The sequence below is a fragment of the Gossypium hirsutum genome, chromosome A12, assembly GCF_007990345.1.
Source record: "Gossypium hirsutum isolate 1008001.06 chromosome A12, Gossypium_hirsutum_v2.1, whole genome shotgun sequence".
NCBI classification, from domain to species: Eukaryota; Viridiplantae; Streptophyta; class Magnoliopsida; order Malvales; family Malvaceae; genus Gossypium; species Gossypium hirsutum.
In genome coordinates this window covers 18,102,529-18,246,707 of record NC_053435.1, presented here as the reverse complement: position 1 = coordinate 18,246,707, position 144,179 = coordinate 18,102,529, and the positions used below count along the sequence as shown (strand labels likewise).

Genomic DNA, 144,179 nt, shown 5'->3' with positions numbered 1-144,179 from the left:
TGATTTTTAGACGAGAGACAGAATGCTATTTTGGTACCGATTTTCCAATCGGTATCGATACCATTTAAGGAAAATGTCAATATCTATGTTTTAGTATTGATGCCTAGGTGAATAACTGTGAATTTTTGTTTGGTGGTCTAAAAGCATGTTTAATTCTCTTTTAAGTTCGTTTGATGAATGTTGACCATGTTTTAATGATGACTGGAATATGTATGACTTGTAATTATTCAAAAGCTAAATTGGAATATGTTTTCTTAATAACGAGATCATTTGTAATGCTTATGATGTCTGACGGTGGTGTGACATCCTGATATTCGAGCTCGATGACAGGGTCGGGTATAGGGTGTTAGAAGTTTACTGGTAATTCCTGGTAAACCTTTAGGTTATTATCAAATGATGTTATGTATTTAAAGTAACATATTTATAAGTTTTAGAATTGTTTTTGAGGTAGGAAACTTCTTGATTATGGGTTGCATTCAACCAATTCTTGCATGCATGTTAAATTTTAGTAGTTTAATGATTTGATAGATATAATTTTCTCTCTTTTTGTCTCGAGAAGCTAACGTAGGTCCAAGCAACAAGGGTAAATGACAAGCTGAGTAGATTAATATATTGGACTTTTTGGTGAGTTCCTTCTTACTTCCTTGTGTTATAAAATCCTTTTTCCTGTATAAATGATGTAAGGTAAGCATTCCCTTTCAACGATATAGTGTGTGGTATCTGGTTATAGTAGTATTAAACCAAAGTTGTAGTGTGAGTATGCTCAGTTCACGTTTCGGAATAAAATACCATTCTTTCTGCGTGAGCCAATATCATTTATATGTGAAACGTGATATGAGATATAGGAGAAAGAGATATATTTGTGATGCCTCTGGTAGGGTAGCTATATTGCAGACCAGACTGGAAAATAATGACAAAACATATTCAGCTAAGCAAAAATGATATTAGGAGTTAATGGGTGGAGTAAATTTATAGCTTTTGCCAAAACATTATTTTATAAGAACTTTTACAAACTCTAGAAGTATATGTTTAATCCAGTGAATTATGGTTTATGAGATTATCTTTTAGACATATACACCAAAATGTTTTGAATGTTGTTTAACTGCTAGTGATACACTTGATACTTTTGTATGAGAAATAATCTTGTGTTTTATATAACCCTGACAACTTTCATAAGGATTCCGCCAAATGTTTGTCTAAATAATTTTTTCTTGTTGTATTGTTGATTTGATTATTTTGTTATTGTTATACTGAAGTTTACGCCAAATTTGGGGTATACACTGATACCTCAAAGCTTTTAAAAATTTCAGGTGTTTTTGTCAAATTCATATGGTTTTAAGTTTTAACACACCATACTCGGATCCAATGATGGGTCAAGTGTGGGTGTTACAGGTTTTGGTATGAGACCAAAGTTGAACCGATTCTTGGAAAACCATAGGCTAAGTCACGCCTTGCCATGCATGATACATTTCTGACTTAGTCCTTGTAATTTGAGCTAATTTAAGTTTTTTTGTAGCTATTAAATGATATGCCTGAAGGTTCGAGAGAGGCAATATGTGAAGAGATTGAAAGCCATGTACCTCAGGCACAAAGGCAAGCTCCTACAGCTGATCTGGGTGTAGCTGGAAATGCTTTTCACAATGTCTTTTTCACAATAACGAGTCAAATGTTTGACCAATTCATGAGATAGCCCAAGCACCCCAACCTTAGCAAACTCAGCCTAAAATGGTACTATTAGTACCTCTAGTACCTGGTACAACCTAATCTAAAGGTGATCTCATGAGAGAGATAGGAAAAATAGTCGCCAAGGAATTTTTGGGGGATAAGGGTGATGACCCCTTAGTAGCAAAGCAATGGTTATCATGCGTTTGTTGGTAAGTAAGGAATTAAAGTGCATGCCAATAGACAACCTCTTGTGTGCAGTCTCCTTTCTAGAGGGAGAGGCATATCAATGGTGGAAAACATTGACAATTGTGACCCCTAAGGAGCTGATAGACTGGGAATTCTTTTTAAAGAAATTTAAAGAAAGGTATCTGAATCAGATGTATGTTGAACAAATGAACAACGATTTTTTATACCTCAAGCATGGACGAATATCATTGATGGAATACAAATAAGAGTTCGTTAGAGTTAGCCGCTAGGTAAAGGATATGTTTCAGGCTAAGAAAGCCTTATGTGCTAAGTTCAAATGGGGTTTAAAACATGAAATTTTTGCCCTAGGTGGCAGCATTTGAATGTTAGAGTTTAGCATCCATGATGGCTAAGGCACATAAAATGGAGATGATAGTTCAAGAATAGAGTAGGGTGCATGATAGGGAAAGATTGAAACTAGGATTTTCTACTCCGCCACCTTTGTCAAATTTCAAGAAGCCAAAAAATATAAGCTTCTCGATGTCAAGGAAGGATTCTCAGCCTGTGAGTTTCAAACATGATGGAGGTGGTCGAAAAGCTACCTCGATGGCGAGTACAAGTGGATCCAAGATGATGAGGAATTCTATCTACGAGCACTGTGGGAGAAATCACAAAGGAGAATGTTCGAAGCATACCAAAGCTTGTTTTGGATATGGGTCTCTAGACCATCAACTTAGAAATTGTCCCTCCATGGTTGAATTAAGTTTAGAACAATCTACGTGAGGGCCCCAAAGTATTCAGCAAGAAGCGAGATCAAGAGTGGCAACAAAATTAGGATCAGTTTAGGGGGCTCTGAAAATGAGTTATACCAAGTCCAACTCTGAAGTGTTCGCTATAGCGTATGTGATGAAGGCCAAAGAATATGTTGACTTATCAGAGGTTATAACGGGTAAATTTTATTTTCTTGGAAACAACATTCATACATTAATAGATCCAAGGTCAACCTATGTTTATTATGAGACAAATGTAACCTCCTTGGTCAAAGTACAATGGTTAATAGAGCGATTAAGAACTGTCCATTGGTTTTTTGTGAGCACACCTTTTTGGCAGACTTGTTGTTATTAAGCTTTCATGGGTTCGAAGCTATTCTTGGATTAGATTGGTTGACCAGACATAGCGTAGTAGTTGACTTTCGAGCTAGAGGTGTACGTCTGTTAACTGAAAAAGGGGAAGAAGTGTTGCTACCTGTCGTACAGACCAATTTGAGAAGTAGAATATTTATTGCAGTATCCACCAAAATGTTAATGGTTAATGGCGCAGATGCCTACTTTTCTGAGTCAAGAATGGATATCGGCCAAATTTTAATTGTAAAAGAGTTTTCTGATGTGTTTTCAGAAGAACTTTTAGGTATGCCGCCAGACAGAGAAGTAGAATTTTCCATTATTTTGGGGGGTAGTTGGACACATTATGTCTCATTGTTATAAAACGATGTGTGGTTGGAAGAAATTCAATGCTATTATTGATGTATGCACTACAAGCTTGGACAACAAGAGAGACTAGGACAACATGAAGGATTTGAGTTTTCAAGTGGGCCAATAACAAGATTAAAATCCAAGCAACTTAAGGATTGAATTCAAGGCTTTCTTCAAAAGTTTATCTCAAGGAGTTTGGAACAATTGCATGAGAAGAATGAAAAAGAAGGAAATATGGGCTTGGATCAAGAAGACAAGACTAAATATTTTACAAGCCCAATTGGATCAAGACCCAACTATAGTATGTTAAACTTTAGGCTTTTATTTAATAAAGGCATGTGACTAGCATGATGTACATTAAAAATCTGAATAGTTTTTATTTTGTTTATTGTGTTGACTAGAGTCCCTTAAAGTTAGTCTTATTAGTAGCCCTTAGTTGACTATGCTTTTGATTTTATTAAATCTAGCCTTAAAATATACCTTGTCCTTAGCATTTAGTTGATTAGCCTGGTGTTTAGATCCATGCTTTTTTACTCCTATATAAATGGTATAAAGCCATCATTGTAAGGACCTCCAATTTGAATAAAATATATCCTTTCAGAGGGGTTTTTTTTTCCACGATTCATTTCTTGTTTTATTTTTTGAAAACTTGGTCTCAACTCAACTTATTGTTCATGGTGTTTGCAATTTCTTCACACTTTAGATTGTTGAGGTTTCTACCTTAGAGGGTCGGTTCAAGTCCCATGATTTTCTTTGTTTCTTCATTAAGAATCAAAATGGTCATAAGTACTTCTATCAATTTTCCATCTACCAGTTTCATTTTTTTAACTCAAAATTGTTTTTTTGTTCTTGTTCAAATCTTTTTTATTTGATCTTTGTAATAAGATTTGATTTTGAAGTATTTATTTTTAATTTCTTAAAGCTCACATAAGCTTTTAATATGCACTTTTTATAATTTCAGGGGATCGTTTGAAGAGTTAGAATAAGTTATCAAGTTCAAAACATGAATCTTCCTAGACTTTGTACATCACTTCAAATCTTAAAATTTTCCATTCTATTTACTATCTTATTTAAATTTATTGTTTTTCATTTCTTAGGCTATATTCTAATTTGTTTATTTTTTTAGGAAATTTCCTAGATTTAGAAGTTCTTCCATTCTGTTTCAAGAAAACTGTTTAATCTTAGCAAATTCAACATTAAGCATATATTTGGTTTGTTTGATCCAAGATTCCACATCAGTCACAAAACATCTTACAATATTGAATGGAACAAGGAGATCAAGACAAAAGCAACTTTGGGTGAGAAAAGACCAATAATATCTTAGCTATAAAGATCAGCAAGTTATTGATACTCAAGTGAAGTATGAAGCCACAACCCATAAAGATCATATTGAAGAGATATGAAGTATCAAACATACTCCATTTAGATTTTATGGAAAAGATTCGTATTGTTCTGTAAGCTACAAACCCTCTTGTTTGAGGTGTAACACTTTTTCCCATTGATTAAAACTTGATACAAATATACAAGGGAAAAATCGACTGAGGGGGAGCACGAGAATGGAACAAATAGAGCTTGGCAATAAATCTTAAAAATGATAGTTTGAATTTTCATATCTGGAGCTATTTTTGAATATTATTATGTCACTTGAGAGTTTTTATTTTAAGATTATGTTGAAAGAGAAAAATAAAAAAAGGATCATATTAATTGAAGAGAATACAAGGGTACATTATGAATAAATCTATGCTGAGTGACATGGGTGAATTTTCTTTCAGTTGTTACTTTGAAGATTAATGTTGGCATTTACTTTTAATTTGTGTATAATTTAAATTAACATATTTTTCAACTTTTGGCGCTATAATTTTTGAAGGATAAGCTATTGGTAAAGGGAGGTATTTATTATTTTGAGGAGAGAAGATAGTGCTCAATTCAAACTCTATTATTTATTTGCTTGAAACATCTTTTACTTATTTACTCTCTCATGAGTTATCTTATTTTCAAGAGAGTTTATCATTCTTATACAATGATGAGAACTAAAGATACAATATTGATAACTTATTAAGGAGATGATCAAAGAAGACAAGGATGAGATTGATGAAAACTTTGAAGGTTCAAAGGACCAAATTGAAGCAAGTAAAGATGTAATAAACCTTTTGTAATAGAGACTTGAAAGAATAGAAGTGATAAAGGGAGAAGATGACAGTAGCAAATTGGTTATCCTGAAAATACCAAGAGGGGGAAAAAGATTTTTAATTAATCTGTAATTCAAAGGAAAAAATAAATTAGGTTTTAAGGATTGAGGATAAATGGGTGTGGATTCAAGAGGAAGAGATTATGATAAATTTAGAATTTGTATGAAGAGTTATTAAAGTATGGTGTCGTTACTATTTTTGAAGAAATGTTGGATTCTATCCCAAGGGTGATCTGTAGCCGAGATCGGGACAAGGTAGAGGCATTACCGTACATAGACATGGCATTTTCAAAACACATGGGTCATCAAATTTCATTTCAAATTAAAACCAATCAAACAAAATCATATTGTCCTTATTATAGACCTACGAGGTCCAAAACATACATTAAAAACAATCCAAAACTAATTTGAGAACTTAAGGGAAATCTAAGAAAATTTCTAGGGTTGAGCCTCACACGCTCGTGTGGAGGCAATGCACACGCCCGTGTGCTTTGGGACACGCCCGTGTCCCCTATTCGTGTGGGATTTCTAAAAATTGTTTTTCATTTTGAACCTACAGGGGTTTTTACACGGTCGAGCACACGCCCGTGTCCTTGGTCCGTGTCCAAAGACCTAGACATTCTATTTATGACGTCATCACTCATTTAGGGGCACACGGGCATGGCACACGCCTGTGTTCTAGGCCGTGTCTCTACTCGTGTGTTTACTACCATGCAAACTATCTTAGAAATTTTAGGTGCAGGGGACACACGCCGAGCAACATACCCAAGGGGCTAGCCATGTGTCACACAAAGCCTAGACACATGCCCGTGTGTCTACCCATGTGGACCTTTTTGGAGGCTATTTTCCAAGCTATTGGTCACCCTCAATCACTCATACATTCAAACACACTTTACAACATACAACATGACATATTTATACACTCTAACATTTCACACCATGGCACTCTCACATCTTTATAATGTCATCTTATTGCACCCTTATTTGTTACACCATTTAGAGGCATTCCACACCAATTTCATGCATTATTAGACTTGTTACCATATCCTCAAATTGTGTAATCATGCACATAGTCATTTTAAGTCATTAGGTCATCCTTTAACCTTTAACACTTAATCTACACTTTACCATATATTCATCAATCAACAGCATACCACATCATTATCATGCATTCACCAAGCAACAACATACCCTCCCATCAAGACACTAACATATGCATGCATGGGTAATTGGATTACAACCCAAATGATCAAATATGAGCCATATCACATGGCCATTACAAAAGAATCATTATCATAATAGGCCTTCACAAATTGGCCAAATAACATGACACATATCACAAAATGACCAAGTTCCTATACATGCCATACTCAAAATAATAATTTCACTATACCCAATAGTCTTTTGATAGTGTGATCGAAAACTCCGACGACTTCCGATCCCTGAGCTAGCTTGGTGGAACTACAAAGAATGGAAAAGAGAAAGGAGTAAGCATTAAAGCTTAGTAAGTCCACATACAAATAATATGCAATAGTGGTAAACAATTAACATGCAAAAACATGATAACATATACATAAAGATTATTCTTCATTCAAACCTCTTTGCTTATTCATCATATGCGTATACATACTAGCTCCTCTTAAATCGATCTTTATCAAAGCATTACTCATAGGTTTTGCATATGTACCTATACTCATCGTGAGTATCAATAACCATACCTCTTTCATATGCCCTCATCGGGACTTTCATTACAATTGTTACATTATCTGTTGAACACTCGAAATACTATTGGATACGCAGAAACCTTGCACATAAGTGCCACATATATAAACGTAGCCGAAGCTACCACATAACATGTAACACATCCATAATGAACTCGAACCACTCAACGAGTTCGGATGTTACATGAATCGCATCCATCATGAACTCAGACCACTCAACGAGCTCGGATGCTCGCATCTATAATGAACTCGGACCTCTCAACGAGCTCGGATGCTACATAACTCACGAACCCGGACCACTCAATGAGTTCAAACTTTTTAGTTCCTAGTGACATGTCACTTGTATCCTAAACTATTCCTAAGGTTCAAACAGGGTTTTTCCTCTCTTGCATATAGTATCTCCATCATACTTGCTTGTAACGTCGTGGATAACGACCATAATAATATTCATGCTTTCATAACAATCAGCAAGCATATAACTCATAATTACAATAAAACATTTATTACAATATATTAAAGCATTAAAACATACCACAATGTCACATTATTTGCATATGTCCTTACCTCGGTACAAAACGATGATAATCAAGCCTAGTCGTCGTATACTTTATTTTTTCCTCGATCAAGTCCCGATTCATGTTTTTCTTGATCTATAATGCCAAATTTAACTTATTTATTATTCACATTGTTGAAATGGGTCCATAAGTCATATTTTTGCAAATTTATATTTTGACCCCTAAACTTTCACATATTTACGATTTAGCCCTTAGGCTCATAAAATGAAATGCATGCATTTTCTTGATTACCTAAGCTTGGCTAAACCTCTACTATGCTAATATCCGCCCATATTTTCTTTTATTTCACATTATTACTTCTCACTCTTACACTTTTACAAACAAGTCCCTTGTTTAGGTGTTTTCACTAAAAATCGCCTAATAAAAGATGTTCACCATGCATCAAACATTTATATTCCTCCATAAATCATCAAAATACAAGCATGTCATGCATGGGTAGAAATGGGTAGATCATGTTACCGGGACTTCAAAAATACAAAGAACATAAAAAACGGGGCTAGGGAACACTTACTATTGAGCTTGGAAATGTTGAACAAAACCCTAGCTATGGTGTGTTGTGATTTTCAGCAGCGAAGGAGGAAGATTGACACATTTTTGGTTTGATTTTCCCTTTTTATTCTTTTAATTACCTAAGGACCAAAATGCCCCTAGGGTTTTTCTTTCCAATTTTTTTCTATGCATGTCCATTTTTGTCCAAAATTTTAGAAATTGGTCAAATTGCTAATGAGGAACTTCTAGTTCATAATCCAATGCAATTTCATGCTTAAAGCTTCTAGAATGTAAGTTTTGCGCTTTATTCAATTTGGTCCTTAAAATGCAATTACACATTTTATGCATAGAATTTCTTCATGAAACTTTCACACAAACATGCATTCATAACATAAACCTCATAATAATCATAAAATAGTTATTTCTATCTCAAATTTGTGGTCTCAAAACCACTGTTCTGACTAGGCCCTAATTCGGGATGTTACATGATCAATGTCGATACAAATGAAGGTTTACAAAAGGCAATAAAAGTTAAAGTACTAAAATCTATTCTTTATTTAGGGGGTTTAAAAGCTCCTAGAATAGACAACTTTCGTGGACTATTTTATAGAAAATTATGGGGGATTATTAGTGAAGATGTTATCATTGAAGTGAATAGGTTTTTCAGAAAAGAAAGGTTGGATACTAGGTTGAATGAGATTGACATTGTATAAGCTAATCAACCTATGCAATATTATGTATAATTTTTTCTCAAAAGTCATGGTTAATAGCATGGAGAGTTATTTTGAGAATTGATTGACTAGTGAAATTGTAGGCAAAAGGTAGATTCATGATAATGTAATTATAGCCCAAGAATTGTTCAATCATTTGAATTTGAAAAACAGAGGGAGGAAGTTTGAGGTTGCCTTGAAATTGGATACAATCAAGGCATATAATAGGGTAACTCGGAGTTTTCTGGTGGAACTGTTAGAATAATCAGCTTTAGTCATGTTTGGATTTTTAGGTTAATAAAATGTGCAAGGTAAAACAAGGATGAGTACTTTGGGGTGCCAAAACTCTAGGGTAAAGCAACGATGAGTGCTTTAGGGTACATTATTGATAGAATGATCGCTAAAATCAATGTTGGAAACAAACAATCATTATTAGTTGTTCGCAAAGAAATTTTTATCATGTTTGTTGCTAGTCTCATTCCAAATTATATGATGGAAAACTTTAGATTTCTTAAAAGGCTTTACAAAGAAATTAATTTAGCAATTTCTAATTTTTTGGTAGGGGCAAACATAGGAAGTGAGAAGTGTAACATCCCGAATTAGGGTCTAGTCGGAACAGTGGTTTCGAGACCACAAATTTGATATAGAAATAATTATTTTATGATTATTTGATGATTAATGATATGATTGCATGTTAGTGTGAAATTTTCATGAAGAAATTCTATGCTTAAAGTGTCCAATTTGACTTTAGGGACTAAATTGAATAAGTTGTAAAACTTGTGTTCTAGAAGCTTCAAGCATGAAATTGCATTGGATCATTAATTAGAGGTCCTTAAATAATAATTTGACCAAGTTCTAAAATTTTGGACAAAAATGGGCATGAATAGGAAAAATTTGAAAGAAAGGCCTTAAGGGTATTTTTGTCATTTGGTAAATAAAAGAATAAAAAGGGAAAAATCAAGCAAAAATGATGTCCATCTTCTCCAAGGGTGCCAAAATTTGGGGGAGTCTCCATATCTAGGGTTTTCAACATTTTCAAGCTTGATTGTAAGTGCTCACAAGTCCCGTTTTTAATGTTCTTTACATTTTTAAAGTTGTCATCAACCGATCTAGCTATTTCTACCATTATTTTGGGCTAGGGTTCATGTATGAAATTTGACCCATGTGTGACATGGTTGTATTTTGATGTTTAATAGAGGAATATGAATGTTTGATGTGTGATAAACATCTTTTGCTTAGTGATTTTTAGTGAAAACACCTAAAAAGGACTTGTTTGTAAAAGGTATAAAAATGAGTAGTAGAAATGTGAAATAAAGGAACATGTGGGCTGATATAAGTTAGAATATGAATCGGCTAGGCTTGGGTAACCAAGAAATTGCATGCATTTCATTTTACGAGCCTAGGGACTAAAGTGTAAATAAGTGAAAAGTTAGGGGTAAAAAGGTAATTTTACCAAAGTATGTGTTATGGGTCGATATGAGCAATGTATGTATTGAACAAGTTGAATTTGGCGTTATAGATAAAAAAAACGTGATTCAAGTCTTGATTGGGGAAAAAACAAAGTTTACGAGGATTAGGCTCGTTTCTATCATTTTGTACCGAGGTAAGTTCATTTGCAAACAATGCGACATGTACCATACTTTAAATGCTTTAATATTGCATGTATGGTAAGTACGTACATATTTAATGTGATGTTGTATCATGTGTTTATTGCCTAAATTGTATTATGAATTATGCTTGACAATTCCATGGATATGTGACTGGTGCTATGAGTATTGAACTCGAAGTTACGAGCAAGTTCGACAGAAATGTGATATTGAAGAATCCTATTTGAACCTTAGGAATAGTTTAGGATACAAGTGACATGTCACTAGGAACTATGTGGTCTGAACTTATTGAGTTATGGTTTGATTTCATGATATATGTGACATCTGAACTCATTGAGTTGTGGTCTGAGTTCATGATTTATATGGCACATGTTTTGGCATCTGGGTATTGGTCTATTATATTCTACTGGTGGCTGTGTAGTCTGGCATGCGTTACAGATACCCGATAGACTATGTAAGCAGACCCATGAGTAGCTCAAAAGCGAGCAACATGTGATATGTGATATGAGGTAGCATTGGCTACATACGAGGCACTTAGGTGCGAGATTCCATTGTATCCGATAGTATTTTAAGTGTTCAACGGGTAGTTCTAAAGGAATTTCAATGAGTAATCTTGATGAATAAATCAAAGACGAGAAAGTAAGTTATTATGTGCAAGTGGCACAAGTATGTACATTGAACTCATAAGAATGACATGAGATATGATAAACTTGTGGTAAGAATATATATATGAAGAATGAGTTTAAGAGATTTGGTAAAATGCAAGATTATTCTCATTATGTTAAATATATGATTAATACTTATTACGTTGTATTTTATTTGCATATGAACTTACTAAGCTTTAATGCTTACCCCCTTCCTTTCTTTTTCTTATAGTGTCGCCAAGCTAGCTTGGGGATCGGAAGGCATTGGAGACTCAATCACACAATCAATTAAATATTTTGGTATAGCTAGTCTTATTATTTTGAGTATGGCATGTATAGGGACTTGGGTTTTTTGTTATGTGTCATATTGATTAGCCAAATGAGTTGGCTCATGAAAGTATTATGACTATTTTGTATATGGCCATGAGAGGTGGCTCATATTGATTATTTTGGTTGTAACCCTAAATATTGTTGCATGCATGCAAATGTGCTTATGCTTTAATATGGTTATGGTTCCTTATGGTTAATGAGTGTGATGGATGACATGTATGTTTGGTGTATGAAATATGATTAATGTGTAAGACAATAAATGTGGTGCAAATGTGTAACTTGAAGTAGGTTTGCAAAGATGATAGACAAATATGAAATTTGTGTGGAATGCCATATGATAGCATGATAGTTTGAATAGGTGATATGTTAACATTACTAAGTCATAATTTAACCATGAATGTGAATGCTTGAGTAATGAAATGTGCCATGTTGCCTGCCATGAAGGGAGTGTAAGTATGCGAGTGTTTAAGGGTGCCAAATGGCTTGGAAATAGCCTAGATATTGTCCACACGGTTAGACACACGAGCTTGTGTCTAGGCCATGTGTGACACACAGTCCGCCCCATGGGCGTGTGATCTGACCGTGTGTCCCGTGCACCCTAATTATGCAAAACAGAATGGCTAGTAGTAAACACACGGGCATAGACACGGCTGTGTGTCTCAACCGTGTAAAAGACACGACCTTAGAACATGGGCGTGTGCCCAAGCCGTGTGAAGTCTACACTTAATTTTTGGAATTTAATTCACGACACGGCCTAAGCACACGAGCGTTTGACTTGGCCTTGTGACCTTATTTGGTTGTTGATGCCATAGTCAGAGGGTTACATGGGCTGAGGACACGGATGTGTCTCAAGCCACACGGGCGTGTGTAACTACACAGCCTACCCGTACGGGAATGTGACTCCGCAAAGTAGAAAATTTTTCTAAGTTCTTGGTTTAGTCCCAAACCACCTTCGATGTATTTTGGGGCATCGTAGGCCTATGTAAGGGACAATTTGCATATGTATGAATGAAATTGATTTGAACAAAAATTTTATGGCCCGGTTTTGTATGTGTACTTGTGTTAAAGTCTGGTAACGCCTCGAATCTTGTCCCGACTCTGGATACGAGTAAGGGGTGTTACAAGAAGGATTTATTGAAAGGTATGGAGCTTATTGACAGAAGAAAGGAAGATGGTAGGATATGGTTTAGGGATCTAGAGACATTTAATCTTGCTTTGTTAGCAAAGCAGGCATGAAGGATATTGTAAAAGCGTAATGCTTTTATGGGTCAAAGTATTATGAAATTTTTACTTTCCTCATGGGAATATGATGACAACAGGTAAAGGGTATAAAGCCTCATGGTCATGAAGTAGATTGGTGGATGGTTTGAATATGCTGAAGGGGTTAATAAGGAGGCGAGTGATGAATGGGAAGAGTGTGCTAATATGGGAAGATTAATGGATTATGATGTGTATGTTAATAAGATTAACCATTTTAGGTTGGTGGATTCCGACTGTGCATATAAGAGTGGATGAAATTATAAACAGAGAGGAAATTTTGGGATTTGTTTACCATTGGGCACTGATTATCTGTGATGGAAATAAGCATTTTATTAGTATTCTAGTAGAGGATGCTAATATGGGAAGATTAATGGATTAGGATGCAGATGTTAATAAGATTAACCAACTTAGGTTGGTGGATTCGGACTTTGCTTATAAGAGTGGATCAAATTATAAAGAGGGAGGAAAATTTGGGATTTTTCGGCCATTGGGAACTGGTTATCTATATGGAAATAAGCTTTTTTGAGTATTCTAGTAAGGGATACTGATGAACAAGTCATGTTAATTTGGGTTGAGCATAACACTAGTTCACGTACAGTTAGGTCTGGTGATTGAAAATTTAGAAAGCCTTTGGATAAGAATACGATGTAGAGGCCCTCAACTTCTTATGTTTTCCAAGAACATCATTTGGAGATAGATTTGGAAAATGAAGATTTCTTGTAAAATGAACGTGTTTTGTGGAAATCATGTTTATCAGTTGTTTTTAGAAACTTTAATATATGGAAAAAGAACTAGGATTAGGTCTTTAAAGTACAACATATTTGAGGAGGAAGATAAGGCTGTGAAACACTTGTTTTTATGGTATAGTTTGGTCAATAGGTGTGTTTTGAGGCCTGTTGTGTGATTTGACACAATTCATTGTGGCAAATTAATATATTTTCGACATTTAACGAGCTTGTTTTAAAGGGTACTTAGGGAGGAAGAAAGCCAATCCAAAGCCTATATAAACACCCTAAGTGTGACCTTGAAGGGCACCCCTCTTTCCGAAACATTTCTGGAATACAGTACCACACACCGGGAATTACTTGAAGAAAGCCAGACAATCCATCTCAAAAGCCGGAGCTACTCCAAGACTGAAGATCTCTCTCAGAATTCCTTCAGGGGTTTTAGAGTTTTCTTTATGTTTTGTTTTTTTCATACTTTTGAGATGTACTCTTATTTTATTATGAACTAAACCCCTTAGATACCTAAGGGGGATAAAACTTATGATGGATTTTGTTATTATTATCTGAACTGTATGATAAATACTTGATTTGTTCTTAATTATGTGTTCTTAATGCTTGAGTTAATATTCCGGGTATTAAGTCTTGATTTGATGTGCTTATGCAAAGGACGAATAGACCCTGCCTAAAGTAGATTTGGCATAATTAAGCGGAGTTGATCGAACGCCTAAAAATAGGGTCACGAGATTTTACTGGATTAGGGTGAAACCTAATATGGGAGTCCATAGAGTGATTTACTGCTTCCCTAGGGGTTTTAATTAAGAAAGAAATTTCGATTAATTCAACTGAGGGTTAGACGTTATTAGTCTCGAAAGGGATAATAACATAGGTTAGGGAGTCTCACGGATCAAGTCAAATGAATAAATCGTCCAGTTCAAAGTCAGATAACAAGTGAAATCTAGGTGGATTCCTCCTTGGGTGTCGTCTTTATCAATTGCTTTTCTTCAAGTATTTTTCCAAATTTTCTCTTTACTTTAATTAAGTAGTTAACTAGTTTAAATAACAACCCTTTTATTCTTAGGCTAGATAATAAAAAGATAGTTATTACTAGTACTTTTGGTTTCCTTAGGTACGATATCCCGGTCTTGCCATTACTATACTATTGTTCGATTGGTGCGCTTGCCTTTTCTTCGTGATAATAGTTAGTTTAGGTTTGATCTTCATTATAAATATTTATTACTTGTTATGAATCATGCGATCAAGTTTTTGGCACCGTTGCCGAGGAACTAAAATATTAGGAACGCTAAATTTTTTATTACTTTAGCCCCATTTATTTTTCTTGCAATTTTATTTTATTTTATTATTTATTAATTTATTTTTTTCTCTCTTGGCAGGTTTTTATAGTTTATGACTAGAAGAAACCTATCAGGACCATTGCTCTTTCACGAAGAAATCGATCGCACAATTCGCAAAAATCAAAGAGAAATAAGGCGTAGTTTACGCTACACAGAGAACGAGCGAGAAGACGATACTCAAACCCCAACCGAAGAGATGGCCAAAAATCCAGGCGATCAGCTGCGTCCTGCAATTGCAGCTAATCAAAATCTTGCTCCACATACTATGTATGACTATGCTAAACCCTCTTTAACAGGAGCTGAGTCTAGTATAGTTAGACCTGCTATTGCTGCGAATAATTTCGAACTAAAACCTAACACAATTAAGATGATACAGCAGTTTGCTCAATTTGATGGTTTGCAAGATGAGGATCCCAACACACACTTGGCAAATTTTCTTGAATTTTACGATACATTCAAAATCAATGGCATTTCTGATGATGCCATTCGTCTTTGGTTATTTCCCTTTTCACTGAGAAACAAAGCTAAACAGTGGTTGAACTCGTTACCACGAGGGTCTATCACTACTTGGGAACAAATGACCGAGAAATTTTTACTAAAATATTTTCCGCCAGCTAAAACGGCTAAATTGCATAGTGATATCTCTTCTTTTGTGCAGATGGATTTAGAAAGACTTTACGATGCATGGGAGAGATACAAAGACTTACTGAGAAGGTGCTCTCACCTTAGATTACCGCTTTGGCTGCAAGTTCAAACGTTCTACAATGGTGTGAATCCCTCGACAAGACAAATGATTGTCGCAGCTGCTGGCGGAACCATGAACAATAAAACACCGGAAGATGCCTATGAATTCATAGAGGAGATGTCACTGAATAACTATCAGTGGTAAGTTATGAGGACAAAACCAACGAAATCAGCTAGCGTCTATAACATCGATTCAGTCACCATGCTCTCAAATCAGGTAGAACTTCTCAATAAAAAGATTGATAGTTTTCTTGTTTCTACGCAGGTACATCTAGTAATGAGGTGTGACTCAAGCGGAGGAGGTGTGCATACAGAATATCAATCCTTCAATCCCCCAACCGAAGAGGAACAAGTCAACTATATGGGTAATAATAACTTTAGATCTCAAAATAACCCATACAGTAATACTTATAATGCAGGTTGGAGGAACCACCCAAATTTTTCCTGGGGAGGTCAAGGAAATCCAAAGCCACAAAATCCTCAGGGTTTTCAACAGCTACCTTATCAACAAGAGAAGCAACCAAACCTTGAAGAGATGATTTCTAAATTCATCTCAGTGTCAAAAACCCGTTTTCAAAATACCGAGACAGCACTTAAGAATCAACAAGCATCGATCCAAGGACTCGAAACTCAGATAGGTCAGCTATCCAAACTAATCTCCGAACGACTACAAGGTAGCCTACCAAGTAATACTGAACCTAATCCGAGGGAACACCTTAATGCAATTAGCACTCAAGATAAGGAAGGATTCATTGCACCTGAACCAGAACTACAGCAAGACAACACGATGAACAAAGGACGAGAAGAGGTAAACAATAATGATCCCAAACAGGTAAGTACGAATCATGAACCTCGTGTGCCATATCTTAAAGCGATGACGAAAGACAGAAGAAGAAGAACAATTTAGTAATTTTTTCAAACTCTTAAAGAAATTACATATTAACTTACCCTTTATTGAAGTTCTTTCGCAGATGCCCAACTTAGCAAAATTCTTAAAGGAACTTCTGAGCAGTAAAAGGAAATTAGACGCTACATCGCATTTGAAACTCAATGCAGTCTGCTCAGCTATTCTAAAGAATGAGCTACCTAACAAATTAAAAGATCCAGGAAGTTTTACAATTCCTTATTTAATTGGTAGTCTATCTGTGAATAATGCTTTAGCTGATGTAGGGGCAAGTATAAATGTTATGCCATATAAAATGTTTAAATGACTAGGTCTCGGTAAACCCAAATAGACTAGGATGAGCATATAATTGGCTGACAAAATAGTTAGATTTCCTAAGGGTATTATTGAAGACGTTCTCGTTAAAATTGATAAATTTATTTACCCAGTAGACTTTATTGTCTTAGATATGGATGAAGATAACGAGGTACCTTTAATTTTAGGACGTCCATTTTTAGTAACTGCCGGAACCATTATTAATGTAGGCACAGGAGAGCTAACACTTCGTGCAGCTGACGACGCAGTAACACTCCAAGCACGTGACTCAGTCAAAACCTCTAAAACTCAAGACAATGCTATAAAAACTGTCGATGATAAAACTAATATTCAATCATCCTTGCAGGAACTTCCTCGAACAAAGACAACAGAGACAGTGCGCTACTATCATGAAGAGAACAAAGACGTCCATGAAGAACGAAGACTACGGATGGAGGAGCTAGACGAATGGCGAGAACACAAACCGAGAACACATGATAAATCAAAACTACGCAAACACAAGCTCGATACCTCTTCTAATCAACTTCAGATCAGCGATACAGTCTTACTGTATGCCGTTGATCCTCACATTGTCACTACCACACCAAATGAGAAAATCCCTCTTAGGGTACTTAGTATCTTTCCATTCGGTACAGTAGAGGTGAGTCATCCCAAGTTCAACACGTTTAAGGTAAACAACACCCGTTTAAAACCTTATTTTAAAATTGACAACAGGAATGAGGAGCATGAACTCCTCGAACCACCATGATCATTCAACAGAGAGGTAAGTCGAGCTTAGACTATAAATAAGTGTTTCTCGGGAGACAACCGAGCACTAACATATTTTGATTTCTTTATTTTTATTTTCTAACACTTTGGATCCTTAACTTAATCTTTGAATTGCACAGTTTTTCAGCACACACAGCCAGGCACACGGGCGTGCCTAAAGCCGTGGCCAAACAGGGGAAGAAGCCACAGTCGTACGATACGGCCGTGTTGAAACAGGACATGATTTCCCCAAAACACGGGGTGCGATAAATCCCCACGGCCGTGCGACATGGCCGTGGGTGAACTTGACAGGAACACACGGGCGTGGGAATGAAAACCCACGGGCATGCCAGGGATAAGGCTTGATTCTGTTTCTTCAACACGGGCGTGCGACACGCACGTTCCATTCAGCCGTGTACGACAATACACGGGCGTGCTACCATAACACACGGGTGTAGGAGAAGCGAACAAAGCTAGGCATGGCCGTGCGACATGGCCGTGTGCCACACACGCCCAAGACACACGGGTGCGGCCCTAGGCCGTGTGACCCTCCCCTATATATACAAACCACTGTTCATCTTCTTCCCCCTTTCAAAACCCTAGTCGAAAACTCCTCCTCCCCACTCCCTAATCCTTATTCTGGCCACCATTCCTAAGATTCTCACTTCCCCAACCCTCAAACCACCCTGAAATCCATTCCCCTCTTATTAATTCCCACTTTCCCCTCTCTATACCCTCCATTTTTCCCACCACACGGCTTCCTCTCAGCGTCACACGCCCGTGCTCGCTACCACACGCCCGTGCGCCACCATATAACAGCCCTTGGTTCACTTTCTCAACTTTATTTTTCCAATTTGTATTACTACATTAGTATTATACATGCTTTACATAGATATTATACTATTTTGCTTTAGACAAGTTAGGAAATTGACTTAGAATTTTCTATATTTGAATTATTTAAGCCACTAAATAGCATATACTAGTTTTGGGGCCTCTTGCTTAACTACTAATGTATCTTGGATTCTATCAATGCTCATATATTTTTAGGTACATTATGTCGTCATCAAGAGGAAAGAAGGCTACGGTCTCATCCTCAAAGAGACGTAGGGGACCGGGTTCTTTCTCGGTACGTGCTACAGCCAAAGTTCGACACCCATTCCTTGAATTTCCACAAGCTTCGTTATCAAGTTAGTTTAGGTTTGATCTTCATTATAAATATTTATTACTTGTTACGAATCACGCGATCAAGTGTTTTTTAAAATGTTTTTATTTCGTTTTCGATTTTTCTTGTTGTGTGTTTAATTTATGCAAAATAAATATTTTTACACAATTTTGAGTTATGCTACAACCTAATGGGTCGCTATGGGCCTAGGGATGATCTAACGACTTTACTTAGTGTGTTGGATACTATTTTTGGGCTTAGAAGGCAATTGACAACTGTAGTGTCGTGACATCAGGAAGTGGTGTCGCAACACCAAACTTTGAAGCCAAAGTGTAGCAACCCATTTTTTAGTGAAATTGGAACAGTGGTTTCAGGACCACAAATTCGATCCGAAAATAAAGTTTATTTTTATTTTATAATATGGTCCGTATTATGATAGACATGTCGTGTGAAAATTTTGATACGAAAATTTTATCAATTAAGTGTTTAATTACGAGAAGAGCTAAATCGCATAAAATACAAAAGTTGAATTCTAGTAGCTATAAGGATTAAATAGCTATGAAATTCAAAACTAGAGGTCCTTATATGATAATTAGACCATTAAAGAAAAGTATGTAGATTTTTTGGGTGACTCATCCATGGAAAAATTAGAAAAGAGTAGGGACTAAATTGGAAATCACAAAAATTAAAAGATGATAATTAACTAAAAAGAAATTATCATCTTATTTTCATGTCTTCTTCCCCAAAATTTCTATGAAAACCCTAGGAGAGAGGAAGAAAACTTTCCAAGCTTAAAAATGTATGAAATCAAGTCTCGTTTTTAATAATTTTTATATTTTTGGAATCAGAATAGTCTAATCTATCTATTTGGGGGATTAATTTGAAAATTTATCAAGGTATGAAATTTGGGTCATGGATGAATACGTTGAAAATTTAAAATTTATGGTAGAAAATGAAAGGTTGTTGATAGATAAACAACTTTTACAAAGTGATTTTTGATGAAAACATATTTAGAGACTAAAATGTAAAGTTGTGAAATTTGATGAAAAATTCTAATTTTTTATGAATACATGTGCTGTAAATTTTATAATGGGATTTTAATTAGGCTCGAAAATGGGAGTAAATTGCACAAGTTTCATTTTCTGAGCCTAGGGACGAAATTGGAATTTATGGAAACGTTAAGGGCAAAATGGTAATTTTACCTCGAATGTAAATTGAGTCCAAATGAGTATGAAATATGAGAAATTGATGATTATAGCTATCTATATAGATCTGGACAACTCACATTCGAGGTTAGATCGAGGAAAAGAAAAGGTTTCAGATTAGTAGATTACTTACGCGAACAAGTGTCGAGATAAGTTCGTGTAACTTAATCGAGCATGTGAAAATGTTTAATTGAATGTTGTGTTTGTATGAAATGTGACTTATATTGATGTGAATTATTTGACTGCTATAATGAAAAATTGAAAACATGCTTGAAATGGTGAAAAAGGGTTAAGTCTCGTTCGAATATTGAATTCCAATGAATATATGTGCTTTCTCGAAATGAATGAGGTCCTGCATTTGTTGCTAACGGGATTTAGCTCAGAAGAGTAATCCTATTGACCTTATTATAGAAAGGATTTAGCCCGGACGGGTAATACTGAGACGATACCTCCCGAGTATATGTTACAATTAGGGTTTAGCCTGGACTGGTAATCCTAATTGAGCTTTTTTGAGCATACGTTATATAAAGGATTTAGCTGGACTGGTAATCCTGTTATATGATATGTGGCTCGAGAGTGTGTTCTTTGATCAAGTGCCCTAATAGGTACTCTTGAATAAGAATTGATGGGTTATTGAATCATACACCTGGAGTGTACCATTCTAACATCCATCGGAATTTCAATGATTCAATGGACATAAAACTCTTGACATGATATGAGAATTATGAGATGAAATGATAATAGCATGAAAGAATATTGCATGATGAGCTCATCTATCCTTACTTGATGTATATGAATATTTTGTGACTGACATGTTTGATTGAATGCATGTGTTCAGGCATATTGTATGCTTGGATTTAATAAATGAGATTGGTAAGTTTAGTTTCCATTATACGAACTTACTAAGCATGTAATGCTTACTCTGTTTTATTTTCCCCTATTTTATAGTGCTTGGAAGCTTGCGATGGTTGGAGATTATTGGAGCATCGTCACACTATCTACTAGCTATTTTGGGTATTTATGTAGCATCATTGTGGTATAATGGCATGTATAGGACAACTTGACCATTAATGGCTTGAAAATGATGTTTGTAATCTAGCTATTGGATTGGCTAGTAATGGTTGTTTTGATATACTTATAATGTCATGCTATGGTAGTTAAATATATGTTAAGTGGTTGTTCAAATTATGCCTAACATATGGAATATATCAAGGTAAGATTATAAATATATATGCATGTAATGATATGCCTTGTTGAATGATGGAATTAGCTTAATTTGAATGCTTGAATTGGTTGGTATTTGGATGTGTGTTTCAGTGCAAGAAAATGATAAATCTAGGTGACAAATGAGGCTAAGAAATGGCTTTATTTTGTCCACATGGGCAGACACAAGGGCATATGTCTAGACCGTGTGTGACACACGGCCTGGCAACATGGGCGTGTAGTTAGGCCATGTGTCCCCTACACATTAATTTTGAGAAACAGAATGCTCAAAATTGAGCACACGGGAAGAGACACAGGCGTGTGTCTCAGTAGTGTGTGCTACACAACTTAGAACATGGGCGTGTGTCTTGGTCGTCTGCACAAGTCAGAGAGTTACACGGGGTCAAACACGGCCTATAGCACAGGTGTGTTCTAAGGTCACACGGGCCTGTCCCTTGGACCACATGAGCGTGTGAGCCCTGCACCTTGGAAAATTTTTGTAATTTTGTGAAAAAGTATTAGAGCTCTCAATTAAGTCCCGACTCAATTCTAATGCTCGTATCGGGCTTAAAGGGTCCAATTAAGGGACGTTTTGTATGATCTTGGTTAATGAATAGTAGTTTACATAAATTATTGTAAAATGTTCTAAAAGTTTCGGTAATACTTCAAAACCCTGTTCTGATGACGGATACTAGTTAAGGGTGTTATAAAAAGTACCTATAAAATGTAGGCAGTGTTGCGATATCGATCTTGTGGTGTGCGACACTGAGTGACGAATATGAAAAATTAATTAAGGGTATTTTAGTCCACATAGTAAACCTTAATCAGATTTTTGGGCTATTTAGCAACCCTAATTAGTCCTAAGCATAAACTCTATAAATAGGCATGTTAGGTCTCATTTTAGAAGGTTTGGCCAAGTGAGCCATTTTAACATTTTTAGGTTTTTAGTTTAGTTTTACTTTCTTTTCAGTTTAGTCTTTTTTATACTTTTGTTACTATTTTAACTTGGATTCAATTTTGATCCAAGGCTTTGATATATTATTTTTTCATTTTTTTGTTGTTGATTCCAATTGCAATTGTCATAATCGTTAAAGGAGATTTGGCTTCTGAGCTTCAAACTATATTGAAGAGCAGATTTCTTTCTCTACTCCTTACTTTTATTTAATTTGTTGTTTTGCATGTTAAATATGAGTTTAGGAATTTTTGTATTTCGATTCATGAGTAGCTAATTTTCTTAGGGAGTTTAACGAACGGATGTGTGAATAATTATTGAATAAGCGAGTGCTGAAATATTGGTTAGTTGATTTAAATTATGTGTGATTAAACCCTAGGGAGTGATGCCCCAAGGAAGCAAATTAGGATAAACGAGATCAAGAGATTAGTTTATCGAGTACCTCATAATTATCTTAGTCAAGAAGGTGAAGCTGAGAGGTAAACGTGTATTGGTTGATTAGTTAATTAGTTAAAGGCCAAGAGGTAATAACTAGTTAATTAATAGCTAACTCGATAAAACCTAAGTTTTGAAGTTAATTAGGAGCATTGAAGTGAGTTAAGCTCATGTCTGTTTTATTGAATTACTTTCAGTTGTTTAATTGGTTGATTTTTAGTTTAATTAATTTTTAGGTTAATTAGATTAATTGATGTTAATTTCATTTTTCGTAATATAATTTTAAATCGGTACTATTTAGAATTATTAGTGTAGAGAATTAATTTCAGTTTAATTCAACCTCATTTGGGTACGATCCTTAAAATACTTTCAGGATTGTTTCATTGTAACATTCATCCATATTATAATTTGACCAGTATACTTCTAGACATAATTGTTTAATTAATTACCTATTTTGCTACAATATTCCAATCCAAGCGTTCGCACGTCTAGCGACGGTCAAGTTGTTGGCGACGTTACTAGGGAGGTTGCGGTATTGACTTGACCTTAATTTTTTGCACTTGATAAGATAAATATGAAAATTTAGAATTATAGATACAAATTTTTATTTTTATTTTATTTTTAGTCATTTTATTTTTTAATCGATTTCAACTTCTCTTTGATTCAGTGTATGACTTGTAGTGGAACTCTTCCAATTAAGCTAGATCCTGAACTGAAAAGAATTTTAAGGCGAGCTCGTCAGCAAATGCAAAACAATCCACTTATAGTGGCTGGCTTGACATGAGGAAACCCATTGTTCGAGGAGTACATCGAACCACTTGCACTATTACAAAGGAAGCCATTGATGGCTCAACTGGAGAGGACATTGTACGAGTACACACTTCCCACTTTAGATGCTGTCAGAGGTAGCATTGAGAGGCCTACGATTAATGTAAAAAATTCCAAAATTAAGATGACCACCATCCAAATAATATAAAACAACTTGCAATTTCGGGGAAATATGATGGAAGATTTGAACCAACACTTAAAGAGATTCCTACTATTGTGTAACACATTTAAATACAATAGAGTGACTTATGACGTGAGCCGTCTCCAATTGTTTATGTTCTCAATTTGTGATAACGCCTACGAATGGCTCGATTCTTAAGAGCCAAGTTCCATCACGACATAGGATGACTTAGCAAAGAAATTTTTACAACAATTTTTCCCATTAGTTGAACCATCCAATTAAGGCGTCATATTGCTAATTTTAAGCAATTCGAAAGTGAGAATTTATACGAAGCTTCGGAACTCTTCAAGTTGTCACTTAAGAAATGCCCACACCACAGTATGCAAGACTGATGTCAATTGCAATTTTTTTAAAATAGATTGGATAAGAGCCTAAGAGCAGGCTTAGTTGGTGCATCGATTAGTGCCTTCCTAAATAACACTTATGAGCGAGCCTGTCAATTGATCGAGGACATGAAGATGAACTCATATATGTCATCGACGGCTAAGGCAGTCAAGAAAGATGATAAATATCAACTAATCTTGGAAAATTTACATTGTCTAGAGACCACTGTTAAGCCATCGATAAATGATGCTGCTCGAAGCTACACTTTATACCCGAAGGCTCAACTAGAGGAAATGAACTATTTGGGAAATAGGGGCTGAAATCCCTATTCGAACTCATACAACTTCGGTTGGAAGGATCATCTGAATCTAAAGTGGGGAGGTAATCAAGGTAGCGGACACCCAGCACCGAACTGACCAAACCCTCCACATCAACCATCACATGTGCAAAGATCTCAAGAGAGATCCATAGGTAACGACCACGTTTTTTGTGGTCAACGCTTGGACTAGATTGAAAATAAGATGCATCTTATGAGGTTCGACATTCAACACATGAAGACCATATGCACACAAACTCCCATAGATATTGTTGAATTAAAGTATGAGATGTGCAATATCGTGAGCACATTGAATGAGATAAGGAGGCAAATGGGCACGAGTATCTCGAGCAATATCAAAAACAATCCTCAAAAGGAAGGAATATAGCATGTAAATGCTATCGCACTTCATTCAGGTAGAACACTAGTAAACTTGAAAAAACCTGCTAACATGGAAGAGGATGAGGTCGAAGTGGAGGATCAAAACCTTGATGAGCCAGAAATTGAGGTTCAACCGAACAAAATACTCGAACCTGTAACAGCTTATTTTTTAGTGGTAACGGAATAGTGGTTTCGAGACCACAAATTCTAACATGTCAGCCTATAAATATTATTTGTATAATATTGGCGAGGTCATTAGGGCCGTATTAAAATTTTGTTAATAAATTTTAATGTTTAGACAACTAATTAAAGGAAAAAGGGCTAAATTGTAAAAGTGTAAAAGTTAATGCTATTGATGTTTTCGTGTCGATTTGATATTTTATATTTTAGATCAAGATTCTATTGATATACGGGGAAAAGGAAAAGTAGTGGAATAATCTCTAAACTTCTACAACTACTGCAATTTAGCCCAGGTAAGTTCGTTAGGTTTAAAATTTTATATATATAATTCCTAATGAATTATTATTGTATTAATGGATGTTAAACTATTATAATGGTGATATGAAATTATTTGGGAAATATGATTTAAAATGTTATTCTTGAGTCAGATGAATGTTGGATAGAGTACAGTTGGTAATGTAAATAGATTATATTGCGTATTATATGGGATTGGTGGAGAGAAGAATGTTACATGATTTGAAGTTATTTTCTAAGTATACCAAGGTTCAGCATTTGTTGCGAACTGTCATGTTATACTATCCTGATACTGGCGTGCTATAGGGGCGGATGTATAGACTATGGGCTGAGCATTTAGTGCCGAGACGTGTTATCGGTTGGACTAGCTCTTACTAGTGTTTGGCATGTTTCAGTTGGTTTACCTGTGTACTCAAATCCATATAACATTTATCACATCGTAATTCTCGTATTAAAGTATTGTATTGAATTTTTGGATGGTCCTATATTATTCATGAATTCTTGATAGAAACTTAATTTGAATATGATAGGCCTCTTATGAAATTATTAAATGAAGCTTGTACTTAAAGTGTATAAACTCATTAGATATGAATTATTTCTGCTACGAAATATTGATCATTAAGTTTTAATTGTTTAAATTATCATGCTTAGTTTGGTAAGATTTACCTTTTTTATACGTTGAACTTACAAAGCTTTATAAGCTTACTTGTGTTACTTGTTGTTTTCTTATAGATATCATTTTGTGGAATGGGTAATCAGATCAACCTTTTAGTCACACTATCTAGTTGATTTCGGTAGTTTTTGGATGTTTATTTTGGCTTATATGGCATGTAATAGGTTGAGATGAAAATGTTTCGAGATTTGGTATGGACATATGATGTGGCATTTCATAAGTGTGGTTGCTTGTCAGATTAAGATGTGAATGACATGGTAATGTTATGTGTTCACTTGTATTATGGTTAACTTGTAATCTTTTTGCATTGTTAATGTTAGGCGAAAAAATTTGGTATGTTTAAAATGGGTAGAAATGTGTACAATTGTACTAGGTGTGAGCTAATGTTATAATTTGTGGCATGAAATTATACATTTTGTCTTAAATTGTTTTGTTTTGATTTAAGGTGCCTTTGAATGACATATTGGTTAGAAGTTTTAAGTTGTTTGAATTGATATGTTTTTGAACATTTAAAGTGTTCTTAAGTCAATTGAATGCAATATTGATTGGGGTAACTTGATAAGAAAGTTTAAGTTTTGAAATGGCTTGTTTTGAGGGTTCTTAAAGCTCATTTTAAGCTTCGTAAATGTATGCTATGATTGAATTTCGTTTATTTATTTTATTTTAGTTAAATCATTTATTAATATAATGACTTGATGTTACTTGTTATGAACTATTAATGTATTGTAGCATCCCATAACCCTAATTTGGCGACAGTGACGGGTGAGGGGTGTTATAAAACTGGTAGCTAATTTGGAAAAGACTCCACACTCGGAACTCGTGCAAAAGAATGTACCATTTCCATCAAGGTTAGAAGACAAGCAATGAAGGGATGTGGAAGAATTCTTAAGTTTTCTAAACCTCTTTAAATCCCTTAACATAAATTTGTCACTACTTGAGCTAATCTATAAAATATCAAAGTATGCTAAATACTTAAAAGAAATAATATCTAGGCATAAAGGCTAAAAAAATTTGAGAAAACAAATATCGACGCTTCTTGTAGGTCGGCCATTTGTGGCTACGTCTAGATAGACCATTGATCTCGAAAAGAACAAATTAATAATGAAGATCAATGGAGAAATAAAGGTATTCAAATGTGGCCATGATTCCCAAAATATAAAATACGATAATAAAATAAGGGAATATTGTTATGTAATTTCATTTAGCACCCCCTAACGACCTCGGTCAAAGGTAAATTCCTAGTTCGATATGTATAGGTAACAAAGGAGCGAGGGAGCGTGGCAAGTGGAAAGACCCCAGACAGAAATTTGATTGTTGGACAGACAAAAATGATCACTAAAGAAGCAAAATGGCGATTCACAGAATGCTAGGGCTACCGAATGAGTCCGATAGCCACACTTAATTTTATTTTAAAACTTCGAAAAATGTGTAAATTTTGTACATTTGAATTTTGGATTTTATTTTGGATTTTAATTAGGATAGGAAATTTTAATTAGAGTAGGATTTTGACTTTAGAAAGCTGGGGATTTTGACTTTAGGAAGCTGGATGGAGTCTATTAGGGACCCAATTGAAAATAGAGGTAAAGCATAGGGACCGACATGTCCAACATTAAAAAATAGAGAAATTTAAGGCAGTGTCGCAACACCAAACCTCAGTGTTGCAACACTGAACTTCGAAGCTCCCAAGATTTCAAAATTTAGGGCAGTGTTGTAGCACCACATCTCGGTGTTGTGACATTGCACTTTGAACTTAAAAACTTTTCAAATTATGCCTCGTGTTGCAGCACAGCACCACAATGTCGAAAATAGAAGTTCAAACCTAAATTAATCTTAAAATTTTGGCCTGTGTCAGGACATCATATGCCACATCGCGATACAAAATTTAAAACCCCAAAACCTAAAGCATTCGAAGTATGGTGTCAAGACACCAACCCTCAATTTAGTGGCACCAACGTCAAGTCTGCAGTTCCAGACCCAAAAATTCACATGATCTAAATGTTTCGTATATATACTAAATATAATTTTAACCCTAAAAACTCTTTTAACCTGCTAATAGCAGTCGTACCTCTCCCCACTCTCCGCCATTTTTTTTTGTCATTCGTTGTTAGTGTGCTGCACCTCCTTACGCCACTGTTGCTACTGTTGCCACTCCATGTCCTTGTTGACATCAAAATCTAAAAACAATTTTGGTTATAAACTTGTTTCACCCTAATTTTTTTTATTTTTATCATTTCAAATTTTTAGATTAATTTTTAATTGAATTATCAATGGCTCTGAGGAAAGCTTGTCGCACTACATAATCGGAAGAGTCGAGGGAATTCAATTCCACTTGTTTCTCTTGCCAAGAGGTCAAAAATTACTTTTTAAACCTCCAAGGTAAAACTTTCATTCAAGAACGTGGGTTCGACCCTTTATGCGAACCAATGGATGGATTTTTGTCTTACACCAAAAGAGTCGATGATTGACTCTATGGTGTATGAGTTTTATGCATCTTTAAAATACCAGGAAAATAAAAAGGTACCTAATGTCAATTATAGGCATGTAATTGTCCGATGAAAATAATTCTCGGTTATGCCTAAGGATATTTGTCAAATTTACAATGCACCATATTTTCATTAAGACATATTAGAAGAATTAGATATTTATTTCTTTCATGAGATTGATATAGATAGCATTGTAGACTACTTAATCGAAAGGTGAGGCATTTGGAAATGCCAACCTAGCACGAATGTCCCATCGACTTTTAATCACGTCATAATGTTTTTGAGTGCAAAGATGTGGATGTAATTTATCTGCACACGTATCTCTCCAGCCCTTAATGTTACTAATGTTAACGCTTTTCGAGTTGTGTTGCTTTATTATATTTTTTAGTGTTGACAGGTTTGTATCCACATGTGGATTTACAAGTCGATACTTAATTGCATCAGTGGTCAAAAGGTGGGTATATTTTTACCACACCTCATAATTGGTTTTTGTAGGAAAGCGAAGGTGCCGATGTTGGCAACCGAGCAGTTCGTCAAGCCAACCAAAAGCCTTCATGAGAACTCCATTTATACACAATATGTTGAGCTAAATTAGAAACACATTCAAGATTGGAATGAACGATGAAAGCAAAATATGATGTTGATATACTTAATTTTTGGCTCACAATTAAGTACTTAGAGTATCCTAGTTTTATAGATTTTGATCCAAAACTTAACTACTATTAAAAAAACTTGACCAATTAAATCATGTCATGTGTTTTTATCTTATATTTCATAAAATATTTTTGTTAAATTTTTTTAAATAGATTATTATTAAATTATTTTTTATCAATTTTTTATTCTACTTTCCTTCTCTCAACTCACTCACGAAAAACTAGCTTCATGTTTCTCCCAAATCTTAGGGTTTTCAAATTCAATTGAACAACAAATGATTTGTATTTTTCATGGCTTGGTGGCACCCATGGCACGAGCCTGTCGCAGATGACAACAATGACAAGAATATAGAAATCACTAAGTGATAGCAAACAAATATTAAAAGAGAAATTCACAGATAAGAAAGAAGAAGCGAAAGTTTAGATGAAGAAGATGAGAGTAGATGAGGAAAATTCATGACTGTATTTTTATAACCATCCCTTGAGGCTTGGTTGGTTCTCAAATAGGAAAAAAGAATAAACCAAATAATAGAATGGTATTAACCAAATAACAGAATGGTATTTGTCAAAACTGCTACCATTAATTTACATCGTTTCATTAATAGATTTAGACCAAAACGATGCGTTTAAGACTCACTCCCTACGCATCATTTAACTAAAATGAAATATGGTATTTTAAAAACTCAAAAAAAATGAACATTACAATTTATTAATAGAAACTAACAGAAATTAAGAAGACTAAACCATTTCCCTCCTGTAACATTTTGTCCCATATCAATTTCTCCCCCTTCGAACTTGATCCTTGCACTCAAGGATCAATTTTTGGATATTTTTGGCAAACCTCGTTGAAATTTTCCAATGTAGAGTCTTCAGGAAAAGTGTTGGCCCACTCTACTAAAACTTCTGTTATAGCTTGATTTCCTCTTTTTACCATACACTTTTCTAAAATCTTAACTGGTATCTTTAGAAGATCACCATCAATTCCCACCAATGGTAGCAATGGCGAGGTAGAAGCCTGTCCAATGTGCTTTTTGAGCTGTGACACATGAAATGTAGGGTGGATCTGTGATTCAACAGGTAGTGTCAATTTGTAAGCAACTTGGCCAACCTTTGCTTCTACAAGATAGAGGCCATAGTATTTAGGTAATAGCTTATGGTTTACCAATCTTTTGAGCAAGTGCTGTCGATAGGGTTGCAACCTCAGGTAAACCAAGTACCCTACTTGAAATCCTCTTGTAGATATCTTTTTGTCAGCTAGTTGCTTCATTCTCTCTTAAGCCCTCTTCACATGAAATTTGAGCAACTGTCTTGCTACCTCCCTTGCTTGAAGGCTGCGATCAACAATAGCAAAATAAAAAGAACCAGCCAGATATGATTGATGTAATAGAAGTCATTGGCCATAAAGTGCCTTATAGGGCGTGGACTGTATGGTTGTATGATATATGGTGTTATACCACCATTTGGCTAATGGAAGCCAACTCACCCAATCATTTGGCCTCTCACCAGTCATACATCTCAAGTAGCCCTCCAAACATTTGTTCAACACCTCTGTTTGACCATTAATTTAGGGGTGTTATGCAGTGGAAAACTGTAGCTTAGTACCCATTTGCTTGAACAGTTCTTGCCTAAAGGTGTTGATAAATACTTTGTCTCGATTAGAGACAATGGATTTGGAGACTCCATGCAACTTATAAACCTGACACAAAAAACTCTTAAGCCACATTGATTGTATTAAAGGGATGAGAGAGTGTTAAGAAATGCCCATACCTAGTTAATCGATCAACCACAACCAATATGGTATTTTTCCTCTTTAAATGAGGCAACCTTTTAATAAATTCCATACTAATAGCAACCCAATCTCTATTAGGAATGGGGAGATGTTGTAGGAGATTAGAGGAGGTTGAGAAGTCTACTTTACACCTTTTTCATGTAGGACATTCCCTCACCCATTTCTTTACATCTCTCAGTAAGCCCTTCCAATAGGACAGGTTTGACATTTTGTGTCTTGTAGCATGTACCCCTGAGTGCCCACCTATTGAACTAGCATGAAAGTAGTGGAAGAAATCCCTCCTGAGGTTAGCAATATTTCCAACAACAACTTTACCCTTCCTCCTTAAGACTGTTCCATCCCAAGTGAATTTGGAATGTGTGTGAGCCTGCTGTTGTAACTCTTGGATTAATTGCTGCAACTTAATATCAAGCAACAACAAGTTTACCACCCTATCCTATATACAAGACTGAATAGTGCTGACTATATATTGAAGTAACTGACCCTCCTGCTCATGTGACCTCCTCAATAAGGCATCAGCCACAGTGTTCAAAGCCCCATTCCTATAGGTGATCGATTAATCGTATCCCAACATCTTTGCTGCCCATTTTAGCTGGTTTGGGGTAATAGCTTGCCTACCAGATAAGAGTTTGAGGCTTTGGTGATTTGTTCTTATCAAGAAGGGTCTCCCCACAAGACATGAGTTCTATTTCTTCAATAGTACAACTAACATCTCCTTTTCATAAATCGACAGAGCCTAGTGCCTAACACCCAACCTTTTGCTAAAAAATGTTATTAATCCCCCCCTTTTGTTGTAAAATTACCCCAATTTTTTGTCCATTTGCGTCTGTATCCATACAAAACTACTATTGGAAGTTTGGAAGCGCAAACACAGATGCTTAACACACTGCTTGTTTTAGCAGATCAAAGGCTGCTCGTGCCTCAGTGTCCCATTGCTAGTCAACATTTTTATTCAACAATGCAGTCCAAGGTCTGGTCGTAACCCCATAATTCTTAATAAACCTTCTATAATATCCTAGTATGAACCCTTGAAGATCCTTAATAGATTATGGTTGGGCCAATTCAAAACCCCTTCTACCTTGGATGCATCCATAGAGACTGAACCTATAACAGTTCGGTTTAGATCCTAGTCGAAATAGTGGTTTCGGGACCATATATCTAAGTGAAAAAAATATTTAAATATTATTTTCCGTTCTTATGATGTGTGAATTAGCATATGTGAATGTTTTGTCTAAAAATTCGATTGTTTGTGTGCTCAATTTCATAAAAAGGACCTAATCGCGTAAAAGATAAAAGTTGCTTGCTACTTCCTATTTGATTTGTCTTATTAAAAGAAAGGTCCTTATGATGCAATTTTACCATTGGAAGTATGAGTAGACAATTTTGGACATTCATGATAAGTTTTTAAAGGTCATTTGTTAATGGCAAAATTGGAAATTGGTTAATATATTATTATTAATTATAATAAAACAAAAGATGGCAATTTTTCATCTTTTCTAACTAATTGTAAGAAAGGAACAAGGGTTTTAAAAGCTTTGAACATTCAACCAAGGTCCAAGCTTAATTCAAGGTTCATTTTTGATCCGTTTTTGATAATTTTTATGTTTTTTTGTAATCGTTGCTTTATATACTATCAAGCCCATGTCTCAATTTCTGATTTTGGTGATGATTTTGAAATATTTCATGGATGAATTCATGAGTTTTGTGTTGTTAAATGGTGAAATATGAAATCTTGATGTTGGGTTTACATGTTTTATCTTTGGATTTTTGATGAATTTGAACAATTTGGGCTACATTATGAAAATGGTATTTTGAGGGACTAAAATGTGAAATAAATGAAATGAATGGACTTGTATCAGAGCTATGAAAATTTGGTTAAGTTTTTGTACAAGCAAATTATGTGTATTTTGTGATTTTTTGAATTAGGGTCTAAAGTGTCAAAATGTAAATATGTGAGGGCTAGTTTACAAAATGCCCTAATTGTGTGTATATAGATTGTTTTGAATAAATGTGTGATTGAATAAGTTAAATTTGAATTAATTTAAATTGGAAACTAAAGAATGCAGAATTAGATCGGGGATCATCGAGGATCGTCACCACACTTTCGAATCTCATTTTGGTACCTTTTGAAAATGTATATATTTAAGTATGGCATGTATAGGCTAGAAGTTTTGGAATGATGCTTTGTGATGTACGTATTTAGCCATGTGATATGGCTAGTTTGTGTTAGAACTTATAGTTTTGTAATGGTATAAGATATGTGTTGCTAATGTGAAATTGCGGTATATTTTGATTGGCCTAAAGAAATGGTCAATGTTGAGAAGTTTTGGCAAGTTTTGAGCATTTGATTGAATGATGTATTGATCATGTGTTTAGGTATGATTTTAGTTTAAGTTTTTCTATGAATTGATTGATGAATGGAGATTTGAAAATGGTTGATAATGTTATGGCATGAATGTGGTATGGTTTGGTTTAGAAATTGGCTGAAATTATTGTATAAATATGCTTGTTTAGGCATTTGTAGGTTTACCCAAATTGGGGTGGCAAATTGGCAATTTAAATGACCTATTTTTGTCCACACGGGTAGAGACATGGCCAAGACCAATGGGTGTGTGGCTAGCCGTGTGACCCGAGTCAGTTTCGACCACGGCCAATGCACACGGGTGTGTCTTGTGGCCGTGTGGGTAAGTCAATATGTATGCCCTGGTTTGACATGGCTTAGGCACACGGGCATGTCTAATGCCGTGTATCGCACACGGCCTGTTCACACGGGCGTGTGACTTGTACTTCTTTGAAAAATGTTTAAGTTTTTGGAAAAATTCTATACGTGTTCGGTTTAGTCCCAACCCTTTTTAAAGCATGTTTAAGGTCTCGATGACCTATATAAGGGACTCTATATTGAAGATGTTCTCTGATGCTTTGCTGATTATGAAATGAAAGTTAAATGTTTCGATTTACCTGGTAATGCCTTTAACCTTAGTCCATTGACGGATATGGGTTAGGGGTGTTACATTTTATTGGTATCAGAGCTATGGTTTAGTCAGCTCTAGGACTACCGTAGCGTTTGTGAGTCTACTATACATGTCATATTTATGAACTGCGATAGTGTGATGAATCTTGACATTGAAATGTGCTTTTATATAGCAAATGGATCTCAATCGAACTGTAGCGGATGATGTGGAAAACAATGCTCCTGCTCTCGCGTAAGGGACAGTGCCATTCGATTCTAGACCAGCTACGAGATGGTGAGGCTAGACAAGCATTCTATCAGATGATGAATGATTGGTTTAGCCAATATATTAGAACCAATCTGATTGTACAAAAACCTCCACCCCTGGTTAATTCACCACAAGCTCCTGTTATGCTACCAGTCAATCCGGTTCAGTTAAGTAGACCATTATTTGATAAGATTAAAAAATATGGGGCGAAGAGTTTCGAGCTACAAAAAATGATGATACTGAAAAGGCCAAATTCTGGTTAGAGAATACTATAAGAGTGTTTGATAAATTGTCTTTGAATCCGGAAGAATGTATTAAATGTGTTGTTTCCCTTCTGAGAGATACGTCATACCATTGGTGGAAGACTTTGACATCTGTGGTTCCGAGTGAATGGGTTACTTGGGATTTCTTCCAAGCTGAATTCCGGAATAAATATATCAGCTAGAGATTCATCGATCGGAAATGTAAAGAGTTTCTTGAGCTTAAATAAGGCCGTACGTCTGTCACAGAATACAAACGGGAATTCATAAGATTAATTCGGTATGCTCGTGAATGTGTATCTACAGAAGCAATAATGTGCAAAAGATTCGAGGATGGCTTAAACAAAGATATTCGTCTGTTAGTCAGAATTCTGGAAATCAAAGAATTTGTTGTGCTTGTTGAACGAGTATGTAAGCTGAAGATCTCGGGAAAGAGAAAAAAGCTAATTTTGAAGCTAGAGAGGTACGAAAGAGATCATCGGGCAAATCATTTCAGTCCGTGTCAAAGAAATTCAGAAAGGATAATAGTCGTTCAAAGACTAATGTGGGGTATTCGAATACGGATCGTGCTAGATCACAGTTGAACTTTAAAGCTCTAGCTACATCCGTTGCCAGTGTTGGAAATGCTAAATTCGATCGCCTTGAGTGCAAGCATTGTGGTAAAAGACATCCTGGTAATTGTAGACTATATGATTGGGCTTGTTTCAGATGTGGATCGTTAGATCATTTTATCCGCGATTGCCCTGGATCTGTCGAGTTCTGTACAAAATTCAAGACCGAGTGGCAATGCTTCTCGTGGTAGACATCTCAAAAATAAGGGAAATGTAAGTGGCAGTTAAAGAGGGATAAAAGATACAGATGTTAGATCCAAGGCTTGTGCACCTGCCAGAGCCTATGCTATCCGAGCTCGTGAGGAAGCTTCGTCACCAGATGTGATTACGGGTACATTTACTCTTTATGATACTTCTGTGATTGCTTTAATAGATATTGGATCAATACATTCGTATAAATCCATAAACTTGGTGAACAGTAAGACTTTGCCTGTAGAGTCTACTGAATTTGTAATTAGAGTTTCGAACCCCCTAGGCAGATGTGTTTGGGTTGATAAAGTCTGCACAAATTGTCTGTTAATGTTTCGAGACAATTATATTCCGGCTGATCTGATGCTGTTTCCATTCGATGAATTTGGTATAATGATGGGTATGGATTGGTTAACTTTGCATGATGATGTTGTGAACTGCAAACAAAAAACTATTGATTTGAGATACAAAAATGATGAAATAGTTAGAATTAAATCTAGTGATTTGAATGGATTGTCTGCGGTGATATCTTCGATGAAAGCTTTGAGTATTGTGAGAAAGGGTTGTGAAGTCTATTTTTCTTATGTGATTGACTCGAGAGTGTCAGAAAAGAAAGTTGAAGCTGTGTCTATTGTCTGTGAGTTCCCTGATGTATTTTTTGAAGAACTTCCAGGTTTACCTCTGGTTAGAGAAGTTGAATTTGGCATTAAATTGGTACTTGGTACTACTCCGATTTCGATAGCTCCATATAGAATGGCTCCGACTGAACTGAAAGAATTAAAGTCTCAGTTGCAAGAATTAACTGATAGAGGATTTACTAGACCGAGTTTCTCACCTTAGGGTGCTCCAGTTCTATTCGTGAAAAGGAAAGACAGTACAATAAGAATGTGTATAGATTATCGTCAATTGAATAAAATGACTATCAAGAATAAGTATCCTCTACCTTGAATTGATGATTTGTTTGATCAGTTGAAAGGAGCTGCTATGTTTTTAAAAATAAATTTGAGATCAGGCTATTATCAGTTACGAGTGAAAGACTCAGACATTCCGAAAACTATTTTCAAAACGAGGTATGGCCACTATGAATTCTTAGTTATACCTTTCAGATTAACTAAAGCACCTGCTATCTTTATGGATTTGATGAATAGAATTTTCAGACCGTATCTAGATCAATTTGTTGTTGTATTCATTGATGACATATTGATTTATTCACGTGATGAATCCAAACATGCTAAACATCTGAGATTAGTGCTTTAAATTCTGTGAGATAAATAGTTATATGTGAAATTCAGTAAATGTGAATTCTGGTTGCGAGAAATTGGTTTTCTGGGTCATATTGTATCAGCATCTGGTATCCGAGCTGATCTGAGCAATATTTCAGCTATTCTGGATTGGAAACCTCCGAGGAATGTCTCTGAAGTCCGCAGTTTTCTAGGACTTGCCAGTTGTTATAGAAGGTTCGTAAAGGGCTTTTCTATGATTACGACTCCACTAACGAAATTACTTCAGAAAAATGTGAAGTTTGAATGGTTTGAAAAGTGTCAAAATAGCTTTATAAGTTGAAAACTTTGTTGACTGAAGCTCCAGTATTGGTACAACCCGAATCAGGTAAAGAATTTATGATTTACAGTGATGCTTTGTTGATCGGACTAGGATGTGTTTTGATGCAAGAAGGCAAAGTCATTGCTTATGCTTCAAGACAGTTAAAGCCGCACGAAAAGAACTATCCGACACACGATCTGGAGTTAGCCGCGATTGTGTTTGCTCTAAAGATTTGCCGTCACTATCTATTCAGTGAGAAATGTCATGTATATTCTGATCATAAGAGTTTGAAATATCTGATGACTCAGAAAGATCTGAATCTGCGACAAAGAAGATGGTTAGTACTGCTAAAAGACTATGAACTTGTGATAGATTATCATCCGGGCAAGGAAAATGTTGTTGCTGATGCTTTGAGTCAAAAATCATTATTTGCTCTACGTATGATGACTGCTCATTCGGTTTTATCCGATGATGGTTCAGTTTTAGTTGAATTGAAAGCAAGGCCTTTGTTCTTACAACAAATTATCGAAGCTCAGAAGATTAATAATGAGATTTTAGCTAAACGAGCTCAGTGTGATGTAGAGTCTGATTCAGAATTCAGAGTTGATAAAGATGATTTTTTGAGATTCCAAGATAGAATTTGTGTTTTGAGAAATCCAGAGTTAATTCAAATGATTTTGAATGAAGCTCACAGTAGTCGATTATCTATTCACCTGGGTAGTACGAAAATATAATGATCTGAAACAACATTATTCTTGGTCTGAAATGGGAAGAGATATTTCTGACTTTGTTTCGAAATGTTTGATCTGTCAGCAAGTTAAAGCTGAACATCAAGTGCCATCTAGTTTGTTGCAACCGATTATGGTTCCAGAATGGAAGTGGGATCGAGTGACAATGGATTTTGTTTCCGAGAAATAAAGATGCTATCTAGTGTAGTTGATCGATTGATGAAATCAGCTCATTTTGTTCCGATTCGATCCAATTACTCACTTGATAAATTAGCTGAGTTATACATTTCTGATATCGTGAGATTGCATGGTGTGCATTTGTCTATAGTGTCAGACAGAGATCCGAGATTCACATCACGATTCTAGAAGAAATTACAATATGCTTTTGGTACGAAATTACATTTCAGTACTTCTTTTCACCATCAAACGGATGGTCAATCTGAACGAATTATTCAGATAATCGAGGATATGTTAAGATGTTGCATTCTTGAGTTTGAAGGTACTGGGAATAGTATTTTCCCTTGATTGAATTCGCTTATAATAATAGTTTTCAGTCGAGCATTAAAATGGCACCATACGAAGCTTTATATGGTCGCAAATGCCGTACACCTTTATATTGGACTGAGCTCAGCGAAAATAAGATTCACGAAATTGATTTGATAAAAGAAATTGAACAGAAAGTAAAAGTTATCCGAGATAGTTTGAAAGCAGCTTCCAATCGTCAGAAATCTTATGCGGATTCAAAAAGAAAAAACATTGAGTTTGAAATCGACGACAAAGTGTTTTTGAAAGTATCTCCATAGAAGAAATTACTTCATTTCGGTAGAAAATGAAAATTGAGTCCGAGGTTCATTGGGCCGTATGAGACTACCGAGCATATTGGGCCGATAGCATATAGATTGTTGTTGCCACCAGAGTTAAAAAATATTCATGATGTGTTTCACGTATCGATGCTTGGACGATACAAATCTGATCCGTCACATGTGATTTCCCCGTCTGAGATTGAAATTTAGTCTGACATGACTTACGAAGAAAAGTCAATCCGCATATTAGCTCGTGAGGTTAAAGAACTGTGAAATAAGAAAATTCTTTTAGTAAAAGTGATGTGGCATCGACACGGTATTGAAGAGGCCACGTGGGAGCCTGAAGATGCTATGAGACTATAATATTCGAATCTGTTTAATGGTAAGATTTTTGGGGACGAAAAATCCCTAAAGGGGGGAGAATTGTAACAGTCCACTTTAGACCATAGTCGAAACAGTGGTTTCGGGACCACATATCTGAGTCAAAAAAATAGTTAAATATTATTTTCCATGCTTATGATGTGTGAATTAGCATATGCAAAAGTTTCATCTGAAAATTCAATTGTTTGTGTGCTTAATTTCATAAAAAGGACCTAATCACGTAAAACATAAAAGTTGCTTGCTACTTGTTAAATGTGCTTATTTGATTTGGCTTATTACAAGAAAGGTCCTTATGATGCAATTTGACCATTGGAAGTATGAGTAGACAATTTTGGACATTCATGATAAGTTTTTAAAGGTTATTTGTTAATGAAAAAATTGGAAATTGGTTAATATGTTATTATTAATTAAAATAAAAAAAAGATGGCCATTGGTTATCTTTTCTAACTGATTGTAAGAAAGAAACAAGGGTTTTAAAATCTTTGAACATTCGGCCAAGTCTAAGCTTAATTCAAGGTTCGTTTTTTGATCCGTTTTTGATAATTTCTACGTTTTTATAATCGTTGCTTTGTATACTATCAAGCCCATGTCTCAAATTTGGATTTTGGTGATGATTTTGAAATATCCCATGGATGAATTCATGAGTTTTGTGTTGTTAAATGGTGAAATATGAAATCTTCATGTTGGGTTTACATGTTTTGTCTTTGGATTTTTGATGATTTTGAGCAATTTGGGCTAAATTGAGAATGTTATTTTGAGGGACTAAAATGTGAAATAAATGAAATATATGGACTTGTATGAGAGCTATGAAAATTCGGCTAAGTTTGTGTACAAGCAAATTATGTGTATTTTGTGATTTTGTGAATTAGGGTCTAAAGTGTTAAAATGTAAATATGTGAAGGCTAGTTTGCAAAATGCCCTAATTGTGTGTACATGGATTGTTTTGAATAAATGTGTGATTGAATAAGTTAAATTTTGAATTGATTTAGATCGGGAATTAAAGAATACGGTATTAGATCGGGGATCATCGAGGATCGTCACTACACTATCGAATCTCATTTTGGTACCTTTTGAAAATGTATATATTTAAGTATGGCATGTATAGGCTAGAAGTTGTGGAATTATGTTTTGTGATGTACATATTTAGCCATGTGATATGACTAGTTTGTGTTAGAACTTATAGTTTTATAATGGTATATGATATGTGTTGCTAATGTGAAATTGTGGTATGTTTTGATTGGCCTAAAGAAATGGTCAATGTTGAGAAGTTTTGGTAAGTTTTGAGCATTTGATTGAATGATGTATTGATCATGTGTTTAGGTATGATTTTAGTTTAAGTTTTGTTATGAATTGATTGATGAATGGAGATTTGAAAATGGTTGGTAATGTTATGGCATGAATGTGGTATGGTTTGGTTTAGAAATTGGCTGAAATTATTGTATAAATATGCTTGGTTAGGTTTTGTAGGTTGACCCAAATTGGGGTGGTAAATTGGCTATTCAAATGGCCTATTTTTGTCCACACAGGTAGAGACACGGGCGTGTGTCTCAGCCGTGTGCGACACACGGCCATGTAGCACGTTTGTGTGTCCCCTAGGGTACCCTATAATTTGAAAGTCAGGCTCGGGCACGGCCAACGCACACAGGTGTGTGGCTAGCCATGTGACCCAAGTCAGTTTCGACCACGGCCAAGGCATACAGGCATGTCTTGTGGCCGTGTGAGTAAGTCAATATGTATGCCTTGTTTTGACACAACCTAGACACATGGGCGTGTCTAATGCCGTGTATGGCACGGCTGGTTCACACAGGCGTGTGACTTGTACTTCTTTGAAAAATGTTTAAGTTTTTGAAAAAATTCTATACGTGTTTGGTTTAGTCCCCACCCCTTTCTAAAGCATGTTTAAGGTCTCGATGACCTATATAAGGGACTCTATATTGATGTTGTTCTTTGATGCTTTCTTGATTATGAAATGAAAGTTAAATGTTCCAATTTATCTGGTAATGCCTTTAACCCTAGTCCGGTGATAGATACGGGTTAGGGGTGTTATAGAACGATTCTAAATAATATGACCAAGATACTGTACCTAAGATGAACCAAAACTACACTTACTCATCTTTGCAAATAACTGATTGCTTCTCAAAACCTGTAGAACCTCTTTTAGATGGGATAAGTGTCCATTTCAGCCACTTGAGTACACAAGGATGTCATCAAAGAATACAAATACTAATTTCCTAAGAAACCTTTTGAACACTGCAGTCATTAGTGATTGAAACTTGGAAGGCATTGGTTAGCCTAAAGGGTATGACGAAGAATTCATAATGCCCTCATAAGTTTTAGAGGTTGTTTTGTGGATATCTTAGTCCCACATCCTAATCTGGTGATAACGAGATCTCAAATCCAACTTAGATAAATATGTAGCTGCCCCAAGTTCATCTAACAGCTCCTCAATGATAGGAATTGGAAACTAATCCTTAATGGTGAGCTGGTTGAGTTTCTTGTAGTCTATGCATAACCTCTAGCTCCGATCTTTCTTTTTAACCATCATCAATAGTGAAGCAAAAGGACTGGTACTGTCTCTGATGATACTAGCTTGCAACATTTCACCAATAAGCCTCTCAATTTCTACTTTCTAAAGGGGAGGACATCTGTAAGATCTAACTTTTACCATTTTAGCCTCATCCACCAGTGGAATTATGTGATCATGCAATCTATAAGGAGGTAACTCCTTTGGCACCTGAAATAAATTTTCAAACTTAGATAGTAGTTGTTGCTGATCCTTGAGAAGAAGTAAGGAATCCATATAAACTATTGTTTGGGTACTAGAATTCAATAGCATTGGACTTAGTCTTTTGTCCATCATAATGAAACATTTAGACATTTAAGAGCCTGTCATAAGTTGTAAACCCCCAATAGTTATCCTTTGTAAGGTACATGATCAACCTCGATACTTAAACAACATGGTAAGAGTAGCAAAATTCCATATAATGGATCTTAAGGACATGAGCCATTGGATTCCAAGTACCAGATAATACCCCTTAACTGAAAGCACCATGAAAATAGTTTCAAATTGGTGTCCCTGAGATTCCCACAACACTGATTTGTACACTCCATGAGTAGCCAGACTACCACCATTAGCAATCGTTACTTTCAACTGACAAGATGGTTCGACAAGTAGGTTCAATCTCTTAGCCAGCTTGTGGTCAAGGAAGTTGTAAGTGCTTCTCAAGTTAACCAATACGATAACTTCTTGTTAATTAATTTTAGCTACTAAAAACATAGTTTTATTCCACTAAGACCCTTTAAGAACATATATGGATAAAACTAGTGAAGTTGGTTCAGTTTCTAGATCCACCAATTCCAATTGTTCAGGGCATGCTTAGAAAATATCAAGTGGTTGTGTCTTAGTGTCCATTTCTGATTCTACTGAGTCTCCACCATAAATTGATATAGTTGGGATTTAATGCATTTATGTCCTATTGTGTACTTAGAAGCACACCAGAAACACAATCCATTCCTCATTCTTTCTTCCAATTCAGTTTGGGATAATGACTTGGTGGTGGGAGGTTTAGGCCCCAAGTTAGTTAGAGAGATTTTCCTGGTCTCTATTGGAAATTGAGCAGGAGTATGATATTTGGAATTGTGAAGGAATGGTTTAGAATAACCCCCACTTTCTAATAGATAAGTATTTTTTGGGGGTTAGACATAATACCCTCTACTTGCCTAACTATCTAGTAGCCTTCCACCAAGGTGTAAGGATTGAATAACCTCAAGTACCGGCCTATCTCTCTTTTCATATTACTAATCAATATAATCAAGGCATGGCTCTTAGGTAAATGCAGGTGGTTCAAAAGGCTTACAAAGATATCATGGTACTGCTCGACCGTTCCCTACTATTTAAGAGAAACCAACTCTTCCATTGGGTCTAGAAATGCTACAAATCCAAAATACTCCTGAAGACCCTTCGTATAAATATCCCATGTCAAGTGGTGAAAACCACCCTACTTCTGAGAGGAGAAATTGTGCCATTCTAGGGCTTTTCCTTCAAGATGGAGCATCACCACTCGAACCTTGACGTGGTCAGGGACTGTTAAACTTTGACCACTAGCCCTTAAAGTTGAATCCACTAAAGCGGGGGCATTCCATCTTAAAGTATCTTCCTACTATCTCCAAACTACTGTTTCCTTGTAGGTGCACCACAATGTCCATTTCTAACAAACAGGGACACCATAAAAACTTCTTTGGGAGGGAAACTAGATGGTTGTCCCTTCAGAATTCCTTTACTTTTGTCTTAAGGTAAGCTAGGGGTAAAAACAGGAGAAGATTGCCCCATGTATTGATCCAAAATGGATTCCAACTCTGGGCGAATCTCCCATTTCAACTTAGTTTACATCTCATTAGAATGAGCATCGAGTTTGGCATCAAGCTGAGAAAACTCCAGTTGCAATTGGCTCATTTTCTTCTGTAAGCACATGGTCACTCCTTCGTTGGCCATAAAGATCACGATGCTCTGATACCTTTGACAGGGAACAAATATTAAGAGAGAAATACACAAAGAAGTGAGAAGAAATAGAAGTTTAGAGTAGATGAGGAAAAATCATGATTGTATTTTCATAACCTCTCTTGAGGCATGATTGGTGCTCAAAAAGGGAAAAATAACGGACCAAATAACATAATGGAAACTGTCAAAATTGTTATGGTTAATTCGCACTGTTTCATTAATAGACTTAGATCAAAACGATGCATTTAAGACTCACTCCCTATGCATCGTTTAACTAAAATGAAATGCAAAGTTTTAAACAACTTGAAACAAATATATATATATATATTACAATTTATTAATAGAAACTAACAGAAATTTAAAAGACTGAATCGTTTCCCTCCTGTAACAATTTGTCCCATAGCACTAAGCTCTTGTATTAAGCTTGCCAAGCTCTGCAAATCAATAGACTTGAATATCAAGAGGTAAAACCAGTGACTTCACCTAAGCAAACCTAATCTTCATCGAACCTGTTAAACATTGTCCAAAAACGATAGAGGTTTTTAGGTCGTCAAGATGAAGAGATTTGGAGATGAAACAATTATTATCCATATTTCTTTTTTGATGATAAGAATTTGAAAATTCATAAATCTTGAAACCTTTTTTTTTATAATAACAATCTTGAAATCAGATCTTTTTTACAATAAAAATCTTGAAATCGACAAATTAGTTTTTATTAAGAGATAAAATATTTAATTATAATATTAGATGAAGATGAAAATTTACTTAAAATTTGATGAAGATGAAGAAATTAATTTTTTATTAAAAATATTTAATTATTTCATATATATATATTTAAAGTTTATATATATTTTTATAAAAGAAAATTCACTAAGAGAGCTCTTATATCATCTTTGGATTTTTTCATGACTTGTGTAAATAATTGTTCTTAGATTTTTTTTATGTTGGATAAATGTATTTTTAGGTTTTTGGTGTTGAATAAGTGGAGGGAGAAGGAGGGGGAGAGAAGATAGGGAAGGGAGAGTGAAAAAAATAATTTAATTTTAATAAATATTTTTTAAGTTAAAATAGATTTAAGTAATATTATTTAAAATAAACTATTTAATTAATCATCAATTTTTTTAAATATTTTCATTTTAATCACTAAAATAAAAACACTTACAATTTTAACATCATTGTTAAAAGAAAGATTTTCATTTCAGTGAGCCAACCATTTAAGTCTGACTAAATTCCACTATAAAAAACCTCTTTTACCTAAGTCAAACTTCTTCACCAATAAAAGTTTTCTTTCATTTTTCTTTTCTTTTTGTTCATATTTCATCATTTCTTCTTCTTCTTCTTCTTTCCTGAGTCCTGACCAACTTTTTCTCCCTCTCTTGTTCTCGGAGAAAATCCAGAGTTTATTAAAAAAGCTTATTAACACATAAAAATTTCAAATCCCAAAACAAAATACAACCAATAATTACTACATGCTAAATGATATATAATTTATGAGTTAAATAGGAATAGCAGGCCTGATGGAGATGAGCGCTTTCTTAATTCTCTCAAAAGCAGCTTAGACAATTTGAAGGAGAAGAAATAAAAAAGCGTTCTTCAAGGAAGAACGATGAAAGTAAATTCCACAAACGAACCCCTATAATGGAGGATGTTGAAGATGACCATTCCGATTGCAACGATGCTCATAGCGGACAAGAAGATGTCTCAAGTGACTCAAATGATGAAGTGAACTTCGATATGATTCTCTCTCAACTCAAAAGGAAAAGGAATCATATGTCACTTTACCGGCAACAAACATGGGGGGGAGAAACTTTCCAAGGCGACCTTGTGCCAAAACCACAAAGGTTTTAATAAAACCAGCGCCTACCATGAATTTGAATGTTTATGATTTAGACGACCATCGATCGTCAGTGTACTTTGCGCAGCGACTGATATCTATATACCGGAGTTTGTATTGTGTCTTACAGGGGATGTACGTTGGAAGCAAGGACATGGGAGGGAATAAGAAAATGAAATATAACATAAAATAAAAGAAAATTTTGATTGGGGAAGAAGTTTGACTCGGTCAAAGAAGTATTATATAGTGGGATTTGGTGTGCCAAGTCAGACTTCTGCAATGGTAAAATAAAAAAAAAATTAAAAGCACCATAATCAAGTATTTTTATTTAGGTGAAGAAAATGAAATCATTAAAAAAGTTAAATCATCAATTAAGTAATTTATTCAATTATTTAATGAAAATATTAAAACTTTTTGACCTCACATAGTATGATTGGCTCGATTTTTTTTTAATGTTGATTTAAATTTGGACGAAAATATAAATATTTAGATTAGGAATGACAACTGAATAAGATAGAGTTGTTATTGCTCCAACTTCGACCCGAAGCTTGACCAATCCGCCCAAACTGATCTAACTCTTAAGAAAAAATCACCTCGTACCCACAATTAAATAGGAGACTCACTTTGACCTGACCAATCCAAACTTAATTTAATTATTATATTTTTATTTTGAAGTAAATAAGATTATATTTTTTAATTATTTTATTTTTATTTTGAAATAAATAAGATATTTTTTCTGAGTTTAGACTTAAAACTTAATATATATTATTTATTGAAAGCAAAAACTTAATATATATATGTATATATATATGAAAGGTATTTTGTAAATATCTTGGGGCAGGGTAAATGTTAGAATTAAGTGACCCGAATTCTTATTTAAATAAAATACGATGAAAAATAAAATAAAAGTAAAATCCATATAAAACTAGACTTCTTTTATTTTATTTTAGAATAATGTTTTTTAAACCTTATTAAACTCCATCTATTTTATATTGATTAGGATAAGGTGTTTCAATCCTACTAGAATATGGCTTTACAAGCCTATAAATAGACTATGACATAGTCTATTCCTCCTGTATTAATTCAAATTTTTCGACATAGTGAATTTTCTTCTCCTCTGCCCGTGGTTTTTTTTCCCGAAAGGGTTTCCACATAAAATTTGTGTGTTCTTTATTTTATTTTATTTTATTTTTCTCAAATTGGTATCAGAGCTTCCGGGTTGTTCATCTCAATCACAGTAATGGCGTCTTTGAAGTATGAAATTCCGCTGTTAGATCGCAACACCAGATTTGCATTGTGGCAGATTAAGATGCAAGTAGTTCTTGCGCAGATGGATCTGGAGGATGCCCTGCTAGGGATAAATAAGATGCCTTCGACATTAACAGATGAAGAAAAGAAGCATAAAGATCGAAAGGCGTTAACACAATTACATCTGCATTTGTCCAACGAAATTTTACAGGATGTGATGAAAGAGAAGACTGTCACTGCATTATGGAAGAGGCTAGAACAAATATGTATGTCGAAAACTCTAACAAGCAAGTTGCATATGAAGCAACGTCTTTATGCTCATCGTTTGGAGGAAGGTGCGTCTGTACACGAACACTTAACAATGTTTAAAGAAATTCTCTCAAACTTGGAGGCCATGGAGGTTCAGTATGATAAGGAAGATCTAGGGTTGATTCTACTTTGTTCGTTGCCCCCGTCTTATTCAACCTTTAGAGACACGATTTTATATAGCCGCGAGTCTCTCACAGTTGATGAGGTTTATGATTCTTTAACCTCGTATGATAAGATGAAGCATCTTGTGGTTAAATCCGACTCTCAGGGAGAGGGTCTCATTATTCGTGGGAGACAAGATCGGAATGCTGATGATGATCGTGGTAGGACATAAGAACGAAAACCTCGTGGTAAATCTAAGGGTAGATCGAAGTCTTCAACCAGAGGTAAAACTTGTAACTTCTGCAAGAAGAAAGGGCACATTAAATCTGAGTGCTATAAGCTACAAAATAAGATTAAAAGGGAGGCTGTGAATCAAAAGGGAAAACAACTAGAAAATTTCGGTGAAGCTGATGTTACAGCGATGGTGAACTTTTAGTCGCTTCTGTCAATGATTCTAAAGTAAGCAAAGAGTGGATACTTGATTCAGGCTGTACCTTCCACATGAGTCCCAATCGGGATTGGTTTACAGCTTACGAAACAGTGTCTGAAGGTATTATTTTGATGGGAAATAATGCTTCGTGTAAACTCACAGGTGTTGGAACAATTAAAGTTAAGATGTTTGATGGAGTTGTCAGAACACTTAGTGACGTACGACATGTTCCAGAATTGAAAAAAAATTTAATTTCGTTGAGTACTCTTGATTCAAAAGGGTACAGATACACAGCTGAAAGTGGGGTTTTAAAGATTTCCAAAAGGTCCCTTGTTGTGATGAAAGGGCAGAGAAAGATTGCCAAGTTATATGTTTAGCAGGGTTCTACTGTTACTGGTGATGCAGCTGTCGCTTCCTCTTCCTTGTCAGATGATGATATTACTAAACTTTGGCATATGCGCCTAGGGCATATGAGTGAGAATGGCATGGCAGAATTGAGCAAAAGAGGACTTCTTGATGGGCAAGGAATTTGCAAACTGAATTTTTGTGAGCACTGTATTTTTGGAAAGCAAAAGAGAGTTTGATTCACTAGAGGAATCCATAACACGAAGGGAACGTTAGAGTATATTCATTCTGATCCATGGGGGCCATCCAGAGTGCCTTCAAGAGGTGGAGCTAATTATATGCTAACTTTTATTGATGAATTTTCCAAAAAAGTTTGGGCGTTCTTCCTGAAGCAGAAAAGCAATGTGTTTTCCGTATTTAAGTCTTAAAAAATTATGATTAAAAAACAGATGGGAAAACAGATGAAATACCCCCACACAGACAATGGCTTAGAGTTCTGTTCTGATGAGTTTAATAGATTGTGCAAGTTAGAAGGGACCATAAGACACTTGACAGTTCGTCATACTCCACAGCAAAATAGCGTTGCAAAACGAATGAACAGAATGATCATGGAGAAGGTTTGATGTATGTTGTCAAATGCCAACTTACCGAAGTCATTTTGGGCAGAAGCAGCCTCTACTGCATGTTTTTTTATTAACCAATCTCCATCCGTTGCCATTGAGAAAAAGACTCCACAAGAGGTATGGTCTGGTAATCCTGCTAATTATCCTGATTTAAAGATTTTTGGGTGTCCTGCGTATGCTCATGTTGATAATGGAAAATTGGAACCGAGGTTCATTAAATGCGTTTTTCTTGGTTATAAAGCTGGTGTAAAAGGGTATAAGTTATGGTGTCCTGAAAATAGAAAAGTTGTGATTAGCAGAGATGTTGTTTTTGATGAAACTGCTATGCTACCTAACTTATCTCTTAAAGACTCTTCCAATAAAGAAAATCAAAAGCAGGTGGAGCATCAGATTAATACAGAGTCAACTCCTCTAGCCAGAACAAAAATTGAGAATAGAGTTGCTTCTTTACCACAATATTCTATCGCCAAAAATAGAACTAGAAGAGAAACTAAACCTCCAAAGAAGTATACCGAGGCTGATCTAGTTGGTTATGCTTTAAATGTGGCTGAAGATATAGATGTGAATCAAGAGCCATCTAATTATTCTAAGGCGGTTAGCTGTGAAGACTCAGAAAAGTGGATGTTTGCTATGCAAGAAGAGATGGAATCACTCCACAAAAACAGAACATGGGACCTTGTGAAACTTCCTAAAGGTAAAAAGGTTGTTCGTTGTAAATGGGTGTTTAAAAAGAAAGAAGGGACTCAGGAGTTGAAGAACCCAGATATAAAGCAAGGCTTGTTACAAAGGGTTACAGTCAAATTCCAAGAGTGGACTTCACAGATGTGTTCTCTCCAGTTGTTAAGCATAGTTTGATTCGAGCTTTGCTTGGTATTGTGGCCATGCATGATTTGGAGCTTGAGTAGTTAGATGTAAAAACTACATTTCTGCATGGAGAACTTGAGGAGGATATTTACATGCAACAACCAGAGGGTTTTATAGTCTCAGAAAAAGAGGACTATGTTTGCTTGCTGAGAAAGTCCCTTTACGGTTTGAAACAGTCACCAAGACAGTGGTACAAGAGGTTTGATCCCTTTATGACTTCTCATGATTTCAAAAGAAGTAGTTTAGACAGTTGTGTTTACTTTAAGAAAAAAAGTGATGGTCCTTTTGTGTATCTACTTCTTTATGTTAATGACATGTTGATAGTAGAAAAAGGTAAAGGAGAGATAAGAAAGGTCAAAACCCAACTAAGTGAAGAATTTGAGATGAAAGTTTTAGGACCAGCAAAGAAGATACTTGGTATGGAGATTCTCGGAGATAGAAAAACAAGTAAATTATACCTAAGTCAGAAGGGGTACATTGAGAAAGTTCTTTGCAGGTTTAATATGCAGAGTGCTAAGCCTGTTAGTACTCCTTTAGCAGGCCATTTCAGACTTTCATCGGCTTTGTCTCCACAATCAGATGATGAGATTGAGTACATGTCACATGTTTCATACTCTAGTGCAGTGGGATCTCTCATGTATGTTATGGTTTGTTCACGTCCAGATTTATCATATGCAATCAGTGCAGTTAGCAGATACATGGCAAATCCTGGTAAAGAACATTGGAAAGCAGTTCAGTGGATTTTAAGATACTTACGAGGCACTATTATTTTTTTCTTACAATTTGGAAGAACTAAAGATGGAGTCATAGGGTATGATGCTGATTTTACTGGAGACCTTGATAGAAGAAGATCTCTCACAGGTTACTTACAATCGGAGGTTGTGCAATTAGTTGGAAAGCCACTTTGCAAACTACAGTCGCTTTGTCTACCACTGAAGCTGAGTACATGGCGATTACTGAGGCTTGTAAAGAAGCTATTTGGTTGAAGAGACTATTTAGTAAACTCAATGAAGACCTTCAAATCAGTACAGTATTTTGTGACAGTCAGAGTGCCATCTTCCTTACAAAAGATCAAATGTTTCATGAGAGAACAAAACATATTGATGTTCTGTATCATTTTGTTCATGATATTATTGCTCGTGGTGATATTGTTGTGAGCAAAATTGGTACTCATGAAAATCCTGCAGATATGATGACTAAGTCACTTCCTATAACCAAGTTTGAGCATTGCTTAGACTTGGTTGGTGTTCATTGTTGAAGTTAAACCCTTAAGGGGTTTTATGGAAGAGGTGGAGAACTTGTTCATTAAAAGTTCGGGATGAAGAACTTGTTCATTAAGAATTTGTGTCAAGGTGGAGATTGTTAGAATTATGTGACCCGAATTCTTATTTAAATAAAATACAATGGAAAATAAAATAAAAGTAAAATCCATATAGAACTAGACTTCTTTTATTTTATTTTAGAATAAGGTTTTTTAAACCTTATTAAACTCCATCTATTTTATATTGATTAGGATAAGGTGTTTCAATCCTACTAGAATATGGCTTTACAAACCTATAAATAGACATAGTTTATTCCTCTTGTATTGATTCAAATTTTTCGACATAGTGAATTTTCTTCTCATCTGCCCGTGATTTTTTCCCCGAAAGGGTTTCCACGTAAAATTTGTGTGTTCTTTATTTTATTTTATTTATTTTTCTCAGTAAATTTACCTGAAACCCGACTCTGACGCGATTCAACAATTTTTGTAATTTCACATGACTTAATTGAAAAGAATTCAACCCCAACTGATCGGGTCAGGTTGAAATCCATTAAATTTAGAGTTTTTCTTTATCATCCCTACTTTGAATTTTTTCTTTTTTTGGTGAAAACCTACTTTGAATATGTTAAGTAAATCATTGTAAAAAAATTAATTAGGTAAGTAGAAAAAAAGGTATAATAACCAAATTGTGAATTAAGCATTTATTTATCAAATATAGAGAACCTCTCTTTCTTCTTTCTAACAAAAAGGGAAAAAATAAGTTTCTAAATTAAAGTTTATGGATTGAGGCAGCATGGACAAGATAAAACTCAAAAATTGAAAGCCTCTAGGGCTCGAGTTTCCTGGTTTAATTCAACCACATATATCTCTAACTTGGATCAATAATCAGCTTTCAACCATGGTTTCGTTCTTGGACTGTCTAGCTTAAGATGCCATTTTTTTCCAACTTCTCTTTTCTACCTTGATTATTGTTGTTTTGTGAACCTCCACGAAAGACCTTTCAAGTTCATTATAAATGAACCAAACCCATAACATTAAGCTCTAACAAAAATAATGGCAGAGGCGGAGAATAAGAACCATTTTGTTCTGGTACATGGGATATGCAATAGTGCTTGGAACTGGTTCAAGCTCAAACCCCAACCAGAGTCAGCTAGTTGTAGGGTCACACTGCTTGACCTTGCAGCATCTGGCATAAACATGAAGGCAATCCATGATGTTCGTACATTTGAGGAATACAGTAGACAATTGTTGGCGTTTTTGGCATCGAACAGGCTATTGTTGTTGGGCACGGCTTAGGAGGCCCGAATTTGGCCCTCGCCATGGATTTGTTCCCTCACAAGATATCAGTTGGCGTTTTCTTATCAGCTTTCATGCCTAATACTATACTCCAACCATCATATCTCGTGGATAAGGTCCTTATAATCTTGTTAGGAGTTTTTTTAAATATTAAACATATCCATGCTATGTATGCCAACACAATTCTAAATAACAGAAGACTATTGTATTTTCTCTTTCTTTGAAGTGTCTAGCGGAAGGCTCACAATAGACTTACCTGTAGTATTTTGAAATAGTAACAATTGGCAGCCTAGAAGAGACTTTCACGATAACAATAATGGGTCCAAATTTCTTGAAATCCAGGCTCTATCAGGTATCTCGTGTTGAGGTAAACAGTCTCTCTGTGTATTTTGTTTTAAGATATTTCCTTTGCAAGTGAAAGATTGTTGGGTTTTTTTCTAAGAACCTAGAACTGGTGAAAACACTGGTGAGGCCAGGATCATTGTTTCATCAAGATCTGTCAAAGGAAAAGACGTTGTCGGATGAAGGGTATGGATCAGTGACAAGGGTTTTTTTTTGCGATAAGGATCAAGCCATGAACATCAAACTCAAACGCTGGATGATTAACAACAATCCCCTTAAAGCTGTGTTGGAGATCAAAGGTGCTGAGCATATGCCAATGTTCTCCAAAACCAAACAACTTTGTAACGTTCTGATGAGGGAAAAAGAATTCGAAATAGAAGGATTGAAGAGAAGGAAAAGAGAGAAAAGGAATCAGAGAAATTGAGGAAGAAAAACTGTGTTGTATATTCTCAACTGCTTCATCCCTTTCTAATTGGTCATTAAAAGGGGTGAGTAACGGCTAGGAATTGACAACCTGGCAACTAACAGAAATAGGCTCAATCCGTATCGTTTCACTTAAACGGTCACTTACCCTAAACGATCCATTTTGAGTACTGATCTAATTTACCCCCTTACACGCACCGTTTCATTAAAGCACTCAGGCACAAAACACAATGTTTTGTTACAATAACTAAAAATAACAGAAATGCAAAACATTTGATCGTTGCCACTAATTATTCCATATCAAGTAGTCCCCTCTTGAACAAGATCCTTGCCCTCAAGGATCAAACATTGGATAACTCAATCAACCTGTCCCAAGTTAAGTCTTTAGGGAAGGTGTTGGCCCATTCCACTAACACCTTAGTAGTTATCTAGTTCCCTTTTTTTTAACTATTCTTCTATCTAGTATTCGAACTAGTATCTTGACAAGAGTGGCATCAGAATCTATAGGAGGTAATGTGGCAGAACTAAGAGCTGAGCCAATATGTTTCTTAAGATAAAACATGTGAAAAATGGAGTGAATACGAGCATCAGTTGATAAACTCAGTTTGTATGCAACCTTTCCCTCTTGGCTGCCACTGGATAAGGCCTAAAATAGCAAGGTTAGAGCTTTTGATTACCCCTCTTCCTAATAGAGTGTTGTCTGTAGGGTTAGAGCTTCAACTAAACCAAGTGCCATACTTGAAACTCTTTTTCAAATCTCCTCTTATCCGCCATCTACTTCATTCTCTCATGTGCCCTCTTTAAATGGAACCTTAACAAACTCTTAGTTGCTTCTCTCTACTATAAACCTCAATCTACAGTTGCAACTTAGGAGGATCCAGCCAGATAGGGTATGTGATGAAGGGGTTCCTGACCCTATAGTGCCTCATATGAGGTAGTCTATATGGTACAATGGTAAGTGGTATTATACCATCATTCAGCTAGGGGCAACCATAGGACCCAACCAGAATGCCTCTCCCCTAACATGCATCTCACTTAGTATTTCAGTCTGGCTATCAATTTGGGGGTGATAAGTAGTGGAGATATGAAGCTTGACCCCTATCTGTTTGAATAAGGCTTGCTAAAATGAATTGATGAACACCTTGTCTCTATTAGAAACGATGTATTATGAAACTCTAGTAAGCTTATAAATATGATATAAGTACTATTGAACTAAAGTGAGAGTAGTAAAAGGGTGAGATAGGGCTAAAAATGGCCATATTTAGTGAGCGTGTCAATTACTACAATGATGGTGTCCTTCCCTTTTGACATTAGTAGTCCTTCAAAAAAATCTAATCTAAGAGCTGCCCATGCATAGTCAGGAATGGGGAAAGGTTGTAACAAGCCTGGAGATGTTGAGTTATCATACTTATATCTTTGACAAATAGCACATTCCCTCACCTACTATTTTACATCTTTTGAAAGGCCCTTCCAATATAAACTCCCTAAGAGTCTATGCCTTGTTGCATGTACTCATGAGTGTCTCCTATAGCTCCACCATGAAATAAATAAAAAAATAATCTTCCTCAACTTGAAATAATTACCAACTACTACATTCCCTTTTCTTCTTAAAATTTTACCATCCTAAGAATACTTGGGATGGAGTTGAGGATTCTGCTAAAATTCAAGACATATCTTTTGCAGAGTAGGATCAGTTAAACAAGAATCAAGGATTTGTTCCCATACCTCAGACCAAGAGACACTTCCAATACACTGTAGCAATTGGCTTTCATGTGAGTAGTCTCTTTTGGACAATGCATCAGCATCTTTGCCACCCATTTCTGCTGATAGGGTGTGATGGTCTGTTTATCAGAGAGAAATCGCAGGCTTTGGTTGCTAGTCTTAATGTGAAAGTGTCTACAAACTAAGTATGCGTGTCATTTTTTAACAACTAGCAACACCTTTAGCACCTTCTTGTCATAAATGGATAAGGCTTGATGTCTGACCCCTAGACCCTTACTAAGAAAAGAAATAAGCCTCATCTTCTATTGCAAAGCTGCTCCTAATCCTTGACCACTGGCATCAGTCTCTACACAGAATTCCTCCTTGAAATCTAGAAGAATTAGTTATGGTGCTTGGGTAATTGTTGTTTTGAGCTGTTCAAAAGCTTCTAGTACACTATTAGACTAATTCCAAACCAACTCCTTTAATAGGACTATTAAGGGCTTGGGTAATTGTTGTTTTGAGCTGTTCAAAAGCTTCTAGTACATTATTAGACTAATTCCAAACCAACTCCTTTAATAGGACTATTAAGGGCTTGGCTAATACCCCATATTGTCTTATAAATCTTCTATAATATCCTGATAGTCCCAAGAATCTCCTCAAATCCTTAACCGATTTAGGTGTGGGCCAATTAAGGATCCCTTCAACCTTTGTTGGATCCATAAAGACTGGCCCTCTAAAAATTATGTGCCCCAAATATTCCACATAAGTAGTACCAAAACTACATTTCCCTTTCTTAGCATATAACTGACGGTGCCTTAAAATACTCAAGACTTACCTCAAATGCCTTAAGTGTTCTGACCAACCAACAGAATACACTAAAATATCATCAAAAAAATACTAAAACTGACTCTCTCAACAAGTGTTTGAAAATTTCATTCATTAAGGACTGAAAGCTTAAGGGTGCATTGGTCAGGCCAAATGGCAAAACTAAGAACTCATAGTGGCTCTTATGAGTTTTAAATCTTCCCACATCCTGATCTAGTGGTAACTAGACCTCAAGTCTAACTTTGAAAAATAAACAGCTTGCCCCAACTCATGGAAGAGCTCCTAAATCACTGGTATTGGAATATTTTCCCTTGGTAGTTAATTGATTAAGCTGCCTATAATCCACACATAACCTTCAACTACCATCTTTCTTTTTCACCATGAAAATTAGTGATGCAAAAAGACTATCACTATCCCTCACAGTCTCATTTTGTAACATTTCCCTAATAAGTCTTTCTTTTTCATTCTTTTGAACAGCAGATACCTATAAGGATTTACCTTGACCACCTAGGATTCATCTTGGAGGGGTATCTTATGGTCTTGCATTTGGCAGGAGGTAACCCTGTATGTAGCTAAAATGCATATTCAAATTTAGCTAGGAGCAGCTCTATATGCTTATGCAAGGGCTGAAATGGCAATGTCAAAGTTAGCTAGTTGGTGGTAGTGAGTAACATATGACTGAGGCTATATTTCAACATATTGCAACACTTGGACAGCTGTGCACCAGATAAAATATGAAGACCACCAGGAAGGACTCCTTGAAGAGTAAAAGACCTTCCTAGATACTTAAATTGTATGGTCAGAGAAGAGAAGTTTTAAACAATTGATCCCAGTGAAATAAGCCACTCGATACCAAGGATCAAATCACAACCTTTGATAGGGAAAAGTATAAAACTAATAAAAAACTTGTACCTTATGCTTCTCAGATCAACATACACCTTGAGTGGCCAGCTAAACACCATTAGAAACAATCACTTTGAGCTGGAAAGATGGATCTGTTGAAAGGTTTAACCTCATTATCATTTTGGAATCTACAAAATTGTGGGTACAGCCAGAGTCAACCAAAATAATAGCCTCCAAGTGACCAATTCTAACTAAAAAACCTTATTGTATTGTGGCCTTGAGATCCATTGAGGGCATGTAGGGACAACATTGGACCTATTGATTTAACTTCAAGTTTTTTGGATTCCAATTTCTTATGACAGTCTTGAAACTCTTTAGAAGAAAGGCTCTTAAGTTCAATGTCCTGCTCAAGTTAGGGCTGAACAACCAATTGATAAACCTGAGATCTATTACATTTATGCCCTGGTGTATATTTAGAGGCACACTAGAAATATAACACTTTCTTCCTCCTCTCTTCCATTTCAGATTGGGAGAGGGCCTTAAAAGGTGTCTTATTACTAAGGGCTGTGGAAAAATAACCTCCTGAGGCAATGGAGTTTCTGGTATGACTTTATCCTTTAACAGTATGGAACAATGGCTTGGAGTAACCAGAGTTTCCTCTTATAGGAACACTTTTTTTAAAAGTAGTGTTTACAATACCCTCCACTTGTTGAGCAATCATAAACCCCTCTACTAGAGTTGTAGGTTTAAATAATCTCAAATATTGTCCTATCTCTGATTTAATATTATTAATGAAAATGCTCAATACATAACTTTGTGGTAAATGTAACTGGTTCAGAAACTCAAAAAATTATCATGATAATGATCAATTATGCTTGTCTGCTTGAGAGATATCAACTCGATCATGGGGCCCAAAAAATTGTTGGACCCAAATCTTTCTTGTAGTCCCCTAGCATACACCTCCCAAGTAAGTTGATGCAGACCACCATGCCTTTGTGCAAAGAAATAATGCCAAAAAAGGGCTTCCCCCATTAGATGCAACATTACTATCCTGACTTTAAACTGATCCCCCACATTTTCACCCTAAAAAACTACTTGAGTTTGGACCACCAACCTCAAAAATCTATCCCATTGAATCGAGAGTAGTGCAGTTGAAATATTTTCCCCATAGTGTCCACTGTGTTGGCTCGAGAATAAGTGCCAAAATACCCTAAATATGCTACTGGTGACAGATAAACTATCTTTGGGTGGAAACCTAGTGAAGGTGTTCCCAGAATACCTTTGCCTCTATCTTAAACCATTCCATGAGCACACGTTGCTAACTGTCTAAAATATTTCTCAAAAGTGAGTGCAACTCAGATCTAATTTCTCCTTTGAATTTATCGCGAAGATCCTTGAAACGAGACTCCAATTTGGTGTCAAGTTTGATGAACTTTAGTTGCAACTGAGACATCTCAAATTTCAGCAAACCCATCTCTTTCTGTAGTCGTATGGTTACTCTGTCGTTGGCTATGAGGACCGTCAAGCTCTGATACCTTTGATGAGGGAAAAAGAATTTGAAACAGAAGGATTGAAGAAGAGAAGGAATAGAAAGAAAAGAAATAAGAGAAGTTGAAGAAGAAAATATGTGCTATATATTCTTAATTGCTTCACCCCTTTCTGATTGGTCATTAAAAGGGGTGAGTAATGGCTAGGAATTGACAACCTGGCAACCAATAGAAATAGGCTCAATCTGCACCATTTCATTTTAATGGTCACTACCCTAAACAACCTATTTTGAATATTGATCTGATTTCTTCTCTTCCACACACCATTTCATTAAAACACTCAAACACAAAAGACAACGTTTTGTTACAAAAACTAAAAATAACAAAAATGGCAAACAATTTATGGTTGCCACTAATTATTCCATATCATATTTTCTTCGAGATTGCCAACAAGTTATGGCATTGGTTGTTAATGAATAAAATCCATTACGAGCTAATGATAATGTACTAATAATCTTAAGACATGTTGTGGCATTTTTTTCATAGAAAATAAAGGGTCTATTTTTATTCAATCGTTTCATTAGTCATCAATATTATTCTGCAATTTCTTGGAGGCAAGAACATTGTTCTTGATGCAGAAAAGACAGAATTCGATCATTGTAATCGGAGAGAAAAAAATGAAAAGTTCTCTTACCTCAGGAGTGTTGAAAAAAATAATGATTCAAAATATTATTTCTGCTATAATTAGTATATGTTTTTATCTTTATCAGTTAGTGGGTATTAAGAAAATCATATTCTGATTTGGTTGTTTAGTTATTAGTTTTATCTGACACCAAATCTGATCATGAGTTAGTATTCCTAATTTTTAGCTTTTTTTAGTTACCACTAGCATTATTTAAACCATGTACTATTTTCTTTTTCATTGAAAAATAAACAATGCATTTTCTATTCTGTCATTTACTCTTCTCTAATCATTCTTTCTTGGGTGTTTTACCAATATTTGTAGTATCAATAAATTAGGTTTTGATCCCAAATTGAGTGATTCATGGTGAATAGTGGAACCAACCCAGCAACAGAACCGTTAATCCCAATTTTCAAAGGTGAAAATATCATCTTTGGAGTCTCAAGATGAAAACAATGTTCAATTCTCAAGAATTTTGGGACTTGGTGGAACATGGCTATGAAGAGCCTGATCCGACACCAGCAGAGCCTAACCAACGATTAAAAAAAATCATAAGAAGGATGCAAAAGCACTAATACTTATCCAGTCAGCACTTAAGGATGACATATTTTCTTGAATTTTAGTAGCAGACACCTCCAAACAAGCATGGGAGATTTTAAAGCAAGAATATTTGGGCGACAAAAAGGTAATAACTGTAAAATTACAAACTCTTCATTGTGATTTTGAGACTTTAATTATGAAAGACAAAGAATCAGTGCAACAATTCTTGTCTAGAGTATCTGGGATTGTTAATCTAATGCTATCTTATGGTGAAATTTTGAGTAATGAAATTGTTGTGAGCAAGGTGTTAAGAAGCTTAACATCAAAGTTGGAATAATTTTGTTGTTGCAATTGAAGAAACAAAGGACTTGTCCACTTATACTTTTGATGAATTGATGAGTTCTTTGATAGCCCATGAAGCTAGACTTAACAGGTCTCATGAAAACACTGAGGAAAAAATATTTCAAGTGAAGGAAGAATCCTTTAAATCTAGTCTAGTAAACCTTACAAAAGTTTAATTTAGTGCAGATACTATACCAAAATAGGACACAAAAAAGTTGATTGTTGGGCCAAACAAAGAGAAGAACAAAAGTAGACTCATTTTACCAAGAATGTAGAAAAGGAAACCTCATTGTTCATAGTCCTTTCTCTAATTCATTATGACAAAAATAGCAACGATGTATGGTTTTTAGACAATAGTTGCTCTAATCATATGTCTGGAAACAAATCTTTCTTCAAATAGCTTGACGAATGTAGTGCCCTAAATATTTATTAACTTGTTTGTGTGTTGTGATGCATAAATGCATGCTTGCTTCAGTGGTTAAGTGTCTTGAGGAGTGTTGGAAAAGTCCTGGGGTCAAGCTTTGGCTTGTGTAAAAATTTTACTTTTTCCTTCAATAAGCCATGTCTCTTGGCAGTAGGTTTCTTAAATAAATATGGTAAGGATGTGTCATAAAAAACTTACTGGTCAAGGGGATAGGGGCATGTTACTTCTTCTAGGAGACCTGAGTTCGAGTGCTTGCATGCGCAAAGAGATTAATATTTTTGCTGAGCTGGATGGCAAGAGGTTGTGTTTCAGTAAAAGTTTGAGTAATGGGAAGGATGGAAAGATTTTAGGAATGTTGGGGGGAGAAAAGTTAGGAGATTTGGAAGGGATTGGGATTGTGTTCGATGGGAGTGATGTGGGGAGGGATTCAAGAAGAAAATTAAGGGAGGTTAAAGGAGGGTGGTAGTAGTTGGCCAAAAGTGGGAGTCCCCATGATGCTAATTCGGTCATAGCTAGAGGGTGCCAAAACTGAGTGATTTTTGGATTCCAATTTTGATAGTTATTGTTCTTTTACTACTTTCCTCTCTATTTCCCTTTCTTTCAATTCTCTTCAATTGTGATTCATTTTGCTTGTTTCAGAAGATGAGCTATGTTGTTGAAAGTACCTTTTAGCTCTTGTAGGTTGCGTTTTCCTTCTTCTCCCTCACATCTCTTCTAATGGCTGCCCTTTTTGGCCAAACATCTAGTACTTCCCTATCTAACAAATCATTTCGGTTTAGCTCGGGGTGATCAAATCTCTCCTTTTCTTCTTCCTTCGTCTCTCAAGTACAATTTACTCTTTGACCGAATATTGTTCTTGCACTTACCCTTTGTGTGCCGACTCTTTCCTGTGTTTTTCTCACTGATCCTAGTGGTAAGTGCTGCTATCTTAATTTTGTTTTGTTTCCCTTTTTGCTGAATCTATAGTTCTCTTTTTAACATCTTCTTTTTTGGCCGGTGTTGTTAGAGGAGCGTTTGAGCTAGTGTTGCCTTTTTGTTGTGGCGTTCTTTTGGGGGAAATTGTGAATCGATTACTTCCCTCCACTCATAGTTCTACATTTCGGTAAGTGTTTTACTTGGTTCAAGTGGTTTACATTACTTAACAAGGTTAGGTTCTAATGCAGATCGTTGATAAGGAGTGGGTGATTATTAGCTTAAAGGAGAAGTAAACCCTACTTGCTTAATCAAGGTAAGTGAATGGTACGATTGGGGATTTAAGTGTTCATAAGAGGGTGTTAAAACATTAGATCATATTTGGATCTAGGTTGGAGTACGTGGCAATTGGCGTTCTTCTCTCAACTGGTGTGTAATCACACTGTTTCAATCGTAAAACGACTAAAGACGAAAAACTGTTACCATCGATGCCAAGCTGGCATGCACTCCCTTGAGTGGTCATCTAATCGGATAAGCACGAGCATGTGAATGTAGAGATCACCACGAGCGATTTCGTGGGCTTAGGTCGTTTTAGGCCACGTTAGGCAGAAATGGGCCATGTGGGCCCTATGGGATCGTGGGCCCCATACGGGTAAACCATACGGATGTATGGAGTATAATGGACCATGATGTGTAGTTCACATCGCCAAGGTCATTATTGAGCTTAATGGGCCACACGGGCGTGTGGGCCCACATGGGCTGTGTTGTGAACTTTGGGCCCACTTCCATTGTTTGTTTGATTAATGTCGCACGGGTCGCCCAAGATGACTGTGGGCCTACTGATGGGTCGGTAAGTACACTTAGGCTCCGTACTGTCGAAATGACTGTTATACCTCTAGAGGTAAAATGACTAATATACCCCTATACTATATTTGACTGTATTAGAGCATGACATTTTGCATACACGTATATATTATGACATGACACGTTGCATGGGGTGGGTTTGATATATATTGGAGGAAGTGTACTGTACTGGCAGCTTTGCTGCAATTACTGGCAGCTATACTACAATTACTGAATAATGTCGCAACCGGTGCTATATTTAGAGTGTAGGGATGGGTGGGTCGATTTTATCCCCACATGGGGGTATCATTGGAGTTGCCCCTAATGTGGCTGAATATTGGATTGAGGCCATTGAGAGGATCATGGACGACCTCGACTGCACCTCTGAGCAGAAATTAAAAGTTATGGTGTCTTTACTACGAGATGAAGCCTATCAATGGTGGCTTATAGTTACAGAGGGTACTCAGCCTGACCGGTTGACTTGGAAATTATTCAAAACTGCATTCTAAGGGAAATATGCGGGCACTAGTTATATGGATGCTCGGAGGAGAGAGTTTTTAAATTTGACTTAAGAGGATAAGTTAGTAGCAGAATATTAGTCTGAGTTTCTGTGACTTAGCCGCTATGTGCGTGGGATGGTGGCAACAGAATATGAGCACTGTGTTTGTTTTGTGGACAGCCTCAAAGATGATCTATGAGTTTTGATTGCTCCACGGAGGGAGCGAGATTTTGCTATCTTGGTGGAAAAGGCCAAATTCATGAGACGGAATGGGGTAGGAGTAAGAGGGTTTGGGAGCCCTCAAGTTCAACTCGGAGGCCTAAGAAGAAGGCCAGAGTTGAGGGCCAGTCAGAGTTGAGCCCCCTGTTGCTACTTTTGGGCCACAGTCTTGTGCTATTTGTGGGAAACGACATCAGAGTGAGTGCTGGGTACAGTTGGGGTGTGTTTGAGGTGCGGGTCTTTGGAGCATTGCATCAGAGATTATCCACGTAGGCCCGATCAGATGTAAGCTACTGGTATGGGTACTATTCAGCCACCGAAAGGGTTTCAATAGCCAATGAGTGGCCATGGTCTGGCCAGAGGTGGAAATGGAATCAGTCGTGGTCGTGGAGCACTGAGCAGAGGTGCTGGTCACACTAAGGCTAGGCAGCCAACACTGGTTTATGCTGCTCGTCCCTGAGAGGACAGAGATGCCCCATATGTTATTACAGGTATGTTTTTAATTTTCAGTGTACCTTATACTGCATTGATAGATGTAGGATCTACCTATTCTTATGTTGCCTGTACTGTTACTGAGAACTTGAGGATTCCGGTTGAGAATACTTCGAGTGGAATTACTGTATTAAGTCTGTTAGGGCAGTCTGTCAGAGTTAATAAACTATTTAGAGACGTCCCTTTAGAGGTACAAGGGGTTATCTTTCCGGAATATCTGATAGAACTCCTTTTTTGGAGAATTTGATTTGATACTAGGCATGGAATGGTTATTTAAACACCGAGTAAGTTTGGACTGTGCCGATAAACAGGTAGTATTGATAATTGAGGCAGATAATGAGGTAGTGGTAATTAGGGAACAACGGAACTATTTGAGTAATGTAATTTCTGCTCTAAGGGCCGAGAAGTTGGTTCGTAAGAGTTGTGAGGCATTTTTGGCCTACGTTAGTGTTTCAGGTGTTGGAGACTCTTCGGTAAAGGATATTAGGACTGTTAAGGATTTTTCGGATGTCTTTCCTGAAAAGCTACCGGGGTTACCTCCAGAACGTGAAGTGGAGTTTGGGATTGAGCTCCTTCCTAGTGCAACTCCAGTGTCCATCGCCCCTTATAGAATGGCACCGAAGGACCTTATAAAACTCAAAGCTCAAATTCAAGAGTTACTGGATCGAGGGTTTATCCGCTCTAGTGTGTTTCCGTGGGGAGCACTGGTTTTGTTTGTGAAAAAGAAGGATGGATCCATGCGTATGTGCATCGATTACCTACAACTGAATAAATTAACTGTTAAGAACAAGTACCCTTTTACGGAGGATTGATGATCTATTTGATCAGTTTCGTGGAGCTTTAGTTTTCTTTAAGATAGATGTTTGATTTGGGTACCATCAACTGAGGGCCAAAGAGACTGATGTGCATAAGATTGTGTTTAAGACTCTGTATGGTCTTTACGAGCTTCTAGTGATGTCGTTTGGATCGACGAATACACCAGCGATTTTTATGGATGTAATGAACCATGTGTTCCAACCCTATCTGGATCAGTTCATAGTGGTGTTTATAGATGATATTCTGGTGTATTCAAAGACCGAGGTTGAGCACGATGAACATCTCTAAGTGGTTCTGCAGCTTTTGAGAGAGAAGCAATTGTATGCTAAGTTCAGTAAGTGTGAGTTTTGGTTATGAGAGGTGACATTTCTGGGTCATGTGGTATCTGCTGAGGGAATTAGGGTTGATCCTCGAAAAATTGAGGCTCTTTTGGATTGGAAACACCCTAAGACTGTATCAAAAATTCGTAGTTTTCTAAGACTGGCTGGGTACTATCAAAGATTTGTTGAGGGGTTCTCACTGATTGCCGCTCCCTTAACTAAGCTGCTACGTAAGGGCGTGCCATTTATCTGGACTGGCGCGCAGCAAGAGAGCTTTGAGAAGCTCAAGAAAGTTCTGACTGAGGCTCCTTTCTGAATACGGCTAAAGTCTGGGAAAGAATTAACTGTCTACAGTGATGCATCACATGTTGTTTTAGGATGTGTGTTGATGCAAGAGGGTAAGGTGGTGGCTTATGAGTCACGTCAGCTTAAGACGCATGAGGTGAACTATCTAACGCATGACTTGGAATTGGCTGCAGTGGTATTCATTCTGAAGCTTTGGAGGCACTACTTTTACGATGAGAAGCGTACCATATACACAGATCACAAGAGCCTCAAGTATCTCCTCACTCAGAAGAAGCTAAACCTTAGGTAGCGCAGATGGATTGAGCTGCTCAAGGATTATGACTATTTGATTGAGTACCATCCTGGTAAGGCTAATGTGGTACCCGACGCTCTGAGCCATAGGGCTGTTACTGACCTAAAGGTAATGTTCGCTCGTCTCAGCTTGTTTGATGATGGTAGCCTATTGGCCGAACTTCAGGTTAAACCGACATGGACTGAATAGATTAAGGGTAAAAAAATTAGAGAATGAGTCACTGGGTTCCCATTTTCGACAAATAAAGAGTGGGGAAGCTTCAGATTTTGGACTGAATAGCGAAGGGGTACTTTGTTTTCATGAAGGAGTTTGTGTACCGAAGGATACTGATTTGAGGCAGTCGATACTGTAAGAGGCACATAGTAGTCCATATGCTATACATCCTGGCAGGAATAAGATGTACCGAGACCTTCGTGAGTTGTATTAGAGGCCAGGTCTTAAATGGAAAGTTACCAAATTCGTGGGTAAATGCCTTACTTGTCAGCAGGTTAAGGCTGAACACCAGTTACCTTTAGGGTTGCTTCAACTAGTTAAGATTTTGTTGTGGAAGTGGGAGAGAGTAACTATGGACTTTGTGAGTGGGCTACCCCTAACATCTTATATGAAAGATTCGGTGTGGGTCATCATGGATCGATTGACCAAGTCTGCCAATTTCATACCAGTTCGTACTGATTTCTCGTTGCAAAAGCTGGCTAAAATGTATGTGGTTAAGATAGTAAGACTGCATGGGGTATCGGTCTCTATAATATCTAATAAGGTTCCTCGCTTCACATCTCGATTTTGGAAGAAGCTGCATGAGGCACTGGGTACAAGATTAGACTTCAGTACTGCATTTCATCCTCAGACAGATGGTCAGTCAGTGAGGGTGATTCATATACTGGAGGACATGTTTAGAAGTTGTGTAATAGATTTCCCAGGCAGTTGGGAGGGCTACTTACCACTAGCAGAGTTTGCGTATAACAATAGCTACTAGTCTAGCATAAAAATGGCACCTTACGAGGCATTATATAGTCGTAAGTGTCGTACTCATTCGTGTTGGACTAAGTTGGGTGAGTGGCGTGTTTTGGGCCCTGAATTGATTTCTGATACTGAGGAAAATGTTAAACTAATTCGGGATCGACTGAAGGCAACATCAGACAGACAGAAGTCATATGCGGATCAGAAGCGTAAGGAGATTAAGTATTCTGTGGGAGACTTAATTTTTCTTAAGGTCTCGCCATGAAAAAAGGTACTGAGATTGGACGGAAGGGCAAGCTGAGCCCTAGGTTCGTTGGGCCTTATCGTATATTGAAGCGAGTGGGACCAGTTGCCTATCAATTAGAGTTACCTCCAGAGTTGGACCGGATTCATGATGTGTTCTACGTCTGTATGCTGAGGCGCTATCGCTCTGATCCCACACACATTATCTTAACTGAGGAGATTGAGGTTAGGATGGATCTCGGTTCAGATTTTAGATCGTGATATAAAGATACTGAAGAGGAAGTCTGTTCCACTAGTTAAGGTGTTATGGCATAATCACAGCTCTGAAGAAGCCACATAGGAACCCGATGAGGCAATGCGAAAACAATACCCACATCTGTTTTGACCAGGTTAATTTTGATGCAGAAATTTCTTTTAGGGGGTAGAGTTGTAGCGCCCTAAATATTTATTAACTTGTTTGTGTATTGTGATGCATAAATGCATGCTTGCATCAGTGGTTAAGTGTCTGTAGGAGTGTTGGAGAAGTCCTGGGGTCAGGCTTTAGCTTGTGCAAAAATTTTGCTTTTTCCTTGAATAAACCTTGTCTCTTAGCAGTAGCATTCTTAAATAAATATGGTAAGGATGTGTCATAAAAAGCTTACTGGTCAAGGGGATAAGGGCGTGTTACTTCTACTAGGAGATCTGAATTCGAGTGCTTGCATGCGTAAAGAGATTAATATTTTTACTGAGCTAGACGACAAGAGGTTGTGTTTCAGTAAAAGTCTGAGTAATGGGAAGGATGGAGAGATTTTAGGAGTGTTGGAGGGAGAGAAGTTAGTAGATTTGGAAGGGATTGGAAAGTCCCCATGATGCTAATTCGGTCATAGTTAGGGGGTGCCGAAACTGAGTGATTTTTGGATTCCCATTTTCATAGCTATTGTTCTTTTACTACTTTCCTCTCTATTTCCCTCTCTTTCAATTTTCTTCAATTGTGATTCCTTTCGCTTATTTCAGAAGACGAGTTGTGTTGTTGAAAGTACCTTTAGGCTCTTGTAGCTTACATTTTCCTTCTTCTCCCTCACATCTCTTCTCAACAGCTGCCCTTTTTAGTTGAACATCTAGTACTTCCCTATGTTCCAAATCATTTCGGTTTAGCCTGGGGTGATTGAATCTTTCCTTCTCTTCTTCTTTCGCCTCTCAAGTACAATTTACTCTTTGACTGAATATTGTTCTTGCACTTACCCTTTGTGTGCCGACTCCTTCCTGTGTTTTTCTATGCTAATCTTGGTGGCAAGTGCTGCTATCTTAATTTTGTTTTGTTCACCCCTTTCCCTTTCTGTCGAATCTATAGTTCTCTTTTTAACACCTTCTTTTCTGGCTGGCGATTGTTAGGTGAGCGTTTGCGCTAGTGCTGCCTTTTTGTAGTGGCATATTTTAGGGTAAATTGTGAATCAATTACTTCCCACCACTCTAGTTCTGCATTTTGGTAAGTGGTTCACTTGGTTCAAGTGGTTTACATTTAGGGCGGTACTTAACCAAGTTAGGTTCTAATGTAGATCCTTGACAAGGGGTGGGTGATCATTAGCTTAAGAGAGGAGTAAACCCTACTTGCTTAATCAAGGTAAGTGAATGATACGATTGGGGATTTAAGTGTTAATAAGAGGGTGTTAACCCTAACAATTTAAGGACTATCATTGGATCATATTTGGATTTAGGTTAGAGTACGTGGCGATTGGCATTTTTCCCTCAACAGGTGTGTAATCACACTGCTTCAATCGTAAAACAATAAAAGCTGAAAAACTGTTACCATCGATGCTACACTGGCGTGCGCTCGCTTGTGTGGTCATCTAAACGTATAAGCGCAAGCATGTAATTAAAACAAGATACTATAAAACAAGAATTTAATATCTAAATATGATATATAAGCAAAAACAGAAAGGTACATGTAATTAAAACTGTCGATCTTCATTGTCCTGTTCCTGGGACTTAGTGCCGGACGATAAACTCTAAGGGAACGTCACATGTTAGGCAGTTAAACATCAAAAACAATAGTAAAGCTTGGAAAGGATAACCTCTTAACAGCTTAAAGTTTGACGTTTACTTGTGCTTTTTATACTGTTTTACTTTCGCCACGAACCAAGCAGGTAAATTTGAGCAATTTCTTCAAGGCAAGATCAGAGGTCTAGAATTGTTAGATATCAGATTTTTCTTAGATATTCTAAGAATAGAATGCTTGTGTTTTGTTCATTTTTTAGATAAAGCAAATAAACCTTGGCTGGCTCATGCATTTATTACGGGTGTCTTTATTCAATGTCACCCTTAAATTTTTGACTATTTAACCAAAATGGCCCAAAAAAGTAATTAATTACATAATTGACCCAAATTAAAAAATAAACAGTCAAATAACCTAAAATGAACAGTAAATTAAGGTGGGGACTTAAAAGGCGGTATCACCTAGATATTTGTGCCAATCATCACTTGAAAATTTTCTCAAGTGTTAAAAAATTATTTTTTGGGGTTGGGGGACATAAGTGGCCAGCTTCCTAGTATTTTTTTTCTACCCGTATCGTATTGGTATATTTTACACGAGTATTTGAAAAAAAATTTGGGCTGCGGGACCCTGATGGCCGGAACCAAATTTATAGATTAAAAAATTATTTTTGGGTGCTGGCCAACTGATAGTCTGTACTTATTTTTTTTTAAAAAATATTTTGGGGTTTGGGGGAACTAGATGGCTAACTTCAGCTTTCTCAAGGACTGAATTTTTTTTCATGTTTGGGACACTGATGACCGGAACCTTTGAATTAGATTCAAAAAAAAATTTGGGTGCTGGAGTGTGATATTGTTGTTGGCTGGAAAAAAAATTGTTGAGCATGCCACAAAATGAGAGTGTCTGGGAGTGTACTGTCAAATGTGGATATTGATTTTTGTAGTGTATCATCAAATGAGTGTGACGTAGTGGGTTGCAGATGAGAGTGTTTGGGAGTGTACCACCAAAATTTGGGGTTGAATTATATATTATCCTTTTTCAATGGAGTTGAATTATAAACTGTCACGTGAACCTCAAAGGTTATGCCGTTAAGGGTCGGATGACTTCTTCTGCCATATATGGTGAACTGTGTAGACTGGTTATGGGGTTTTATTTTGGGATTTTGTAAAAATATTTTAATCTATATTTGTTGGTCGAATTTTATATTTTTGTATATAAATTTTATATTTTCATATATAAATTATAAATAATTTCATAAATTAGTTTTGAACTATATTCGTGTTTTCTTATATTATTATTTGAGTAATATTATTTATTGGAATTATATATTTTTTACTTAATATTTTGTACCATGCCAACTTGATAATTATGATAAAAATTCCAAATATTTTGTGTCTGTAAAAAAAATTAAGAATAAATATTTAAAAAAGAAATCAAAACTGTATAGATCCCGACGACATCCCCAGCGCCTACGTATAACGTTCGGGGTGCCTCCATCGGCAAGGGCGTGTAGCTTGTTGAGGTGTTTGATAGTTTCTCGGGCCGACCTCTAGTGTCCCTTCTAGTGTATTGAAGAAAGATGTATAATCATATACCCCATCATCGGGGGTGTTGGGGTATTGCGATACTGGAGGTGTCGAGCCAAAAATATCTTCAATGTTCGTGTAAGTGATTGTCGATAGAGCTCTGGGTGGTATGAGGATGATCCAAAGTGTGTCGAATGTTGAGACCCGGGGTCTTCACCAAATATATCCTCGAATGAAGGAGGATTCAGATTAGGCATATGAGAGGTTTCCTTGGAAGCTTCATAGTCAGGCTTGGGATCAGTGTTGGAGACAAAATATGTGTTTCCAAATAATGAAACTCGATTACGACACATTCGTGTTCTAGTCCTACGCCATTGATAAACCATAAAAGTAACAGGTTTTTACTCCTATTCTTGATGCGGTTTTGGATGATATATTATATAAATTAGTGAATTTGATGCTCCTAATTCTTTAAATTAATGTTTCTATACTTAAGTGAGCATAAGAAAGTGAAAAGAGCGAAAAACAGGTCAAAATTGGAAAAAAAGAGCTGTTTTCAGGATCCATACGGTCTAGATATTTACACACGAGCTGGGTACACACTCGTGTGAGCCACACGGGTTGACACGGGTTGGCCACACGCTATGTGTCAGCCCGTGTCGATTTCACACCTTGTTTCTCTTTTATGTGGAAAAACCAATTTTTAGGGATTCTGAGCATTCTAAAGTCTATAAATACACACTAGAAGAGGACCTAAGGGGGCAAGCAGAGAAGAACGAAGAAAAGACTCGAAGAACGCCACTAGATTCATTTTGAAAGCGGATCTCCTTCAAGATTGAAGATCTCCTTCAAGTTTGAAGATCTCCATTCAATTTCTTTAGAAGTTTTATTGGGTTTCTTTATGTCTTGTTGTTTTCCTAACTTTGAGATGATGTTATTCCAAATTATGAACTAAATTCCCTAGATACCTAGGGAAGATGAAACCTATATGAATCTTATTATTTGATTTCTGAATTACATGATAAATACTTGATTCTTGTTCTCAATTATGTATACTTATTTCACGTTTTAATATTTTCAGGATATTAATTCATGCTTAATATGTTTATTTCAGTGGAACAAAAGTCCTTGTTTAAAAGTAGAACTAGCATAAATGAGTTGAGTTGCATACAATCCTAGAAATACGACAACATAAATCTACCAGATTAGAGTCAAATCTAATAGGGGAATCTATAGATCAAGTTAATGGGACAATAGGGGTTTTAATTAGAACGATATTTCAATTAATCAACCTAGAGTCAATTGTTTTTACTCTCGAAAGAGATATTAACATAATTTAGGGATTTCTACGAATCAAGGACCAAGTAAATAACTTGTTTAATTCAGATTTAGAATAATAAGTGAAGTCTAGGTGGATTCTTTCCTGGGTATTGTCTATCTCATTGGTTTTATTCGATTATTTTTCCTAATTCATTCTCTGTTGCATTCTTAGTAATTAGTTTAATTAATTTTAGATTAAAAATAGTTCCTTCAATTTATCGGCTAGATAATAGAAAAATAGTAAGTATTAGTACTTTTCATCCTCGTGGATACGATATTCCCGACTCGCCATAGGTATACTATTACTCGATAGGTGTGTTTGCCTTTATCGTAATTTTAGTTAGTTTAGTGACCATCAAGTTTTTGGTGCCGTTGCCGGAGACTAAAATATTAGGAACACTTGTTTTTTATTAATTTAGCCATTTTTATTTTATTGCATTTTTATTTTTATTTTTAGTTTAATTTTTGTTTTCTAATTTTTCTTTTATTTACTTTTGGCAGGTTCCTTTAGTTTATGACTAGAAGAAACCCGTCGGGATCATTACTATTTGATAGTGAAATTGAAAGCACAGCTCGGAAAAACCGTAAAGAAGCAAGGTAGAGTCGACAAAGTATAATGGAAGAGCAAGAGGACGTCATTAATATTACTGACGAGATGACTAAAAATCAGAATAATCAGCTACCTCCTGTGGTAGTCGCAAATCTTGTAAATCTGAATCCTGCTCCTCATACTATGTACAATTATGCCAAGCCCACTCTAACTGGGGCTGAATCGAGTATCATGAGACCTACTATTGCTGCGAATAACTTCGAACTAAAGCCGAACACTATTCAGATGATCCAACAGTTTGTTCAGTTTAATGGTTTGCAAAACAAAGATTCAAATACTCACACTACAGCAAAATAGGTTTTTAGCGGCATTTTTAGCGGCACTAGGACCAAAAACGCCGCTATAGATCGAGCATTAGTGGTGCTTTTTGAAAAACGCTACTATAGGTTGACCATTAGCAGCGCTTTTTAAAAAATGCCATAAAAAAATTTAAGCACAATGCCGTCGTTTTATGTGAGCTTTAGTGGCATTAACGGTGCTTTTTGAAAAACGCCGCTATAGGTCGACTATTAGTGGTGCTTTTTTAAAAAACGCCACAAAAAAATTAAGCACAATGCCGTTGTTTTATGTGAACTTTAGTGGCATTAGCGGCGCTTTTTGAAAAACGCCGCTATAGGTCGACCATTAGCGGTGCTTTTTAAACAACGCCGCTATAGATCGAATATTACCGGCATTTTTAAATTTAGTTTATGGGTTATGGTTTAAGGTTTAGGATTTAGAGTTTATGGCTTAGAGTTTATGGTTTGGGGTTTAGGGTTTAGGGTTTGGGGTTTAGAGGTTGGGTTTAGGGGTAAATATGGTGAACTACTTAATTAACTTGTATATCTTGGATTTTTTATAATATAAATCTAAATAAGATAAATATAAATTATTATTTTAAAAAATATATATATCAAAATGGGATAAATCCCAAAAGAATACATGAACAATGGTTTAGTGTGCAATGGGTTAAATCCCAAAAGCATAAATTATGAATACAATTATTGATATAACATCATTTTATATTTATATATTGCATACATAAATATTTATATTTATTCAATATAAAAATATATTGATGTATTTATTTTTTAAAATATGTATGATTAAATCAAAATTAAAGTTTCAACTATACATTTAAACCACAATTTGAATTTCACGTCTACAATTACACATTAAACCAAAATTCATATATAATTCTGAGATGTATCTCTATCAAAATTTAGGTGTATACATATAATTAAATATTTAATTATGGTTTAAGGGTTGGGGTTAAGGGTTTAGGGTTTAAGGGATATGGGTTATGATATAGTGTTTATTATTTTGGGGTTTAGAGTTTATGATTTAAGATTTAAGGTTTAATGCTCATGGTTTAGGGGTTTAGGGTTTATGATATAATGTTTATTATTTTGGGTTTAGAGTTTTTGGTTTTTGGTTTTATGGTTTTTTGTTTTATAGTTAGGGTCGTAGTACTGGTCATGGTTTTAGGGGTTAAGCTATTAAGGTTTAAGGGTTAGGGTTTTTGATAAAATAACAAAAATCAAATTATTTTAGGGTTTAGGTAAGCAATAAGAATCTTTTTTAATTGCTTTTATCCGTTGTAATATATATATTTAGGGTTTAGGGTGTAGGTTTATGATTTGGGGTTTAAAATTTAGGGTTTACTGTTGAAAAATTGAAGCAACATTTCGATTTTACTGCGAAAAAATTTGAAAGTAAAAACATAGAAAAATACATGTCAAAAATGAAAAAAAATACTATTAATTAAAATAATTTTAAAGTTTTTTTAGGTATATGACTGATTTTTTTAATTTATATATTAATTAATTTCTTATAAAATTGTAAAGAAGATAATATTTATTTTAATATATTAAAATTATCAATATAGTTTAAATTATTTAAGAAATAATGATAAAGTTTATATGTATTAAAACAAAATAAGGAATTTTTAACGAAGCAAAACGGTGCCATTTTGTGTAAAGGAGAATAACTTTTCACGGCCACAAAAAGTCTTACATAAAACGACACCGTTTTGTTACCCACAATGCCTTAAGACTTTTTCCCAAAATCGGTTCCTCCCTTCGCCCCGAAATCCCAAAATTTGGCATGAAATATCTTCTTTTTTCCCTCCTTTCTTTTTCCCAAAATCGGTTCCCTCCCCCTCCCCAAAGAAATCCTAAAACTTTGCCTGAAATTTCTTCTCTTTTTTTTCCCCATTTTATTTTTCCCAAACCATTTCTCCCCTACCCCGATTCCCTTTATTTTTTCCCCCAGTTTCCCCAAATCGATAGCCCTCTACATCTCCGTCGGTAGCCCGCGGCTATATCTCCGTCGACATATGCGGTCAAGTATATTAAAAGAGGACCCAAGGTACGTGCTAGGATTTTCTTTTCTTTTCTTTTCTTTTTCCTTTCATTTCATATTTACAATTCTGATTTCTACGGTTAATGTTCATGATCTTGTATCTGTTTGCATTTTCTTTTTATTCATGGGCTAAATTGGGCTCCTTTTTTCTTGTTTAGACTCAATGGATTGATTTCAAGGGTTTCTTTTACTATACAGATAGATGAACATGTGCAGAGGGAGATTATGAACCATAGGTCTTTAAAGCATCCAAATATAATTAGATTCAAAGAGGTATATATCTATATAATACTGATTTCACATTTTAAATTACTTGTTGAATTCTGCATTTAGTTGATTATAATTAGATTCAAAGAGGTATATTATTCTTTTGTAAATAATTTGTTATATTTTGTTAACATATTGCTAAATCGATTATGTGTATTGAAGAAGCAAATCTGTCTTAAAAAATGTGCTCATTATGTATGTATATATGAGTGAATGATGATGACTTACTCTAATTTGTTTGAAATCGAAATTCATTTTGAATTGCACTTTCTTGATGCACCAGTAAAATCAGGAGTCAACCGATAATTGCTTGGCATTCTAAGGCTAATCTTTGGGCACTTAATTTGGTTAATTGGCATTTTAACGCTGACAAGTTAAACTTTAGGTTTGGTTTATGAGAGATTGGGTTTGGGGATTAGGCCTCTTTTGGCGAATATAAAATTTTATGTTAAACATGTTATAGTTGTTGATGTTATTTTTATGCATCATTGGAACAGATATTGATATTATCTGGTTGCAATCTTCTGCAGTGACTACCTGTTCAAGCTTCTGCTTATTGGAGATTCTGGTGTTGAAAAATCTTGTCTTCTTTTGAGATTTGCTGTAAGTTTCTTGACTTACGTTGTCATTTGAAAGTAAATGTCTACATTATAGAGATCTATTTTCCTTGTCGTACATTCTTAGGTTCTTATATGATTGCCCTGAATGCTTATATCCATGTATGATGTTAGATTGTAATAATGATTCATTAAAAAGTTTTACTGCATATAACATGTGTCTTGAGAGAGTAAAATGTGAACTTCACGAGTTTGGACATAGACAGTTGTGGCCTCAGAATCTTGTCACTATATTTAGTTGTATATCAAGATATCAAACATGTGGAATTTTGGATATTCCCAGATGGTTATGCAGGACAAAATCATGAATCTATGATTTTGTAATTTCTTTTATGCAGGATGATTCATATGTAGAAAGCTACATAAGCACCATTGGGGTTGATTTTGTAAGTGAACAGTCCTTGGTGCTAACTTGACCTCTAACTCCCAAAACTTATAGCAATTATTCTAACCTCTTTTGATTTCATTTTCTTTTTTGGTAGAAAATACGTACTGTGGAGTAGGATGGGAAAACCATTAAACTTTAAATTTTATGTTTTTACATGCTTTATCTTTGATTTGTTTCTTTGAAAATTTTCTAACCTATGTTGTTCCGAGTAATGCTCCTAATAAGAGAACGAGTTGTCTACTCAGTTTCTTCTTTGGCTGCTATTTTTTCCCTTTCTGTATATTTTCATTTTATAATTAGTCTTAAGAAGTTACTCTTAAATCTTGACACATAATTTTGGCTTCATGATGATAACTAATTAGTTTGCTTATGGTTCAATGTGCAGTGGGATACTGCTGGACAAGAACGGTTTAGGACAATCACTGGTAGCTACTACCGTGGTGCCCGTGGCATAATAGTGGGTGATCTCCCTTCTAGATATTTTTCCCAGTCTTTATTTGTGCTACTGAAGAAGTTTTATTTTTTATTTTTATCTTTTTCTTTCCCTTCTACTGCTGGATCCTCTATTAGATCGTTTATGATGTGACAGACCAAGAAAGCTTCAACAATGTCAAGCAGTGGCTGAGTGAAATTGATCGCTATGCTAGTGATAACGTTAACAAACTACTAGTTGGAAACAAGTGTGATCTTACAGCTAATAAAGTTGTATCATACGAAACAGCCAAGGTATTTTCCAGTTTATTTCTAAGAAGAGTTGTGTGATTATTGAATTGTAAATTGTAATTGTTGGTGCTTTATTGCACTCTTTGCCCCATGATATCGCTGCTTTCTTTTTTCAGGCATTTGCAAATGAAATTGGCATACCTTTTTTGGAAACCAGTGCAAAAGATGCCACAAATGTTGAACAAGCTTTCATGGGTATATATCTATATAATATTGCTTTCACATTTCAAATGTTGAATTCTGCATTTACTTCTACGATTAGACTGTGGCTTTAGAAAGGAGATGGCATGCGCTAGGGCTTGGCTATCACTCAGGTCTTCGGCGGGCTGATATCGAGCGGGCAGCGGTTATACACTATGATGGAGTCATGAAACCCTGGTTGGAAATAGGAATTGCTAAATATAAAGGCTGTTGGAGCAAACATATGCAGTATGACCACCCTTACTTACAGCAGTGCAATATCCATGAATAATTGACATGATCACGGCATAGAAGTGGAATTATTTGATTCATTGATGTAAAATTTTAACCTAATTTTTACATCCACAAGTATTAGATAATTTTTATTATTTATTTTAATTTTGATTCTAAATTTTTATTTTTATTTTAATATTTAAGATAACTTGAGTTCTAACTTTTGGATTTTAATTGTGTTATTAATTTATTATTTTAGATTCTAAATTTAAACTCATTAATTTTTATATTTAGTTTTAAAGTTAAAATTTTAATAGAAAATTTTAATTTAATTAATATTTTTTATCCTTAAAAGTTTAGAGTTTAAAGTTCAAATTTAAAAAATAAAACATAATATAATATTTATCATAGAAATAAATATTATTTAATTAAAATATTTTTTTAAAGGTCATGTTCTTTAGTGGCGTTTATGGGAAAAGCGCTGTTAAAGGCCATATTCTTTAACGACGTTTGTGGGAAAAGTGTCGCCAAAGGCCATATTTTTTAGCGGTGTTTGTTGTAAAAGCGCCGCTAAAGGTCATGTTCTATAGCGGCGTATTTTGCGGCGCTTGTAAAAGCACCGCAAATAGTTTTAGCGGCGCTTATAGACTCAAAAAAATGCCGCTAAAAATTTGTTTTGCTATAGTGTCATTTGGCTAACTTTCTGGAATTCTTGCACACTTTCAAGATAAATGGCATTTCTGACGATGCCATTTGCTTACGGTTGTTTCCATTCTCATTGAGGAATAAAGCTAAACAATGGTTGAACTCCTCACCAAGAGGTTCTATCAATACATGGGATCAAATGACCGAAATTGTTTTAGTGAAGTACTTTCCACTAGCTAAGACAGCCAAGCTGAGGAATGATATCTCTTCCTTCGTTCAGATGGACTTAAAGACCCTATATGATGCATGGATATAAGGATTTATTTAGAAGGTGCCCTCACCATGGGTTACCTCTATGGCAATAGGTTCTAACTTTCTACAACGGTTTGAACCCCTCAACTAGGCAATTGATTGATACAACCGCCAGTGATACTCTAAATAATAAAACACCTAAAGAGGCTTATGAGTTTATAGATGAGATGTCATTAAATAATTATCAGTGGCAATTCATGAGGACGAAGCCAACAAAAGCAGCCGGTGTTTTTAACTTAGATGCGGTCACCATGTTATCGAATCAGGTAGAACTTTTGAATAAAAAAATTAATGGTTTATTTGTTTCTATGCAGGTGCATTTGGTGATGCAATGCGATGCAAATAGAGGTGGAATAAATAATTCAGAATATTTACCCTACTGTCCTAACATGGAAAATGAGCAGATAAATTATATGGGTAATAATTCTAGACATCAAAATAATACTTATAATAATAACTATAATGCAGGATGGAGGAACCTCCTAAATTTCTCATGGGATGGTCAAGGAAACCAAAGACCACAACCCCCTCCGGGCTTTCAACAACCTTATCAGCAAGAAAAGAAGTTGAACCTTAAGGAGATGTCAACAAATTTTATTTCAGTGTCAGAAACCATCTTCCAAAACACCGAAACAACATTTAAAAAACAACAAGCTTTGATTCAAGGGCTCGAGAATCAAATAGGATAGCTTGCTAAGTTGATTTCAAAAAGACCACAAGGTAGCTTTCCTAGCAACACCAAAACTAACCCACGAGAGCAGTTTCATGCAATTACTGTTCGAGATGAAGAAGACTTAGTTAAGTCTGAACCAGAACCGAGGCAAGAAAGTGTGGTAAGTAAAGGTAAGGTTGAGGTAAGCCAAAATAAGAAAAAAATTGGTTAGTAAGGAATATAAACCTCGTGTGCCATATCCCAACGCAACAAAGAAAGACCACAAAATAAACAATTTGGTAAATTTCTTAAACTTATAAAAAAGTTACATATTAACTTATCGTTTATTGAAGCTCTTTTGCAGATGCCTAATTCCATTAAATTTTTAAAGAAACTTTTGGCAAACAAACGGAAGTTAGATGATCCGTCGCATGTGGAGCTAAATGCAATTTGCTTGGCCATTTTGCAGAATAAACTACCCAACAAATTAAAAGATCCAGGGAGTTCTAATATTCCTTGTTTAACTGGTAGTTTAAATGTTAATAATGTCTTGGCTGATTTAGGGCCAAGTCTTAATGCCATGCCCTATAAAATGTTTAAACAACTAGGTCTTGGGAAACCCAAACAAACTAGGATGAGTATTCAATTAGCAGATAAAACCATTAGATTTCCTAAGGGTATTGTTGAAGACGTATTTGTAAAAATTGATAAATTCATATTCCCAGTTGATTTTTTTTGTTTTAGACATGGATGAGGATAGTAATGTACCTTTAATTTTAGGACAACTCTTTTTAGCAACTACCAGAACTATTATTTATGTTGCTACAGGTGAATTAATACTTCGTGTAGGTGATGACATGATTAAAATCCAAGCTTGTGATTTTGTTAAGACATCTAGTTATCGAGATGATTATACGAGTTCTGTTAATATGAATAACATTGTGGCTCAAACTTCTTTGCATGAAACCCCTCAGAAAAACATGATGGAGCCATGTTCCAGACTATATGATGGAAACAGAACGACTCATGAAGAACGAATGTTGCAAATCGATGAACTAGATGAATGGCGACACATGTCAACGAGAAACTTAGAGTACACGATGCAGAACCAAAGCGACACCATGATGAGCATATGGATGGAACACACCAAATTAAGGTTGGAGAAAAGGTATTACTAGATAAAACAAACCCACGTATTGTCACTTCAGAGCTTAATGCAAGCGGAGCAACTCATTTTACAGTACTGAATATCTTCCCATATGGTAAAGTCGAGGCAAATCTTTCTGAATTCGACACTTTGAAAGTAAATATTACTCGAATCAAACCTTATTTTGTTAATAGAATTGACAGGTCGAAAAAGGAGTTTCGACTTCGCGAACCACTGTGACCGTGCGAATATGAGGTAAGTCGAGCTTAGACTTTAAATAACTGCTTCTCAGGAGGCAACCCAAGCTTAGACTTTAAATATGAGGTAAGTGCTGCTATCTTAATTTTGTTTTGTTTCCCTTTTTGCTGAATCTATAGTTCTCTTTTTAACACCTGCTTTTTTGGCCGGCGATTGTTAGAGGAGCGTTTGAGCTAGTGTTGTCTTTTTGTTGTGGCATTCTTTTGGGGGAAATTGTGAACCGATTACTTCCCTCCACTCATAGTTCTGCATTTCGGTAAGTGTTTTACTTGGTTCAAGTGGTTTACATTACTTAACAAGGTTAGGTTCTAATGCAGATCGTTGATAAGGAGTGGGTGATTATTAGCTTAAAGGAGGAGTAAACCCTACTTGCTTAATCAAGGTAAGTGAATGGTACGATTGGGGATTTAAGTGTTCATAAGAGGGTGTTAAAACATTGGATCATATTTGGATCTAGGTTGGAGTACGTGGCGATTGGCGTTCTTCTCTCAACAAGTGTGTAATCACACTGCTTCAATCGTAAAACGGCTAAAGACGAAAAACTGTTACCATCGATGCCAAGCTGGCGTGCACTCCCTTGAGTGGTCATCTAATCGGATAAGCACGAGTATGTGAATGTAGAGACCACCACGAGCGATATCGTGGGCTTAGGTCGTACTAGGCCACGTTAAGCTGAAATGGGCCATGTGGGCCTCACGGGCTCGTGGGCCCCATATGGGTAAACCACATGGATGTATGGAGTATAATGGGCCACGATGTTTAGTTCACATGGCCAAGGTCATTATTGAGCTTAATGGGCCACACGAGCGTGTGGGCCCACATGGGCTGTGTTGTGGACTTTGGGTCCACTTCCATTGTTTGTTTGATTAAGGTCGCACGGGTCGCCCAAGATGACTGTGGGCCTACTGATGGGTCGGTAAGTACAGTTAGGCTCCATACTGTCGAAATGACTATTATACCTCTAAAGGTAAAATGACTAATATACCCCTATACTATATTTGACTGTATTAGAGCATGACATTTTGCATACACGTATATATTATGACATGACACGTTGCATGGGGTAGGTTTGATATATACTGGAGGAAGTGTACTGTACTGGCAGCTCTGCTACAATTACTGGCAGCTTTGCTGCAATTACTGAATAATGCCGCAACCGGTGTTATATTTGGAGTGTAAGGATGGGTGGGTCGATTTTATCCCCACATGGAGTGTAGGGCTAGACGGAGTGGAGTGTAGAGGATGGTTGGTAGGATTTTTGTTGCATTTCTGTTATTGTTACTGTAATGGGCTAAGGCCCATATTGATACTGTTATTGTAATGGACTAAGATCCACACTGATACTGGATTGTTACTGAATCAGGCCTAGGCCCAAACCGCTTTGCCTATGGATTGTTTGATTAGTGAAAAGGGATTACACATTGACTTTTCATAAACTCAGCCCTCACTTTCCTGTGCAGGTAATCCTTAGATGGGCCGGTGCTGCAAAGGACTCGATGGGGGTACATGACTAATTTTGATTACTGTCTCAGTTTTATCGTTTAAGATTAATTAATTTGGGTTTTTGGTTATGTAATAAGGCCTTTTAAAGTTTTATTTTTAAATTTTGGGATTGCCAATTGTTTGATTATATTTGCTAGCTTTAGGACGCAAGTTTTAAAAAGGATATATGTTTTCAAAAGACCATGAATAAAAAAACATGTTTCTTTAATTTCCTCAAGAAAGACCGTTTTCAAAAACTAATAACAATTCAGTATGCTTAACATTTGTCTAAACAATTTGAGTTTTTATCAACAAACATGATATTTGGAATTATTTTTAAAAGATCACTACAAGGGTTAAAATATTGTACGAACTTTTTTTGAACAGAACGATGCTTTCCAAAATCACTTCAATGTGACATCGGAGATTTGACCATAATGTCCAGGCCGGGTTTGGGGTTTTAGATTTAGTGGTATCAGAGGCAGGTTACAAAACTCGACTGTAGATTTGGGTTTTTCTTTAGAACTTAAAACTTCTAAAAGAATTGTTACAATTGATTTAAAAAGCATTTTACTAAATGTGTAGTACACCGAGTCTCCAGCGCTGATCCGGTAAGTTCTCAGAAACTATTACTTATTTAAATTGAAATACTGATATTATTATAGGCAACAGACTGTACTGAAAAACTTTGTTTAGGAAAAACTGAGACTATAGTGAATTTGCGATATGCGAAAATAAGAAAACACTGAATTATAGATACTATTTTCCATAAAACATCCGTTGATAAAAACCAGAACTATAAATTTGATGCATAAAACTGTTAATATAGATAAAAGCGTAATATGATAATGGGCACTAGAGGTACTCGTGGAAGGGGTACAAGAGGCTGTGGCAGAAGCCGTGGAGGTGCTTCGACTGGGTCGTCGGCATCGGGTCACATGCTTGAAAATGAAGCTAAAGAGGCATCGGCTTCACCTGTGACTGAGACAGGGTTACATGATTGTGCAGCTGGGAACGACGCACTGTCCCAAGCTGTGTTATGGATTTTGGAGAGGGTCATTAGGCCCAATACTAGTACTAAGGGCTGTGGGTCGGTGACGGAACGACTCAGGTCTAATGGGGCTAAAATTTTTGGGGGTATCATTGGAGTTGCCCCTAATGTGGCTGAATATTGGATTGAGGCCATTGAAAGGATCATGGACGACCTCGACTGCACCTCTGAGCAGAAATTGAAAGTTATGGTGTCTTTACTACGAGATGAAGCCTATCAATGGTGGCTTATAGTTAAAGAGGGTACTCAGCCTGACCGGTTGACTTGGAAATTATTCAAAACTGCATTCTAAGGGAAATATGCGGGCACTAGTTATATGGATGCCCGAAGGAGAGAGTTTTTAAATTTGACTTAAGGGGATAAGTTAGTAGCAGAATATGAGTCTGAGTTTCTGTGACTTAGCCGCTATGCGCGTGGGATGGTGGCAACAGAATATGAACACTGTGTTTGCTTTGTGGACGGTCTCAGAGATGATCTATGAGTTTTGATTGCTCCACGGAGGGAGCGAGATTTTGCTATCTTGGTGGAAAAGGCAAAAATCGCCGAGGATATGAAGCATGCTGAACGGCAGAATCGTGAGACGGACAGGGGTAGGAGTAAGAGGGTTTAAGAGCCCCCAAGTATAACTGGGAGGCCTAAGAAAAAGGCCAGAGTTGAGGGCCAGTTAGAGTTGAGCCCCCTGTTGCTACTTTTGGGCCGCAGCCTTGTGCTATTTGTGGGAAACGACATCAGGGTGAGTGCTGGGTACAGTTGGGGTGTGTTTGAGGTGCGGGTCTTTGGAGCATTGCATCAGAGATTGTCCACGTAGGTCCGATCAGATGTAAGCTTGGTATGGGCACTGTTCAGCCACCGAGAGGGTTTTAACAGCCAATGAGTAGCCTTGGTCACACAAGAGGTGGAAATGGAATCGGTCGTGGTCGTGGAGCACCGAGCAGTGGTGCTGGTCACACTGAGGCGAGGCAGCCAGCACTGGTTTATGCTGCTCATCGCTGAGAGGACAGAGATGCCCCATATGTTATTACAGGTACGTTTTTAATTTTCAGTGTACCTTATACTGCATTGATAGATGTAGGAACTACCCATTTTTATGTTGCCTGTACTATTACTGAGAACTTGAGGATTCCGGTTGAGAATACTTCGAGCAGAATTATTGTATTAAGTCCATTTGGGCAGTCCGTCGGAGTTAATAAACTATTTAGAGACGTCCTTTTAGAGGTACAAGGGGTTATCTTTTTAGAATATCTGATAGAACTCCCTTTTAGAGAATTTGATTTGATACTAGGCATGGAATGGTTATTTAAACACCGAGTAAGTTTGGACTGTGCTAATAAATGGGTAGTATTGAAAACTGAGGCAGATAAGGAGGTAGAGGTAATTGGGGAACAACGGAACTATTTGAGTAATGTAATTTCTACTCTAAGGGCTGAGAAGTTGGTTCGTAAGAGTTGTGAGGCATTTTTGGCCTACGTCAGTGTTTCAGGTGTTGGAGACTCTTCGGTAAAGGATATTAGGACTGTTAAGGATTTTTTGGATGTCTTTCCTGAAAAGCTACCGGGGTTACCTCCAAAACGTGAAGTGGAGTTTGGGATTGAGCTCCTTCATGGTGTAGCTCCGGTGTCCATTGCCCCTTATAGAATGGAACCAAAGGACCTTATAAAACTCAAAGCTCAAATTCAAGAGTTACTGGATTGAGGGTTTATCCGCCCTAGTGTGTTTCCGTGGGGAGCACTGGTTTTGTTTCTGAAAAAAAAGGATGGATCCATGTGTATGTGCATCGATTACCTACAACTAAATAAATTAACTGTTAAGAACAAGTACCCTTTACGGAGGATTGATGATCTATTTGATCAGTTTCGTGGAGATTTAGTTTTCTTTAAGATATATATTTGATCTGGGTACCATCTACTGAGGGCCAAAGAGACTGATGTGCATAAGATTGCGTTTAAGACTCTGTATAGTCTTTACGAGTTTCTAATGATGCCGTTTGGATTGACGAATACACCAGCGGCTTTTATGGATTTAATGAACCGTGTGTTCCAACCCTATCTGGATCGGTTCGTAGTGGTGTTTATAGATGATATTCTGGTGTATTCAAAGACCGAGGTTGCACACGATGAACATCTCTGAGTGGTTCTGCAGCTTTTGAGAGAAAAGCAATTGTATGCTAAGTTCAGTAAGTGTGAGTTTTAGTTATGAGAGGTGACATTTTTGGGTCATGTGGTATCTGCTGAGGGAATTAGGGTTGATCCTCGGAAAATTGAGGCTGTTTTGGATTAGAAGCAGCCTAAGACTGTATCAAAAATTCGTAGTTTTCTGGGACTAGCTGGGTACTATCGAAGATTTGTTGAGGGGTTCTCACTGATTGCCGCTCCCTTAACTAAGGTGCTACGTAAGGGCGTGCCATTTATCTGGATTGGCGCGTAGTAAGAGAGCTTTGAGAAGCTCAAGAAAGTTCTGACTGAGGCTCCTTTCTGAATACAGCTAAAGTCTGACAAAGAATTCACTATCTGTAGTGATGCATCACATGTTGGTTTAGGATGTGTGTTGATGGAAGAGGGTAAGGTGGTGGCTTATGAGTCACGTCAACTTAAGACGCATGAGGTGAACTATCCAACGCATGACTTGGAATTGGCTACAGTGGTATTCGCTCTGAAACTTTGGAGGCACTACTTGTACGGTGAGAAGTGTACCATATACACAGATCACAAGAGCCTCAAGTATCTCCTCACTCAGAAGGAGCTAAACCTTAGGTAGCGCAGATGGATTGAGCTACTCAAGGATTATGACTGTTTGATTGAGTACCATCTTGGTAAGGCTAATGTGGTAGCCGACGCACTGAGCCGTAGGGCTGTTACTGACCTGAAGGTAATGTTCGCTCGTCTCAGCTTGTTTGATGATGGTAGCCTATTGGCTGAACTTCAGGTTAAACCGACATAGACTGAACAGATTAAGGGTAAACAATTAGAGAATGAGTCACTGGGTTCCCATTTTCGACAAATAGAGAGTGGGGAAGCTTCATATTTTGGACTGAATAGCGAAGGGGTACTTTGTTTTCATGAAAGAGTTTGTATACCGAAAGATACTGATGTGAGGCAGTCGATACTGTAAGAGGCGCATAGTAGTCCGTATGCTATGCATCCTGGCTGGAATAAGATGTACCAAGACCTTCGTGAGTTGTATTGGAGGCCAGGTCTTAAACAGAAAGTTACCAAATTCATGGGTAAATGCCTTACTTGTCAGCAGGTTAAGGCTGAACACCAGTTATCTTCAGGGTTGCTTCAACCAGTTAAGATTTTGTTGTGGAAGTGGGAGAGAATAACTGTGGACTTTGTGAGTGGGCTACCCCTAACGCCTTCTAAGAAAGATTCAGTGTGGGTCATCATGGATCGATTGACCAAGTCTGCCTATTTCATACCAGTTCGTACTGATTTCTCGTTGCAAAAGCTGGCTAAAATGTATGTGGCTAAGATAGTAAGACTGCATGGGGTACCGGTCTCTATAATATCTGATAGGGATCCTCGCTTCACATCTCAATTTTGGAAGAAGCTGCATGAGGCACTGGGTACATGATTAGACTTCAGTACTGCATTTTATCCTCAGACAAATGGTCAGTCAGAGAGGGTGATTCATATACTGGAGGACATGTTAAGAAGTTGTGTAATAGATTTCCCAAGCAGTTGGGAGGACTTCTTACCACTAGCAGAGTTTGCGTATAATAATAGCTACTAGTCTAGCATAAAGATGGCACCTTACAAGGCATTATATGGTCGTAGGTGTCGTACTCCTTCGTGTTGGACTAAGTTGGGTGAGTGGCGTGTTTTGGGCCCTGAATTGATTTCTGATACTGAGGAAAAGGTTAAACTAATTCGGGATCGACTGAAGGCAGCATCAGACAGACAGAAGTCATATGCGGATCTGAAGCGTAAGGAGATTGAGTATTCTGTGGGAGACTTAATTTTTCTTAAGGTCTCGCCATGAAAAAAGTAACTGAGATTTGGACGGAAGGGCAAGCTAAGCCCTAGGTTTATTGGGCCTTACCGTATATTGAAGCGAGTGGGACCAATTGCCTATCAATTAGAGTTACCTCCAGAGTTGGACCGGATTCATGATGTGTTCTACGTCTCTATGCTGAGGTGCTATCGCTCTGATCCCACACACATCGTCTTAACTGAGGAGATTGAGGTTAGGCCGGATCTGACCTTTGAGGAGGAGTCAGCTTAGATTTTAGATCGTGATATAAAGATACTAGGAAGAAGTCTGTTCCACTGGTTAAGGTGTTATGGCGTAATCACAGCTTTGAAGAAGCCACGTGGGAACCCGAGGAGGCAATGCGAAAACTGCCCACATCTGTTTTGACCAGGTAAATTTCGAGGCTGAAATTTCTTTTAGGGGGTAGAGTTGTAGCGCCCTAAATATTTATTAACTTGTTTGTGTATTGTGATGCATAAATGCATGCTTGCATCAGTGGTTAAGTGTCTTTAGGAGTGTTGGAGAAGTCCTGGGGTCAAGCTTTAGCTTGTGCAAAAATTTTTCTTTTTCCTTGAATAAACCTTGTCTCTTGGCAGTAGCGTTCTTAAATAAATATAGTAAGGATGTGTCATAAAAAGCTTACTGGTCAAGGGGAAAAGGGCGTGTTACTTCTACTAAGAGACCTGAGTTCGAGTGCTTGCATGAGTAAAGAGATTAATATTTTTGATGAGCTGGACGACAAGAGGTTGTGTTTTAGTAAAAGTCTGAGTAATGGGAAGGATGGAGAGATTTTAGGGGTGTTGGAGGGAGAGAAGTTAGTAGATTTGGAAGGGATTGGGATTGTGTTCGATGGGAGTAATGTGGGGAGGGATTTAAGGAGAAAATTAAGGGAGGTTAAGGGGGGTAGTAGTAGTTGGCCAAAAGTGGGAGTCCCCATGATGCTAATTCAGTCATAGCTAGGGGGGTGCTAAAACTGAGTGATTTTTGGATTCCCATTTTGATAGCTATTTTTCTTTTACTACTTTCCTCTCTATTTCCCTCTCTTTCAATTTTCTTCAATTGTGATTCCTTTCGCTTATTTCAGAAGACGAGTTGTGTTGTTGAAAGTACCTTTAGGCTTTTGTAGCTTGCGTTTTCCTTCTTCTCCCTCACATCTCTTCTCAACAGCTGCCCTTTTTAGTCGAACATCTAGTACTTCCCTATGTTCCAAATCATTTTAGTTTAGCCTGGGGTGATTGAATCTTTCCTTCTCTTCTTCTTTCGCCTCTCAAGTACAATTTACTCTTTGACTGAATATTGTTCTTACACTTACCCTTTGTATGCTGACTCCTTCATGTGTTTTTCTTTGCTGATCTTGGTGGCAAGTGCTGCTATCTTAATTTTGTTTTGTTCACCCCTTTCCCTTTCTGTCGAATCTATAGTTCTCCTTTTAACACCTTCTTTTCTGGCTGGCGATTGTTAGGGGAGCGTTTGCGCTAGTGCTGCCTTTTTGTAGTGGCATTCTTTTAGGGGAAATTGTGAATCGATTACTTCCCTCCACTCTAGTTCTGCATTTTGGTAAGTGGTTCACTTGGTTCAAGTGGTTTACATTTAGGGCGGTACTTAACAAAGTTAGGTTCTAATGTAGATCCTTGACAAGGAGTGGGTGATCATTAGCTTAAGGGGGGAGTAAACCCTACTTGCTTAATCAAGGTAAGTGAATGGTACGATTGGGGATTTATGTGTTAATAAGAGGGTGTTAACCCTAACAATTTAAGGACTAATATTGGATCATATTTGGATTTAGGTTAGAGTACGTGGCGACTGGCATTTTTCTCTCAATAGGTGTGTAATCACACTGCTTCAATCGTAAAACAAAAAAAGCCGAAAAACTGTTACCATCGATGCCACGCTGGCGTGCGCTCGCTTGTGTGGTAATCTAAACGTATAAGCGCAAGCATGTGAATGCAAAGACCGCCACGAGCGATTTTGTGGGCTTAGGTCATTTTGGGCCATGTTGGGCCAAAATAGGCTGTGTGGGCCCCACGGGCTCGTGGGTAATGGGCCAGGCTTTGAGCCCACTTCCACTATTTTTTTGATTAAGGTCGTACGGATCGTCTAAGACAACTGTGGGCCTACTGATGGGTCGGTAAGTACACTTAGGCCCTGTACTGTCAAAATGACTGTTATACCCCTATAGGTAAAATGACTGATATACCCCTACGCTATATTTGACTGGATTAGAGCATGACATTTTGCATACACGTATATATTATGACATGACACGTTGCATGAGGTGGTTTTGATATATATTGGAGGAAGTGTACTGTACTGGCAGCTCTGCTGCAATTACTGAATAGTGCCACCACCGGTGCTATATTTGGAGTGTAGGGATGGATGGGTCGATTTTATCCCCACATGGAGTGTAAGGCTGGACAGAGTGGAGTGTAGAAGATGGTTGGGTAGGATTTTTGTTGCATTTCTGTTATTGTTACTGTAATGGGCTAAGGCCCACACTGATACTGTTATTGTAATGGGCTAAGGCCCACACTGATACTGGACTGTTACTGAATCGGGCCTAGACCCAAACCGCTTTGCCTATGGATTATTTGATTAGTGAAAAGGGATTACACACTGAGTTTTTATAAACTCACCCTCTGTTTTCCCGTGCAGGTAATCTTTAGATGGGCCGTTGCTGCGAAGGACTCTATAGGGGCCACACGACTGATTTTGATTACTGTCTCAGTTTTATCCTTTAAGACTAATTAATTTGGGTTTTTGGTTATGTAATTAGGCCTCTTAAAGTTTTATTTTTAAATTTTGGGATTTCCAATTGTTTGATTATATTTGCTAGCTTTAGGACACGAGTTTTAAAAAGATATATGTTTTCAAAAGACCACGAATACACAAACATGTTTCTCTAGCTTCTGCAAGAAAGAGCGTTTTCAAAAACTAATAACAATTCAGTATGCTTAACATTTGTCTAAACAATTTGAGTTTTTATCAACGAACATGATACTTGGAATTATTTTTAAAAGATCACTACAAGGGTTAAAATATTGTATGAACTTTTATTTGAACAGAACGATGCTTTCCAAACTCACTTCAATGTGACATCATAGATTCGGCCATAACGTCTAGGCCGGGTTTGGGGTGTTTCAATGAGTCCTAGAAAATTGATGTCCATCTTGGAGACAACAAGCAGGTGAAAGTTAAAGGAAAATGTACAGTTGCCATTAAAACTGTGCAAGTTGATGTCAAACTTTTTTTTAACATGCAATTTGTGCCTAGTTTAGCTCATAACTTATTGAGCATTGGACTGTTAATGACTAGTGGGTATTCTGTTGTGTTTGATGGTGATTCATGTGCTATTCGTGATAAAAAAAATCTGGTCAGATCATAGAGATCGTCCATATGACTCAAAATAGGATTTTCCTCTTGATGTCTCAAATGTAGTAAATAAGGCCTTAATTTCTAGGAGGGATAATGAAGTTAATTTGTGGCATTTACGTGATGGATATTTGCATTTGAATGGCTTGAAATTTCTTAAAAAAAGGAAATGGTTCTTGGCTTACCAAACATTGGTGAACTTGATTTTTGTGAAGGGTGTGTTTATGGGAAGCAAAATAGGAAGTCATTTCCCATTGGAAAATCTTAGAGGGCATCTAATTGTCTTGAACTTGTGCATATTGACTTATGTAGACCTATGAAAACAAAGTCACTTGGTGGCAGTCGCTATTTTTTGTCGTTTACAAACGACTACAGCTGCAGGAGCTGGGTGTATTTTTTGAAATTCAAGTCTGAAATCTTTGAGAATTTCAAGAAATTTAAGGCGTTGGTGAAGCAGTAAAGTGAGAGAAGTATAAAAGCCCTTCAAAATGATCATGGTGGTGAATTTTTATCTAATGATTAATATTTTTTGTGAAGCGGATGGGATTCTCAGGGAACTTACATCACCATACACACCAGCATAGAATGGAGTTGCGGAACAAAACTTGATGAAAATTCCCAAAAATGCATTTTCATTGGCTATAGTTCCCAATATAAAGTATATCGTCTATATAATCCTATAAGTGGCAAAGTGACAATTAACAGGGATGTTGTATTTAATGAAGAGATGGATGTAAAACTAAACTATGACAAGGGAGCCATGACGAATGAAATTCTAGCACCAGCAGATTTTGAAGTTGAACAGCTTGCAAATTTAGTTCCTTCATCACCCGCAAATTCAGTTTCTTCCTCTCTTAATGCTACTACAAGTTCTAGTTTTGATTCTATAGCAACCCATGCCTCCAATAGTAGTAGCGAAAGTGAAACACCACCAAGAAGGTTTAGGTCTCTTAGAGAAATTAATGCGTCATGTGACTTTACCTTGTTGGTCACTGACCCAACTTCTTTTGAAGAAGCTGCAAAACAACCTGAATGGCAGAATGCTATGAAGGAGGAGATGCATGCTATTAAAAGCAATTCAACATGGGATTTGGTTAATGTTCTCGAAGGCAAGAATGTTGAAGGACTGAAGTGGGTATTCCGATCAAATTATAATACAGATGGAAGCATCCAAAAGCATAAAGCTCGGCTTATGGCAAAAGGTCACTCACAACAACAAGGTATTGATTTCGAAGAAACATCTTCTCTTGTTGCTTGTTTTGAAACTGTAAGATTTGTTTTAGCATTGGCTGCTCAATTGTAATTATCTGTGTATCAATTTGATGTAAAATCTGCCTTTTTGAATGGTGATCTTGTGGATGAGGTTTATGTGTCATAACCACCGAGTTAAAGTAAGCTCTACGTGTCTGGTACAGCAAGATTGATTCATTCTTTCAGAACAATGGGTTCACTAGAAGCGAAAATGAGCCAACTCTTTATTTGAAGAAGAGAGGTAATGGAGATTTTTTGGTGGTCTGTCTTTATGTCGATGATATGATTTATCTGGGTTCCTCAAAGTTGTTAATTGATGATTTTAAGTCATGTATGGTGAAAAAATTTGAGATGACATATTTGGGCATGTTGCAATATTTTCTGGGACTTCAAGTTATGCAGGGTGATGATGGAATTTTTGTATACCAAAAGAAATATGCTGCAGATCTTTTAAAGAAGTTTGTCATGGTGGATTATGAAGTGGCATCCACACCAACGAACATTAATGAAAAGTTGCAGCAAGAAGATGGGACTAAAAAAGTTAATTCAACATTGTTCAGAAGTTTAACTGGTGGTTTGAATTATCTTACACACACTAGGCCCGATATTGCCTGTTGTGTTAGTGTTGTGTCAAGATTTATGCAAAGTCTTACAAAACAACACTTTGGAGCAGCAATAAGAATCCTTCATTATGTTGCAGGAACTATGAATTTTGGTATTTGGTACTGCAAAGTATCAAATTTCAAATTAATTAGTTTCACTGACAATGATTGGGCAGGTTGTTTAGATGATCGAAAAAGCATTTCTGGCAATGTTTTTAGCTTTGGTTTTGGAGCAGTAACATGGAGTTCAAAGAAGCAAGAAACAATAGCTTTATCATCATCTAAAGCAGAATATGCAGCAACAACAGTAGCGGCACGACAAGCTTTATGGCTGAGAAAACTTCTTAGTGATTTTAGTCTTGAGCAAAAAGAAGCAACTAAAATCTTTTGTGACAATCGATCCATAGTTGCAATGACAAAGAATCCCGCTTTTCATGGAAGGACTAAGCACATTGATGCGCATCATCATTTTATTCGGAAGTTTGTAGGTGATCAACAGATAATACTAAAATTTGCAACACAAATGAACAAATGGTTGATGTATTTACAAAGTCTCTTACTCAGGCCAAGCATCATTTTTTCAAATCACAACTTGGAGTATATGATTTTGAATCAAGGGAGAAGTGTTGAAAAAAATAATGATTCAAAATGTTATTTACTGCTATAATTAGTATATGTTTTTATCTTTATCAGTTAGTGGGTATGAAGAAAATGTTATATTGATTTGTATTGAAGTTATGGTCAGCATGCAACAACCAAGACTGTCAAAGGCACTACATGCAGAAGCTGCTGGTTTACCTAGTCAGCAAGCTGTTTATGTTTCATTTTGTAATCTTAAGTTAGTGTAATGTAACTTAGTTGCTTTGTAACTATGTTAGGTTTATGCTTGATGTAATTTTGATGTTGATTGAGCTGATAAATCAGCTTTGTTTACTTGTTCAAGCTAATTAGCACAAGTTACCATGTGTATTAGTGGTAGTAGGTGAAGTTTAGGTCAACCTACTGTTTTGTCAAGATTGTAAACTTGTTTATGTATTGGCTTTGGGCCATTTTTGAAGTTTAATGAATGAATACAACAAGTTTTCATCCATATGCTCTCCATTTTTAGTTTTGCTTCAAAATTCATTTGAGTTTTCTGCTTTGTTTCTTCTACAAGTCACGAGACTTGCTACACAAGCATTCTGCTGAAGCTTGCTGCTGCTGCCTCTTGCTCCAACAATTGGTATCTAGAGCCGTATTCTTAGAGGACCTGTTGTAGTTCAACATCAAAACGATGGCATCATCAGGTTTTTCACCAGCTTCACCACCTGTCTTCAATGGAGAGGGCTTCAACATTTGGGCAGTTAAGATGAGGACTTAACTGCAGGCATTCGACCTATGGGAAGTTGTCAACTCAGATGCTGAGCCAGCACCTCTTCGAGCTAATCCAACAGTTGCTCAAATAAGGCAACACACTGATGAAAGAACAAAAAGGCACAAGGCCATGTCATGCATACAGAACTGTGTGACAGATGTGATCTTTATGAGGATCATGGCCTGTGAAACACCAAAGGAGGCTTGGGACAAGCTGAAAGAAGAATTTCAGGGGACTGAGAAAACAAGGCAACAACAGCTGCTCAACTTGAGAAGAGATTTCGAAAATCTAAAAATGAAAGAGGAAGAAACAGTTAAGCAGTACTCAGATCGGATTATGGCTGTTGTAAACAGCATAAGGCTCCTAGGAGAGCAATTCAGTGAAGCTAGAATGGTTGAGAAAGTCATGTCCACTCTACCAGAGAGGTATGAAGCCAAAATTTCATCCCTCGAAGACTCAAGGGACTTGACAACTATCTCCTTAACTGAGTTAATCAATGCCTTGTATGCACAAGAGCAAAGAAGAGCCAGCAGACAAGAGGAGCACCAGGAAGGGGCTTTTCAAGCCAAAGAAGCCTCGAGCATCAAAACTCATAAAGGCAAAAAGTTCTGGAAAAACAGGCCTAAGCCTGATGCTGCTAGGAGCAGTGACCAACTCTGCAGACATTGTAAAAGAGCTGGTCATCCAGAAGATAGATGCTGGTTTAGACCAGATGCAGTATGCCAACACTGCAAGAAAAAAGGCCATGCTGAAAAAGTTTGCAAGAATAGAAGCAAACCAAGACAGAATCAATTTCAGCAACAAAAGGCAGAAGCTCGAGTAGCTAAAGAAAGCAGTGATCAAGAAGAACATGTTTTTGCTGTGTCATGTGCAGCAAATCTGAAAAAGGGTTCAAAGGGCTGGCTTCTAGATAGTGGGTGCACAAACCACATGTCACCAGATGCAACTATCTTCAAAACCCTGGATAGAACCTGCAAAACCAAAGTAAAAATTGGAAATGGTCAGTTAATCAATGCTGAAGGAAGAGGAGATGTGCTGATCCATACCTCCACAGGTGGCAAAATCATTTCTAATGTACTTTTGGTACCTGAAATTGATAGGAACCTTCTCAGTATAACTCAACTACTTGAGAAAGGTTACTCAGTTGTTTTCAAGGAGAAAGAATGTCAAATTTTTGATCCAAGTGGATCAAATCTCATAACAGTCACCATGACTGATAAATGTTTTGAAGTAGACTGGCCAAATGACTCACATTCAGCCTGCATAGCCTCCACTGATGACTCGAGACTCTGGCACCAGAGGCTTGGACATGCAAACTACAAATCCATAGCCCGCATGGTCAATGAAGGTCTGGCAGAAAATTTCATCGATTCAGTGAAGAATGATGAGGTTTGTGAGATATGTCAGCAAGGAAAATTGGCAAGATTGCCATTTCCAACAAGCACAACATGGAGAGCATCAGAGAAGCTCCAGCTTGTGCATACAGATGTGTGTGGACCAATGAAGACTGAGTCTTTCAAAGGAAGCAGGTACTTTATTTTATTTATTGATGACTTAACAAGATACTGCTGGATTTATTTTCTAAAACAGAAGTCAGAAGTTCCATCTGTGTTCCTGAAGTATAAAGCTGCTGTTGAAACTGAGTCTGGTTGCAAACTTAGAGCAGTGAGGTCAGATAATGGAACTGAGTACACCTCAGCTCAGTTCCAAGCCTACTGTGAAGAAGCAGGTATCAAACACCAGTTGACTAATGTGTATACACCCCAACAGAATGGGGTCAGTGAAAGGAAAAACAGAAGCTTGATGAACATGGCAAGATGTCTTCTGTTTGAGAAGAATTTGCCCAAAACTCTGTGGGCTGAAGCTGTTAACACAGCAGTCTATCTCCAAAACAGGCTCCCAACCAAGGCTCTGGCTGAAAAGACTCCATTTGAAGCCTGGTTTGGGTTTAAGCCATCACTGGCTCATCTCAGAACCTTTGGTTGTCTGTGCTACACACAAGTTCCAGCTGAGAAGAGAAGCAAGCTAGATAAAAGAGCTCAAGCAGGGATCTTGATCGGCTATAGCTTGGTTAAGAAGGGCTACAGAATCCTAGAACCTGCTACAAACAAGATATTGGTTAGCAGGGATGTTGTTTTCAATGAAAAAGGACACTGGAATTGGGAGAAGGCTGAACCAGAGGCAGTGGCTGAAGATCTCGCAGTGGACCAAGTTGAAAATGATGAAAACACACCTGAAATGGATGTAGATGATGTTCCAATCAGAGGCACTCGATCACTGGCTGATGTTTATGAAAGAGCACAAGTGGCTACTGTTGAACCAAGTTGCTTTGAAGAAGCAGAAAACCAGGAGGACTGGAAGCAAGCAATGATTGAAGAAATCAGAATGATTGAAAAGAATCAGACCTGGAGTCTGGTTGATAAACCAACAAACAGGAAGATTATTGGTGTCAAATGGGTTTATCGAGTAAAGAACAATGCTGATGGTAGCCTAAACAAGTTAAAGGCTAGATTGGTTGTGAAAGGTTTCAGTCAAAGGTATGGGTCAGACTACCTGGAAACCTTTGCACCAGTGGCCAGGCTAGACACTATCAGACTGCTAGTTGCCTTAGCAGCACAAAAACAGTGGCTGATACACCAACTTGATGTAAAATCAGCATTTCTGAATGGATTCCTTGAAGAGGAGATTTATGTGGAGCAACCTCAAGGTTTCAAGGTGTCTGGCAAGGAAGAAATGGTGTACAAGCTCAATAAAGCCTTGTATGGCTTGAAACAGGCTCCAAGGGCCTGGTATAGCAGAATAGATGGCTATCTGACCAGTCAAGGATTTGAAAGAAGTCTCAGCGAGCCAACTCTGTATGTTAAATCAACTAGTGCTGAAACTCAGCTCATTGTCTCAATATATGTCGATGACCTACTGGTGACAGGAGGAGATCATGAGATGCTAAGCAGCTTTAAAGTCAAAATGCAACAACACTTTGAAATGTCAGACTTGGGATTGATGTCTTACTTCTTAGGCATGGAAGTAAACCAAGCTAAGAATGGGATTTGGCTAAGTCAAAAGACCTTTGCTATGAAGGTTCTCAACAAATTCTCAATGGAGAATTGCAAAGCAACCAGCACACCAGTTGCTGTTGGAGAAAAACTCTCGAGCCAAGACAAGCATGAAAAGGTTTGTGAAACAACCTATCGAAGTCTAGTTGGATGTTTGTTGTATTTGACTGCTACTAGACCTGATATAATGTATGCTGTGAGTCTACTCTCGAGGTTTATGCATTGCTCAAATGAAAGTCATTTTAGAGCTGCAAAAAGGGTTCTAAGATACATCAAAGGAACTTTGTCCTATGGAATGCAGTTTACCAAGGCTGAGAACTTGAAGCTAGTTGGATATTGTGACAGTGATTGGGCTGGTTCCTTGGATGACATGAAGAGCACTACAGGTTATGCATTCAACATAGGCTCTGCTATGATTTGCTGGAGCTCAAAGAAGCAGGGAGTAGTGGCTCAATCGACTGCAGAAGCAGAATATGTGGCTGCTGCTGCAGCAGTCAATCAAGCCATATGGCTTAGAAAAATTTTGAAAGATATCAATCATGAGCAAAAGGAAGCAACTGAGATAATGTGTGACAACCAATCAGCAGTTGCTATTGCAAAGAATCCTGTTTTTCATGGAAGGACCAAGCACTTCAACATCAAACTTCATGCAGTTCGAGAAATGGAACAAGCTCATGTTGTTAAGCTGATACATTGCAGTTCTGAAGAACAAATTGCAGATATTTTAACAAAAGCACTAAGTGTTTCCAAGTTTCAACACCTGAGAGCTAATATGGGAGTTTGCAACATGCTAACCAAGGAGGAGTATTGAAGTTATGGTCAGCATGCAACAACCAAGACTGTCAAAGGCACTACATGTAGAAGCTGTTGGTTTACCTAGTCAGCAAGCTGTTTATGTTTCATTTTGTAATCTTAAGTTAGTGTAATGTAACTTAGTTGCTTTGTAACTATGTTAGGTTTATGCTTGATGTAATTTTGATGTTGATTGAGCTGATAAATCAGCTTTGTTTACTTGTTCAAGCTAATTAGCACAAGTTACCATGTGTATTAGTGGTAGTAGGTGAAGTTTAGGTCAACCTACTGTTTTGTCAAGATTGTAAACTTGTTTATGTATTGGCTTTGGGCCATTTTTGAAGTTTAATGAATGAATACAACAAGTTTTCATCCATATGCTCTCCATTTTTAGTTTTGCTTCAAAATCCATTTGAGTTTTCTGCTTTGTTTCTTCTACAAGTCACGAGACTTGCTACACAAGCATTCTGCTGAAGCTTGCTGCTGCTGCCTCTTGCTCCAACAATTTGGTTGTTTAGTTGTTAGTTTTATCTGGCACCAAATCTAATCATGGGTTAGTGCTACTAATTTTTAGTTTTTTATTTTAGTTACCACTAGCATATTTAAACCATGTACTCTGTTCTTTTTCATTGAGAAATAAACATAGCATTTTCTATTCTGTCATTTACTCTTCTCTGAGCATTCTTTCTTAGTTGTTTTACCAACATGGAGGAGAGAGCTGATTACGTCGTACGGAAAGTAGTTGGGGCCGGTGAGCACGGAGGTTGGAGGGCTGCCAGGGCCGTTATCAAATATATATTTCTTATCCATCTTGAAATTGACTCTGTCGAAAAATATCATGTAAAGCAAACTTTATCTGTGGTTATCTAGTTTCCATTATATCTTTTGTATGCAGAGTTTGTGCGAATAACCAAACTTTTCAATTGATGAAATAAGTGTAATTTAATATAAGCGTAACTTCCCTTAAATGTTCATTTTGGCATCTAGCCTAAAACAATGGAAGTTATGACATTTATTCATCTCATATCAGCTAAACTTGAGCAAATTCCTAGTAGTGAGAGTAGTCATCAATGGCGCTTTCAAGTATATTTCTCTGCAATTTCTTCAAGGCAAGAGCACAATTCCTTGGGTTTCGAGAACATGATCATATGATCCGAATCCGGAATCAACTTTACCTCGTTTGGTGGACTGTTTTCAACAATCCACCTTTGGAAGTCTTGTTTGAGGATATTATCTTTTCCACAAACAATGTAAACTTGAGGAACCGTTCCATATTTCTCCTTGGTCAGTGCAACAGCCTTGATTGATTCTTCATCATTAAAGAAACAAACGTGTCTGACTAAAGTTAGTGCAAGCGTTAAATCCTGCCCCAATTCATACCAACAAATATCAGCACCTTCTTCATCATATTTGAAGGAAAACTTATTTCAATGGATATTGTTTATAACTGAAAATATATATATATATAAACGATGAAGGGTATTGATTGAATTTGACTAAGTCTTGCCTCAGGTGGGGATAACTGGTAGAACTTGGATGCCAAAAAATTAGGTCCAGGGCATGCTGAAGTCGGAGGCTTATCTAGTCCATTGTGGAAACCAAACTGAGTGTCCATGGCCTTGTCGGAATCCATTTTTTCTTTGAACTGTCCGAGAAATAACCAGTAATGAAAGTTAAGAGCAAGTCCCAATACAAGGTAAGAATTGCAGAAGCATGTACCTGTTGAGAAATAGTTACAAAAGGGAGAGTTGGACTGGCCATGTAAGCAGCGGAAATACTGCAACAGCTACATTTTCAGGATATCTTTCCATGGCAGCTGATATGCAATACCCACCCATGCTGTGACCAACTAGAATCACCATCTCCTCTGGTTGGAGCGACGCCATGAAGTTCATCAACGGTTCAAAGTAATCAGAAATGGACTGTACCTCATGAACATGCTTTGGATGAATCCCAGCACCAGCCATGTCCATTGCTGTAACCTTATGACCCACTGATTTGAGCTGAGGTATCACTTTATACCAGCACCAGGCTCCATGAGAGGCTCCATGAATTAGCACAAAATGTCCTTTCTTCTCCATCTGTTTTCGTTCTTTAATGGCTTCCCTTTTGCATAACCGGTTTATCTCAAAATTGTGGGAGTTTTCTGGCCCTTTAAATTTGTTGAAGTCACCATCCATCTAATAATTCCCTTTCAAGTCAAGACACTTGTCACTTCATTAATGTTTCAGTGTCTTTGAATATTATTTGTTTATTCCTTCTCAAAAACAACTACAAGATACTATAAAACAAGAATGTAATATCTAAAGATGATATAATAATTCCTGGGACTTAATGCCGGACGATAAACTCTAAGAGAACGTCACATGTTAGGCAGTTAAACATCAAAAACAATAGTAAAGCTTGGAAAGGATAACATCTTAACAGCTTAAAGTTTGACGTTTACTTGTGCTTTTTATACTGTTTTACTTTCACCACGAACCAAGCAGGTAAATTTGAGCAATTTCTTCAAGGCAAGTTCAGAGGTCTAGAATTGTAAGATATCAGTTTTTTCTTAGATATTCTAAGAATAGAATGCTTGTGTTTTGTTCATTTTTTAGATAAACAAATAAACCTTGGCTGGCTCATGCATTTATTACGGGTGTCTTTATTCAATGTCACCCTTAAATTTTTGGCTATTTAACTAAAATGGCTCAAAAAAGTAATTAATTACATAATTGACCCAAATTAAAAAATGATCAGTCAAATAACCTGAAATGAACAGTAAATTAAGGTGGGGACTTAAAAGGCGGTATCACCTAGATATTTGTGCCAATCATCACTTAAAAATTTTCTCAGGTGTTAAAAAATTATTTTTTTGGGTTGGGGGACATAAGTGGCTAGCTCCCTAGTATTTTTTTTCTACCCGTATCATATTGGTATATTTTACACGAGTATTTGAAAAAAAATTTGGGCAGGGGGACCCTGATGGCCGGAACCAAATTTATTTTGGGTGCTGGCCAACTAACAGTCGGTACTTATTTTTTAAAAAAAAATATTTTGGGGTTTGGGGGAACTAGATGGCTAACTTCAACTTTCTCAAGGACTGAATTTTTTTTTCATGTCTGGGACATTGGTGACCGGAACCTTTGAATCAGATTTAAAAAAAAAATTTGGGTGCTGGGGTGTGATATTGTTGTTGGCTGGAAAAAAAAAAATTGTTGAGCATACCACAAAATGGGAGTGTCTGGGAATGTACTATCAAATGTGGATATTGATTTTTGTAGTGTATCATCAAATGAGTGTGACGTAGTGGGTTGCAGATGAGAGTGTTTGGGAGTGTACCACCGGAATTTGGGGTTGAATTATATATTATCATTTTTCAATGGAGTTGAATTATATACTGTCACGTGAACCTCAAAGGTTATGCCGTTAAAGGTCGGATGACTTCTTCTGCCATATATGGTGAACTGTGTAGACCGGTTATGGGGCTTTATTTTGGGATTTTGTAAAAATATTTTAATCTGTATTTGTTGGTCGAATTTTATATTTTCATATATAAATTTTATATTTTCATATATAAATTATAAATAATTTCATAAATTAGTTTTGAAGTATATTCGTGTTTTCTTATATTATTATTTGAGTAATATTATTTGTTGGAATTATATATTTTTTACTTAATATTTTGTACCATGCCAACTTGATAATTATGATAAAAATTCCAAATATTTTGTGTTTGTAAAAAAAATTAAGAATAAATATTTAAAAAAGAAATCAAAATTGTGTAGATCCTGACGACATCCCCAGCGGCTACGTATAACGTTCGGGGTGCCTCCGTCGGCAAGGGCGTGTAGCTTGTTGAGGTGTTTGATAGTTTCTCGGGCCGACCTCTAGTGTCCCTTCTAGTGTATTGAAGAAAGATGTATAATCGTATACCCCATCATCAGGGGTGTTGGGGTATTGCGATACTGGAGGTGTCGAGCCTAAAATATCTTCAATGTTCGTGTAAGTGATTGCCGACGGAGCTCTAGGTGGTATGAGGATGATCCATAGTGTGTCGAATGTTGAGGCTCGGGGTCTTCACCAAATATATCCTCGAATGAAGGAGGATTCAGATTAGGCATATGAGAGGTTTCCTTGGAAGCTTCATAGTCAGGCTTGGGATCAGTGTTGGAGACAAAATCTGTGTTTCCAAATAATGAAACTCGATTACGACACATTCGTGTTCTAATCCTATGCCATTTATAAACCATAAAAGTAACAGGTTTTTACTCCTATTCTTGATGCGTTTTTGGATGATTTATTATATAAATTAGTGAATTTGATGCTCCTAATTCTTTAAATTCATGTTTCTATACTTAAGTGAGCATAAGAAAGTGAAAAGAGCGAAAAACGGGTCAAAATTGGAAAAAAAGAGCTGTTTTCAGGATCCACACGGTCTGGATATTTACACACGAGCTGGGTACACGCCCGTGTGAGCCACACGGGTTGGCCACACGCTATGTCTCAGCCCGTGTCGATTTCACACCTTGTTTCTCTTTTATGTGGAAAAAGCCAATTTTTAGGGATTATGAGCATTCTAAAGTCTATAAATACACACTAGAATAGGACCTTAGGGGGCACGCAGAGAAGAACGAAGAAAAGACTCGAAGAACGCCACTGAATTCATTTCAAAAGCGGATCTCCTTCAAGATTGAATATCTCATTCAAGATTGAATATCTCCATTCAATTTCTTTAGAAGTTTTATTAGGTTTCTTTATGTCTTGTTGTTTTCCTAACTTTGAGATGATGTTATTCCAAATTATGAACTAAATTCCCTAGATACTAAGGGAAGATGAAACCTATATGAATCTTATTATTTGATTTCTGAATTACATGATAAATACTTGATTCTTGTTATCAATTATGTATACTTATTTCACGTTTTAATATTTTCAGGATATTAATTCATGCTTAATATGTTTATTTCAGTGGAACAAAAGTCCTTGTTTAAAAGTAGAACTAGCATAATTGAGTTGAGTTGCATACAATCCTAGAAATAGGACAACATAAATCTACAAGATTAGAGTCAAATCTAATAGGGGAATCTATAGATCGAGTTAATGGGACAATAGGGGTTTTAATTAGAAAGATATTTCAATTAATCAACCTAGAGTCAGTTGTTTTTACTCTCGAAAGAGATATTAATATAATTTAGGGATTTCTACGGATTAAGGAGCAAGTAAATAACTTGTTTAATTCAGATTTAGAATAATAAGTGAAGTCTAGGTGGATTCTTTCCTGGGTATTGTCTATCTCATTGGTTTTATTCGATTATTTTGCCTAATTCATTCTCTGTTGCATTCTTAGTAATTAGTTTAATTAATTTTAGATTAAAAATAGTTCCTTCAATTTATCGGCTAGATAATAGAAAAATAGTAAGTATTAGTACTTTTAGTCCTCGTGGATACGATATTCCTGACTCACCATAGGTATACTATTACTCGATAGGTGTGTTTACCTTTATCGTAATTTTAGTTAGTTTAGTGACCATCAAGTTTTTGGTGCCGTTGTCGGAGACTAAAATATTAGGAACACTCGTTTTTTATTAATTTAGCCATTTTTATTTTTATTGCATTTTATTTTTATTTTTAGTTTAATTTTTGTTTTCTAATTTTTCTTTTATTTGCTTTTGGCAAGTTCCTTTAGTTTATGACTAGAAGAAACCTGTCGGGATCATTGCTATTTGATAGCGAAATTGAAAGCACAGCTCATAGAAACCGCAGAGAAGCAAGGCAGAGTCGACAAAGTATAATGGAAGAGCAAGAGGACGTCATTAATATTACTGAGGAGATGGCTAAAAATCAGAATAATTAGCTACCTCCTGTGGTTGTCGTAAATCCTGTAAATCTGAATCCTGCTCCTCATACTATGTACGATTATGCCAAGCCCACTCTAACTCGGGCTGAATCGAGTATCATGAGATCTGCTATTGCTGCGAATAACTTCGAACTAAAGCCGAACACTATTCAGATGATCCAACAGTTTGTTCAGTTTAATGGTTTGCAAGACAAAGATTCAAATACTCACACTACAGCAAAATAGGTTTTTAGCGGCATTTTTAACGACGCTAGGACTAAAAACGCCGCTATAGATCGAGCATTAGTGGCGCTTTTTGAAAAATGCTACTATAGGTTGACCATTAGAGGCGCTTTTTAAAAAACACCGTAAAAAAAATTAAGCACAACGCCGTCGTTTTATGTGAGCTTTAGTGGCATTAGCGGTGCTTTTTGAAAAACGCCGCTATAGGTCGACTATTAGCGATGCTTTTTTAAAAAATGCCACAAAAAAATTAAGCACAATGCCGTCGTTTTATGTGAGCTTTAGTGGCATTAGCGGCGCTTTTTGAAAAACGCTGCTATAGGTCGACCATTAGTGGCGCTTTTTAAACAATGCCGCCATAGATCGAGCATTAGTGACATTTTTAAATTTAGTTTATGGGTTATGGTTTAAGGTTTAGGATTTAGAGTTTAGGGCTTAGAGTTTATGGTTTGGGGTTTAGGGTTTAGGGTTTAAGGTTTGGGGTTTAGAGGTTGGGTTTAGGGGTAAATATGGTGAACTACTTAATTAACTTATATATCTTGGATTTTTTTATAATATAAATCTAAATAAGATAAATATAAATTATTATTTTTAAAAATATATATATTAAAATGGGTTAAATCCCAAAAGCATACATGAACAATGGTTTAGTGTGCAATGGGTTAAATCCCAAAAGCATAAATTATGAACACAATTATTGATATAACATCATTTTATATTTATATATTGCATACATAAATATTTATATTTACTCAATATAAAAATATATTGATGTATTTATTTTTTTAAAATATGTATGATTAAATCAAAATTAAAGTTTCAACTATACATTTAAACCACAATTAGAATTTCACGTCTACAATTACACATTAAACCGAAATTCATATATAATTCTGAGATGTATCTCTATCAAAATTTAGGTGTATACATATAATTAAATATTTAATTATGGTTTAAGGGTTGGGGTTAAGGGTTTAGGGTTTAAGGGATATGGGTTATGATATAATGTTTATTATTTTGGGGTTTAGGGTTTATGATTTAAGATTTAAGGTTTAATGCTCATGGTTTAGGGGTTTAGGGTTTATGATATAATATTTATTATTTTGGGTTTAGAGTTTTTGATTTAGGGTTTTATGGTTTTTTGTTTTATAGTTAGGGTTGTAGTACTGTTCATGGTTTTAGGGGTTAAGCTATTAAGATTTAAGGGTTAGGGTTTTTGATAAAATAACAAAAAATCAAATTATTTTAGGGTTTAGGTAAGCAATAAGATTCTTTTTTAATTACTTTTATCCCTTGTAATATATATATATTTAGGGTTTAGGATTTAGGGTGTAGGTTTATGGTTTGGGATTTAAGATTTAGGGTTTACTGTTGAAAAATTGAAGCAACATTTCAATTTTACTGAGAAAAAAGTTGAAAGTAAAAACATAGAAAAATACATGTCAAAAATGAAAAAAAATACTATTAATTAAAATAATTTTAAATTTTTTTGGGGTATATGACTGATTTTTTTAATTTATATATTAATTAATTTCTTATAGAATTGTAAAGAAGATAATATTTATTTTAATATATTAAAATTATTTTAATTAATTATCAATATAGTTTAAATTATTTAAGAGATAATGATAAAGTTTATATATATTAAAATAAAATAAGGGATTTTTAGCAAAGCAAAACGGTGTCATTTTGTGTAAAGGAGAATAACTTTTCACAGCGTTTTTATTAAAATGCCACAATAGATAAGCAATAGCAGCGTTTTTATTATAAAAATGCCGCAAAAAGTCTTACATAAAACGACACCGTTTTCTTACCCACAATGCCTTAAGACTTTTTCCCAAAATCGGTTCCTCCCTTCGCCCCGAAATCCCAAAATTTGACATGAAATATCTTTTTTTTTCCCTCCTTTCTTTTTCCCAAAATCGGTTCCCTCCCCCTCCCCACTTCGTCGGTAGCCCGCTGCTATATCTCCGTCGACATATGCGGTCAAGTATATTAAAAGAGGACCCAAGGTACGTGCTAGGATTTTCTTTTCTTTTTCCTTTCATTTCATATTTACAATTCTAATTTCTACGGTTAATGTTCATGATCTTGTATCTGTTTGCATTTTCTTTTTATTCATGGGCTAAATTGGGCTCCTTTTTTCTTATTTAGACTCAATGGATTGATTTCAAGGGTTTCTTTTACTATGCAGATAGGTGAACATGCGCAGAGGGAGATTATGAACCATAGGTCTTTAAAGCATCCAAATATAATTAGATTCAAAGACGTAAATATCTATATAATATTGCTTTCACATTTTAAATTACTTGTTGAATTCTACATTTAGTTGATTATAATTAGATTCAAAGAGGTATATTATTCTTTTGTAAATAATTTGTTATATTTTGTTAACATATTGCTAAATCGATTATGTGTATTGAAGAAGCAAATCTGTCTTAAAAAATGTGCTCATTATGTATGTATATATGAGTGAATGATGATGACTTACTCTAATTTGTTTGAAATCGAAATTCATTTTGAATTGCACTTTCTTGATGCACCAGTAAAATCAGGAGTCAACCGATAATTGCTTGGCATTCTAAGGCTAATCTTTGGGCACTTAATTTGGTTAATTGGCATTTTAACGCTGACAAGTTAAACTTTAGGTTTGGTTTATGAGAGATTGGGTTTGGGGATTAGGCCTCTTTTGGCGAATATAAAATTTTATGTTAAACATGTTATAGTTGTTGATGTTATTTTTATGCATCATTGGAACAGATATTGATATTATCTGGTTGCAATCTTCTGCAGTGACTACCTGTTCAAGCTTCTGCTTATTGGAGATTCTGGTGTTGAAAAATCTTGTCTTCTTTTGAGATTTGTTGTAAGTTTATTGACTTATGTTGTCATTTGAAAGTAAATGTCTACATTATAGAGATCTATTTTCCTCGTTGTACATTCTTAGGTTCTTATATGATTGCCCTGAATGTTTATATCCATGTATGATGTTAGATTGTAATAATGATTCATTAAAACATTTTACTGCATATAACATGTGTCTTGAGAGAGTAAAATGTGCACTTCACGAGTTTGGACATAGATAGTTGTGGCCTCAGAATCTTGTCACTATATTTAGTTGTATATCAAGATATCAAACATGTGGAATTTTGGATATTCCCAGATGGTTATGCAGGACAAAATCATGAATCTATGATTTTGTAATTTCTTTTATGCAGGATGATTCATATGTAGAAAGCTACATAAGCACCATTGGGGTTGATTTTGTAAGTGAACAGTACTTGGTGCTAACTTGACCTCTAACTCCCAAAACTTATAGCAATTATTTTAACCTCTTTTGATTTCATTTTCTTTTTTGGTAGAAAATACGTACTGTGGAGTAGGATGGGAAAACCATTAAACTTTAAATTTTATGTTTTTACATGCTTTATCTTTGATTTGTTTCTTTGAAAATTTTCTAACCTATGTTGTTCCGAGTAATGCTCCTAATAAGAGAACGAGTTGTCTACTCATTTTCTTCTTTGGCTGCTATTTTTTCCCTTTCTGTATATTTTCATTTTATAATTAGTCTTAAGAAGTTACTCTTAAATCTTGACACATAATTTTGGATTCATGATGATAACTAATTAGTTTGCTTATGGTTCAATGTGTAGTGGGATACTGCTGGACAAGAACGGTTTAGGACAATCACTGGTAGTTACTACCGTGGTGCCCATGGCATAATAGTGGGTGATCTCCCTTCTAGATATTTTTCCCAGTCTTTATTTGTGCTACTTAAGAAGTTTTATTTTTTATTTTTATCTTTTTCTTTCCCTTCTACTGCTGGATCCTCTATTAGATCGTTTATGATGTGACAGACCAAGAAAGCTTCAACAATATCAAGCAGTGGCTGAGTGAAATTGATCGCTATGCTAGTGATAACGTTAACAAACTACTAGTTGGAAACAAGTGTGATCTTACAGCTAATAAAGTTGTATCATACGAAACAGCCAAGGTATTTTCCAGTTTATTTCTAGGAAGAGAAGGTATTTTCCAGTTTATATGATGGAAACAGAACGACTCATGAAGAACGAATGTTGCAAATCGATGAACTAGATGAATGGCGGACACATGTCAACGAGAAACTTAGAGTGCACGATGCAGAACCAAAGCAAAACTATGATGGGCATATGGATGGAACACACCAAATTAAGGTTGGAGAAAAGATATTACTAGATAAAACAAACCCACGTATTGTCACTTCAGAGCTTAATGCAAGCGGATCAACTCAATTTACGGTAGTAAATATCTTTCCATATGGTACAGTTGAGGAAAATCTTTCTGAATTCGACACTTTTAAGTAAATATTACTCGAATCAAACCTTATTTTGTTAATAGAATTGATAGGGAGAAAAATGAGTTTCGACTTCGTGAACCACTGTGACCGTGCGAATACGAGGTAAGTCGAGCTTAGACTTTAAATAACTGCTTCTCAGGAGGCAACCCAAGTGTTAACTCTACTAATTTTATTAATTTTATGGTATTTTTAAAATTAATTAATTTAAAAAACAATAATAATAATTTAAATAAAAAAAAGTTTTTTGGCGTGTCCCTGGTCGTGTGGATTAAAACGGTTCGACAGTGAGTTACATGGCCTGGTGACACGGCCATGTAACCCACCTGGCATGGACACATGGGCGTGTAGATCTTGAGACTTAATTATTCAAAAAATAAATAGAGACACGACCTAAAATAGTCCACACAGGCGTGCGACATGGCCATGTAGCTCATACGGCCTAGACACACGGGAGTGTCCTAGGCCGTGTGAAACCTAGAGCTAATTTTTTCAATTTCAAAACAAGTCAGAGAGTTAAACGGGCAAGGCACAGGGCCGTGTGTGAGACACGGATGAGCCCCATGGGCGTGTGAAAGTTCACACAGGTGTAGGAGAAGCGAAGGATGTTGCACATGATCATGACACACGGCTGTGTGAAGACTGGGTTAAAATTTTTTAAATGCACACGGTTGGGTTGAGCCATACGGGCGTGTGACAAAGCCGTGTGGCCCAATACGGGCCTAAACACGACCGTTTCACCCCTTTTAACCTTAAACCTTAACTATTTTTTTTACTTTTTCTTCTTCCCCAAATCTCTACCCATAAACCCTAGCCACCGCTCCCTACAACCGCTCCCCTCCGGTCGCCATACCTTTCCCCTTTTTTATCCCTTCTAGACACCACCTTTCCTCTCTCTTCTCCCTCACCCTTCCCAGGACACAACCCCATAACTACTCTTTCCTAGTTCACCCACGTTTGACCCCCATTGACCCCTACAATTGTCTCTTTTGCGTAACCTCCAGCAACCACCCACGCCACAATCCTCCTCGCTGGCCTACTCTTTCTTTTCTCCCCTTTCCCTTCCCCTTCCCCAATTGAAACCCTTTTCTCTACCCTTTTCATCCTCTTTGAACCACCCCATTTGCCCCTTCACACATACACCCCATGACTAGCCCCTTCTCCCTACCTTCTCAATCCATTGATTTTTGTGCCTAACACTATCGCATCCACGCGCACGTCGCCCCGACCTACCACTCCTGCACTGTCCCCCTCACTTCGGTCATCGCCCCTACCGCTGTCGGTCCTCCTTTTACTCCTTGTTATTTTAGCTCTAGTATTATTATTATTATTAATTATTTTTTATTTATTATTATTATTTTATTATTATTGGTTTTACTGATTTTAGTTATTTTTTTATTCATTCTTGTTATTCAGTTCCTTAACTATTGATGTGATTATTCTTGAGTGCTGGACATTATTACTATTTGATTTGATGTTATTTTATTTTCTTTCTTCAGTAGTATTGTGCATGTCTTTTGTTTAGTTGATTTTATTTGTGTTTTGATTTTATTCTTGCTAGCCTGCTTCTTCATGTTTATTATTAGGTTTTTGGTTGGTAGTAGCATGCTGTTTCTTAGTTTTATTATGTTTCACATCTATTTCTCTATTAGTCCAATTTTGGAGCTTCACTTAGATTTTTATTCTTTCCGAGCTTGCATCTTTTATGTTGGTTCATTCATTTAATATATTTTGATTGCTTTATTGTAGATCCACTATGACGAACACACGCGGCAAGTCTAAGGTCACCGTCCTCACTTCAAAAAAGTGGAAGGCCCATGGTGTGACTTCTTCCTCGAGCACTTCCGTCAAGGCAGCCACCCTTATCTTTGATTTTTTATGAGCCCCCAGGAGGATCTATTTCAGTTACTTAGATAGCACCCATTCGGCCTAGGCCGATGTTTTGATTAGGCCGCGTTGGAGCAGGCCCGACTAGCTGATGATGTCCGCACCTTTATTGCCATAGCTCCATGGGATAGATTTTTCTCCATCATCAATCCTACATATATGGAGCTTACTTTGGAGTTCTGCTTTTTCTACAGAGGTCATGATGACTCACGATGAGCTAGGCACCATCACTTTCCAACTTGGTGGTTTGGTGCACTAGATGAGTGTCTCCGAGTTCGGTGCTACTATTGGACTCTATACCAAGGAGTTCATGAGTGTCGAGAACTTCCTCCATCTACATCGGCACATCCATTACACCCATCTCGTTGTTGGGCGAAGCTTACATCGAGTCAGACACTTTATGATGCGAGTCGCTTGAAGGCGACATCTCTCTCTCTAGCTTTACGGTATTTTTATACACTTTTAGCTCACACGTTGACCGGTAGGAGAAAGAACACCGGTGTCGTTAGCACTCATAATGCTTATTTTCTATGGAGCATGGCCAATGGGCATATCTTTGATTTGGCATACTTCATTGCTTTAGCCTTCCGCCATTAGACTGACCACCACAGGAAGGGCCCTATCTATTTAGGCCCTATATGATTCGCCTTACTCGATACTTTGGTCTCCTCGACACACCAGAAAAGTTCTCTACACTTACTCTTGTTAGCCAAATGTCTCCAAAGAGAATCTCGAGCATGATTCATATGAGGATGATCGAGCAGCGTCGTGGAGTGGATCCCCCTCAGCATCGATTGTTTCATTTTGGCACTCAAGATGAACCCGAGGACTTCACTGATGATGTTCCTCTCCATCACGAGAACCCACTACAGCCTTCACCTTTGAGTCACCGCCCTATTCCCTTCTACTGCTACTTTAGCAAACCTTCCCGAGCGGTTCGCTCACTTCGAGCAGTACTGCGTCTAGAGGTTCGACAGTCTTGACGCGACGTTGCAGCAGATATGTCAGCATCTCCATATCTCATCTTGAGCGCCGACGACTCACGATACCAGCATGTCTGATGATGAGGACCATTGAGTCCATTTGTTTTATATTTTATATTTTTATTTTTATTTTTATGTTTATTGTTATTTTCTTAGATTTCTTTCGTTTTTATATTTTGAACTATATTTTGATTTATTATGGCTGTTTCTAATTGGGTTAGTCACCCTTTAATATTCTTCACGAATTATGTTCATTTTCTTATTAGTTTGCTCAAAATCACGCACTAATCTAGATTTGTCAACAATTTGACTTTTTAGTATTCTGGGAATTTCATCCAATATTCAGGGTAGTGTCAATTTTCTCCCTCTCTTATGATATTTTTTTTATACTGTGATTATATCTATTCGTACATTGAGGACAATGTACATCTTAAGTGTGGGGAGGTTATTTATATAATTATTAGAAAATCCTTGAGTTATGTCTTATGTTTAAGTAATTTTCTCATACTTCTGTTATAATAAATTTTTATTAATTTATGATTTTTATTGATGTGTTTTGGATTAAATTCATAGGTATTTGTGCATTGATTTTTTAAAGCTTAAGACATGAGAGAATCAATTATGATAAGTTGATTTTCAAAATTAAAAAAAATTTAGGTTGTTTCCCTAAATTAAGGTATTATCTTGAAGTTTTAAATTTACAAGTTTGACATCAAAACTATAATTTTTTGTGAGATTTTGAGTCTTTAGAGCATATACTTTTCTTGCTCATTTTATTATTGATTATGAGTGTGTCAATATTGATTTGTTATTCTAGAACTTGCTTTGATTATGCATGTCGAGACCACACATTTGATTTAATATACTGAAATGATAAAGGCACCTAGGTTTTAACCCACTTATACTATAAAAAGGATACCTTCATAATTAACCCTTAGTGAACCCCGTTGAGTCTAACACATCGTTTCTTGATTTACCCATTCATGTTAACCCATAACACACTCTTTTGATTCGTTGAGAATTTTTCCCGTTTTATTAACTCCTCTTTTTATCGAGATTTGATTTGGTTAATTGCCTAACTATGCTCTTTTGTTTCATTTGATGATTTATTTCTTATTGTTCTAAAAAAATGATGAAGAAAAATATATATATATTGATTATTATTTAGTTTATGTTAATTGAGTTTGAACAATTAAATTCATATTTTGAGAAAAAGCTCGTGTTATTCTTGAATAGTTTTCGATTGATGTAATTGTTTTTAATTCAACATTTGTTTATTTTTCTAATTTGATAATTTATCAATCTGATCTCGATTTTAACCAACTTTTTTAGCCTTTCTCCACACCTTTAACCTAAGCCCCATTACAACCTCTTCAAGACCTTTTGATTTATGTATCATCTCATTTTATAGTGGTGAGGATTTGATTTAAGTGTTTAAGGTTCAAGAATTGAGTGCTTATTTTTGAACCTTAAACATTTTGAGTGATTTGAGTGAATCTTTAGTGAGGATGTCAAATCTTGTCGGTTTTGAATTAAAGGTAATTACTTAGATAAGGGGAAATACCTAAGTTTTCATGTTTTAAAAAATGCTCGACTTGGATTGTTTGAATCTTTAATGCTCTTTTAGTTGAATTTTCAATGTATGATTATTTGTGAATTATGACAAAACATTATTGACGAGAATTATAAGTTGAAAAAGATCAAATTTAATTGAGAGTTGAGGATTTTTCTTGAGGACAAGCAAATGCTTAAGTGTGGAGATATTTGATAAACCATAAAAGTAACATGTTTTTACTCCCATTATTGATGTGTTTTTGGATGATTTATTATACAAATTAGTGAATTTGATGCTCCTAATCCTTTAAATTCATGTTTCTAACTTAGGTGAGTATAGCGAAGTGAAAAGAGTGAAAAACGGGTCAAAATTAGACAAAAAGAGTTGTTTTCAGGATCCACACGGGCTGGCCACACGCCCATGTGCTAGCCAATGTTGATTTTGCACCTTGTTTCTCTTTTACACGAAAAAAGTCAATTTTTAGGGATTCTAAGCATTCTAAAGTCTATAAGTACACACTAGAAGAGGACCTAAGGGGAACGCAAAGAAAAACGAAGAAAGGACTCGAAGAACCCCACTGGATTCATTTTAGAAGCAGATCTCCTTCAAGATTAAAGATCTCCATTCAATTTCTTTAGAAGTTTTATTGGGTTTCTTGTGTCTTGTTGTTTTCCTAACTTTGAGATTATGTTATTCCAGATTATGAACTAAATTCCCTAGATACCTAGGGAAGATGAAACCTATATGAATCTTATTATTTTATTTCTGAATTACATGATAAATACTTGATTCTTGTTCTCAATTATGTATGCTTATCTCATGTTTAATATTTTCAGGATATTAATTTATGCTTAATGTGCTTATTTCATGGAGCAAAAGTCCTTGTTTAAGAGTAGATCTAGCATAATTGAGCGGAGTTGCATGCAATCCTAGAAATAGGACGACATAAATCTCCCAGATTATAGTCAAATCTAATAGGGGAATCCATAGACTGAGTTAATGCAAAAATAAAGGTTTTAATTAGAAAGAGATTTTAATTAATCAACCTAGAGTCAGTTGTTTTTACGCTCAAAAGAGATATTAACATAATTTAGGGCTTTCTATGGATCAAGGCACAAGTGAATAAATTGTTTAATTCATATTCAAAATAATAAGTGAAGTCTAGGTGGATTCTTTCCTGGGTATTGCCTATCTCATTGGTTTTATTCAATTATTTTTCCTAATTCATTCTTTGTTGCGTTCTTAGTAATTAGTTTAGTTAATTTTAGATTGAAAACAATTCCTTCAATTTTTGGCTATATAATAGAAAAATAGTAAGTACTAGTACTTTTAGTACTCGTGGATACGATATTCCCGACTCACAATAGCTATACTATTATTCAATAGGTGCACTTTCCTTTATCGTAATTTTAGTTAGTTTATTGACCATCAACCATCAAGTAAATTCTGGTAGTGCATGTTTCGAAATCAACATGTATTGATCGTGGTAAATGTAAGGCAACCCATTTTCAAAGTACCATTTTGCGTACTAGCGTAAAGGAATGAACTCGGTGTCCAAAACAAACAAAGGGGTCATCTCTCATGTCAGGCATTCCATAGAAAGATATACGAAGTGTGTTGGTTCGCCCAATATATGTGTCCCCTCCTCTTTTTGTCAATCTCGTGTATTTCTCCTAATATATGTGGAGGGTCCGGGATAGGTTGCTTGCAACTGAACTGTCTTAATACCCGATCCACGACATGCCACTCAACCATATGAAAATTAATTGATGGCACGTTTGTTAAAATAGAGTTTGCTTGTACCCATGATATTTTGAGTGTCTTAATTTTTAGCCCGAATATGGCATCCATAGAAACTGCATATTACAGAGTAAACAATATTTTAGTTAAGTTTAATTTATTTTTCAAAATATGTATTTAGAGGAAAAGGTCAGAAGCATATTTTACCTTATCCCTTGAGTGAGTCTCTATCATTTGGTGGTATACGGCCCCGGTGTATGACCATCCAATTCCTGGTACTGTTGCTCATCTGAAATACACTTAAATATTTTCTATTATTATTCCTTTCATGCAAAATTATTATACTATAAAATAAAAAAAATAGAAGATATGGTCGAATGTTAAATCACCTATTTACAAGTGGCCATGACAACGATTGGTGGCTCACATATGCCAAAAATGGCATCTGGTATAAAGCCCATGATTGTAATAGAAGACAACAGCCACTCATAATCTTTGTAGATGTTTTGTCGCTTGACAAAGCTCATGATATAAACATGCCAATACTGCGGACCCGCAACTATAGTTACCGATTTGGGCCAAGTCTTCTAATAGGGGGTGGTACATTATGTGGGCCTTGTTTTGATTTACGTGTAGTAGCAATATCCCCCCTATGAGTTGTAGGATGAACGCTTTAGCAGCGTAGATAATGTCCATTTGCGTTGGAATGTTTTGGAGACTCTAGAAGTTAGATCTTAACTAAGTGAATTTCAGCTCAGTTAGTTTTCCTCCCTCATCATCTAGGAGTACTCTTCTTAATAATTGGCTACAAGTGCCCCATAGATCGAGCACTTTTCCAGGCCCGGTTACAGCTTTTCCATTGATAGACAACCCTAGCTGGACTACTACGTCTTCTAGCGTGATTGTTGCCTCCTCGCACAGGAGGTGGAACGTGTGTATCTCGGGTTGCCATCATTCAACCAAGGCTAATATTAAATTAGCTCGTAGGTTAGCATTTTGAATGTAAGCGGCTACCCCAAACCTCACAACATCTATATACAGCAACACCCTTCGATCCGAAAAATATCCCAAATCATGAAGTCGAGGTCTGACAACCCGGTATCGTTCCTACAGAAATAGTTAAAATAATAAGCTATAATTATAGTTTAAACAACAATATATTATCAATTAGTGAATATTTTTATAAATTAGTGAATATTTGACCATATTGCGAACAAATTTAGCAATGTAGTTGTCATGCTTCAGAAAAGAATTATCTTCCATGTCGATATCTACAACAAAATTGAAGAAATTATCAGGAACGATATTAAAAATAAAATAATAACTAAAGAACCTTAAATTTTGATGGAAATGTTTTAGTTACTTGCATATTAAAGGCACCGGAAAAAATTGGGCAAAAAAATTCTGTGACTGGCGATAGTCGACGGCGTTCGGTGGTGGTTGGTGGTGGTCAACGGTGGAACTTGTGGTGGTGGGAAGGTGGTGGTCCAAAAGGAGGTTTTATAATAAGGGGGCCATTGGGGAATGAGGGTAATAAGTATAAAAAAAAAGTGAAAAAAAATTTATTACAGCACCATGACCCGTGCCTGTTGGGTCACGTTGGTGCAATTGATGTCGGCCACCAATGGTTTGGCTGTACACATTAGGCCTGAACCCGGCCACCTTATAGCCATCATAGGCCTGCACCGCTAGTGCGCTCTTGGTCCTGACATAGCATGCCTGCAGGCCTGACACCGGCCAGCCCTTTCCCCCATTTTTTTTAATTAAATAATAAATTTATTTCATTTCATTTCAACTTTTAAATTATTTCATTTCATTTCAATTTTTAATTTTTAATTTATTTCATTTCATTTCATTTGAAATTTTCATTTCATTATCAACTCATTTCATTTCAATTTTTATTTATTTCATTTCAATTTTTTGTTCATTTCATTTCATTTTTAATTTATTTCATTTCATTTAATTTAATTTCAATTTTTAGTTTCATTTCATTTTTTAATTTATTTCATTTAATTTCAATTTTTCATTTAATTTCCTTTTGAATTTATTTCATTTCAATTTTTAGTTTCACTTCTTTTTTTATTTCATTTCATTTCAATTTTTTTCATTTCTTAATTATTAATTTATTTACTTGGTAATGTTTAATTTTTAATTTCATTTCATTTTTAGTTTATACTTGATAATGTTAAACTCTATGTAATTAGTTTATTTACTTAATTATTTTGCACTATATAATAGTCAAATATCTTACACTATATAATAATTGAATATTTTAAATAATACTCATGAAATAAAAAAAAGACTCATCTTATTCATCGTCTTCCAATCCGCATTACGGGAAGATTGATCGCAAACATAAACACGATGTGGGCAAGTTGATCGATTGTAGCCGAATTTCAGCAGACTGTGTAACGCCCCAAAATTCGGTATTTATGTATCTATATTAATTTGACACAACTGTGATCTGCTTCAGTGGTTAAGTGTTTTGGGTGTGTATGTGAGGTCCCAAGTTCAAGCTCTAGCTTGGGCAAATTTTGGTATTTTAATGAGTAAAGCATGAACTTGGTCTATTAGGCATATATTTTATTATTTGTAATTTTATATCAGAATGGGTCTACTGGTCTAGTGGTTAAGTGAAGTGTTAGTGTGAGGGAGGGCTTGTATTTAAGTCCTTGTGTGGGCATTAGTTTTGCTCGTTCATTCTGAAGAGTTTGAGTTGGACTAAAAATCTAAGTAGTTGGAAGTAGTAGGTTAGTGGAGTGATTTGGGGGAATGGGATGGTTATCAGAATATTTGGGGTATTTTCTCCTTCCCAAAAGCCCCTGCCGAAATTCCTTCCCTTTTTGCTGCCGAATCTTCTTCGTTTATTTTGCTATCATTTTCTTTTTCTAAAAAGTTCCTGCATCCCGTTATTTCGATCCGTTATTCGTATTTTTGGTAAGTATGGTTAGTGGATTATTATTATTATTGGAATGATGAATCATCGTTTATTGAGTTTCGGTTGGTGTTTAAGAGACAATCGAAGGGCTGGAGATTCTTAATTGACGGTTTAAGTGTGCAGAATTTCCATTGTGCAATCAGAGGTAACGTTGTTGTTAGTTTAACGTTCGGTTATCTTGTGCGTTTTCGTTTGAGTATGACTATAAGTGACTAAGTTGGTGAGTTATTGGTCAAATTTAGGTTCTAATGGTGTTGAAGTTGCGTGGGCTGGGAAATTGAAACAGGTTTGTACCCGAAAACACAGAAAATGAGAAATGGTGAAAGCTAAAAAAAGGAATCTGTCGATGCCACACGGGTGTGTGGTCACCCGTGTGGTAGGCCATGTGACAGTAGACGGCGTGTGATCGACAAGCTAGGCCATATGGGCAAGACACGGGCGCATGACACAACCGTGTGGTAGCTGGTGAAGTCGTGTGCGACACACGGGCTCAACCTATTGAGCTGTGTGGGCCCACATGCCTGTGTGGACAGACACGAGTAACCACACGGGCGTGTGGGATCAGGGCCAGGCTGTGTGGGCTACACAAGCGTGTGGGCCAACACGGGCAAGCCACATGAGCGTGTGAGCCCATTTTTCTGAAGTGATCTATAAGGTTGCATGGGTCACCCAAGTCAACTGTAGACCTACCGTAGGGTCGGTAAGCGCTACTTAGACCCCTCATTGAGTATTCTGACTGTCTAATTTCTGTATCGAGCATGAACTGAGATATCTGAACTGAATGTATGATCTAATAAATTGCATATTAGCATGTCATTTTTCTATATTGCATTGCATCAGGATTGGGATGATGTTATTAGGAGGAAGTATTCTGAAAGGCTCTTAAGCCTAATATCTGTCAGTTCAGCTGTAATTATCTGATTATGTTCTGCATTTCGATACAGCATGGTGTGTAGGGATGGGTGGGTCGATTTTATCCCCACATAGTGTGTAGGGTTGGACGGAGATGGTGTGTAGAGGCTGGTGAGTAGGATTCTGATATTCTGTCTGCATACTATATCTGACATGGGCTAAGGCCATAAGTTGTATCTGATTCTGTATCTGATGGGCTAAGGCCCTAACTGATTCTGTAAAGGGCTCCAGCCCCAGACTGTTTAGTTATGACACCTGATGTGTATTCTGTATGTGTAATTTCTATGGAGATTATACACTGAGTTTGCAAAAACTCACCCTTTTCTATTTAATCTGTGTAGGTAATCGCCAGACTTGATGGATCGGTGCAGCGGAGGGCTCAACGGTGACCACCACTATCGAACTGCTTATTTACAATTTTACGGTTATATCGCTTAATTCTTGTTGGTATTTTATGCATGATGGACTTTGGGACTGTTTGGTTTTAATTTGGGATTTTGGAACTGTTGACTATGGATTTATAAGCTGTAACTTGACAAAGTATGGTTTTCCTAAATTAAACTAAGATTTTTTGTAAATGAAACAGTTTTTCAAAAATTATTTGGGTTTCAAAGCTTCCGCACAAAAGAAATGTTTTAAATCAAATGAATTAGAACACGGTTTCCCGAACTAAGTAGAAGTTAATAATTGGAACAATTTGAAGGTCAATGCGTTTTCAAAAACACTCTCATGTGACATCGCCAGATTTAGCCATAACGTCTAGGCCGAGTTTAGGGTTTTACAGACCGTGCATTGTTTAGGTTTTCCCTTTTCCATGATATCCATGCCATTTTGAATCTTGTTTGACTGTGGTCGACCTTTAGGATGTTTACGGAGACTGCGATCCGACAGTATCTTGAAAGCGAGCGGTAGAACTTCCCAGTTCAAGACATCTAGCATTACGGGAAATTCGTTCCTCTAAATACGAAATGTACATTGCAATGTGTAGACCTTATCTATGAAATGTTTTACGTTTAGCTTTGCATGTGCACATGCTGCATGAACATGCGCACACGGATCTCGAAGATTCTGGAACCTCCCGCACTTGCGACTCCTGTTTCACAAATCAATAACATATGACCTAGGTGAAAGACCCGAGCAGCAGCCTACATACTCTTGAACTTGAAATGTTTCTAAGTCGCACAAATATAATTCTATGTTCATCCTCCGTGCCCTTTTTGCGTTTACTTTTATTGCATTTCAGATGCCCTCAACGTACACGTGTCCAGCCTCCATCTACTTTACTTGTCTTTGTCCCATCCTTGGCATCAATGCCACCAGTCTATAAAATGTTACCGAGAAAATAGCTGAAATTGGCAGATGACGTGTATGCCTTAAGACTGAGTTAACCGCCTCTACGAGTTTGGTTGTCATCTAACCATACTAAAACCTATAATCGAAACTTTGACTCAATTTCCAATTCTCCATTCTACCCAACCACTGCCAGAGACGACGGTTTTTGGGTAACGAATTCATCTGAGCTTCAAGCCTCGCAAACTTTTGCCTGAATCGTCGGGGTTCTAACTCATACCCTATGTACGCAATAATTTAAAATAATTAAGCAGCTATAAAAAAAAGGTTTTAAATACAAATTATAAATCTTGAAAAATATAAAAATTAATTTTTGAATAGTATTTTTACCTATTTTCTCGAGTTCTCTATGCTACTCTTTATTCTTATACTCTATTTAGAAGTTTGACGTGATGTGTCGGATGCAATAAATAGACCTCCACGGAACCTCCGAAAGCCTTACAACAACAACTAATCCCTTTGATCTGTCCAATATGAGGCAAACAATGTCTTGCCTAAAAGTGTGCCTTTGTAGATTTGACAAGAAAAATTCTCAGGACTTGAAGTTCTCACTCTCCATGATGGAAAAACCGAGAGGAAGTACATTGTGATTCTCGTCTTGTGCACCCGTAATCAAGAGTATTTGTGTGTATAACTCGTACAGCCATGTTCCGTCCACCTACACCATTGGCTTGCAGTAAGGGAAGGCCCTAACACATAACTCGAACGTCCAAAAAAATCAGTGGAAAACCCATTTGCCCGTTTCTATCTCGCTATCTGGGCCTTTATATGGTAGTGTTTGCAAATTAGTTATCGTTCTTAGCACATACTCCTGTATCACAGTTATCCATCCTTGAAGTTCGTTGTACGACGCATCCCAGTCACCGTACAACTGCTTCATCGCCATTTGTTTCACCCACCATGCCTTCTTGTAAGAAACCTTATATTTGAACCGAGCTTGCATGTCTGTAAGAAGAATCGATCCAGGGATGGTGAGACTGTCTTTCCCCAATGAGATGATGTAGTTGCATATTGTTTTTGCATCCAATTTTTTATGGTCTTATGACATACAAGCAACTATGCAAGTTTTAGGACCTTCTGTTTTCCTTATTGTCCATATTTGGGTTTGTTGCATTAATACAGCTCGAACACGCCAATCGCAACCACTTGAGGCTTTCCAACATTCTCATACGTATAAAGATTGCATTGACTTTGTGACTTTGTAGACGACAGAGAGCTTTAAGCTATACTAATTTATTGCATGTAAGTAGTCTTTCTTGTTATCGAATTGTTGTCCTACGAACAACTCTTCATATTCTAATTCTTCATCCAGTAAGTGAGCCAACACTATATCTGGATATTCAGAAAATTCGCGCGCTAGCGTCGCATCAGGATCTACATCAGTCATGAAAACCCCTGGATTATCATGAATAACTATAGCAGATCTCATGTTCCCGGTCAAATGGGGATGTAAATCTTCACCTTCCACCGAGCCTTCATCGTCTATGTCTTTAGGGATGTCATCTAAATCAGGATCACTTGAATATTCAATATCATGCTCAGACTACTTTTCATGGTCTAACTGCTCTTCATTATCAGACCCTTCCTTACCATCTTTTATGATGGCCAACACCTTTGGATGAATCTCTAGACGAGGACACTGTATTGGGACATTATATAAACATCCACCATAGATTGGATTTTTGGGAGTTTGTAGTGATTGTCCACAACCGGATTGATCTTCCTAGTAGACATTAAGATCAAAATCAATCTAGAATGCTAACTTGCTAAAATTACAACTAGAACAGGTTCCGGTTTAGCTATCTCCACAGAAAACTCAACTGGGCTTGGGTTTTCCATCTTCGAGGGGCAATAAATTGCTATCATTGTCCCTAGATCATTATCATCTTCAAGTTCCATTTCTATGAATTTGAACGGATCTATTGAAATCAAAAATTTGTAAAAAAATCTCAACATATGTTTCCCACATCGGGTAGCTATTCTTGTACTGATCTTCTGCTTTAAATCCGCCAACAAAACATGTTTATTGAATCTCATTCTGATTTTTTGTCGACTTTGAAAAACATAATCTTCTTCAGCTGTAGTTATCATTTCTCCATCGAAATGAACATAAACTAACAAAATTTGGGAACTCATTTTCAAAAATTTTTGCTTCCTCCTTAACAAACAAAACACTAATATTGGATTTCAACTGAAAAATGTAAAGAAAAAGCTCAAATGGAAGAGAAAACACCTCTATATATTGAAGGGGTGTCGGCCATCAGTGTGCTTGCACCCAAAAGTTTTTTTTTTCAATTCTAGTATAAGGGTGTTGGCCATCAATGTCCCAACACTCAATTTTTTTTAAAAAAATCTGGTATAAGGGTGCCTGCCACTAGTTTCCCAGCACCCAATTTTTTTTTTCAAATTTGGTACAAAGATGCCAGCCATAGTGTCCCAGCACATGAAAAAAAAATTTGGTCCTCAAGAAAGCTGAAGTTGGCCATCTAGTACCCCTAATCCCAACAAAGTTTTTTTTTTAAAAAAAATGGGTACAGGCCATCAATAGGCCATCACCCAAAAAAATATTTTTTTAATCTATAAATTTGGTGTTGACTATCAAGGTTCCCTAGCCCAAAAGTATTTCAAATACTTGTGTAAAATATACCAGTATGATACGAGTAGGAAAAAAATATTAGAGACCTGGCCATTTATGTCTCCCAACCCCAAAAATAATATTTTTTAACACCTGAGAAAATTATCAGGTGATGATTGGCACAAATATCTAGGTGGTGTCGGCCATTTAAGTCCCCCACCCTAATTTACTATTCATCTCAGTTATTTGGGTGATTATTTTGAACTTGGGTCATTTATGTAATTAATTATATTTTGGGTCATTTTGGTCAAATAGCCTAAATTTCTTCTCTAAGTACAGATCGTTTTCACAAGTCCAGATGATGCCTCCTTAAAATTGGAGCTTTTTGACAATTTTTTTCTTCTCTTGCTATATGATTGGTTTCCTAGTTTACTGTGAATTGAAAACTCATAAATGTTTGTGAGGAATCACATACAATATGCAAGTGTCATAGATGGCGGATCGAAGTTCGTGACGAATGCGCAAAAAGCATCACATGAAGGTCAACTGATTGAATTTGGATCATTTGACCAACTTGAACTAGTTTGATTTGTGAAATAAATGAAGAAACTCATATAATTGAATCCTTAGTGGCCCAGTGAATCACTTAAGGAAAATTAGAGCTATCTTAGTAAATATGGAAAGTAATCCATGGAAACCCTAGCCATGGAAACCTAAGCTCAGGCCAACTTATTTTGCTTAATTAGGTATGTTTCTTTGTCCCATTTTTAGTAATTTTTATATTTTCGAGATCGTAATAACTTAATCTAGCTATCTCGAGGATTAATTTGCAAAGTTATTAAGATATTAAAGTTTTGTCATGGATGAGTATGCATGAATTATGAAGTTTTATGGTAAAAAATGAAAAGTTGTTGTTAGATAAAAAAAACTTTTGTAAAGTGAACTTTGATGAAATAGTGATTTAAGGACTAAATTATAAAGATGAAAAATTTTTATGGAAAAATTTTGAATTTTGTGAAATACATGGGCTGCTAATGTTATATGTAAAAATCGGTTAGGCTTGGAATAAGGATTAAATTGCATGAATTTCATTTTTTGAGCCTAAGGATGAAATCAGAATTAATTAAAAGTATAGGGGTAAAATGGTAATTTTGTCTAAGATGTGAATTAGATTGAATTGAATGTAAATCGTATTAAATTGATGTTAAATTCATTCGTATAGATTTGGATAGATCAAATACGAAGTTAAATCAAGGAAAAGAGAAAGTAGCGGATTAGTAACTTTTGTGTGCACGAACATTGTCGAGGTAAGTTCGTATAACTAAATTGTATATTTAAATGTTTTAAATTAAATATTTTTGTGTGTGAAATGTATAATTATTGAACACATATTTAAATATATCCGAAAAGTATTAAGTTCCATTTGAATAAATGAAATTCGATGGATACAGGATTCTCGTATTGGTTGTGGTCCTGTATGTGTTGCGGACACACCACAACTTGAAAGAGCATCTCGTTATTAGCTCTTATGAGCTTCCCATTATATAGTTCTTGCGAGCTTCCCATTAATAGCTCTTCGGAGCATCTCATTTGGTTGTGATCTTGCATGTGTTGTGGACACACCGTAGCTCTTATGAGCGTCCCGATATATGGATCTTCGGAGCTTCTTAATTAAAGGCTTTTTCATGAGCATTCTGATTATTTAGCTCTCCGGAACTTCCCGATATTGGCTCACTTGAACCTTCCTGATATTAGCTCATATGAGCTTCCTGTTAATGGCCCTCTGGAGATTCCCGTTACATAGCTTACATGATCTTCCCGTTATATGGCTCGAAAGAGCTTTCCATTTATGTGCTTGTAAGAGCATTCTTGATTATGAATTGACGGATTACAGATTTGTACACTTCGTGTGTACCACCTGTGTATCCATCGATATTATAAATGATTCAACGGGCAAAGTTATGACATGAGAAATTATGAAATTGAGGCATATTGTTAAGAGTATATGCTTCAAATACAAAGTTATGATATGAATATGTTTCATGGACACTTGATGTGATAAATATATGTATGTGAAAATTGAATATTGACGAGCTCATACATGTAAATTACATGACTAACCTGCTTGATGAAGATATGTGTTTAGGCAATTTGCCAAATTGGTTTGAGCATATTTATTTGTTTACCTTAAATGTGAATTAAATGGTAAGTTAATTTTCGTTATACGAACTTACTAAGTATTACTCTGTTTTAATTCCTCTGTCTTATAATACTTAGAGGCTCGTAAAGGTTGGAAACTAGTCGGAGCTACATCACACTATCCCTTAGACTTTTCGGTATATATAGCAAACTAATTTTGGTTATAATGACATGTATAGGCTAAATATGACCAACTATAGCAACGAAAATGTTTGGTTATAATTAGCCATTGGGATGGCTTGTGAATGACATATTTTGATGTGTTTATATATGGTCTTAATATGTTTGATGAGTCTTTGAATTGGTTAAATGAGGGAGATTATATAGGATCATAATTAATTGAATTGAATTAGTATAATTGGTAAGGTATGTATATATGTGAATTGGGTCAATTAGGGGAAATTGAATACTTGACATATGGGATGTTATATCATGTACTAAACATGGTTTTAACTTGTTTTGAACTATTGGTATTGCCTTGTGAATGTATTAAAGTGTTGATGTAGGTGGAAGATAATTTGGGTGCGAAAAGTGGCCTTAGAAATGGTCTATTTTCGTCCACATAGGTAGAGACATAGGCGTGTGTAACATACAACCTAGCACATGGGCGTGTGATCTTCCCGTGTGCCCTTTGCATCTTAAAAATTGAGAAACAGAATGCTCAAAATTATCCACACGGTCTAGCACACGGGAGTGTGACTTTGCCATGTGACCCCTGCACCTAATTAATGCAAGTCAAATTGCTCACACGGCCTAGCACAGGGCGTGTGGCTTAGCCGTGTGACCCAAGTTAGAGAGTTACTCAGATATGGACACGAGCTGGGACACGATCGTGTGTCCCTATTTCGAATACCCACACAACCTGAGAAATGGGTGTGTCTCTTTACCGTGTGAACCACACGGCCTGGTCACATGGGCGTATGTCCCCTGCCCTAGAAACAATTTTGACATTTTGCGAAAAATTCTCTTAGTACTAGGTTTAGTCCCGACTTATTTCCAATTCATATTTTGGGCCTCGAGGGCTCTTATAAGGGACATTATCATTGATTATGATTAGTTTCTGATATGAATTAGAAATGGTATGAAATGTCTGTATTTGATCTGTAAATCCTAGTAATGCTCTGTAGCACCCTTAACCTGTATCCGTCGCTGGAATAGGGTTACGAGGCATTACCAAAAATCACACACAATTCACATTCATTCATACATTCATAATCAAAATCTATTCAAAACATTCACAATGTCCCTTGTAAGGCTCTACGAGACCTTCAAACATACTTAGAAGTGGTTTGGGACTAAACCGATAACATTCAAAAACTTTGAGAAACTTATAAAAATTTCTAACTTTTAGGGTCACACCGTGTCACGAGCCGTGTGAAAACAGGGCATACATACTAACTTACACCACACGGCCGAGGACACACCTGTGTGCCAGTCCGTGTCAAATCTAAGGGGTTACTGACTTAGGTCACACGACCGACCACACGCCCATGTGCCAACCTGTTTGCCACACACGATCAGTAGACACGCCCGTGTGTCTAGGCCGTGTTAAAACTATAAGGTATACTGTGTTTAAATCGAAGGGTACCCCAGGGGACACAAGACTGTGTAAACATGACCATGTGTCGCACACGGTTGAGACACATACCCGTGTCTCTGCCCATGTGGAAAAAAATAGGCCATTTGCAAGGCCAATTTGCCAACCTTTTCTCATGCTCACCTAGCCTTCAAAAATGGTATCATTTCATCACAAATATGGATAGCCAAAACATTCCAATTCACAATATTTCATGTCATTTCATAATCAACCATATCAACTACTTAATTTCCACAACAAAACATACCATTTCGATATATCCAAATCATTAAGTTTGCATAACTACTAAATGCATTTCATTAATTCTTTATCATCTATATCATGCCACAAAACTTACCGTTTCAATATCCCATAATTAAGCCATCACATAAGCATTATATACATCACATAACTTACTTACCAAATACATCATTTAGGCCAACTTTAAGGACCAAATACATATCAACATTTCCAACCAAAAGTAAACCAAATCTCATGGATAAAATCTTAACACAAAACATATCATCAACTTACTAGACTATACATGCCATACACCATATATACAAGACTTCAAAAATACTAACAAGTAATCGATAGTGTAATGATAGTTCCTGATGATCCCTGATGTCCGAGCTAGCTTCGATGATTTATAAAATATGGAAAGAACACACAAAGTAAGCTTTAAAAGCTTAGTAAACCATATACAAATAAAGCTATCATAAAAACATATTCATATCAATTCAAATATATTAAACATAGCTTAACATATTCAATTACACTAACCTTTTCATTGTACACATATTCAATATCATATTTGAATCCATCAAATAAGTAAGTCATGTATAACACATATAGATACACAAACCTTTCTCAATGCATAATTATTCACATTCACATATAAGTTCATAAATTACTTCTCATCTCAATGCTCGTATAAATCTCATACGTACCTGAATCACTTAGCTCATTCACATAATCTTTCTCAATTTGACTTTGCCAGTTGAACCATTCGGAATTTTTAAGGATACTCAGAAATCACATATGTTCGAACAATGCCATATCATAGGTATGGTTTTACATGTAAATACATATCGATGCCATTGTCCCAGACAGGGTCTTACACGAAATCACAATACGATGCCAATGTCCCAGACATGGTCTTACACGTAATCTCAATACAATGCCAATGTCCCAAACATGGTCTTACAAGTAATCACATCTCAATAACCTAATGTCATGACATCTGCATCCTATACTATTCCTAAGGTTCGTAAGAGGCTTTCGGATGTTGAAACTCTATCGAAACCATTGTGAATATGTAGATATAGTTAAATGGATGTTGTTTTAGTTAGTTATCAATGTTTGAGTAATGGTAAATTGTGATGATTTTGGCATAATGATTTGGTATAATTTGAATATGGAAATAATTCATTGAAATGGTTGATTATATATGGTATGTTATGTATATTTTTTGGTGGGTTTTGGTTGCTTATAAATGATTTGAAATGGTACCAAATAGGTTGATTTATATGCATGATTGTAGGGTGACAAATTGGCTTTTTAAATGGCCTATTTTTGGCCACACGGGCAGAGACACGGGCATGTGTCTCTGCCGTGTGTGACAGACGGCTATGTTATACGGCCTTGTGTCCTTTGGGATAGTCCTACAATTTAAAGTCAGTCTCGAGCATGGCCCAGACATACAGGCGTGTCTGGTAGCCGTGCATGGCATAGAACCTTGGCACATGGGTGTGTGTGGCCATTTCGAAGGTTACATGGGCTAGACACACGGGCGTGTGGTTAGCCATGTGACCCAAGTTAGTTTCGACCACGGCTAATGCATACAGGCATGTCTCCGGACTTGTGGTGTAAGTCAGTATGTATGCTCTATTTTCAGAGGCCTAGGACACGGGTGTGTCTGGTAGCCGTGTGAGGCACATGGCCTGTTTACACAGGCGTGTGACCTAGGACTGTAAAATTTTTCTAAGTGTTCAGAAATTTTTATATGTGATCGGTTTAGTCCCGAACCATTCTTAAGCATGTTTTAAGGTCTTGTAAGGCCTTATTGGGGACATTGTGAATGAATTTTGTTTATGATTGTATAAATGCATGTGAATGAGATGTATTGTTCGGTAATGCCTTGTAACCCTATTTTGGCGTCGATATGGGTTAGGGGTGTTACATTTAATTGATATCAGAGCTATGGTTTAGTCGATTCTAGGACTAACGTGGCGTGTGAAAATCTAGCTATACATGCCATATATATAAATTACGATAGTGTGTTGATTGCTGACAGTTAAAATATGTTTTTATATAGCAAATAGCTCCCGAACGAGCTACAGCTGATGATGTGGAAAGTAATGCACCTGCTCCTGCTCGAGGGGCAGTGCTGACCGATTCTAGGCCTATTTCTAGTAGTCAAGGAGGAGAGGATAAGCAAGCCTTCGTCCAAATGATGATTGAGTGGTTCACGAAATTCGTACGAATGAATCTGGCTGTTCAACAACATCCACCCCACCCGTTCCTTAACAAGTTCTAGTTGTGCCGCAAGTGATAAATCCAATCCAATTGAGTAAGCCACCTGTTGATAAGATTCAGAAACATAGGGTTGAGGAATTCTGGGCTACAGTTGATGATGATGATGCTGAGAGAGCTGAGTTTTGGCTCGAGAACAATATTAGAGTATTCGATGAATTAACCTATACACCGGAAGAATGTATCAAGTGTGTGGTATCTTTACTCAGAGATAATGCATATCACTGGTGAAAAATGTTGACATCGGTGGTTCCTAGTGAACGGGTCACTTGGAAGTTCTTTCAATCCGAATTCTGAAAGAAGTATATAAGTCAAAGATTTCTCGATCAGAAACATAAAGAGTTTCTAGGGTTGAAACTGGGCTGAATGACTGTGACCAAGTACGAAAGAGAATTTGTATGATTGAGTAAATATGCTTCAAAATATGTTTCTACCAAAGAGATTATGTGTAAGCGATTTGTTGATGGGTTGAATGAAAATATAAAGCTATTAGTTGGAATTCTGGAAATTAAAGAATTCGTTGTTTTTGTTGAAAGAGCTTGTAAAGCTGAAGATCCCAGTAAAGAAAAGAGGAAAGCAGATTCAGAGGCTAGAGACACTAGAAAAAGACTGAAGAATAAGCTGTATCAGTCTTTATCAAAGAAATTCAAAGATTCATATAATCGTCCAAATGTTTCAATGAGATATTCAAAGAAGGATCGTGTTAAACAACACTCTGGTTCTAAAGTTCAAGCTACATCAGTAGCTAGTGTTGGTAGTGTGAGAGACAATAAACTTGAATGTCAGCACTGTGAACGATGACATTTTGGAGAATTTTGGAACAAAAGAAATAAAGCTTGTTACAAATCTGGATCATTGGATCATTTTATGCGAGACTATCTAGAGTTGATAGAAAAAGAGGAGGTTCAGAACACGAGGCAGAATAACACTGTAGCTAGAGGTAGACCACCTAGAAACATGGAATATGAGTGGTGGTAGAGGTGTGACACGAGATACTGCTGCGAGATCAGATGCTAGAGCACCTGCCCGAGCCTATACTATTTGCGCTCGCGAAGAAGCATCATCGTCAGATGTGATAACTGGTACGTTTACTCTCTATGATACTAAAGTTATTGCATTAATAGATCCAGGATCAACTCATTCGTATATAAGTGTGAACTTAGTATCCAGTAAGATTTTTCCTGTAGAGTCTATTGAATTTGTAATTAGAGTATCGAACCCCTTAGGCAGGTGTGTTTTGGTTGAAAAAGTGTGCAAGAACTGTCCATTGATAATTCGAAATAATTACTTTCCGGCCGATTTGATGTTGTTGCCATTCGATGAGTTTGATATAATCCTGGTTATAGATTGGCTAACGTAGCATGATGCTGTTGTGAATTGCAAAAGAAAGACGATTGATTTGAGATGTCAGAATAATGAGATTATCGGAATTAAGTCAGGTTATCTTAATGGTTTGCCAATAGTGATTTCATCGATGCTAGCTCAAAAATATATAAGAAAGGGTTGCGAAGCTTATTTTGCTTATGATCTTGATATGAAAGTGACTGTAAAGAAGATTGAAATAGTGCTGGTAGTGTGTGAGTATCCAGATGTGTTTCCTGAAGAGTTATCGGGATTACCACCAATCCAAGAGGTTGAAATTAGCATTGAGTTAATGTCGGGTACAACACCGATATCAATAGCTCTGTATGGAATGGCTCTGAAAGAGTTAAAAGAATTAAAAGCTCAGTTGCAAGAATTAACTAATAGAGGATTTGCACGACCGAGTTTCTTGCCCTGGGGTGCTCTTATGTTGTTTGTGGAAAAGAAAGACGGAACTATGATAATGTGCATCGATTATCGACAGCTCAATAAAGTGACGATCAAGAACAAATATCGACTACCGCGAATTGATGATTTTTTTGATCAGTTGAAAGGGGCTATAGTGTTTTCAAATATAAATTTGAGATCAGGTTACTATCAGTTGAGAGTTCAAGACTTTGATGTGCCGAAAACTACTTTTCGAACGAGGTACGGGCATTATGAATTTTTAGTTATGCCTTTCGGGCTGACGAATGCACCTACTGTCTTTATGGATTTAGTGAACCGAATTTTTAGACCGTATCTAGATCGATTTGTTGAGTTCATAAATGATATCTTAATCTATTCGAGAAATGAAACTGAGCATGCTGACCATTTGAGAATTGTATTGCAGACTCTGAGAGATAAGCAGTTATATGAAAAATTCAGTAAATGTGAATTTTGGTTGAGTGAAATTGGTTTTCTGGGGTATATTGTGTCAGCATTGGGTATTTGAGTCGATCCGAGCAAGATTTCGGCAATAATGGATTGGTAGCCTCCAAGAAATGTATCTGAGGTCCACATTTTTCTGGGACTAGCTGGTTACTATAGGCGATTTGTGAAAGACTCTGTGAGGATTGCAACTCCGTTGACGAGATTGCTTCAGAAAGATATAAAGTTTAAATGGTCTAAGAATTGTCAGAAAAGTTTTGATTAGCTGAAAGCTTTACTGACTGAAGCTCCAATGTTAGTACAACTAGAATCGGGTAAAGAATTCGTAATCTATAGTGATGAATCGTTGAATGGTTTGGGTTGTGTTTTAATGCAGGAAGGCAAAGTCATAACTTATGCCTCGAGACAGTTAAAGCCACATGAAAAGAACTATCCGACACACGATCTGGAATTGACAGCTATTATTTTTACATTGAAAATTTGGCACCATTATCTGTTCGGTGAGAAATGTCATGTTTATTCAGATCACAAGAGTTTAAAATATCTAATGACTTAGAAAGACTTGAACTTGCGACAGCGGATATGGCTAGAATTGGTAAAAGACTACAAATTAGTAATTAACTATCATCCGGGAAAAGCAAACGTTGTTGCTGATGCATTAAGCAAGAAATCTTTGTTTGCTTTGCATGTATTAAATACTCAGTTAGCTTTATCTAATGATGGCTCGATTTTAGCTGAGTTAAAAGCGAGACCGTTGTTTATACAACAAATTTGTGAAGCTCAGAAAGTTTATAATGAAATGTTAACAAAACGAGCTCAGTGTGATTTGAACCCTGGTTCAGAATTTCAGATTGATGCTAATGATAGTCTGAGATTTAGAGGTCAAATTTGTGTTCCGAGAAACTCAGAGTTGATTCAGATGATTTTAAATGAAGCTCATAGCAGTCGGTTATCTGTACATCCGGGCAGTACAAAAATGTATAACGATCTGAAATAGTTTTGTTGGTGGTCTGTTATGAAGCATGATATCTGTTAATTCGTTTCAAAATGTTTAATTTGTCAACAAGTTAAAGCTAAGCATCAGGTACCATCTGGGCTACTTCAGCCAATTATGATTCCTGAGTGGAAATGGGATGGAGTGACTATGGATTTTGTGTCGGGATTGCCCCTATCTCCGAGTAAGAAAGATGCAATCTGGGTTGTTGTTGATAGACTGACCAAATCAGCTTATTTCATTTCTGTGCGTACAGATTATCCACTTGAAAAACTTTGTTGAGTTGTATATCTCTGAGATTGTGAGATTGCACAGAGTATTTCTATTGTTTCGGATAGAGACCTAAAATTTACATTGCGTTTCTAGAAGAAATTGCAAATGCATTAGGTACGAAACTACATTTTAGTACCACTTTTCACCCACAGACAGATGGTTAATCTGAGTGGATTATTCTGATACTCGAGGATATGTTGAGATGTTGCATTCTTAAGTTTGAAGGTACATGGGAACGATACTTGTCATTGATTGAATTTGCGTATAATAATAGCTTTCAATCAAGTATAAAAATAGCATCTTACGAAGCTTTGTATGGTCTGAAATGCCGAACAACTTTGTATTGGACTGAGCTCAGTTAGAATAAGACACACGGGGTTGATTTGATTAAAGAAACTGAACAGAAATTGAAAGTGATTTGTGATAGTCTGAAAGTAGCGTCAGATCGTCAGAAATCGTATGCGGACTTGAAACAGAAAAATATTAAGTTTCAGATCAGAGACGAAGTGGTTTTGAAAGTCTCACCGTGGAAGAAAATACTCTGATTCGGTCTTAAAGGTAAATTGAGTCCTAGATTCATTGGGCCATATGAGATTGTTGAGCGTATTGAACCGATTGCTTACAGATTGTTGTTGCCATCTAAGATAGAAAAGATTCATAATGTATTTCATGTATCAATGCTTCGACGATACAGATCAAATCCCTCGCATGTCATTTCCCCTACTGAGGTTGAAATTCAACCAGATTTTTCGTACAGTGAAGAACCGATCCGAATTCTAGTTCACGAGGTTAAAGAATTGAGAAATAAGAAAATTTCATTTGTGAAAGTCTTATGGCATCGACACGGGGTTGAAGAAGCTACATGGGAGCCCGAGGATGCTATGATAGAACAATACCCAAACCTATTTGCTGGTAAGATTTTCGGGGACAAAAATCCCTAAGAGGGGAGAGTTGTAACAGCCCAGTTTAGACCTTAGTCAGAACAGTGGTTTTGGGACCACAAATCTGAGTCAGAAAAATATTTTAATATTATTTTCTGTGTTTACAGCATGATATGTGATATGTGTGAAAATTTCGTGTGAAAATTTTATCGTTTGTGTGCTCGATTTTATAAAAGGACTTAATCGCGTAAAATGAAAAAGTAGCATGCCATAAGTTAAAAGTGTTTATTTGCTATGGTTTGTTATTTATGAGGTCCTTATGATGTTATTAACCCATTTATAATGTTAATGGACATTAATGGTCTACTAGGGCCACTTTGGTAATTCAGCCAAGCATGGGTTAAATTGAATTCTTCGAATTTCTTGTATTTGTGAAAAGGAACTAAATTGAATAAATGTGAAAGTTTAGGGGCTAAAGTGAAAAAATTCCAAAATGTATATTTTTGGATGAAATTGAATGAATAAGTGATTAAATGAGTTAATTTTGAATACATATAGATCAAGAAAAGAGGAACCCAGACTTAGATCAAGGCAAGAACAAAGTACTCGATTAATCAGCTAGTTTCGTTGTTTCTGCGACCGAGGTAAGTTCGTAGGTGTTCATTTCATTATAAATGAATGTTATATTCTTTGATATTGCATAAAATGTGTTTATGAGATTGCGGATAATGTTTGAACTGTAAATAAGACTATACAGAAGTGTTCAACGATGAAATCGACAAGCGAAACTTTTCGGTTAAACTTTAAGTATAGTGATGATGATAATGTAATGTCATTAAGTCAATGCATTGGCTTCAGGCCATGATATTGGCACTTCGGGTGCGAATAATACCTTGATTTGGCTATGGGCCATGATATAGGTACTCCGAGATAAGTTACCTTGATTTGGCTACGAGCCATGGTATAGGTACATATCGATTTTGATTCGTGAGTGACGATTTCTATCCCTAATGGTACAATGAATAAAAGAATGACTTGTTTAAGGAAGAGATTAGTATGGGGTGGTACATGTACGTATGGAACTTATTTGAGCATTACGTTGAGAAAGATCAATGAGATGTTAATGAATCATGTTTTGAGACATGATAGGAAGGTTTGTGTTAATGAGATATTGTTTTGGTAATGTGTATAAGATTGAATTATATTTATTTGATGAATTGAATTGCTTAATTACGAACTTACTAAGCTATGAAGCTTACTGTGTGTTATTTGTCTATGTTTTATAGATAATCAAAGCTAGCTTGGACTCGAGGATCGTAAGGAGCATCGTCACACTATTGATCATTTTTTGGTACTTTTGAAGCTTGTAAAAATGGTATATGGCATGTATAGGTTAGTGTCATTTTGGTATGTTTTGAACTATGATGTTAGCCATGTGATTTGGCTTGTTAATGATGTAAATATTGATATGTTTTAGCCAATTAAATTGGTTTAAGTTAAGTGCTTGATAAGTGATATATGTGATGCAAATAATGCCTTTATATGTTGGCTTGTTTTGGTATGTTTGCCATAGTGGTAGATATAGTTAAATGGATATTGTTTTAGTTATTTATCAATGTTTGAGTAATGGTAAATTGTGATGATTTTGGCATAATGATTTGGTATAATTTGAATATGGAAATGATTCGTTGAAATGGTTGATTATATATGGTATGTTATGTATATGTTTTGGTGGGTTTTGGTTGCTTATGGATGATTTGAAATGGTACCAAATAGGTTGATTTATATGCATTATTGTAGGGTGGCAAATTGGCTCTTCAAATGGCCTATTTTTGTCAATACGGGCAGAGACACGGGCATGTGTCTCGGCCGTGTGCGACACACGGCTATGTTATATGGTCGTGTGTGGCCATTTCGAAAGGTACACGAGCTAGACACACGGGCGTGTGGTTAGCCATGTGACCAAAGTCAGTTTTGACCACATCCAAGGCACACGAGCATGTCTCCAGCCATGTGGTGCAAGTCAATATGTATGCTCTATTTTCACACTGCCTAGGACAAGAGCGTGTCTGGTAGCCGTGTGAGTTACATGGCCTATTTACACGGGAGTGTGACCTAGGGCTTATAGGGCCTTGTAGGGTGTCGTAAGGGACATTGTGAATGAATTTTGTTTATGATTGTATAAATTTATGTGATTGAGATGTATTCTCCAGTAATGCCTTGTAACCCTATTCCGACATCGTATATTGGTTAGGGGTGTTACAGTCGCACACGGTTGAGACACACGCCCATGTCTCTGCCCGTGTGGACAATAATAGGCTATTCGCAAGGGCAATTTGCCACCCTTTCTCATGCTCACCTAGCAATAAAAAATGGTATCATTTTATCACAAATATGGACAGCCAAAACATGCCAATTCATAACATTTCATGTCATTTCATAATCAACTATATCAACTACTTAATTTCCACAACCAAAACATACCATTTCAATATATCCAAATCATTAAGCTTGCATAACTACTAAATGCATTTCATCAATTCTTTATCATCTATATCATGCCACAAAACTTACGATTTCAATATCTCATAATTAAGACATCACATAAGCATTATATACATCACATAACTTACTTACCAAACACATCATTTAGGCCAACTTTAAGGACCAAATACATATCAACATTTCCAACCAAAAGTAAGCCAAATCTCATGGTTAAAATCTTAACACAAAACATATCATCAACTTACTAGCCTATACATGTCATATATCATATATACAAGACTTAAAAAATACCAACAAGTAGTCGATAGTGTAATGATAGTTCCCGATGATCTTCGATGCCCGAGCTAGCTTCGATGATCTATAAAACATGAAAAGAACACACAAAGTAAGCTTTAAAAGCTTAGTAAACCATATATAAATAAAGCTATCATATAAACATATTCATATCAATTCAAATATATTAAACATATCTTAACATATTCAATTACACAAACCTTTTCATTGTACACATATTAAATATCATATTTGGATCCATCAAATAAGTAATTCATGTATAAGCACATATAGATACACAAACCTTTCTCAATGCATAATTATTCACATTCATATGTAAGTTCATCAATTACTTCTCATCTCAATACTCGTATGAATCTCATACGTACTTGAATCACTTAGCTCATTCACATAATCTTTCTCAGTTTGAGTTTGCCAGTTGAACTAGTCAGAATTGTTAAGGATACTCGAAAATTACATAAGCTCATACAATGTCATATCCCAGATATGGTCTTAAATGTAAATACATATCGATGCCACTATCCCAAACAGGGTTTTACACGAAATCACAATACGATGCCAATGTCCTAGACATGGTCTTACACGTAATCTCAAGACAATGCCAATGTCCCAGACATGGTTTTACATGTAATCACATCTCAATAACCTAATGTCATGACATCTGTATCTTATACTATTCCTAAGGTTTGTACGAGACTTTCAGATGTTGAAACCCTGTCGATTCTTTCTCGTAAGTGCTCATTCAACATTTATAAAAATTCAATGGCAAGTAAACACGTATAATTCAATTTAAAATCATTCATTTGTATATGAACTTACCTCATAGTTAGAATAGACGAATTGGATCGATTACTTAATAACTTTCGATTTTCCCCGATCCAAATTCGATTTCTTTCATTCTTGATCTTTAATTGAACTTTAACATGGTTGAACCCTAAAGCTTCCTATTTGTTTTCTTTTCTTTTGATTTTCAGCTAGGAAGGTTAAAAGATGATACGAAATTTGATTTTGTTTTATTAATATTAACGTAAAAACTAATTTACAAAACTAACCCTAATTAAAAGCCACCATATTCCATCTTATTAAACCCATTTATGTCAATTTTCACTTTCAATGGTTTGATAACAATATAAGGACCTTTCATTTAATAAGCCATAGCAATTAGACACCTTTATCAATTAGAATGCAACTTTTACATTTTATGCCATTAAGTCCTTTTTCTCAACTTGAGCTATTAAATGATAAAAATAGCTCACAAAATTTTCACACATACATAGTCACATGCTGTAAACACATAAAATAATATTAAAATAATTTTACGACCTCAAATTTTTGGTTCTGAAATCACTGTTCTGATTTAGCTAAAATCGGGCTTTTACATGCTCTGTAACCTTGTTCTGGCGACGGATATGGGTTAGGGTTGTTACAATTATTGGTATCAGAGCTATGGTTTAGCCGATTCTCAAACTAATGTAGCGTATATGAGTCTAACTATACATGTCATTATATAACCTGTGATGGTGTGATATCTCCTGACCATTTTAAATATATTTTTTATATAGTAATGTCATCCAACCGAGATGAATCCGAAAAAGCTGAGAGCAATGCTCAAGCTTCAGTTCAAAGAGCAGCTTCAAGTAGTAGAAGGCCCATATCTGAGGGTCAAGGAGGAGAGACTAAAGAAGCCTTCTTCTAAATGATGAGCGAATGGTTTAAAGAATTTGTAAGAACGAATATGGCTGTACTACAACCTCCCCCTCCTGTCTCTCAATCGATACCTAATATGCCACAAGATATAGAACTTATTAGAACTGGTAAGCCTCTGGTAGATAAAATTCGTAAATGTAGGCCAGAAGAATTTGGAGCAACTACTGAAGACGATTCAGAAAGGGCTGAATTCTGGTTGGAAAACATTATCAGAGTTCTTGACGAACTATCTTGTACAACATCTGAATGCTTGAAATGTGATGTATCTCTACTAAAAGACTCAGCATAGTAGTGGTGGAATACATTGATTTTTTTTGTACCAAAAGAAAGGTTACATGAGAATTTTTCCAAACTAAATTAAAAAAAAAAGTATATCAGTCAAAGGTTCCTGGATCAGAAAAGGAAGGAATTTTTAGAGTTTAAATAGGGGCATATAACGGTATCCGAATGTGAAAGAGAATTTGTCAGGCTGAGTAAGTATGCCAGAGAATTTATCAGGACTGAAATCGCCATGTGTAAGCGATTTGAATAGGGTTTAAATGAAGACATCAAGTTGTTAGTTGGGATTTTGGAATTAAAAGAATTTTTTGTACTGGTTGACCGGGCACATAAAGTCGAAGAACTAAGTAGGGAAAAGAGACAGCTAGAAATGGAAAGCTGAACTTCAAGTAAAAGATTTTCGAGAAAGTTACAACAATCATTCTCAAAGAAATCAAAGAAATATCATGACCATTTTACCACCTCTATAGGGTATTCTGGGAAAGACAGAAGTATTCAATGCTCTAATCCGAGATCTCAGGCTACATCTGTAGCAAGTGTAGGCAGTGATGGAAATCCTAAGCCCAGATGGAAACATTGTAATAAACTACATTTTGGTGAGTACTGCATGAGAAGCAGAGCATGCTTTAGATGTGGTTCCTTTGACCACTATCTCAGAGATTACCCAGAAAATCCTGAAAAAGATACTGTTCAAAATTCAAGGCCAAGCAACCCCGCCATGAGAGGTAGACCCCCTTGTAATCCCAGTAATGTGAGTAGTATCTAGGGTAAGACAAAAGATTTAACTGTCAAATCCAAAGCACGAGCACTAGCCAGAACATATGCTATTCGTGCACGTGAAGATGCTTCTGCACCTGGTGTTATTAGTGGTACTTTTTCTCTATTTGATACTGATATAACTACTTTTACTGATCCTGGTTCAACTCATTCATATATCTGCATGAATTTAGTGTCTAATAAAAATTTACCTATTGAGTCCACTGAATTCGTGGTTAAAGTGTCAAACCCCTTAGGCCAGTATGTGCTGGTAGATAAAATTTGCAAAAATTGACCATTAATGATACAGGGTATCTGTTTTTCACCTGATTTGATGTTATTATTATTTGATGAATTTGATGTGATTCTGAGTATGGACTAGTTAACTCAGCATGATGCCGTGGTAAATTGTAAACAAAAGCATATTGTGTTGTCAGAATGGTGAAATGCTCTATATTTAATCGGATAAAGTGGACGGGTTGCTAATGTAATATCAGTCGTGTCAGCATAGAAATATGTTAGAAAAGGGTATGATGCTTATCTTGCTTATGAGTTGGACACTAAAGTATCTGAGTCAAAGATTAAGTTAGTGCTAGTAGTCAGTGAGTATTTTTATGTATTTCCATAGGAGTTACCCGGATTACCACCAGTCAAAGAGGTTGAATTTTCTATAGATCTTGTTTCAGGAATAACACCGATATCTATAGCACTATACAAAATAGCCCCTACAGAATTAAAATTGTTAAAAGCACAGTTGCAAGAACTGACTGACAAGGGTTTTGCTTGACCTAGTTCATCACCTTGGGGTGCATCGGTTCTGTTTGTTAAGAAGAAAGATGGATCTATGAGATTATGTATTGATTACCGGCAGCTCAACAAAGTTACAATCAAGAATAAATATCCACTATCTCGTATTGATGATTTGTTTGATTAGTTAAAAGGTGCCATAATGTTTTCAAAGATTGACCTCAGATGTACCGAAAACAGCTTTTAGAACCAGGTATGGGCACTATGAATTTCTTGTGATGTCGTTTGGTTAGACAAATGCACTTACAGTATTTATGGTTTTAATGAATAGAAATTTTAAACCGTACTGAATAGATTTGTTGTTGGATTCATTGATGATATTATGTTATATTCTCGAGATGAAAAAACAGTTGTATGCTAAATTTAGCAAATGTGAACTTTGGCTTCGAGAAGTAGGTTTTCTTGGAAAAATAGTATCTACTGAAGGTATTAGAGTGGATCCGAATAAAATTTCAGCACTTGTTAACTGGAAACCACCGAAAAATGTGTCTGAAGTCAGAATTTTTCTAGGTTTAGCTAGTTACTATCGGAGATTTGTAAAAAGGTTTTCGATGATAGCTTTTTCGATGACACAATTGTTGCAGAAAGATGTGAAATTTGAATGGACTGATAAATGTCAAAAGATTTTTGACAGATTGAAAGCCTTGTTGAGTGAAGGACTAGTTCTAGTTCAGCCTAAATCGGCTAAGGAATTTGTAATTTACAATGATGCATCATTGATTGGTTTAGGCTGTGTTTTGATGCAAGAAGGTGTGACATCCCGGTTTAGACCCTAATTAGAATAGTGGTTTTAGGACCACAAATTTGAGTCAAAAAAATATTTTAATATAATTTTCTATGCTTATAATATGTGAATTGATATCTGTGAAAGTTTCATGTGAAAATTTGATCGTTTGTGTGCTTAATTTAGAAAAAGGACCTAATCGCGTAAAATGTAAAAGTGGCTAGCTATTTGTTAAAAGTACTTAAGTGCTATGTCTTATTAAAGGAGAGCAACTTATGTTGTAATTAGTCCATTTGTAGTGGGAATGGACGTAAATGGGCATTAAAATGATGGTTTTTAAATGGTTTATTAAATGGGTAAAATGGTAAAATATGCATTAATGTTAATTAAATTAAAATAAAAGCAAACTTCATCCATTATCATTCATTCTTTGCCAAAAGTATAAGGAAAAAGAAAAGAAAAAGAGTCCTAGGGTTTGGCTAAGGAAATTGATGATTTAGGTATGTGTTTTGATCCGTTTTCGATAATTTCTATGTTTTTGTGATCGTTGCTTTGTGTTTTATCAAGCCCTTGCCTCAAATTCTGAATTTGATTATAATTTTAAAATGTTCCATTGTTTATAATATGAATGTTATGAAGTTTGATGATAGAAAATAAAAGATATGAGTTAGATTACTATGTTTTGTATTGGGATTTTTGATGAATTTGAGTATTTTGGACTAAATTGGGAAAATGAGAAATTGAGGGGTTAAAATGTGAAATAAATGAAATATGTGGGCTTATATGAACTAAAGGAAAATTTGGCTAGGCATGTGAGAAAGGAAATTATGCATATTTTGTGATTTTATGAAATAGAGACTAAAATATTAAAATGTGGAAATGTGAGGGCTAATTTGTAAAATACCCTAAATATGTGTTTATGGATTGATTTGAATAAATGTGAGATTGAATAATTCAAATTTGAATGTGTTTAGATCAAGAACCAAAGAAAATAAAATTAGATTAAGAAAAGTCGAAAGTCATTGAATAGCTGTTTGTTTCCGTTCATTTTCGTACGAGGTAAGTCTATATACAAATAAATGTTTTTGAATTGATTTATTCATGTTTATATGATATTGAATTGTGATGAATGGTTATAGAATTTGAATATGTGGAATTGAGAAAGTTTCGATAATGCGACGACGTCCAGAAGCCCCGTACGAACCATAGGAATAGTTAGGATACATATGTCATGACATAGGATTTTCGATATTTGATTTTGTGTAAGACCACATCTGGGACGTTGGCATCTATTTGAGATTTACGTGTAAGACCATGTCTGGGACATTGGCATTGTATTTGATTTCGTGTAAGACCCTGTCTGGGACAGTGGTATTGATATTTGATTACATGTAAGACCACGTCTGGGACGTTGGCATTGTACAACCTTTCTGATTTATCCGCGTATCCTATTTAATTCCATACGTTTCAATGGGCATTTTGAGAAATATGTGATTGAATGAATGAATAATCGATCCAGGTATGTGGGGATGTGTTCAACATTTATTAATGAGAAGTAAGTATATGTGCAAGTGATGATATGTGATATAAGTATGAGAAAATATGCTATATGTGCAAATGAATTAGGAATATGTGAAATGTATATGAACTATGTGACTTGTGATAATATTTGGCTATAGAGTATATGTATTTTATGATGCTTATATGCTTAAAATGATAAGTTTATTTGTATATGGCTTACTAAGCTTTTGAAAGCTTACATTGTGTGTGTTTGCATTGTGTTTTAGATATCGGAGCTACTAGAAGCTCGGGGATATCGAAGATCATCACCACAGTATCAAATATTATTTTGGTACCTTTTGAAAATTTATATATATCATCGTATGGCATGTATAGGCTAGAATTAATGTGGTATGTTTTGAGATGTGTATACCATGCCATGAGATATGGCTTGGTTATGGTTGAACTTATTGTTTGATTTTGGTGTATATATATGGCATAGTGAAATGGTCCTTTTTTTTAAAGTTAGTTTTATGGTTGAAATGGTTATGAATATGATATGAATCATGTGTTCAAGGTATGAATTAGTTACATGGAATTAGTATGCTTGATTTGGAATTATGTATGGAAATGACTAATGATATTGAAATATGAGTGATGCTTGTTTTGGAAATGTTTTGGTTGTATTTTAGGTTATGTAATGTGGTCTTAAAAGCTTATGTATATAAGGTAGCAAAATGGCTTTTCTAGTAGCCTATTTTTGTCAACACGGGTAGAGACACATGTGTGTGTTTCAGTCGTGTGTCCCCTGGGATAGTCTTACAATTTAAAGTCAGTCTTGAGCATGGCCTAGACACACGGACGTGTCTGGTGGCCGTGTGAGGCACACAGCCTTAGCACATGGGCGTGTGTGGCCATTTCAAAAGGTACACAGGCTGGACACACGGGCGTATGGTCGGCTGTGTGACCCAAGGCAGTTTCGACCACGGTCAAGACACACGGGTATGTCTCCGGCCGTGTGGTATAAGTCAATATGTATACCCTGTTTCACTCGGCCTACGCCACTGGCGTGTTTGTCACACGGCCTATTCACACGGGTGTGTGACTTGTGATTTCATGAAATTTTTATAAGTGTCTAGAAACTTTTATACGAGATCGGTTTAGTCTGGAACCTTCTCTAAAGTATGTTCAAGGTCTCGTTAACCGAAGACAGAGACTTTATGTTGATATTTGACTATGATATGATGATGTATAGCTTTTGATTGTAAAATGATTGCGAAATATTCTGATATGTTAGGTAATGCCTCTTAACCCTAGTCTGGCTACGAATACGGGTTAGGAGTGTTATATTTAGTTGGTATCAGAGCTATGTTTAGTTGATTCTAGGACTAACATAGCGTATGTGAGTCTAGCTATACACTCCATATATATGAACTGTGATAGTGTGATGATTCCTAACAATTAAAATGTGTTTTTATATATTAAATAGATCTCAAATGAGTCGTAGCTGACGAGATGTGGATCCTTAGATCACTTTATCCTTGAATGTCCTGAGTTTGTAGAGTAAGAGATTGTGCAAAATTCGAGGCCGACTGGCAATATAGCTCGAGGTAGACCACCCAAAAATATAGGTAATATGAGTGGCAGCCAGAGGGGAACTAAAGATATAACTGTTAGATCTGAGGCTCGCGCACCTGCCAAAGCCTATGCTATTCGTGCACACGAAGAAGCTTCGTCTCCAGATGTTATTACTGGTACTTTTACTCTTTATAATACTTTTGTGATTGCATTAATAGATCCGGGATCAACACATTCTTATATATGCATGAACTTAGTGAGCAATACGTGATAAACCGTAATTTATACATATTTTTATCCCATGCTTAGCACATTTATGGATGGTTTCTCCTTAGAATTGGTGAATTCGATGCTCCTAATCTTTTAATTTCATGTTTTATACTTAGGTGAGCATAGGAGAGTAAAAAGAGTGAGAAACGGGCCAAAAACGGAGAAAATGGACCCACGTGGGAAATCAACACGGCCTGGACTTTCTCACATGGGCGTATCACACGGCCATGTCCCTTTGGCAGGATTGAAGCATGACTTACACGGGTATACTACACGCCCGTGCCTGTTCAACGGCCTTGACCACGAGCTGGAGTAATCGCACACGGGCGTGTCCTTGCTGAGCCCAAGTATAACCCTATTCGCAAAAGGCCAATTGTGGGGGCTCTTAGGCATTCTAGAGCCTATTTAAACACTTGAGGAGGCAATTAGAAGGGGGACGTAGAGTAGGAAGCAAGGAATTACTTAAGGAAAGCCGATTGATCCATCTCAGAAGCTGGAAGATCTCCCTTCAAGTTCATTCAGGAGTTTTGGGTTTTCTTATGTTTTGTTATCTTTATGCTTTTGAGATGTTTTCTTTCATAAGTATGAACTAAACCCCCTAAATACCTAAGGGGAATGAAGCCTAAGATGGATCTTGTTATTATTATCTAAATTGTATGATAAATATTTGACTTGTTCTTAATTATGTGCTCTTAATTCTTGTTTTGATATTCCAAGATATTGATTCAAGTTAAGCTCTTATTCAGAGGAGGAATAGACCCTGTCAAAGAGTAAATTTTTCATAATTAAGCGGAGTTGATTGCACGCCTAGAGATATAGTGAGAAGATTTTGCCGGATTAGGGTGAAACCTAATAAGGGAATCCATAGATCAGTTAATGCAATTCTAGGGTGTTAATTAGAAAGAGATTTCAATTATTCAACCTAGGCTTAGACGTTATTAGTCTTGAGAGAGATAATAATATAACTTAGGGATTTCTACAGATCAAGTCAAATGAATAAATCGTCTAATTCAAAGTCAAATAACAAGTGAAGTCTAAGTGGATTTTCCTTAGGTATTGTCTTAATCAATCTAATTTTCCCAAAAGTATTTTCCCAAATTTTCTTTCTGTGCATTCTTAGTTAGTAATTAGTTTAGATAACCAAACCTCTTAATTTTTTGGCTAGATAATAAAAAGGAAGTAAATACTAGTACTCGTAGTTCCTTTGGGTTTGACAATCCGGTCTTGCTGAACTATACTACTGTTCGATAGGTACACCTGCCTTAATCGTGATAATAAGTTAGTCTCAAGAACGATTCTTTCATAAATCTTTAAAACCTGTCACGAATATCACGTATCAAGTTTTTGGTGCCGTTGCTGGGGAACTAGGATATTAGGAACACTCGATTTTTATTACTTTAGCCATTTTACTTTTATTGCAATTTAAATTTTTATTTTCTTTTCTAATTCTTCAGACATGTTTTTCTAGTTTATGACCAGAAGAAACCCGTCAGGACCATTACTGTTTGATAGTGAGATTGATCGCATAGTTCACAAAAATGGAAGAGAAATAAGGTGAAGCTTACGATACACAGAAGAGCAAGAGGACGATACTTCAACCACAACCGAGGAGATGGCTGAAAACTAAGAAAATCCGCTACCTCCTGTGATTGTTGTTAATCAGAATCCTGCTCCGTGCACTATGTATGATTATGCTAAACCGCCTTTAATAGGAACTGAATCTAGCATAGTTAGACCTGCTGTAGCTACAAATACTTTTGAACTAAAACCTAACACAATTCAAATGATACAGCAATTTGTTCAGTTTGATGGTTTACGGGACGAAGATCCCAACGCTCACTTGGAAAACTTTTTGGAACTATGTGATACATTTAAAATTAATGGCATTTCTGATGACACCATTCGCCTTCAATTATTCCCTTTTTCATTGAGAAACAAAGCTAAACAGTGGTTGAATTCATTACCACGGGGGTCAATCACTACTTGGGAACAAATGACCGAAAAGTTTTTATTGAAATATTTTTCGCCGGCTAAAACGGATAAATTACGTAATGATATCTCTTCTTTTGTGTAGATGGATTTAGAAACACTCTACAATGCATGGGAGAGATACAAGGATCTCTTGAGAAGATGCCCTCACCATGGGTTACCACTCTGGCTACATGTTCAAACCTTTCATAATGGCCTGAATCCTTCGACTCGACAAATAGTTGACGCAGTTGGTAGCGGAACCATCAATAATAAGACACCTGAAGATGCCTATGAATTTATAGAGGAGATGTCACTGAATAACTATCAGTGGCAAGTCATGAGGACAAAGCCAACGAAAACAGCCGATGTTTATAACGTCGATTCGGTCACCATGCTCTCTAATCAAGTAGAACTTTTGAATAACAAAATTGATGGATTTCTTAGTTCTTCACAAGTTTACCCAGTAATGCAGTGCGAAGCAAGTGGAGGTGGATCAAGCAGTTCAGAATACCCACCTTATGGCCACAAAATGAAGAATGAGCAGTTAAATTACATGGGTAACAATCCTCGATCTCAAAACAATCATTATAGCAATACTTACAATGCAGGTTGGAGGAACCACCCAAAGTTTTCCTGGGGAGGCCAAGGAAATCAGAGACCACCACCCCCTCTAGGCTTTCAGCAACCACCGTACAAGAGAAAAAGCCGAACCTTGAAGAGATGCTAACCAAATTCATCTCGATGTCAGAAACTCATTTTTAGAATACCGAGACGGCACTTAAAAATCAACAAGGTAGCTTGCCAAGCAACACTAAATCTAACCCAAGGGAACAACTCAACGCGATTGCCATTCAAGATGAGGAATAGTTGCAAAACCAAGGCTAGAAACAGTGGTAAGCAAAGGTAAGAATGATGTAGGCCAAAATGATCCAAAGTCAGTGAGTATAGAATATAAACCTCGTGTGCCATACCCCAATGCGACAAGGAAAGACCGATCAGATGAACAATTTGATAAATTCCTTAAACTTTTGAAGAAACTACATATTAACTTACCATTTATGGAAGCAGATGCCAAACCCAGTCAAGTTTTTAAATGAGCTTTTAACAAATAAACAAAAGTTGGATGAGGCATCACATGTGGAGTTGAATGCAGTTTGCTCACCCATATTACAGAATAAGTTACCAAAAAAATTGAAGGATACATGGAGTTTTACGATTCCTTGTTTAATTGGTAGTTTAGATGTTCATAATGCATTGGCTGACTTAGGGGCAAGCATTAATGTTATGCCTTATAAAATGTTTAAACAGCTAGGTCTTGGGAAACCCAAACAAACTAGGATGAGCATTCAATTGGCTGATAAAACCATTAAATTTCCTAGGGGTATCATTAAAGATGTTCTTGTTAAGATCGATAAATTTATATACCCAGTAGACTTTGCTGTACTAGACATGAAAGAGGATAGTAACGCACCTTTAATTTTAGGATGACCCTTTTTAACGATTGCTAGAACCATTATTGATGTTGGTACAGGTGAACTCACACTTCATGTAGGAGATGAAACAATCACCCTTCAAGCTCGTAATTCGAGTAACACATCAAAAATTAAAGGTGGTTGTATAAATCATTCTACTAGTACTGATCATGTGGTGAAACCCTCTATGCAGGAAATAGTTTCGAAGAACACATATGAGTCGTGTTCAAACGACAACAATGAACCTATCTATGAAGAACGAAGGCTACAAATTGAGGAGCTAGATGAATGGAAGACATAGAAATTGAGAACACGTGATAAACCGAAACCAAGCCAGGACAAGCTCAATACCTCACCAAATCAACTTAAGGTTGGAGAAAAAGTACTACTAGATACAGCAGATCCTCGCATTGCCACTCCTGAACCTAA

General features: G+C 36.3%; 5 protein-coding genes, 1 long non-coding RNA gene and 3 other non-coding genes across 17 annotated transcripts; 5 read left to right on the top strand and 4 right to left on the bottom strand.

Moving 5' to 3' along the window:
- Window positions 1-15,550: 15,550 nt before the first annotated feature.
- Window positions 15,551-15,656, bottom strand: LOC121211541 (small nucleolar RNA R71). Its single transcript, XR_005906765.1, has one exon. It is a non-coding gene; the product is annotated as a small nucleolar RNA R71 (small nucleolar RNA).
- Window positions 15,657-51,551: 35,895 nt separating this feature from the next.
- LOC107921599 (methylesterase 1-like) lies at window positions 51,552-52,001 on the top strand. The gene is made up of 2 exons (XM_016851433.1): window positions 51,552-51,587; window positions 51,678-52,001. Exons 1-2 carry the CDS (start codon window positions 51,552-51,554, stop codon window positions 51,999-52,001), a joined length of 360 nt encoding a protein of 119 aa, XP_016706922.1.
- A 20,205-nt stretch (window positions 52,002-72,206) lies between these two features.
- On the top strand, window positions 72,207-75,143 carry LOC107933116 (ras-related protein RABD2a). 9 transcript variants are annotated; one of them, XM_016865270.2, is made up of 7 exons: window positions 72,207-72,520; window positions 73,312-73,384; window positions 73,737-73,784; window positions 74,172-74,243; window positions 74,357-74,512; window positions 74,626-74,704; window positions 74,785-75,143. In XM_016865270.2, exons 1-7 carry the CDS (start codon window positions 72,489-72,491, stop codon window positions 74,979-74,981), a joined length of 657 nt encoding a protein of 218 aa, XP_016720759.1. In that variant the 5' UTR covers window positions 72,207-72,488; the 3' UTR covers window positions 74,982-75,143. The 9 variants fall into 9 exon arrangements, 7 of the variants coding, with proteins under 7 accessions (XP_016720759.1, XP_016720769.1, XP_040938487.1 ...); XM_016865280.2 differs by having other exon boundaries at window positions 74,772-75,143; XM_041082553.1 differs by having other exon boundaries at window positions 74,172-74,247; window positions 74,376-74,512.
- A 672-nt stretch (window positions 75,144-75,815) lies between these two features.
- On the bottom strand, window positions 75,816-75,917 carry LOC121212027 (small nucleolar RNA R71). The gene has a single exon (XR_005907239.1). It is a non-coding gene; the product is annotated as a small nucleolar RNA R71 (small nucleolar RNA).
- Window positions 75,918-81,340: 5,423 nt separating this feature from the next.
- On the top strand, window positions 81,341-82,162 carry LOC107921590 (uncharacterized). Its single transcript, XM_016851425.1, has 2 exons — window positions 81,341-81,429; window positions 81,514-82,162. The coding sequence occupies exons 1-2, from the start codon at window positions 81,341-81,343 to the stop codon at window positions 82,160-82,162; spliced, it is 738 nt and encodes a 245-aa protein (XP_016706914.1).
- A 13,595-nt stretch (window positions 82,163-95,757) lies between these two features.
- Window positions 95,758-97,411, bottom strand: LOC107903859 (putative methylesterase 19). Its single transcript, XM_016830032.2, has 3 exons — window positions 96,580-97,411; window positions 96,368-96,505; window positions 95,758-96,224 (listed from the first exon to the last, which is right to left on the bottom strand). The coding sequence occupies exons 1-3, from the start codon at window positions 96,619-96,621 to the stop codon at window positions 95,940-95,942; spliced, it is 465 nt and encodes a 154-aa protein (XP_016685521.2). The 5' UTR covers window positions 96,622-97,411; the 3' UTR covers window positions 95,758-95,939.
- Window positions 97,412-102,878: 5,467 nt separating this feature from the next.
- On the top strand, window positions 102,879-105,372 carry LOC107939592 (GTP-binding protein YPTM2-like). Its single transcript, XM_041084044.1, has 4 exons — window positions 102,879-102,936; window positions 103,718-103,790; window positions 104,578-104,649; window positions 104,763-105,372. Exons 1-4 carry the CDS (start codon window positions 102,905-102,907, stop codon window positions 104,967-104,969), a joined length of 384 nt encoding a protein of 127 aa, XP_040939978.1. The 5' UTR covers window positions 102,879-102,904; the 3' UTR covers window positions 104,970-105,372.
- Window positions 103,818-104,328, top strand: LOC121211339 (uncharacterized). The gene is made up of 2 exons (XR_005906658.1): window positions 103,818-104,190; window positions 104,287-104,328. It is a non-coding gene; the product is annotated as an uncharacterized lncRNA (long non-coding RNA).
- A 36,976-nt stretch (window positions 105,373-142,348) lies between the features above and the next one.
- LOC121211917 (small nucleolar RNA R71) lies at window positions 142,349-142,455 on the bottom strand. The gene has a single exon (XR_005907133.1). It is a non-coding gene; the product is annotated as a small nucleolar RNA R71 (small nucleolar RNA).
- Window positions 142,456-144,179: the final 1,724 nt, after the last annotated feature.

Coding starts and splice junctions, on each gene's coding strand:
- LOC107921599 (XM_016851433.1), top strand. CDS start 51,552: ATGGGTCCAAATTTCTTGAAATCCAGGCTCTATCAG. Junction 51,588..51,677: donor TGAAATCCAGGCTCTATCAG/GTATCTCGTGTT, acceptor TTTTTTTCTAAG/AACCTAGAACTGGTGAAAAC.
- LOC107933116 (XM_016865270.2), top strand. CDS start 72,489: ATGCGGTCAAGTATATTAAAAGAGGACCCAAG. Junction 74,244..74,356: donor GTGGTGCCCGTGGCATAATA/GTGGGTGATCTC, acceptor ATCCTCTATTAG/ATCGTTTATGATGTGACAGA. Junction 74,705..74,784: donor TGTTGAACAAGCTTTCATGG/GTATATATCTAT, acceptor CTGTGGCTTTAG/AAAGGAGATGGCATGCGCTA.
- LOC107921590 (XM_016851425.1), top strand. CDS start 81,341: ATGAGTAGCCTTGGTCACACAAGAGGTGGAAATGGAATCGGTCGTGGT. Junction 81,430..81,513: donor GCTGGTCACACTGAGGCGAG/GCAGCCAGCACT, acceptor TTTAATTTTCAG/TGTACCTTATACTGCATTGA.
- LOC107903859 (XM_016830032.2), bottom strand. CDS start 96,621: ATGGCCAGTCCAACTCTCCCTTTTGTAACTATTTCTCAACAG. Junction 96,506..96,579: donor TTGTAACTATTTCTCAACAG/GTACATGCTTCT, acceptor TTTCTCGGACAG/TTCAAAGAAAAAATGGATTC. Junction 96,225..96,367: donor ACCAGTTATCCCCACCTGAG/GCAAGACTTAGT, acceptor GAATTGGGGCAG/GATTTAACGCTTGCACTAAC.
- LOC107939592 (XM_041084044.1), top strand. CDS start 102,905: ATGCGGTCAAGTATATTAAAAGAGGACCCAAG. Junction 102,937..103,717: donor ATATTAAAAGAGGACCCAAG/GTACGTGCTAGG, acceptor AATCTTCTGCAG/TGACTACCTGTTCAAGCTTC. Junction 104,650..104,762: donor GTGGTGCCCATGGCATAATA/GTGGGTGATCTC, acceptor ATCCTCTATTAG/ATCGTTTATGATGTGACAGA.